This window comes from Hippopotamus amphibius, chromosome 2, assembly GCF_030028045.1.
Source record: "Hippopotamus amphibius kiboko isolate mHipAmp2 chromosome 2, mHipAmp2.hap2, whole genome shotgun sequence".
Lineage (NCBI taxonomy): Eukaryota > Metazoa > Chordata > Mammalia > Artiodactyla > Hippopotamidae > Hippopotamus > Hippopotamus amphibius.
In genome coordinates, this window is record NC_080187.1 from 64,932,075 (window position 1) to 65,048,472 (window position 116,398).

At 39.2% G+C, this 116,398-nt stretch overlaps 1 protein-coding gene and 2 pseudogenes across 8 annotated transcripts; 2 read left to right on the forward strand and 1 right to left on the reverse strand.

The window, feature by feature from the left end:
* The first annotated feature begins 5,836 nt into the window (after positions 1-5,836).
* Positions 5,837-7,015, forward strand: LOC130845006 (actin, cytoplasmic 2-like; annotated as a pseudogene).
* A 4,242-nt stretch (positions 7,016-11,257) lies between these two features.
* Positions 11,258-109,625, forward strand: CDC14B (cell division cycle 14B). Of its 8 annotated transcripts, none has more exons than XM_057721373.1 (14): positions 11,258-11,866; positions 55,890-55,980; positions 56,519-56,594; positions 58,994-59,086; positions 69,862-69,938; positions 76,384-76,450; positions 78,971-79,033; positions 81,137-81,224; positions 81,507-81,737; positions 89,764-89,902; positions 90,076-90,235; positions 90,944-91,041; positions 101,041-101,157; positions 105,932-109,625. In XM_057721373.1, the coding sequence occupies exons 1-14, from the start codon at positions 11,707-11,709 to the stop codon at positions 105,966-105,968; spliced, it is 1,497 nt and encodes a 498-aa protein (XP_057577356.1). In that variant the 5' UTR covers positions 11,258-11,706; the 3' UTR covers positions 105,969-109,625. The 8 variants fall into 8 exon arrangements, with proteins under 8 accessions (XP_057577356.1, XP_057577364.1, XP_057577358.1 ...); XM_057721381.1 differs by lacking the exon at positions 105,932-109,625 and adding an exon at positions 105,569-105,881 and having other exon boundaries at positions 11,551-11,866; XM_057721375.1 differs by lacking the exon at positions 105,932-109,625 and adding an exon at positions 96,451-96,595 and having other exon boundaries at positions 11,554-11,866; positions 101,041-101,129.
* LOC130844954 (heterogeneous nuclear ribonucleoprotein A3-like) lies at positions 82,092-83,380 on the reverse strand (annotated as a pseudogene).
* Positions 109,626-116,398: the final 6,773 nt, after the last annotated feature.

Genomic DNA, 116,398 nt, shown 5'->3' on the forward strand with positions numbered 1-116,398 from the left:
GCTGAAATCACAATTTTACCGACCACATCCCCAGAGTTTGCTCTGAACATAAGGTTAATAAATCCTCACACGGCCTCCTTTACGCTTACAAAAATGAGGTGATGAGAGACTGCACTGCCCCAAAATTGGGCTAAAATAGAGTTTAATTTCGAAGTTGTGTTTGGCTTTGGTGTAAATAAAAGTGTCCAGATGTAGTAGATTCTCCTTTTTGGTCAGACTGTAATATGTTTAATTTCTTTTGCGCCAGTAGACCTCTGGGCCTTCCAAGAAGCCAGGAGAAGGAACTGAAATTAGTCTGGACAATAATTTAAAATACTGTCTCCCTGGTGAACAAAAGAAGCTGAGAAGTATATGTTTAATGAAAAAAAAAAAAACTTTACATTTCTTAGTATGGATATAGGCTGTACCTTTTAGTAACAATCGTAGGATATAAGAACAATATGTAAAATCAATGTTTCCCAGTCCCTCAGCAAAGACCAAGTAGAAACTGTATAAGAAAAAAAAAGGCCCTTTCACAATTGCAGCAAAATCATGCAATGCCTCACAATAAACCTATATAAGTCCTCTTATGCCCTTCAATTTACTTACTGAAGAGGAATTAAATAAATTAAAAGCTATACCTTTTCCATTAATTAAAGAAATTGGATATTTTATGAAATTTCTATTAAAGAAATTCAATATTGTAAATTTATCAATTTTCCTCAAATCAGTCTAGCAATTGAATGCTAACCCAGGAAAAGTCAGTAAGAATTTTAAAATATCTAAGAATATAGAGAAAAATTGACTTTGATTATGAAAATTGCAAACAGAAAAAAGTGGAAAGACAATAAAAAAACAAGTAACCATTACCCAGACTCAACAATTCTAAATACTTTGCCATAGTTGCTGCATAGATAGATAGACAGGCAGACAGAAGGTGATATAGGGTGTATATTTACTAAACCATCTAAAAGGGTTACACTCTAACACTTTATCCATAAATTCTTCAGTATACATCTTACTGGGTGTATTAAGATGGCTTGGACTGCCATAACAAAATGCCACAGACTGGGTGGTTTCAACAACAGACATTTATTTCTTATATTTCCAGATGCTGGGAAGTCTGAGGTCAAGGTGAAGCAGCAGATTGATGGACCCCAGGATGGGCAGCTGGAATCTGTCCCCTGTGGACAATGATAATGGCAGGAGCAAGGAGGAACTGAGCCCTGCTTGGATAGAAGATAAAGAGACCACATATTTCTCATTCTTGAGGGCAAAGAGTCCTCCATGACTATACATGCATGGAAAGGCTCCTTGGGGGTCAAAAGGGGGGGGGCACCCCATAATAGGTGGTGTCAACCTCCTCATAAGCTTCTGTACTGAAATCCATCTTGGCAAAAAAGATGCACACGCATGTTGGGCAGGGCCCTAGGACAGGAAAGGTGTGAAAAAGAAATGAGATGATTGGCTAAAGGTAAACAAAGACCCAGAAGAACTGCCTTATACAAGTGATTTGAGTCACCTCTCTGGTGCACTCCTCCTTATTAGGGAGGGCACCCACATCCTTTCTCTCAGGGTGTGTATCTCTGCATTGCTTCTGTCTTAAATAAACAGACTGTTTCTCTGTGTGCTCTCCCACTTGTTGTGCTGTGTCTCTAATAATAAGCTTTGTACCTGTTTTTACAGGTTTTGCCTCCTTGAGGAATTCAGTTTTCAATGGGGGCAAGAGCCAGGGCAATTTTGTTTCTAGCCTCTAGCCCCTGGTGGGCTAGTGGTTAGGATTCCTGGTTTTCATCCAGGCAACCCAGGTTCAATTCCTGGGCAGGGAACTAAGATCTTGCTTCAAGCCACCACTCACTGCTTTCTCCTCCAGATCAAAGGCGCTGGTGGATTCAATTGCTGGTGATGACTGTCTTCCAGTTTGCAGACAGCCACCTTCTAGATGTGTCCTCACTTTCTTCCTCTTCTTATAAGGGTGCTAATCACAATATGAGGGCCACACCCTCTTAACCTCATCTAAACTTAATTACCTCCCAAAGGCCCCATCTCTTAACACCACCACACTGGCGGTTAGGGCTTCAAAATATGAACTTTAAGGAGACACAATTCAGTCCATACCACCAGAATAAGACCATTCTCCTATATAACCATATTATTATTATCATACCCCGAACATATAACAATATTTCCCTAATATCACCTAGTGCCCAGTCAATATACAAATGTCTCCAGTTGTCCTAAACATGTCATTTACAGCTGGAGAGTATATGCATTGCATTTGGTTGTTATGCTTCTTAAAGGTCTTTTCATTTACCACAGATCCCCTCCCTCAATAGACTCCAGTTTTTTCCCCCCAACATTTGCTTGTTGAAGAGACAAAGTTTGTAGAAAGTCCCACATTCAGGATTTGTTAGATTTTTTTCCTTATAAGTCATTTAACTTGCTCCTCTACTCCCTATATTTCCTGTAAACTGAAATTAGATCTCAAAACTTGATTAGATTCAGGGTAAACATTTTTGGCTCTAATACTTTATTGGTGATGTGTTCATCAAGAGGCACACCATCTCTTCTTGGCTCACTCTTGGAGAGGCAACATTTAACATTTGGTTTAAGGTGGGTGATAGTATTATGAAAATATTTTTGGAAAAGAAAAACAGTAAGGAGGAACTAATCCCACTGGACACCAATCCATACCATAAAGCTACAGTAATCTAAACAGTGTGCATAGACAAAGAAATAGACAAAAAAGATCAATAAAAAAGAAGAGAGACTAGAATCAGGCCACTGTACATGTGAAAACTATACATACAAAAGGGTAGTATTTCAAATCACTGGGGAAAAGATGGACTATATCGTAAAAAATGTTGGGGGAAAAATAAATCCCTACTTTATCCTATATCCTCCAAATAAAGTCCAGGTGGATTTAGGAGCTAAATATAATAACATCTCTAAAAAAAATAAAAGAAAATAAAGAATACTTTAAAAAATATTGGGGTGGGACAAACAAGATACAACATCTAGAAGCCTTAAAAAGATTGCTAAAATTGATTTGACATTAAAACATAAAACTTTTGTAGCAACATGAATAGAGTGATATGACAAAGAATAGACAGGTAATATCAACCAAGGTTGAAGGGATGATATCCATGATATATAAACATGATAAACATTCCCACCAATCTAAAAGAAAATGAAAACAGAAATGAGCAAAGGACATAAATAAGAAATTCTTAGAAAATATAGTGTGAACATCTAATGAGCACTTTATAACATGCTTAGCTTCACTAGTGATCAGGGAAGTGCAATGAAAATAACAGATATCATTTATTCTCAAATTTAAAATATTAATTATATCCAGGGATTTCAGGGTGTGGGTGTGGAGAAACAGATACCCCAAAATATTGTTGGTATCTATCAAAATTCTAAAAGTGAATGCCTTTTGACAGCAATTCTGTCTCCTGTGGATGTACATATGGTAGGATATTCACTGTGGCATTGTTTGTAATAGCACCACCACCACCACCAGCAGCACAACCTAAGTGTCTATCTGTAAGAATATAAATATAGAAAATACACAAGGGAAACCTATGCAGCCATCAGAGTGGATGAAACTGGCCATAAGGACTGACAAAATTTTCAAGATGCAGTATTAAGTGAAAAAAAAAATTCACAGAACAATATGCACAGTATAAACCAATTTATTTTTGAAAATCTTTTAAATATAAATATAGACTGTTAAAGGTGGTTATCTATGAGCGTAGGATTTAGGTGTGAAGGAGAACTTTCATATATATATGTACATATATATACATACATATATATATTTCTGCTTTTCATTTAAATAAAAAGAATACAATCACATGTTCATACATTATTTGGTCATAAGTGATAAAATCAAAGAGAAAAAAATTCCTTACTAAAAAACCTTTGAGGTGCAGGGGACACAGGTTCGATCCCTGCCCCAGTAAGATACCATGTGCCGCGGAGCAGCTGAGCCTGTGCGCCACAACTATTGAGCCTGTACTCTAGAGCCCATAAGCCACAACCATTGAGCCCATGTGCCTCAATTGCTGAGGCCCACGCGCCTAGAGCCCGTGCTCTGCAACAGGGGAGGCCACAGCAATGAGAAGCCCTCACATCACAACGAAGAGTAGTCCCCGCTCACCGCAACTAGAGAGGGCCCGTGCACAGCAACGAAGACCCAACACAGCCAATAAAATAAATAAGTCAATAAAAATTTAAAAAAAAACAAACCTTTGAGGGACTTCTTTGGTGGCACAATGGTTAAGAATATGCCTGCCAATGCAGGGGACACGAGTTCCGTCCCTGGTCTGGGCGGATCCCACATGCCACGGAGCAACTAAGCCCACGCACTACAACTACTGATCCTGCTCTCCACAGCCTGTGAGCCACAACTACTGGGCCTGCATGCCACAAATGCTGAAGCCTGCACACCCAGAGCCCGTGCTTTGCAACGAGGGAAGCCGCCAAATGACAAGCCTATGCACCGCAGGGAAGAGTAGCTCCCACCTGCCGCAACTACAGAAAGCCCGAGTGCAGCAAAGAAGACCCAATGCAGCCAAAATAAATATATATATATATAAACAAATTAAAAATTTTTTTTAATTAAAAAAAATCTTTGAGGTAAAAAGCTGCTATCACAAAATAAGAACTAGATAATGAGCATGTATGTTCATTCAGTCTTGGTAGAAGTGCTGATCTTCATGTATCATTTTCCATTTTTTCCAAATTACTAAATTCTACTCTACTGACATACTGAATATCTGACAGTATGTCAAAGGCACGTCAGCATGTTTTAAAAAGTAATCTGAGAGAACGAATTTGGTAGTGCTCACTCAGCCCCAGAGGCACAGGCCTCTTTGGCTTTGGGGTAAAAGCATCCTCAGTCATACGAGATCACAAGACTCAAAATAACCAGAATTCTCCTCATTCTCTATCTCACCTCTATTCCAGCATTCCATTATTCCATTATTATTACTATTATTATTATTTGGTGGGAAGAAGCTTACATGACCAAAAAATCCAAATTACCATCAGGAATATTATTTTAAAAATCCATGATAGTAGGGTCTGATCTGAGGTTCAAAAAATTAATCAAAATTTACAACATTTACACTAATATAGAGGTTATTCAATTTCAGAAACTTACCTACAAGGAAAGATCCCTTCAAACTGGTTTTTTGTTTTCTTTTTTTCCTTTTCCTTTTTTGTTTTTTTTTAAACCTTAAGCTTTAAGTTGAAACATTCTCAGATGTTTGGGGGGAAAACATCCTCTTAAAATGGGTCCTTGTGCTTGCCTTCTGGGGAGGTGGTACTGAGCAGGTGAATCCTATGGCATTTATGCATATGTTATATGAGGACTGCACCCACCCCTACCCCCCCCAACCTTTGCCTCTTAGGGTGTTATGCTACTTTCCCTTTACTTTGCTACATTTCTGTAGTTAAGTTGGTTTTACTTGAATGATTCACGTTTAGGGAGAAAAAAATGAAAATACCCTTAAAATTTGTTTCAACTCCTCCTGCAAAATAAAATAAATGAAGTGGCAGATGTAAAAAAAAGCAAAAAACAAAAAACCAACAGTTCCGTTTTCAATCTGTGATGAATGGTGCTGGCCCCAAGAAAGAGCCATGGATTTTCAAACCAAACTCACTGCAGAAGGTGGGTGGAATAACTGACTTGACCTGTCAAATGAGGGATTTCTCACCTATGAAATAACAATACCATCAAACAGGGTATTTGTGTGAAGCCCTTAGCACGGTGTCCAGCATGCGGTGGTAGCTCAATATATGTATGTCGCTCACTCGCCGCAGCCGGCCCGCGCTCCGTCCGCTCTCGGTGCTCTCCTGCTCGGTTCTCCGCGTCCAGTGGCCGCCTCCTCCGCCGACCGCAAAGGAAGAAGAAATCGCTGCGCTCGTCATCGACAATGGCTCTGGCATGTGCAAAGCTGGCTTTGCTGGGGATGACGCCCCCCGGGCCGTGTTCCCGTCCATCGTTGGGCGTCCCCGACACCAGGGCGTCATGGTGGGCATGGGGCAGAAGGGCAGCTACGTGGGTGACGAGGCCCAGAGCAAGCGTGGTATCCTGACCCTCAAGTGCCCCATAGAGCACGGCATCGTCACCAACTGGGACGACATGGAGAAGATCTGGCACCACACCTTCTACAACGAGCTGCGTGTGGCCCCCGCGGAGCACCCCCTGCTGCTGACGGAGGCCCCCCTGAACCCCAAGGCCAACCGTGAGAAGATGACCCAGATCATGTTCGAGACTTTCAACACTCCGGCCATGTACGTGGCCATCCAGGCTGTGCTGTCCTCATATGCCTCTGGCCGCACCACTGGTATTGTCATGGACTCTGGTGATGGGGTCACCCACACGGTGCCCATCTAAGAGGGGTACGCCCTCCCCCATGCCATCCTGCGTCTGGACCCGGCTGGCTGGGACCTGACAGACTACCTCATGAAGATCCTCACGGAGCGTGGCTACAGCTTCACCACCACAGCCGAGCGGGAAATCGTGCGTGACATCAAGGAGAAGCTCTGCTATGTCACCCTGGACTTCGAGCAGGCGATGGCCACCGCTGCGTCCTCCTCCTCCTTGGAGATCTACGAGCTGCCCGACGGTCAGGTGATCACCATCGGCAACGAGCGGTTCCGGTGTCCAGAGGCGCTCTTCCAGCCCTCCTTCCTGGGTATGGAGTCCTGTGGCATCCACGAGACCACTTTCAACTCCATCATGAAGTGTGACGTCGACATCAGGAAGGACCTGTATGCCAACACGGTGCTGTCTGGTGGAACCACTATGTACTCTGGTATCGCCGACAGGATGCAGAAGGAGATCACGGCTCTGGCCCCCAGCACGATGAAGATGAAGATCATCGCTCCTCCAGAGCGCAAGTGCTCAGTGTGGATCCGGGCCTCCATCCTGGCCTCGCTGTCCACCTTCCGGCAGATGTGGATCAGCAAGCAGGAGTAGGACGAGTCGGGCCCCTCCACTGTCCACCGCAAACGCTTCTAAACGGACTGTGAGCAGATGTGTAGCATTTGCTGCATGAGTTAATTCAGAAGTATAAATTTGCCCTGGCAAATGTATACACCTCATGCTAGCCTCATGAAACTGGAATAAGCCTTTGAAAAGAAATTTGTCCTTGAAGCTTGTATCTGATAATCAGCACTGGATTGTAGAACTTGTTGCTGATTTTGACCTTGTATTCAAGTTAACTCTTCCCTTGGTATATGTTTAATACCCTGTGCATATCTTTGATTTAAACCCCTAGTTACATGAAGCTCCGTCACTTTGTGGCTGAGGTGAGAACATGTTCACGGAAGAGAAATCCAATGGCTTGATGAGAATCCGGGAGACCATGAGTCTCTCGATCTGTGCAGGGTATTACTGTGTCACAGCTGCCTATTTCAGGATTTCTCTAGAGGATGGCAAGAGCCCTGAACCAGTTGTCATTTCTGTCTTGCCAGTCTTACAGGGTTGGGAAGGTCCGAGCTTTAGGACCTGCTTTCCTTTCTTACGGAAGTTTTCCCACCAGAACACCATGGGTTGTTACTTGCCTTGAGTTGGAAAACAGTTTGCATCCACACCTGTAAATTTATTCATTCTTTTAATTTATGTAAGGTTTTTGTACGCAATTCTCAATTCTTTAAGAGATGACAACAGATTTTGGTTTTCTACTGTCATGTGAAAACATTAGGCCCCAGCAACGCATCATTGTGAGGAAATAAAAGTGCTGCAGTAAACTGAAAAAAAAAAAAAAAAAAAAATGTATGTATTCATTTTCTCCCTTTTTTTTGCAATTCTAAGAGATATTCAGTCTCAGGGTCAGGACCAAGGGGAATTTCAGACTAACACTGAGATTACCAGAATAGCCAGTGAAATAAAACCAACTCTTCTTAAATATGCTAGTGAAGATTTCAGTGTGTTTTCCCATAGGCCTGCTACCTAAACCCTCTAGCTTTTATGGAAATTTGACCTTAAACAAATTATCTATATATAATTAAAGCTGTAATTCACTGATTCTGAAATTTATATTATCATTTGAAACTTTAACATCACATGTATACCCACCAGTTTTTATTAATTTTAGGGCAAGATTTAAAATGTTCAGAATGAGTTACCTAAAATATATAAGAAAATGTTCCATAATTGTTTTCCTTTCGGGGTCAATTTACCTAGCAGAAAGGACTATTTTAGAGACGCTCTCCCTTCCCTTTTTAGCTTTTCACTGTGTTACCCACGATGTTGAGGATCATAACCAGACACACTTGTTCTCTAAGCTCTGACAGCTCGAGGAAAGACAATCAGAATCCTGGTGAGTGGATTCTGGCCTCAGTGCTGCCACTGGCACTTACATGGGTCCCCGTGTTCTCATTATGAAAGGGAAGCCTTGCACCAAATATTGTCTAAGGTGCTTTCAAGCTCTAAAATTCTATGATCAATGGTCAATCTGAACAACAAACTAGCCAACCAACCAAGCAAACTAAATTTGGCCACATTTCGTGTGGCCAAATTCTCAGAGCCCAGAGCTCAGCTAATCGAAAAGTGGGAAGAGTCAATTTGTTCGAGATGTACTACACACAAAACAAGTATCAGTAAGAAATAGCACTTTTCTGCCACTATCTAAAACCTAAAAAAATATATAAATAAGTTTTAAACTTCAATGTGTATACTTAGCATATGGACTATCTATTCCCCCAAATGGAAGCTACTTCTGCATAATTTCAAAGTGTAATCATATAACTTCTCATCAAACTTTAATGTTTGTAATGTGAAAAAATATTTAACAGTATAGTTATCTGTATTTATAACACTTCTTTTATTTAAATCATATGCATTTCATTAGAATTTCTAGCTCAAACATTGTATTTGAAGGTGAGAGAAAACAAACTGCTATAACAGAAGTTCTTGGCACTTAGTCATAGTTTGACATTTAGATAAGTCACTCTCAAACAAATACAACTGTCAAAGCGTACTTGAATTTCTTTAATCTAAGGAGCCAAGTGGACAACTCCCAAGTATCATCTATTCAAAACAAGACCTACTCAATGTTACCTAGATTTATTGTGACCATTTTCCAGTATATATGTTGCTGGGAAAAAAACCTGGCCTCTGTTCACTGATGCCAAATAGAAATATGGAGACTTTGCCAGGCAAAGGGGAAACACAGTAGGCTAGGGCCTCAAGAACTGTGCCTCCTCCCCTGGAGAATAGGGAGAGGTCTTATAGTCAGGGCTCGTGGTCAGGGGTATGTGACAAAGATCAAGGCAGTAACAGTCTTGCATTCTTCTGATGGGTTGCTGGTGAGGTAAGTAGGAGTCAGCATCATCAATCTTCAAGCCCAACTGGTCTGGGGTCTACGTGCTTGTGGACAGCATACCATCGCTAATCATTAACTTCTCCCACATGGAGGGGGCTCAACACCTGCAAAATAGCTCAAAGATACTGTTGTGTGTACAGTAGATGGGGAAACAGGACTTTGCCCCAAGGCTGCACTTGACTGTTTCTCCCAGGTATCATGCATTCCCTCCCTTCACTAATTAAGAGCTGCTTGACTCTGTCCACTGGAACTCAGGGAAGGTCATGAAGGCTGTTTCCTATAATCAAAGAAATAGAAGACACAGAAACGCTTTGTGCCCAAGAGCCCCACAGGGCCCTGCTCAGTATTATATACAGATATCAAATCACTATGTTGTACAACTGAAACTAATATAATGTTATACGTCAATTATACCTCAATACAACAAAACAAAATCCAAGACCTACTCTTATAAAATCCCAGATAGCCTGGGAAATAGCAGGCTTTCTACCGCTGAGTCTCTGGGCCTGTGTGAAAGGCCTCCTCCTCTCTGTTAGAACAGAGGACCTGGGACCGGCAGGTTTTTGCCTACCTAGACTTCTTTGCACAGCACTTCACAGCCCCCAAGTCTTTTACTTCTGTGCTCCCCTTACAGACAACCCGTAGACCATTTTTAACTTAAGGCCTTCACTGACTGATTTCCTTATGGCGAACGGGAAAGATGAACAGGATTACCAAGTTCCTGGTCTAAGTGTCAGATCTCTAGTTCCAAACTGTTCAAATGTGACTGTCAATGCAGAGCCCTATTTCCCCCAGCCCCCATTCCTCCCTAATTAGTAGTGCTTAAGGTAAAGGCCTTCCACAACAGAAGTTAAATAGCCCCTCTGGGAGGTACTCCACCGAAATGTGCATTTCTGAGAGGCTTCCTGGGGGAATGACTCAAATTCATCTTCTAGAGGCTGGCAGTAATCGCCAAACTGCAGTGTAAAACGTTAAAATACCGGTGAAAGACTAGGAATAGCTTACAAGATGTAGAATTTTGGGGTATTAAATCTAAATACTGCCCTCCAGTCTTATCACCCTTTCCTATGCCACAATGGAAAAATTTTTAAAAGGCTTCCAAAATGACAGCTTTAACTAAGTTCTAGAAAGATCAGGCATTATTTTAACCCAGTAGGAAAAAAAAAAAGGAATATGATTATACAGTTTGCAAGATGAAAGTTAAAGGATTAAAGTCACCACTTCCTTCAATACGTCAATAATTGGACCTGTCCATACCTTAGGTAAGAAAAACGTAGCAACTGGTGTATAAAACTACTGAGTCAATTCGGGTGCAGGATTCCGAGACAAACTTCGAGGTGCAAACTATTATGGTATATCGTGTTTCCACGGTAGTTTCATTGACTCCTTAAGAAGCCTTTGCTTAGTCTGCGTGAATCCTTGGCATAGGTCAATATAAAAAGCGAAGCTGATTTAAACAGTTCCTAAGTTCTGAAGTCAACACTACCTTAAAGTCTATATAACAGCAGACAATTTAAGAAGTCCATACTCTTCCAAGCCAGCCGCCATGGCAAGAGTCCCTTTCACTTGGCGCTATTACAGGGAAAACCAAGAAATACTTAAAAATATATATATACATGCCAAAGAACTGGAGTTGTTACTAGGGCGGGGCTGTGTAAAGCTTTGGTGACTCACTAAAGGAAGTTGGAAACTGGGGTCTTGGCACTCGCGGAACACAGAAGAAACAGAAAAGTTGGGGGCTTCCGGAGGGTCGCAAACACACTTTCACCTTTGGCGGAACCACTCAGACTTTTCTTTATGGCGTCACCGGCTACCTGCCTGTAGAAAAGCCCCGTCCCCGTGACGTCACGCCTCATTGACCAATGAAAGGCCTCAATCTGCGGGCCCGAGGAGGGTTGTGGGCCCTTTTTTGTGAATGAAGCTCCACGGAACAGCCCTCCCGGAGTCCCCGGGAGCCGCAGCCCGCTGCGCTCGGGCGCCTCGGCAGCAGCGTCCGCGGCCGCGGTGGGCGCGCGCGGTTACCCCGGGCAGTCCCAGCCGCCGGCCGCAGCACCGTCGCCTCGGCCGCACCAGCGGGCTGCGGGCACCTGGGGGCCGGCTGGGGGGCGCCGGCAGCGGTAGGAGGCGCTGTAGCGAGGGCTGCGGCGCGGGTCCCGCGGCCGCCGCAGGAGGGAGCGGGGCGGCCGCGGTGGGCCAGGCCCCTCCTCCGGCTCCTGCGCGGCCACCTCCCCCCGGGCTCTGCCGGCGCCTGCCGCCGCCGCAGCAGCGCCGCTCCGCGCCCGCCGCCCCGAGCGCCCGCGCGCGGGGCCGGCGGGGGGCTTCGGCGGGCGAGCGGGCGCGCGAGGCCATGGTCGTGGTCCCCTGACGGGCCGCGGCCGCCTCCATGAAGCGGAAGAGCGAGCGGCGGCCGAGCTGGGCCGCCGCGCCCCCCTGCTCGCGGCGGTGCACGGCGTCCTCGCCGGGAGTGAAGAAGAGCCGCAGCTCCACGTCGCAGGAACTGCACCACCTGGACCGGCAGGACGACCTGTACCTGGACATCACCGGTGAGCCGGCCAGCGAGCGCATGGTGGGGCGCCCCGGCCACGCGGCACCCGGCGCGGGGGTCCTAGCCCACCCCCCCCCCCCGGGGCAGTGGAGGCGCCTCCCAGGGCCCGACTGACACGCCTCCACCCCCACCCCTACAAAAGCCCCAGCCGGCCACACCCCCTTCAGGAGCCGGGCCCTGGGAGCGCCCCCCTACCCCGAGTTTCCTCCGGCGTTTGTTGCGAGCAGTAACTTTATCTATTTTGCGTCCTCCTCCCCCAGCAAGATGGCCCGAGGGTCACCTTTCTAAATTGCTGGCGTCAGCTCGGCGCCTCGGGATTTTTCTTAAATTCGAGTTGATACCGCCTCCCGGGTGGCAAGCTCGGTTGGCCCTTAAGGAGTCTGAGCCCCCGAATCACTCCAAAGGATTCCGCGAGCGCGCTGAACACGCCGGCACGGGAGCTGCCGTGTTTATTTGGCGTTTGCCAGACCTCCGCTGCTCTGTGGGAAATGGAGTCCCTCCTGCCTGGCGCGGCGTTACCCGGCCGGGCGCGGAAGCCAGGTCCTTGCCCGGGTCCTCGTTGCACTCGCACCTTCCCCCAGCGCGTGCACGGGAACACCCCAGCCCTCCTAGGGATACCCTCCTTGCCTTGCTTCTGGAAGGAAAGTCACGTTGGTGGCATTTGAACCGGTCAGCATGATGAATGCCCAGAGGGGTCACTTTTGAGAAATCGTAGGTGGAAAGGAGCCCTTTGATAGCTGCTTTATTTTTAGTGCTTATTCTACATTTCTTGAAGACTTTATAAATTCAATTTGGGAGCTTTTGGGTTTGCCAGGATTGACACTGAAGCGTGTGAAGGCATTAAATGTGGTGATGTATGTGGAAACGCTTTGTAAACAGCACAGCTGTCTACAATTTTGCGGGAATTTTTAGTCTTTTCTGTGGCGTGGAGTGTGTAAATCTCGGTGTGTGGGATTTTTATAAACCGTTTCCCGCCCATAGCCTTTAATAAACCAGGTGAGTTGGAGTGGTCAGAACATTAATTTAGAAAATGTTCAGACAAGCACAGAAATTTAGTAGAAATTATTTTTTAGGTTGATGGACAGTTGGAAACTAAGGTCCATTTCACAGAAAGTTGAGAGTAGAGCAGAAAGTTTCGCGGCGTTGAGTGGATGGCCCTTGGGGACGGAGGAGGGCGGCAGGAAGGGGTTGCCTTACGTACCTGTCTGCGGCTGGCACCTGCCCAGGTCCACCGTAGCGCCTGGCTTTGTAGGAGGTGAAGCCCGCTTGCTGAGGCTGAGGCCAGCTTCCACCACGGTGTGCACTCCCGGTGAGATGGCCCCACAGAGGAGGGCACGGGTGCAGGACCCACACAGTCCTTATGCCTTGTTATGTATACCCCTTCGAAGGACCTTGTTGAATAGTATTTAATTTTAGGGTAACACACTTATTTGGTACAGAATTCTTAATTCCAAAGATAAACAGGAGTATTATATATAGTGGAAAGTTGGTCTCAGCTACCGGATGTCTTTCCCCAGAGGCAGCTTATGTTCCTACTTTCTTGTGAATCCTTCCAGAAATACACGTATACGTTCTCTACCGTACCCAAGCACGGCAGCGTACAGTACGTTGTTTGTACATTGTTTTTCACAGTATTTCTTAGCAGAAAGATTGTTCTGTATTAGTACATGCAGAACTGCCTCATTTGGTTTTAATTACTTCTTAGGTCAAAATAGATATGTTTTTAAAGTATAAAACCATAAAATGGTATATGTGGATTTAATTTATATGTATATATATTATGACTTGTTTAGACAGTTCCCTATTGGAGACAGTTGTCTCCAATTAAAAAGTTTCTGACAGCAAAGTCATTGGAGTAAATCTTCCTTTTTTATGGAGAAAAAAATGCTGTGTGGCTGGCTTTCCTGAGGTGGTCAGTGAGTTAATTTCAGAAAATATCATCAAGCAGAATATTGGGGAGATAGTTGGTGCACTATTTAAAATCATAATACTCTTATTTAGATTACAAGCCCAGATAATGGAGGGGTCCAATCTCAGTGTAAGATCACTCCAGGGGTGTGATATACCTCTGGGATTTCTCCAGGTGTCCCTTAGTGACAGTCTTCCTGGGTAAAATGATACTAAATCAGTTTGGGTGTGATATACAAGACAAAGTAACTTTAGATGCAGGGTGGGGATTTCTTTTTATTGGGCTTGTAGGGAAGGCTTGAGGCCTCATCCTCAGCAAAGGGAACATGGTACAATCCTTTCCCTCAATTGTTTTCTAAAAGCAGTGTATGCACATTTTTAAAGTCAAACATTACTAAAGGAGATATATAGATATAGTCAGTCTCCCTCCCTGGTAATATTTTCTTTCCCTTCAGCTTTACTCATATTCCAGTGTATACAAATTGTGCCATACCAGCCAGAGCAGTCCTCTTTTTAATGGCTACATGTTGTTGCATTGTATGGTTGAATTGTGATTTATTTAATGCTATAAATAAATGGTTATCTGGGGGTTTTCCAGTCCTTACTGCAAATGGCTGTGGTAGCATCAGTGTGCATGTCTACCTACATGTGTGACTGTGGCTGTAAACTTGAAGTGAAGAGGCCAGGCCAAAATATATATAGGTTTATCCATTTGTGAGGGGACTTTTGGGACAATTATGAATAATGCTGCTATGAACATTCAAGTACAAGTTTCTGGGTATATACCTTTGGGTATATACCTAAGAGTAGAATTCCTCTGGGTATACACCTAGGAGTAGAATTGCTGGATCATATGGTAACTGCCAGGCTTTTTTCCAAAGTGGCTGTACCACCAGCATTCTCACTAGCAATTATCAATTATTCCATACCCTCACCGACACTTGTTATAGGATTGTGAAAATTCTTTCCAAGTGGGTTTTGTTTGTAAACATTAATACACATTATTTCTGCCCACTCTACCTTTAAATACATTACTTTTTTTTTTTAACTTTAGTCCCTCGACATTTCTATTACGATCTGTTTTATAAGTTGAATTCCCATAGATCCCAGGGTATTTCATGTGTGTACATTTAACATAGGATGCTTAATTCCTATTTTTGTTCCTCTCTCCTTTGTTGTGTGGTCACTATTTAGTGCCTGGCCCACCACCATGATATACTGGACACAACGCTTACTAGGAGCAGACTGACACAGGTTTTATTCCTAAGCAGACCCCATCAACCACTCTTTGACCATTCATTCAGTTCCTGCCATATGCAATGACAGAATTTTACCTGTATTCCTGGTGCAGTTCCAGTGAAAGTTCCAGTGAAAGGTTATAAATACAGTATAAACTGTATACATTAATGCTAAAGAGATACTGAGTAAAGATAAGATCCTAATGACTTGTCAGTCAGGAAGCAGGGGGAGGAAGGGAATTGAGGGCTATCAGTTGCATTTGGAGCTAGATATCTAGATGAGAGAAATAACAAGGGAAAAAGTGTTGGACAGTCATCGGTTTTTTTTTTGTTGTTCTTGTTGTTTTGGCCTGAGGCTTGTGGGATCTTAGTTTGATTTTCCTATGGACCTCCTTGCTGCCAGAAGTCTGAATCCTTTTGATCTCTGTATAGTCCTATCCCTTAAATAGGGCCCTGCATAAATGACATTGCACATTTTCCTTTCCTCTTTATTAATACAGAAAAAAATTTTAAAGATTATAACATTACTGCATAATCTCTATTTTTGATAATTTATAGGATTTAATAATTGGTACAAAACTTCAATTTATTTTTTTTGTTTTTTGTTTATTAAATTTCTGACTAGTAGAGAAAATTGGCAATAACTACTAGCCTAGAAAATATTCTTGGGGAAAAAAATTTTCTTGGTGGTTTGTCTTAAATTGAAAAAAACTTTTTCAGTGAGTGCCATTATATCCTACCTTTTAAAGAGTGTCTGTATTATAACAGTAAGTAATTTTATTGGAGAAGCTCTAATTGAAGTCAGGATTATTTAAAATCATTGATTAATGGTGTCTTGGATACTCATCAAATAAAATTAAACAGATACAGAACTTCTTTTTAGGATTTTAAAAATCACGCTAGACATCATTAGGCAGTGAACATTTATTCATTAATTTGAGAAGTATTTATTGAATGCTTACTATGTAAAATAGTCATGTTGTATTCATTGTTTGCAGTGATAGAAGTATATTTTTCTTGATAGAAAAGGAATGCTGTTAACCTGGGGCGCTGATTCAAGGAGGAAATAAATTTATTTTGCTTCAAGAGTTTAATGTAGTAGATTATTGGGTTTCAGTAACTGAAACTCATCAAAGTCTGTAGTGTTCATTTTTCTTATGACATATCTATACTTACTCTGTGCATAATGTGAATTTATTTTCTTGATTCATGTGCTTGCTTAATTCTTTAACATCTTTACTTCCCATGGTATCATGTTAGTCATCTGCTTTGAGTCTAATTCCTTAGGCACCAATAAAAAGGCAAAAACTTAACACTGTTTCAGTGTTGGTGCCCCATGCAGAGTGGGCATAAAGGTGAAGCAGAGATGGAACAACTGGGTTGCAGAGATGGTTCTTTAAAAAATATTTATTTGTTTATTTATTTGGCTGTACCGGGTCTTAGTTGTGGCACACGGGATCTTTAGTTGCAGCATGCGGGATCTATTTCCCTGACCAGGAATGGAACCTGGGTCCCCTGTGTTGGAAGCCCCAAGTCTTAACCACTGAACCACCAGGGAAGTCCCACAGAGATGGTATTAATGCCAGCAGCTGACAGCACAAATTAACTGCACTGTGCCTTAGAATGGGAATGAATTTCCCCAGGTTTTGTTGGGGTTGGGGAGAGCTAGAATGAAACCACTTTGTGCATTTTTAGGATGGAAGGAAGGCACTGGTGCATTCCAGTGACATTTCTTGGAAATTTCTGAGATAGTCTCCAGGGAACTCTGAATTGATAGGACCGGTGTTTTTGAAAGAATTTTAAGAGATCATCTAGAAATTTCACAATTGTCCATTTTTCCACGTGAAGAAGCCAAGACCAGAGATAAGTTCAATGTTTGGCCAAATTGATGCAGTTTCTTTTTGGGAAAGTCATGATTACCTGCCTTTTATTCTTTCTGACAGATAAAGCTGCTTTAGTTATATATAAATGATTTATTGAACATCTATTAGTCCTTTGCTACTTCGGTTAGCACATGATGTCATAGTAGATGCTCCATAAGTAGTATTTATAAAGTTGAATTTAGAGAGATGAATAATTACCTAGTGAATTTGGCAAAATGAGCAAACTAAGTACACAATTCAGGTCCTTCCGAGCTCATGCTGTTTTCCAAGTTGGCCATCATGAGATCAGCCCTGATCTTCCAGATATTTCATTCCTTCAACAAACATATAATGAATACCTACTCTGCCAGGTGTTTATTTCCCCCTCTTCAAGTGCTTAAAATAGGTCACTGCTGGAGATAGTCCGTGCTCTCATGGAGGTTGTTTTCTGCGTTATTTGAGAAAATAAAACTTGGACGGTTTGAAGGAGAACTAGCCTGAAGAGGAACCATGCCATGGTTGAAATCTTTGGGAAAGAAAACCTTTAATGGCAGAATTTTTGAAGAGCTAATTCTAGTTGTTAGGCTCGAGGACACCAGGGAAAAAGCTGGTGTCTCCCAACTCGGGAATTGAACACAGCCAGATTATTAACAACCTTTTGGAGCCTGGATTCTCTCATCTGTTTAAAAATAAAAAGTCTGTAGAGTTGTTGAGAGGATGAAATGAAAGGGGATGCATGTTAAGTGCCTGGCTTGGTGCCTCGCTGACAACCAGGGCTCCATAAATGGTCTCTGGTATTCCAAGTGTGCCGGCAGTGGGCAAGGCCGGGGGTACAGAGAGCACACGGAGACAGTCATCCTGGTTGGGAGGGTTTCAGTCTCGGTAGCAAACATTTCCCCCATACGTGTACTTGCACAAAAGGTTCGGTGAATCAGAACAGCGAAAATGCGTCGTGTTCCTTGCTTGCTTCTGAATGTGATCTTCAGGGCAGAAACGCTCGCGATGAGGCTGGCTCAGTATTTGTCAGAGATGCGGAGGAGGTTTGGCGCCGTGTGGATAATCTTTTCTGCCTTGGGAAAAACGTTACGGTTTCTCTTTTAAAGATTTTTTGTAAGAGGAAGAAAAAAGCAGAACTCTTCCGAGGCTATTGTTATGTATTTTTATTGTATTGAAGAGTTTGTATGTTGCCTGCCATAAAATTGCAGCTAAGTTTATTGGGGTTGAGGGGGTTCTTCATAAAAATGCGAAGACCTCATGGGACAGCCTCAGGTAGAAGGTTATTAAAAATGTATTAAATTACTTACTGGTGAAATACAAATTTTTCAGAGTGGGTGAATTTAAAGCATGACTGTGTCCTAGTACATCCGTTTTAAAAGAGTATTTCATTTTGATACTGGTGGTGCATATTATTAGCAGACAAGGCTTTTGTTTGTTTTGAGTATAACAAATTACCTTTCAAAAGCCCTTTCTGATGTTTAATGTGTGGCACAGAGACCCAATTTATCTGGGAGGGGTGGGAGTCAGAAAATAAATAAGGTAAATAAGAAATGATATCTTTAAGTCTATTTTTTTTTATTACACTGGGAAAAAATAATTTTAGTAGCCAGTATTTTGTTTTTCTTCCCATCCTTGCTACAGAATATTTTTAATCTTAGTAAGTCCTTTAAAGTCCTTCACATTAAAATTACCTTTATAATTGTCTTTAAATAGAAATGAAAACATGGATAGATTGGTTTATCTGAATTGGTTTATCTGAGTATTTCTAAGCCGTCCTCACTTAGGTCAGGCACCCTTATGAGTGAGGTAAGTAGGTTCAGGGGTTGCTGTGGGCCAAAAATGGAGACATTGTATTGGAGACAAAGAAAGTGGTGTAGCAGGGGCTAACCAATTTTCAAATACTGTTTCTTTACATTTTTTGATTTTTAGCTTCCAAAGTTGGTTAGTCACTTAATTTCCAGAAGTGCTGATTACCATATTAGCCAGGGATTACCTTAGAAAACAATTTACAAAATAAAATTGATTTTAACTTCTGAAATACAAGGTTATTTAACGGGAATTTGTACATCTCATCTGGATTCTCTAGTTTATTTGAAAGTTTTACGCCCTTCTCTCTCTCTCTCTTTTTTTCTATAGCTTTTCATGGATACTGCTCCAACAAAGGTATTCAGAATATTGACTCTACTTTGCAGTTCTTTGATGATTTTAAAACTGTAGCTTTAATCTGTTAGTTGTGATTCTTGGTTCCGTCCCTTCCTGTTTGCTTGTCTTAATTTTAGTCTTAGGTAGCAGTTTTAGTTTTCTATAACTGTAGAGTATCTTTCATATGTTTACGACTTAAGTTGAAATCTGTCTTTATATGAAAAGTTCTGTTGGATTCTGTGTACAGGTAATGCTGGAAGTAGTTTCTGTGATATTTTATTGGGTTAACTATGAATGCTATGTTTTGGACGGTGGGCATTTTTGGTAGTACTAAATTTTTGTTTTAATTAAATCTCACTCTTGTAGGGGCTTGCTGAAAGGATACTTAGAATGAGGTGTTACAATAGCTGTTCTTGATCCACCTCCCCCAGGTTACTTTAGTTATTTGGAGGCATTTCTTTGCTTAGTGGACAGGCATTTATCTCACTTACTGCCTTTGGTAAGAGGGAAATCTCATGAAATGCCACCTTGAACTTTGGGAATAGGGAAGTTTTTATATCCTAGTTTTTAAACAAAAAAATTTAAAAATATTCTGATTCCCTATGATTTTCAAGTTCCTCAACTAAGGCATTTACCAAAAGAACAAATCTGGCCCCATATATTTATTATTTTCAGTTAAAAAATTTCTAACTTTATTCTCTTCACCTTGTATTCAGCTCCTTTAATTCTTAGTACCATTTATATTCTAGAGGAGCAATTCTCTTAAGAGTCCTTTATTCACCAGTCAGTTAAAAGATTTGGTCCCATTGTCTTTGAGTCTGAAAAGCTGAGGAAGCTAGGCAGGGTAAATTCATTCTAATTGCATAATATCGCATATTGATTTCGTTTCTCAGGTAGTTTACTTTTATACCATTAAAATTTGGTCTACAGTGTACTTTTCACAAAAGAAAAACATCTTGTTCCTGATGTTGATGATATTTGTTGTTCCTTCAAGTTCTAATTTGAAAGTAAAATTGCTTTCTTGGCACTGCTATGCAATTTATGACACTGATCTATTTATACCCAATCCATAATGCTATAATATCATTACAGATTATGAATTCTGCAGAGTCCTCTATTTTAGGACCATCTCAGCTGAATCATTCTCTGCATTTTGCTCATTTATCCTCATTTATATCCGTATGAATTGGAATGGAATTCATTCAACAAATATTTATTGAGCAACTCCTTTGAACAAGGCAGTGGGCCAGTATTACTGAGGAAGGGAGGAGGGGGAGTAAAGATTTAGTAACATGCTCATTGTCACTGAAAGATCGAGAAGGATTACACTCTTAAGTCCTCATCTCAATGAGGACAGGCAGTGAAGGAGTCAGGCATTATGTAATTTTGCTCTCTTAATTTAAACAGTGTCAGTTTGAGAGAAATTTGTGATGGAAATGTCGCTTGATAATTCCTATACAAAGTGAATTATTTTGTTTTTAATATGTGGTCACAGTGATCTGTCTTATGGTGTCTTTTTGTTGTGTGTATGTTTTAACCTTTAAAAGAAACGAGAAAAAGCTTCATTTTTGTATATAACTAATCAACTATATATGATATGAATATATGCATATAGTAAATAATATCCTGAAAGCTGTATCTCTACTAAAACAGAGCCAAAGTGAAAGGTCTAAGTTCCAATTAATTTTGGATCTCTAATTTGAATGTCAAAGTAGCCCACAGAACATAATTTAAAATGAGATTTTGTTTTATTTTTAGGAATAACTTTATTGGTAAGAAGTAATTACAGAGCACCTTTTAAGTTGAGTATTGCTTCTTAAATTGAAGGCACTAAAGATGAAGATGGCTAAATATTTTAAGAACTAGATTTGGTGTGTGTGACTTTTAAACTGAAAAGCATTATGATTTTCACGTTCTTTTATAGGTGCTGGGGAAGAAGTGCTTTGACACGAATGTGTAACAGAATTAACATTGTGGTTTTACATTTTTGGGAGCTGTATCAATCTGCTCTTAGAATTTTTTTATTGTACTACTGTCATTAGATAGCTTTTTGGAAGCCCCTAATACATGAAACAAGCATCTTAATGTGCATTTATTTCCTTTTTGACAATAAACTGTCAAAAAAGCTTAGAAGTTAGCTAGCAAACACAATAGAGGTTGGGGTTTTAACTCCACTATTATATTCTAATTTTAAACTATTGTGACTAAAAGGGCTTGAAGTAAAAATCCACTCAGAATGTGTTTGTGTTTTATAGTCTCATCCCTGCAATGGGTACTGCAGGAGCTATGATAGAGATTTCATACTTGATCCCAGATTTCTGGGAAGTGACACTAGTACACGGAACTGGGTGGTTTATCTCTATCTCTGTATCATCTGTATCTGTATCACATAGAGGAACTTACCTGTGAATGTCATGGACATGCAAAGATAGATGCTTCTGAATGAATGGGATCCTTGGAAAGGAGGCTTGAGCTATGTGATAAAAGATTCTCTTATTTTCCCCTGCAGAACCAACAGGAAATATTATTGATCACAGTAACACATAGGAGTCTCTGCTTTCTCCTTCCTTCTGACAGTACCATTGCTACTACTGTGGTGGCATTTTTATGTGTGTAGGGTGATTGCTGAGATTGGGGATAGACTTTATCCCAGCGTGGGATACCCCCTAGCCCCCACACACCTGTCCTGCTCTTGTATTCCAATAGTAACAAGCATGAAGACACAGCAGTTAACCTGAATTAAATAACAACTTTGCTCCAAAATGGAAAATTACTTTATTTAATGAAGTCTCTTACTCAAGAGGGCAGGAAAAGGAAGATAAACCTTAAAGCATTCTTTAATAGGACCTATTCAGATTACTTTGAACAAATACATTTTTAGAGGATAAATTCGTGGATTCAGAAGATAACCATTTCCAGGCACAGTGCTAAATGATTTATTTTTTCTTTTGGAACAGTTTTAGGAATTTCCAAAATAAAAATGTTGGATATTCTAAAGGCTAAGCAATAAACTTGGATTAAAAAAAATGCTTTGGATTAGGACTGTACTTAAAAAAAAACTTTTTTTAATCCTTTAGTTCTTTTATTTATTTATTTTTGTATTTTTATTTTTGGCTGCGTTGGGTCTTAGTTGCGTGGGATCTTCGTTGTGGCATGTGGGATCTTACATTGTGGCACTTGGGCTTCTCTCTAGTTGTGATGCAGAGGCTTCTCTCTAGTTTGGCATGCAGGTTTTCTCTTCTGTAGTTGTGATGTACAGGCTGTAGGGTGCGTGTGCTCTAGTTTGTAGCACTCGGGCTCTCTAGTTGAGGCACGTGGACTTAGTAGTTGTGGCATGCATCTCCTGCATTGCAGGATGGATTCTTTACCACTGAACCACCAGGGAAGTCCCCAAGGACTGTATTTTAAAATGATTTCAGAAAACAAGTGTTATTCTAATATAGAGATTTATGAAAAGGATTTATAAATTTTGTTGTTTTATGCCACCAAAGCAATTTTTAAGTAATGCCAATTTTTTTGTGTACCTTTTACGCACCCCATTTAACATAACCATATGTAGTGCTGCTTCGTTGTTAATTACATTGTCTTCAAAACATGTTACTAAGAATAAACAGGCATATAATAAAATAGCAGTCAATGTCTTGTTCCTGGTTGCCCCAGAACAGACTGAGTCAAGGATTCCAAGGCAAGTACTTTCTTTAGGAGATGGTCCCAGGCAGCTCTCAAAGTGGAGTGGGTAAGTGAAAGTCAGGAGGTGCAGGCCATAGACAGCTCATTATCAAGCAAGTTACTTACGGTGGTGGCTGGAGTTTGGTCCCACAGGGGAAATCTGGGAGCCAGTGTAGAGCAAGTGAGGGTGGAAGGGGGCTGGGGTATTTGTACACAAATAACTGAGAGGGTGAGTGATAATTTTGAAGTGCTGTGAGGGCAGCCCAGATGGGCTCTGCAGGCTCCTGAAAGAAAGGTTGGTATAATTGGAATGTGTGCTGAGAAGGGGGGGGGGGGGGGGGGGCAGTGACTCTGCATTCTGTTGTAGTATGGTTAAATTTTTTCTGTGTGCTCTTAGTGCTATTAGTGTTTCCTTAGCTATTTAGCCCTCAACCATTATCCCAAGTTGAGTGTGTTTTTGTCACTATGCTGTGTCCTGGTGGGGCAATTTGGATAGCAAATGTTGAGAAAGGCACACATGTGACAGGTGGATTTGTTAGAAAGAACCAGTGGGAGAGTGCGAAGCTGGATGTTTAAGATGCAAGCTTAATGAGGCCTTTGCAAGGCATCGTTTAAGGAAACTAGGTAAAGATCTGTGTGCAATTAAGTATAGTTGGAAGTCCTTTGATTTTTATGAAAGGCTTTATGAAGATCGCTGTAGCTTGGAGGTTTAACTAACAGTTGTGATTAGCATCTAGAAGAATTATGGCCCGAGACAATCCTGACTTCAGTGAATGTGAAGTGACTGGAAGGAGCTGAGCCCTTGCCAGTGTAGAATGCCAGGACCGTCTCCTTGGACACTGGTGGGTTCTGTGCAAGTACTGTTTCCAGGAACTCTTCATCCCCAGCTAAGTGGAGTTTGTGCATACTTGTGAGTCAGCCACCTATGTCATTTATTTCTAGTAAGGCCAGATAACAAGTGTTAGGTACTCTTGTGAGTAGTTCAAGATAAATAAATCTACTGATTTAATTGCTCAAGAGTTTATAATCAATGTATCATATGCACGTACAAAGTGTTACACAGATACAAAGTAGGGAAATCATAGTTTACCTTATGTGGTATAAGTAAGAGTTATTTTCTTACCTTTTAGATGCTTTTCCCATATTATTAAAGCTTCACATAATCCATTTTCATTTTTCTTTGGAAACAATAATTCAGTCTGTTGAACAGAGGGGGGAAGTAGTCATACTGCTAATCTTGTAAGAGGTGGAATTTAACAATGCTGAAGCTTTCACAGGGGATCAAGATTCAATAAGAAAAGCCTTGACTTTGGAGACATTAGAAATAATTTTTCATCATTTTCCTAAATACGAGTGGGCAGCTTTTAGAACTTACTAGAAAAACTAGTGCTGGTGATCTTTCCTGCTGTATGATCCTGTTTCATGTTCTTGATGTGGGTTCCTGATATGATCATCATTGGTCCAAGTAAGCCCCTTTTTTCTGTTTTTTAAATATGGCCCGCTAAACAACACTCAGTATATTCTTCACCTAGAGTTGTTTTTCTTTTATGTTTTTTCTTTTCTTTATTTTTTGAGTAGATAATACATGTACATGGTTCACAATTTAAAAGATGCAAAAGAGTAAACAGCACAGAAATAAGATTCCGACTTTCACCTGTCACCTAGTTGCCTTTTTCCCCCTCTTCAGAACAGCTGACAAAGCTGACCTTCTGTATTTCTTACCAGAGGTTTTCTGTGTATTTACAGATATATGTATATATCTGTGTGTGTGCAGATGTCTGTATGTTTGTATCCTCTCATGCAAATTACGGTCCATTATTCCCACTGATCTGTACCTTGCTTTTTTCATTGCTCTTAGGTTGCTCAGTGAGCTCAGAACTGGAATAAAGCGAGCTGGAGGATCCTAGTGGGCCATGCTTTCAAGCTGCTATAGATTAAGATGTGATGATAATAGCTTCTGGGTTAGTCAGTGTCTGCTCCATGCTAAGGCCCATGCTAAAACCTGTGTCTGTCCTTCACTGCCAAAGAAAGTTTCTAAGATATATGTACTCATTATTTTTTAAACAGACGACGCATAAAGAAAAAGATCAGTGATCCTACTAGTAAGGGTGTTTTCTCTATAAGTTAGTTGAGGTTTGGTAATACTGTAATAGCAAGCCCCCTCCCAATCTCAGCAGTTTTTTTTTTTTAAACAAATAAATTTATTTATTTATTTATTTATTGGCTGCATTGGGTCTTCGTTGCTGCACATGGGCCTTCTCTAGTTGCGGTGAGTGGGGGCTACTCTTCATTGCAGTGTGCAGGCTCTTCACTGCAGTGGCTTCTCTTGTCACGGAGCACGGGCTCTAGGCGTGTGGGCTTCAGTAGTTGTGGCACATGGGCTCAATAGTTGTGGCTCACGGGCTCTAGAGCGCAGGCTCAATAGTTGTGGCATGCTGCCCCAGCTGCTCCGCAGCATGGGGGATCCTCCTGGAGCAGGGATCGAACCCGTGTCCCCTGCATTGGCAGGCGGATTCTTAACCACCTAGGCAATCTGTCAGCAGTTTAAAATAAAGATTTAATTCTTGTTTCTGTTTCATAGCCACTGTGGGTTGGCAGGGATTTCTGCTTATTGTAATTGTTTGGGAGCCTGAGCTTATAAGTAGCAGTGGTCTCTAATATTGCTGGTCCCTGTGCCAGAGGGGAAGAGAATGCTGTGGAGGGTCTTGATCAACAATTAAATGCTCATTTTCATTATAGTTTATTGGCCAGAATTAATCATGTGGTCCCACCCAACCACACAGGGACAGGAATGTGCCTGTTAGGTGAACAGCATTAATGACTACCACAGTTAGCCTTTTAGATTGTTCAGTGTATATTTGTATACATAGATGTCTCTATAGAGAGATATATTTTTGTCAATAACATAAACACTAAATAATTTTATCATTACTTTTTTCAACTTCATATGTTATAGCAGAATCTTTCATTGTCCTATGTGTCTAAATATGTCTCTCTTATGGATGCAAATTATTCCATTATATGCATATGTAATAATGTATTTCCTTGTGATTCCTCTCCTGAGGAAAATGTACATTAATTTTCATGAAATTGGTGGAAATATTTAGAGGTTGTAGACTCTCCCCAGCCAAGCCATGTATTCCTATCATGATCTCTAGATTGTAAATATAAGCTCTATTTAGAATAATGCCTCTTCATTCCCTTTGTCCTCTTGTAAAATACCTTTTTGTAATTTTTTTAAACTTGATATTTTGGTGTTTTTGTTTTGTTTTGTGTTTTTTTTTGTTTTTTTTGGCCACGCCATGAGGCTTGTGCGAACTTAGTTCCCTGACCAGGGACTGAACCCGGATCCTCGGCAGTGAAAGAGTGGAGTCCTAGCCGCTAGACCGCCAGGGAGTTCCTGTAAACTTGGTGTTTTGGATAGGTAAATACAGTTGTCCCTCGATATCTGTGGGGGATTGGTTCCAGGATCCCCATGTGTATTATTAGGGAAATTATCATCTGTGATGATCTACAAATGTGGGTTTCTTTTTTAAGAATATTTATTGAGATACACTTGACATACAGTAATACAAATGTGTTTTCTATTTGTCATTTGCCTTTTGATTATCTTATAGTTGTGGTTGTGATGTATGTTTGCCATGTAAAGTTTGTAGGTGAACCTGCTAATCATTCCTCTTATGGCTTCTGGATTTTAAGTCATAGTTGAACTCAACAAAGCTATTAAGGAATTCTCATGTGTTTAATTTCTCCTGTCCTGGCCTATTTGCTGTTGTTTTAAGCATTTTACTTATACGTATAATATATTATAAACCCTACAGTATTGGGTTGGCCAACAAGTTCGTTCGTGTTTTTGGTACTGTCTTATGAAAAACCCTAATGAACTTGTTAGCCAACCCAATATATTGTTACAACTTTTGTTAAAACAATCATCTTTTAAAGAGATATAATTGAGGAAAATCTTATATATTTACCAATGTAGTTACCATTGCTAGTGCCCTTCATTGTTATGTGTAGATCCAGAGTTCCAAAAGGTATCATTTTCCTTCTGCCTAAAGGATGGTGTTTTTTTGGTGTTTTTTTAAACATTTCTTATAGTTCAGGTCTCTTTTATCTTTTGAATGTTTAAAAATGCCTTCAGGACTTCCTAGGTGGCGCAGTGGTAAAGAATCCGCCTGCCAATGCAGGGGACACAGGTTCGAGCCCTGCCCTGGGAAGATTACACATGCCACGGAGCAACTAAGCCCGTGCTACACAACTATAAACCTGTGCTCTAGAGCCCGTGAGTCACAACTACTGAGCCCATGTGCCGCAACTATTGAAGCCCACGTGCCTAGGGCCCGTGCTCCACAACAAGAGAAGCCACTACAATGAGGAACCTGCGCACTACAATGAAGAGTAGCCCCCGCTCTCAGCAACTAGAGAAAGCCGGTGTGCAGCAACGAAGACCCAGCACAGCCAATAAATAAATAAAATAAATAAATAAATGCCTTCAGTTTTGAAAGGTTCTTGCTTATTATGGAATTCAAGGTTGGCATTTTTTTTTTTTTTCTCTGTACTTTTAAAGACATTGTTCTGTTGTCTTATCACTTACATTGGTTCCTACATGAAATCTGATATCCTTATCTTTGTTTGTATATAATATGTACTTTTTCCTCTGGCTGCTTTTAAGATTTTCTCTTTATCATTAGTTTTGAGGATTTGATTATGGCATATTTTTCTTCACATTGTGCTCAGGACTGCTTGAATTTATTGGATCTGTGGGTTTAAAGAGTTTATCAATTCAGGAAAATTTCAACCATTATTTCTTTATTTTTCTGCCCACTCCCCCTCCTTAATATACAGTTACCTGTATAGTAGCCCATTTTAAGCTGCTCAAGAGCTCACTGATGGTCTTTTCAGTTTTTTGGATTTTTTTTCTCTCTCTCACTTTCATTTGGATACATTTACTGCTGTGCCTTCAAAGTCACTAATATTTTCTTCTGTTTCCTTATCAGTCATTAATCAGATCCAGTGTATTTTTTAAAATTTTTGATTAATTAATTGGCTGCATTGGGTCTTCGTTGCTGCACAGGGCCTTTCTCTGGTTGTGATGAGTGGGAGCTACTCTTCACTGTGGCACACGGACTCCTCATAGCGGTCGCTTCTCTTGTTGCGGAGCACAGGCTCTAGGCACGTGAGCTTCAGTAGTTGCTGCACACGGGCTCAACAGTTATGGCTTACGGGCTCTAGAGCGCAGGCTCAGTTGTGGCACACGGGCTTAGCTGCTCCACAGCATGTGGAATCTTCCTGGAGCAGGGCTCGAACCCGTGTCTTCTGCATTGGCAGGTGGATTCTTAACCACTTGAGCCATGTAGGAAGTCCATCCAATGTATTTTTCATCTCAGATTGTAGTTTTCATTTTTAGAAGAGCTCGATTTAGGCTTTTTTTATATCTTACATGTCTGCTTTTTTTACTGTATTTAATATATGATAGCCCTTTGAGATATAATTCACATAACATATAATCCACCCATTTAAAGTGTACATTTCAGTGTTTGTGTTTTTGTTTTGTAATAGTACATTTTATGTAGTATTTAAAAACTAAATATTTAAAAAATAGTATTTTGGGGGGATAAATAGTATATTTACAGAGTTGTGCAACTATCCTCATAATCCTATTGTAGCACATTTTCATTATCCAAGAAAGAAACCTTGTACCTAATAGCAGTTACTCCCCATTCCCTTCACCTTCTCCTCTATCCCAGCCCTGGGCAACCACTAATCTACTTTCTGTTGTTATAGATTTCCTATTTTGGACATTTCATATAAATGGGATTATGCTATTGGTGATATTTTATGAGCAGTTTCTTAGCATAATGTTTGTGAGGTTCACCCGTGTTGTAGCATGTATCATACTACATTTCTTTTTATGGCTGAACAATATTCCATTGTATGACTAGATCACATTAAACATGTATGTGTGTGTATATATATAAGTTGATGTGGACGTATATTTTATGTGGACATATATTTTCATCTACTTACTGAACATATGAATGCAGCTATGATAACTTTTAATGTTTTTCTCTGCTAATTCTTACTTGTGCATCCGTTCTGGGTCTATTTTGATTGACTGATGAGTCCCTTCATCATGGGTCATGCTTTTCTGCTTCTTTGCATGCCTGGCAATCTTTGATTGAATGCTGAATTTTACCTTAGTGGGTGCTGGATATTTTTGTATTTTTATAAATCTTCTTGAATTTTGTTCAAGAATGCAATGAAGTTACTAGTTTCATACTTTCAGTTCTTGCTTTTATGATTTATTAGGTGGGTCTGGATCAGTGCTTAGTTGAGGGCTAATTATTCATTATTGAGGCAAGGCCTTCCTCAGCCTTATCCATTGCCCTGTAACTTAGGAGTTTGCACAAAATGGCCTGTGAAAACAGGTGCTCTCCCAGCCTGTGTGAGGGCCAGACACTGTTGGCTGTAATCCTTTCAGGTGGGCTCCAGTAGTTTCCTAACATGTGTGTTCTGTACTCTCACATACTTGAGTTTTTATGACTCTCTGGGGTTCCCTCTCTGTGCAGCTTCCTTCTCTTCGGTACTCTGTACTATGAATTTTTGCTGCTTGGTTTCCCAGGATTTAGCATCTTCTCAACTCTGAGTCTGCTAGGTTCTGCCTTGGTGTATGCTCTCTGTGCAGTGGCTGTAAGCTGGGGTAATTGTAGGGCTTGCCTTTTTTTGTTTACTGTGTCTCAGGGAGCACTGTCCTCCATTGCCTGATACCCAGAGTCCTAAAACCCATTATTTAATGTATTTTGTCTGTTTAAAAAAAATTTTTTTAGGAGGAATGGTAAATCTGGTCCCTGTTATTCTCTCTTGGGAAGCAGTGGAAATCCTGTGTTTTCTTATATATTTTATGTTTTCATTTTCTTTTCTTTCTTTTTTTTTAAAGAACTTTTATTAAAGTGTAATTGGCATACAAATAAACTGCATATATTTGAAGTGTACAATTTGATTTTTTTTCTTATTAATAATGTACACATGGCAATCCCAATCTCCCAGTTATGTTTTCATTTGCTTACATTTAAATATTTTCTCCATTTGAAATTTATTCTGCTGTGAGGTCATGGAACCACTTTTATTTACTTTTTCAGATGGCTACCTAATACCATTTATTTACTCAACTTGTGGTTTGCTTTATCATCTTCGTCAAGTGTTAAGTTCCTGTATGTGGCTGGGTCTATTTTAGAACTTCTATTCTGTTGTATATATGTCTATCAGGTACTAGAAATACTCCGTATTAGTAATGGAGTAATATCTGGTAGTGCTAGCTCCTTCTTAAAACTCATTTAAAAATTTTGTTTCCTCCAGCTATTCCTGTTTGTTTATTCTTGCATGTTTTTCCATATGAATTTTAGAATCAACTTGCCTATTCCATAAACAAACAAACAAAATCCTGCTAGTTACTTACATGAATTAACTTGGAGGAAAATAATCTTTAAGATGATGGCTCTTCTGTCCACAACCGTGGTATATCTTTTTGTTGCTCAAGTCTTCTTTTCAGTAGCTCATTAATGTGTTAAGATTTCATACCGTACAATGTCTTACACCTTACTTGTTAAACTTTTTCTTCGGTACTTTCATCTTTGTTGTTACTGTTATGAATGGGATATGTTTTCTCTTTTGTTTATTTCACATATTAACAGTTCTCTGAACAATTAGCTGATCTATTTATGGAAAATATTTTAATTTTATTTAACTGACTCCACAGTGCCTACCAAAGGGTTTGGAAGGTAGAGTGGCTATTAAATGTTCAGATGTTAGAATAAAGACTGAGGAGTTACTGTAACTACATTAATATTACATTTACAATGTAGATGATTACCTCATGGCTTTTTTTTTAATTGTTAAAGTTTAGGCATTGATCATTTTGATCTTGTTGGTATTTTCTCTTATTTAGTCCTTGTAAATAAAACTCTGTTAATATGCTTGTTTAGCTACTTGTTTTTGAACTATGTAGAGTAAGTTAGCATGGCTAATAGTGATTGTATTCAGTGAATAGATTTCTTTATTTGATAAGTTTCTTTATTTCTTTATTTGCTTGAGAAGCAAAATGGTCTTTTAAAAACTTATGGTTTTACCCTGCTGTAAGAAATTAAAGCAAAGACACAAATAAACGGAAAGACATTCCATGCTTGTGGGTTGGAAGATTTAATATTGTTGAAATGTCCATATTGCCCAAAGTGATCTGCAGATTCAGTACAATCCCTATCAAAGGCCCAATTGCATACGTGTATAAATTGAAGAAACATCCTAAAATTCATATAGATAGACAAAGCTGGGACTTCCTAGGTAGCACAGTGGTTAAGAATCCACCTGCCAATGCAGGGGACTCGGGTTTGAGCCCTGCCCCAGAAGATCCCACGTGCCGCGGAGCAACTAAGCCCATGTGCCACAACTATTGAGCCTGTGCTCTAGAGCCTATGAGCCACAACTGTTGAGCCCGTGTGCCACAACTACTGAAGCCCACGCACCTGGAGCCTGTGCTCCGCAGCAAGAGAATCCACCACAATGAGGAGCCCACGCACCACAATGAAGAGTAGCCCCCACTTGCAGCACCTAGAGAAAGCCTGTGTGCAGCAACAAAGACCCAACACAGCCAATAAAAAAAAAATCCAATAAATAAATAAATTAATTAATTAAAAAAAAAAGACAAAGCTGAGGCCTCACACTTCTGATTTCAAAACAGAGCTACAGTAAACAAAACAGTATGGTACTCACCAATTAAAAAAGGCAGACATTTAAAAAGTCACCATACCAAGTGTTGGGGAGGATGTGAAGCATTTAGAACTCTCATATCCTGCCATGAGGAGTGTGAAATGATAAAACCACCATGGAAACCAGTTTGTCAGTTGCTTAAAAAGCTAAACATACATGTCCCAGTGATCCCACTCTTAGGTATTTACCAAAGAGAAAATCTAACACATGTCCACACAAAGACTTCTCCATGAATGTTTAAAGCAGCTTTCTTTGTAAAAGGCAAAAATTGGAAACCACATGAATGTCCTTGACCAGGTGAATGGACTATCAAATTGTCATATATCCATACGATGGAATAATACTATTCAGCGATATAAAAGAAAGAACTATTGATAAGTGCAGCAAACCACATGGACCTTGAAATCATTAGGTGGAGTGAAAGAACACTGGTAAAAAGAAGTGCATACTCTTAAGATTCCATTTATATGAAATTCTGAAAATCCTCAAACTGTTCCGAAGTGACAGAATATAAATAAGTGGTTGCCTCAGGATGGAAATGGAAGGAGGGATGGATTACAAAGGAGCAAGAAGAAATTTTTGGTGGCAATGAAAATATCTGTCTTGATTCATTGTGTGCATGTATGTCAAAGTATGTGCAGTTTATTGTACATAAATTATATCTCAATAAAGCTATTTTAAAAAGTAAAAACAGAAAACAAACAAAAAAAACCAAACCAGTATTATACTGGCGTAAAGACAGACATAGACCAAGGGAACAGTATAGAGCCCAGAAGTAAACCATCATGTGTATGGTCAAATGCTTTTTAACAAAGGTGCCAAGGTTACACAATAAGGAAAGGATAGTCTCTTCAACAAGGGTGATGGGAAAACTGGATATTCACATTCAGAAGAATGAAGTTGGACTCTTACCTTACATCCTATACAAAAATTAACTCAGAATGAATTAAAGACCTAAAGGTAAGACCAAAAACCATAAAACTCCTAGAAGAAAACATAGGGGAAAAGCTTCATAACGTTGGACTTGGCAGTGATTTCTTGGATTTGGCACCAAAGCACAGGCAACAGAAGCAAAAACAGACAAATGAGACTGACTACATCAAACTTAAAAACTTCTGTTTATCAAAGGACAGAATCAATGGAGTGAAAGGCAACCTATGGAATGGGAGAAATATTTGCAAACTATGTATGTGATAAATGAGTTAATATAAGGGGTTAAATATCCAGAATATATAAATAACTCCTAGAACTCAACAACAGAAAAACAAGCAATCCAATTAAAAATTGGCAAAACTTGAATAGACATTTCTCTAAAGAAGATATACAAATTGTATTGAGAAAAGATTTCCCAGTCTTTCCTTCTGTGTTGTCTTCTTTATTCTCACCCGGAACACTTCACTTCTGACATTTCTGGTTTTCCGCACACCAAGCAATTCTGTGACACCAGTTAGGTGTTCTGCAATTTAATTCTGACATTATCTATCTGGAGATAGTGTCAGATCTCACAGGTTAAGTGCTCAGTCCTGCAGGACTACCCACCCCACCTTCAGGTGCCAATCGAAAATCCATGCTGTTTCTTGTGCTTTGACAAATCCGATGTAAACCAGAGGTTCCTATGGTCCTGCCTCAGGTTTGATTCCTTTGCTAGAGTGGCTCACAGAACTTCAGAAGTTAATTTACTTACTGTTTGCCAGTTTATTATAAAAGAATATAACATAGCATATAGATAAATATCCAGATGGAAGAGATGCAGATGTGGGAAGGGGCAGAGAGCTTTTTTGCCCTCTCTGGGCCCACTGCTCTCCCAGCACCTCTATGTGTCCACCAGCTTGGAAGCCCCTTGAACCCCATACTATTAGGATTTTCCTGTTGGCTTCCTGACTTAGGCACGGTCAGTTACCAGCTTCATTTCCAGCCACTCTCTCTTCTAGAGAATTTGGGGGAGGGCTGAAACTTCAAGCTTCTAATATGGCTTGGTCTTTCTGGGGACCATACCCCACCCTGGAGCCCACCAGAGTCACCTCATTAGAACAAGAGACTCTCCTGTTACCCAGGAAATTTACCCTGGTGTCAGAAACCGGGGTCAGAGACCAAATATTAAAATAAAAGATACTCTTAGTGTTTTTATCACTTAGGAAGTCACAAGGGTTTTAGGAACTCTGTGCCAAAAACTGGGGGCAGATATATGTCTAGCTATATCTATATATCTGTATCTGTATATCTGTATCTACTTCTCTGTCTCTATATCTGTATCTATATATCTGTATATCTATATATCTATATCTATCTGTATATCTATCTGTATATCTATATATCTATATCTACATCTCTGTCTCTCTATATATACACACACATGTATATTGATATAATTTTTTTTATAAGATCCCACACAAGCATATGAAAAAAATGCTCAACATCACTATTACTAGGGAAGTGCAAATCAAAACCACAGTAAGGTGTCTCATACCTGTTAGGATGGCCACTATCAAAAACAAAAAAACTCCAACACATACAAAGTAACAAGTGTTGGCAAGGATGTGGAAAAATTGGAACCCTTGTGTACTGTTGGGTGGAAATGGAAAATGGTGCAGTTGCTGTGGAAAAGGGTACATGGGCTTTCTTAAAAAATTAACAATAGGGACTTCCCTGATGGCGCAGTGGTTAAGAATCCGCCTGCCAATGCAGGGGACACGGGTTTGATCCCTGGGCCGGAAAGATCCTACATGCCATGGAGCAACTAAACCCATTCGTTACAACTGCTAAGCCTACACTCTATAGAGCCCATGTGCCACAACTACTGAGCCTGTGCTCCGAAACTACTGAAGCCTGCATGAGAGCCCATGCTCTGCAACAAAGAGTAGCCCCTGCTGGCCACAACTAGAGAGAAAAAGCTCGCACACAGCAATGAAGACCCAACGCAGCCAAAATATAAAAAAATAAAAAATAGAACTTCCATAAGATTCAGCAGTCCCACTTCTGGGTATTTATTCAAAAGAAGTAAAAACAGGTTCTTGAAGAGAGAGTTGCACACTTAAGTTCACTACAGCATTTTTCACAATAGCCAAGAGGTGGTATGTCCATTGACAGATGAATGGATAAAGAAAATGTGGTATATATGTAGAGTGGAATATTGTTCAGTCTTAAAGGAAAAAAGAGCAACCCTGTTCTATGCTACAATGTGGATGAACCTTGAGGACATTATGCTAGGTGAAATAAGCTAGTCACAAAAAGACAAATACTGTATGATTCCAATTATGAGGTGTCTAAAGTAGCCTGTTGCCTGGAAACAAAATAAATGGTGGTTGCCATTGTTGGGGGAGTTGCTGTTCACTGGCTCTAGAGTTTCCGGTTTTCAAGATGAAAAATTATAGAGCTCTGTTGCACAACAAGGTATATATAGTTAACACTACTGTACACTTAAAAATTGTTAAGATGGTAAATTTTATATTGTTATGCTGTGATCAAAAGATCACAAAAAGAATTTATGGTTGTAAAAAACTTAGTCTCACAAGTATTTCTATTTCATTCTAATCTTAGTATTGTTATTTGTGTAGGTATTTCTTCCTGGTAATTTATTAGGCTCTTGGAGATCAAGAATCCAGATTTCAGAGAATGTGTTACCTGTATCTTAAGCAAATAAGTGTATCTGACAATTATAAGGGTTACTTTTAGGAATGAAACAAAATATTTGAAATTAGAATTGTTTCGGAAAATTTAGGATGTGTGATTAAGCATAAAGAGAATGCTTGCACATATCCATTCGATTTAAGCAAAAACGATAAAATATACTTACCAGTTGTAGATTTTATCAGAATATTTAGTACTTTATGATTTCAAAAAATATATATTTATTTAGCTGTGCCGGGTCTTAGTTGCAGCATGCAGGATCTAGTTCCCTGACCAGGGATCAAACCCGGGCCTCCTGCATTGGGAGCGCAGAGTCTTAACCACTGGATCACTGGGGAAATCCCAGCACTTCATGATTTTTTTCAACAAGAAGATTTCATTCTTATTTTCAGGTAGTAGTTTTTCAATTATAACTATCTAAATAATAATGTAAAGTATAAAGCTACTTCAGAGTTATTAGCTAAATATCACTGTTGTAAAATAGATACATATAATTCATCATGACATTAAAATTCCTGGATTTTTAATGAACTCTCCTAAAATTGCCCCTTTAACAAATATTAAGAAGACTAACTCAAAATTATTATGTTAAACTTAGCAAGAGTCATTTCCTCCTCAAAATCAAAGCATAAACAAATTTCTCTTAAAATCCTTGGGCTTAATGCTTCACGTAGTGCTGCTGCAGAAAGCTAAATGTTACCGCTGAGAAAATCTGTGATTAAAGGTGTTATGCTCCTTTGCTGGATAATGCTGTGTGGCTAGGTGAATAGATGGTTTTCCGTGAACATCCCGCTTTCTTTCTTAGGTTTCCACAAAGCTGTGCTGCTTCCAGCTCTCCTTCTGGACCCCCCAGAGTGTTTCTTCTGTAGTGTGATAGCTCCCCAAGGAAGCAAAGCTTTGAAGGGAATTGAGCCTGGAAAAGCTCAAGTAAAGCATCCTCTTTATATGATGCCTTTTTTGGTGATTTTTTGCCCCTCTTTCCTTCTGGGAAAAAAAAATTAAAATACTCATCTTGAAAGACATATCATATAAAATAAGCAGTGTTTGGAAGTCACTCACCTGAGCCACTTAATTATTTTTCCATAGGCTTACTTGAAGCCACATTTTTAGGGCAGTTATGTATGCAATGGTTTGGGATACATTTGTTCAAAGCTTTGTTTTAGCCTATTGTTACAAGGGACCTTGTGTGAGTTACTTGTTCTTCCTTGGCACTGCCTCCCATCTGTAAAATGGGGATGATAATACCTATATCATAAGACTGTAGTGAAAAGTAAGTGAGATAATATGTGTAAAGTGCCTAGACTAGGATGTACTCAGTAAATGAGAATTTCCTTTTCTTCTAGCCTTGTCTGCTCTTCCTCATTAAATTTGTTTATTAAACAAGCATTTTTCTGAGTGCCTGTTGTGTTCTAGGTACTGTGCTAGGTAGGGTGCGTTTCTGACCACAGGTGCTCTCATTCTCTTCACGGAGCTGAGAAAATCAGAGTTGCGCTGTGAGGGCTTGGAATCAAAGGCCCTAAAAACACAAGGAAAGCCCTTTGCTTTTGTGTTTCTGAGAGTGGAGGCCTTTGTCTCTTAGTATCCACTTGTCATAAGGTGTAGATTAGAAACTGATGGATTTACTTCTAAATGTATGCTGTTTATCATAGTAACCATTAACCACATGTTAGCAGATAATGAACATTTCCATCATTGCAGAAAGTTTCGCTGGGCTGCAATGTTCTAGGTAGTGTGAGAGAGTTGGATTATTAGTTTTAAGAAAAAGAGAAGAGATGTAAGAGCTCCAGATTATTCTGCTATGTTTATTTTACTTAAAGCAAGTCTTAGTTTTAGCCATATGACATGATATTAACAGTCACTGTTTTCTCCTTATTCTCAATCCAGAGTATTTTTTCTTTCTTTCCTTCTTTTTCTCTTTCTTTCTTTTTCTCTTTCTTTCTTTCTTTCTTTCTTTCTTTCTTTCTTTCTTTCTTTCTTTCTTTCTTTCTTTCTTTCTTTCTTTTTCTTTCTTTCTCTTTCTTTCTTTCTTTCTTTCTTTCTTTCTTTCTTTCTTTCTTTCTTTCTTTCTTTCTTTCTCCTTCCTTCCTTCCTTCCTTCCTTCCTTCCTTCCTTCCTTCCTTCCTTCCTTCCTTCCTTCCTTCCTTTTCTTGGCATGTGGGCTTAGTTGCTCTGTGGCATGTGGGATCTTCCTGGAGCAGGGATCGAACCCGTGTCCTCTGCATTGGCAGGTGGATTTTAACCACTGCACCACCTAGGAAGCCCCGGAGTATTTTTTAAACAATGTGTTTGATAGAATATAAGATGTGGCAGATAATCTGTCTGTTAAAAGATAGGCTGTAGTTCTGTGAATTTTCCTTCGTGAAGATTTTAGGAATGCTTTTTAGTCTTTTTTTTTTTTTTAAACAGACTGAGGAAAGATAAAAATATTTAATGTTTCAAAACTCTGAAAGAACAGCTGTACTGTTTTTTCTGGTATGTTTTTTGTTTGTTTTTTAAGTTGCAGTATAATTTACTATTCATGCATGGTATGTAGCATAACTTAATTAGGTCAAGATAATTCTTAACTATATTCTATACAAAATACTTTATTCTGTAGTCTTTTCATGGATCTGTACTGGTCAAGATTCTTTTTGGCTACCTCAGCCCTTATCTCCCCAGCTTTTAAAAAGCAAAGTTTAACTTGTTTGTAGTAAAAGGCACAGATTGGTGTGTACAGTTTGAATTTTTACAGGTTTATATCCCTAGGAACCACTGTTCCCTCTGGGCCCCTTTCCACTCAACTCCCTTTTATCCCAAGCAACCACTGTTCTGATTCTATCAGTATAGATTACTTTTACCTGTTCTTGAATTTTATATATCTGTAATCATACAGCATGACCTGTTGTGTCTGTGGTCTTTTGCTTCGCATAGTGTTTTAGAGATGCATGCATTTTATTTTGTGTAACAGCTCTTCATTCTTTGTTTTTGCTGAGTAGTTTTCCACTGTATGGATATACCACAATCTGTTTATCCATTCTCCTGTTGATAGACATTCATGTTGTTTCCAGCTTTTGCTATTACAAAGCTACTACAAATACTTGTGTACAAGTCTTTTTGTAGATATATATTTTACTTTCTCTTGCATATATATTTAGATATATGACCCAGGATGACTGGGTCATAGGGAAAGTGTATGTAACTTTGTTAAGAAATGGCTAAAGTTTTCCAATGTCTTAATACCATTTTATATTCACATTAGGAATATTTAGGAGTTCTGGTTGTTCTACATCTTCTTCAAATATTGGTATTGTCATTCTAATTTTAGCCATTCTGGTGGCTGTGAAGTGGTATTTCATTGTGGTTTTAATTAGCATTTCCCTGATCTGAATGCCTTTTTCATAAGCTTATAGGCTATTCCTATAACTTATTTCAAAAGTGTCGTCAAATCTTTTGTCTTGGTTCCTATTTTTAAAAATTTCATATGTACCTTTAGTCATTTCTGCATCATTCTTAAGAACTATAGCCAAATTGGCATAGTAATTAAAAAAAATCCCCTTAAGAGATTTCTTTAGGGAAAAAATTACTTACTGATAGGACTAGTGGCCTAAAATTGTGGTATGTCCTAAATATTATTAGGAGGGCCTTGAAATACCACTGGAGATAATGAGTATTATGATTAAGAATTTGCTTCTGATATTATATATTACAAATACTCATTAAAGTATTTCCTTTTTTTTATTCACTGCCATGAAATTTGAAATGGGACCTACCATTTACTTATCCCTTCCCCCAACCCTTTGAAATGATTTCAAAAGGTAGATCAATTAGAATTTATCATATCCAACTTCTTGGCTTAGGATCCTGGAAAAATATTTGTCTGTTGAGGTCATTTATTAAATATTCGTATTTAGCAAGCAGGCATAAAACATGGTGCACCCTGTCCTATGAGCTTAGTTGCTACATTTTTAGATATTCTGACCATTCCTTTTATGAAAGGTTCGCTTGAAGCAGGCATGACAATTTGTGGGTATAGGATTCTATTAACTTAATAGTTGGCACCAGTTAATCAGGAATCTCACAACCAGTAGACAGGGAACAGTTTAGGCATCTAGACTTGAGTCTCATACACTATCCCTGAATAAGAGTCTCATGAGATTCTTATAATCTGTGCAATCTGTCTTTAAAATATTTTAGGCAGTCTACATATATGAACAGCCATTAATTTTACCAGTGAGAGCCCACTTCTAGCAACTATTATTCTGATTAACAAGCTATTACTTTTACCAATTAAAAAAACATTTTTGGGGCTTCCTAGGTGGCACAGTGGTTGAGAATCCACCTGCTACTGCAGGGGACACAGTTCGATCCCTGCTCCAGGAAGATCGCACATGCCGCGGAGCAACTAAGCCCTTGCGCCGCAACTATTGAGCCTGCGCTTTAGAGCCCATGAGCCACAACTTTTGAGCCCACGTGCTGCAACTACTGAAGCCCACGCGCCTAGAGCCGGTGCTTCGCAGCAAGAGAAGCCATGGCAATGAGGAGCCTGCACACCGCAACAAAGAGTAGCCCCCACTCACTGCAACTAAAAAGAAAGCCCACGCACAGGAAAAAAAAGACCCAACACAGCCAATAAAATAATAAATAAATAAATTTATTAAAAAAAAGAAGCTGGAAAAAAGAAAAAAAAGAAAAAAAAACATTTTTGGCATTCAATGTTTTAATTATAAGTTCTCCAAATGTATGGATAACAGAAAAGCTGCTGTATCACCTCTGGAATATGATTTTCCTTCTTTAATAATAGCTGTCCATCTACGGAGTGTGAGTTTCTAATTAGAGCATCTGCCCCCAGATCAACAGGTTGGCCTCATGGTGTAGCTTAAACCAGATCATATGCATTACAACCTTGTCCATGCAATTTGAAAGTAAACCAACAACTCAGTTCCATTATATAAAATAAGAATTCATCTGGGTAGTGCACTCCTACCTCCTGATAAGTTTAGTTAGTAAATACATTAAAAATCTTAAATAAGAGTAATTAACTGATACATGTATAAAAAGATGATTGAACTTGGTGTACCCCCCAAAAATATAATAAATAAATAAATAAAAATGAGAAAAAAAAAGTAACTGAGAATTACACAACCTTCAGTGACAAAGCAAGCTAGGGTCTGGAACTCTATTTTGTCATTTTGTCACATGGCCAGAGGGCGTGTGAGACAAAAGGCTGGAGAGATTTTTTTCCAGTGATTTAAGTTTCAGGGCCTCTTGTTTTAAAAAAGAGCCAAAGAGCTGATGCAGTGGTCTTACCATTACGACTCCAGTTACTCCCTTTAAAGTGTGCTGAGAGTCAAATAACTTTGAATTTCCTGCCCAGGGATGAAGGATAGACCAAGATAAGGAAGGATGGTGAAAGGTAGCTGGCTAGGGTTAATAACTCATCTTTCCATTTAAGAGTACTAGCTAACTAATGCTTTATTTAAACTGTCTGTACTGGGGTGGCAGATCTTGTCCTGGCTGGAAATAGCTGTTGTTTCACCACACTTAATATCAGGCAAGTAGGGTAGCCAGGTTGAGGAGGAGATAGTCTTGAAAGACTTCCTTCCCCATCCCTCTCTTACTCCCCAGAAGAGTATATTTTCAATTATAAACAAACACCAAGATGTTCTAAAAACCCAAGCAAATGCTGATAAAGTAAACATTTCCTTCACCATCCCCCAGTCCCAGTCCCATCTCCATAAGGAGTTTGGTAGGGGTATTCTTGCAGTTGCTTTTCTGTTTATTTTCAAATAAACAAATTTGCCTATGGCTTAGTTTTGTTTTATCATTTTTACACATATCTGTTGAACAACTAGTTTTTAAAAAAGTAATTTGTCTTTGTATTACTGTGGAAATATTTTGATTTACCTCATTAATTTTAAGTCGTGGTGTGACTGCCATGATTTTCTGTAATTATTCCCCTGTTGCTAACAGTTGTTCGTTCCCTTTACTTTTACCGCAGGCAGTGCTACAGTAAACATCCTTACAGCTTCTTACTAGTCATTTGCTACTTTTTCTCTGAGGTGGATATGAAGAAGGGGGACTGGCTGGGTAAAGCGATACGTGCGTAACAGATTCTGCCAGCTTGCTCTCCAGAACACCTCTAACGCTTTTCAGTCCCATATTCTTTGTATAAAGGTAGCAATTTCCCTACCACCTTTCCCTAGTTGATATCAGTATTAAATTTTTTTTCCAGTTTGATGGTGTGAAATACAATGTCATTGTGTTATACTTTTTATTTTTCTGATTACTAGTTAATTTTTTAAAATTAATTTATTGACTGCATTGGGTCTTTGTTGCAGTCTTTGTTGCTGCGCGCAGGCTTTCTCTAGTTGTGGCAAGTGGGTGCTGCTCTTCATTGTGCGTGGCTTCTCATTGAGGCGGCTTCTCTTGTTGCAGAGCACAGGCTTTAGTTGCGCAAGCTTTAGTAGTTGTGGTACACGGACAGGCTTAATTACTCTGTGGCATGTGGAATCTATCTGGACCAGGGATCAAACCCATATCCCCTGCACTGGCAGGAGGATTCTTAACCACTGCGCCACCAGGTAACTCCCAGATTACTAGTTAGTTTAAACATCTCACCCTTTTTTGTCATTTCTTTTTCTGACTTGCCTTTTTTATACTTGACTCAATATTCTATGGGACTGTTTGCAATTTTAAGATATTTCATAGGAATTAAAAAATATTTCTATAATATATTTTATGTTACAAATATTTTCTCCTAGTCAGTTGCTTTTTTAAAGTAACTTTTATTTTTTTTTATTTAATTTTTTTTCCCGTATTTGTCCTTTTCTTTCTTTTTTTTTTAAATTTATTTATTGGCTGCATTGGGTCTTTGTTGCTGTGTGTAGGCTTTCTCTAGTTGTGGCACGCGGGGGCTACTCTTCGTTCCTGTGCGTGGGCTTCTCAGTGCAGTGGCTTCTCTTGTGGAACATGGGCTCTACGTGTGCTGGCTTCTGTAGTTGTGGCACGTGGGCTTAGTTGCTCCACAGCATGTGGGATCTTCCCGGACCAGGGATGGAACCCGTGTCCCCTGCATTGGCAGGCGGATTCTTAACCACTGTGCCACCAGGGAAGTCCCTAATTTTTATTTTTATATTGGAGTATGCTTGATTTACAAGGTTGTGTTAGTTTCAGGTGCACAGCAAAGTGGTTCAGTTATACATATATATATATATCCATTCTTTTTCAGATTCTTTTCCCATATAGGTTATTACAGAATATTGAGTAGAGTTCCCCATGCTATACAATAGGTCCTTGTTAATGATCTGTTTTATATATAATAGTGTATATATGTTAATCCCAAATGCCTAATTTACCCCTTACCCCCACCTTTCCCCTTTGGTAACCATAAGTTTGTTTTTGAAGTCTGAGTCTGTTTCTGTTTTGTAAATAAGTTCATTTGTATCATATTTTGAGATTCCACATATAACATATCATAATATATTTGTTTTTCTTTGACTTAGTTCACTTAGTTTGATAATCTCTCGGTCCATCCATGTTACAAATGGCATTATTTCATTCTTTTTTTATGGCTGAGTAATATTCCATTGTATATATGTGCCACATCTTTATCCATTCTTCTACTGATGGGCATTTAGGTTGCTTGCATGTCTTGGCTATTATAAATAGTGCTGCAGTGAACATTGAGGTGCATGTATCTTTTCAAATTATGGTTTTCTCTGGGTATATGCCCAGGAGTGGAATTGCTGGATCATATGGCAATTCTCTATTTGTTTGTTTGTTTTTTAATAAATAAATTTATTTATTTATTTGTTGGCTGCATTGGGTCTTTGTTGCTGCACACGGGCTTTCTCTAGTTGCAGTGAGCAGGGGCTACTCTTCATTGTGGTGCTTGGGCTCCTCATTGTGGTGGCTTCTCTTGTTGCGGAGCTTGGGCTCTAGGTGCATGGGCTTCAGTAGTTGTGGCACATGGGCTCAATAGTTGTGGCTTATGGGCTCTAGAGCACAGGCTCAATAGTTGTGGTGCACAGGCTTAGTTGATTCATGGCATGTGGGATCTTCCTGGAGCAGGGATTGAACCCATGTCCCCTGCATTGGCAGGTGGATTCTTAACCACTGCACCACCTAGGAAGTCATCTATTTAGATTTTTTAAGGAACCTCCATACTGTTCTCCATTGTGGTTGTACCAATTTACATTCCCACCAGTAGTGTAGGAGGGTTTCCTTTTCTCCACACCCTGTTTGTAGACTTTTTGATGATAGCCATTCTGGCTGGTGTGAGGTGATACCTCATTGTAGTTTTGATTTGCATTTCTCTAATAATAAATGATGTTGAGCATCTTTTCATGTGCCTTTTGGCCATCTGTATGTCTTCTTTGGAGAAATGTCTATTAAGGTCTTCTGCCCAGTTTTTTGATTGGATTGCTTGTTTGTTTGTTTGTTTGTTTTTTGATGTTAAGTGCATGAGCTGTTTGTATATTTTGGGAGATTAATCCCTTGTCAGTTGCTTTGTTTGCACATATCTCCCATTCTGTGGTTTTTCTTTTCGTTTTGCTTATGGCTTCCTTTGCTGTGCAAAAGCTTTTGTTTAATTAGGTCCCATTTGTTTATTTTTGTTTTTATTTTCATTACTCTAGGAGGTGAATCCAAAAAGATATTGCTGTGATTCATGTCAGTGTTCTCCTTATGTTTTCCTTTAAGAGTTTTCAGTCTTATATTTAGGTTTTTAATCCATTTTGAGTTTATTTTTGAATATGGTGTTAGAAAATGTTCTAACTTCATTGTTTTAAATGTAGTTGTCCCATTTTCCCAGCACCACTTATTGAAGAGACTGTCTTTTCTCCATTGTGTATTCTTGACTCCTTTGCTGTAGATTAATTGACCATAAATGCATGGATTTATATCTGGGCTTTCTGTCCTGTTCCATTGGTCTATATTTCTGTTTTTGTGCCAGTACAGTACTGTCTTGATGGCCTGTAGCTTTGTAGTATAATCTGAAGTCAGGGAGCCTGATTCCTCCAGCTCCACTTTTCTTTCTTAGGATTGCTTTGGCCATTCAGGGTCTTTTGTATTACTATACAAATTTTAAAAAGTTTTGTTCTAGTTCTGTGAAAAATACCATTGGTAATTTGATAGGGGTTGCATTGAATCTGTAGATTGCCTTGGGTAGTATAGTCATTTTGACAATATTGATTCTTCCAATCCAAGAACATGGTATATCTTTCCATCTGTTTCTGCATCATCTTTGATTTCGTTCATCAGTGTCTTATAGTTTTCAGAGTACAGGTTTTTTGCCTCCTTAGGTAGGTTTATTCCTAAGTATTTTAGTCTTTTTGATGCGATGGTAAATGGGATTGTTTCCCTAATGTCTCTTTCTGATCTTTCGTTGTTAGTGTGTAGAAATGCAAGAGATTTCTGTGTGTTAATTTTGTATCCTGCAGCTTTACCAAATTCATTGATGAGCTCTAGCAGTTTTCTGGTAGCATCTGCAGGAATTTCCATGTATAGTTTCATGTTACCTGCAAACAGTGACAATTTTACTTCTTTTCCAATTTGGATTCCTTTTATTTCTCTTTTTTTCTCTGATTGCTGTGGCTGGGATTTCCAGAACTATGTTGAATGAAAACAGCAAGAGTGGACATCCTTGTCTTGTTCCTGATCTTAGAGGAGATGCTTTCAGCTAGTCATCATTGAATATGATGTTAGCTGTCAGTTTGTCATATATGACCTTTATTATGTTGAAGCAGGTTCCTTCTATGCCTACTTTCTGGAGAGTTTTTATCCTAAATGGGTGTTGAAGTTTATCAAAAGGTTTTGTGCATCACTTGAGATGATCATGTGGTTTTTATTCTTCAGTTTGTTAATGTGGTGTATTGCACTGAGTGATTTGAGGATATTGAAAAATCCTTGCATCCCTGGGATAAATCCCACTTGATTATAGTGTATGATCCTTTTAATGTGTTGTTAGATTCGGTTTGCTAGTCTTTTGTTGAGGATTTTTGCATCTATGTTCATCGGTGATATTGGCCTGTAATTTTCTCTCTCCTTTTTTTTTTTTTTGGGTATCTTTGTCTGGTTTTGGCATCAGGGTGATGGTGTCCTCATAAAATGAGTCTGGGAGTGTTCCTTCCTCTGTAATTTTTTTGAAAAGTTTCAGAAGCATAAGTGTTAACTCTTCCTAAATGTTTGATAGAATTTGCCCATGAAGCCATCTGGTCCTGGACTTTTGTTTGTTGGAAATTTTTAAGTCACAGTTTCAATTTCAGTACTTGTGATTGGTCTGTTCATATTTTCTATTTCTTCCTAATTCAGTCTTGGAAGATTGTACCTTTCTAAGAATTTGTCTGTTTCCTTCTAGGTTAAATAACTTAGATTTGCAGAAACATTACAAAGATAGTATGGAGAGTTTCTCTGTACTCTTCACCCAGTCCTTGAATAGTATCATTTGTATTAGTTTGCTCAGGTTGCCACAAAAGATATACACACTCATTGGCTTAAACAATAGAAATTTATTTTCTCACGATTCTAGAGGTTGGAATTCCAAGATCAAGGTGCCAGCAGGATTGGTTTCTGGTGAAACAGCTGCCTTCTTGCTGTGACCTCATGTGGCCTTTTCTCTGTGCTACGCATTCCTGATGTCTTTTCTTCTTATAAGAACACCAGTCCTATTGGATTAGGACCCCAACCTTATGATCTCATTTAACCTTAATTACCTCTTTAAAGGCCCTATCTCCACATATAAGCACACTGAGGGCTAGGGCTTCAATATAAATTTGGGGGGGGTGGGGGGGACACAATTCAGTCCATCACATCATCCTGCGTTACCATGGGGCATTAAGAAACCAACAGTAGTTGGTATGTCACTGTTACATATACTCCAGATTTTATTAATGTTTCCCCCATTTTCTCATTAACGTGCTTTTTCTATTCCAGGATTCCATCTAGGATACCACATTGCATTCAGTTGTCATCTCCTTAGCCACCTCTAAGGTCCATGACAATTTCTCAGTTGTGTTTTTCATGATGTTGACAGGTTTGTTTGTTTGTTTTTTAACAGTTATTTATTTATTTTGCTGCTTTGGGTCTTCGTTGCTGCACACATGCTTTTCTCTAGCTGTGGCAAGCAGGGGCTACTCTTCATTGAGGTGCTCTGACTTCTCAGTGCAGTGGCTTCTCCTGTGGAATTTGGGCTCTAGACATGTGGGCTTCTGTAGTTCTGGCATAGGGGCTCAGTAGATGTGGCACACGGGCCTAGTTGATCCGTGGCATGTGGAATCTTCCCAGGCCAGGGATCGAACCCGTGTCCCCTGCATTGACAGGTGGATTTTTAACTACTGCGCCACCAGGGAAGTACGATATTAACAGTTTTGATGAGTACTGCTCAGGTATTTTGTAGAATGTCCTTCAAATTTTGTTTGATATTTTCTAATGACTAGACTGGATTTTTGGAATAAAACACCACAGAGGAGAAGTGCCTTTCTCATTGCATCATATCAGGAGGTACATGACATCCATATGACATTGTAGGTGAATTATGAATGCTTGGTTAAGGTAGTGTTGGCCAGGTTTCTCCTCTGTAAAGTTACTATTTTTCCCTTTCCATACTATTGGGCTTTTTTCCAAAAAGTTTGTTCGAGTTTTTCTGTAAGATGTTAATGGAAAAACCTGAATGAACTTTTTGGCTAAGCCAATATATTTTTTCAAAGCAAGTCACTGAGTCCAACCCATATTCAAAGATGGGGAGAGTTAAGCTTTACCTCTTAGAGGGAAGTATCTACATGTATTATTTGGTATTATTGTAGAAGGAAGATTTGTGTCTTCATTTATTTATTCAGTCACTTTTTTTTATATCAGCACATATTCATACATATATAGTTTGGGTTATAATCTAGTATTATGTTTCTACTTCGTTGCTCAAATCGTTCCAGCTTAGGCTGTTGGGAGTTTTTTTCAGGTTGGATCCTGTATTCCACTCTCCTTCTACTCCCTTTCTGAAAATATTCTAATGGTGTCTTTTGTAAATTTATCAAATCCTTTCTCTTTATAGCTTTTGCATTTTGTGTCTTAGTTTAAGACTTAAACATCTAAAGATATGTATCATTTAGGATAGGCTAGGTTGTGTTGTGATGACAACCCTAACATTTTAGTGGCATGTAGCAAGTAAAGGTTTATTTTATGTTCATGACACATGTCTATTTTAGACACTGTTTTAAATCTTCTTACTTTCGTGACCCAGGTTGGTGGAACACAACTACTACATATATAACTTTTAATTGAGTATAATATAACTAAAGTCTAATGTATTTTATGATATACACATATATCTATAATATGTGTAGTAATAATTCATACATACACAGAAATGTGCACAAAGTGAACAACTTGATAGACAGCTTTGTACATCGTGGGTAAGTAACTAGCACATAGATTGAGAAAGAGAACATCACTATACCCCAGAAACTACCCTTTTGTGCCCTTTCCCAGTCACTCCTCTTCCGAGGATAAACACCATCATACTTTTTAATTGCCATAGGTTTGTCTGGCTTTGAAATCTATATGAATGGAATCATACTGTATGTAGTCTTGTTTGGCTTCTTTCACTAAACAATATCTTTGTGAGAATCATCCATGATGTTGTGCATGGTCACAGTTCATTCATTCATCCTTACTGATGTATGATATTCCATTGTAAAGAAGTACCATAGTGTTTCAGTCCACTGTTTCTGGACATCTGGTTTGTTTTCAGTGTTTGGCTATTACAAATAATGATTCTATGAACCTCTGTTTGTACCTTTCTTGGTGAACATGTGTATGCATTTCTGTTGTATATATGCCTAGAAGTGGAATTACTAAGTCAAAAGATGTGCGATGTTCATTTTTTATAAATAGTCATTTTTATAAAATGGTTGTATTTTGGCTATTATCTTGATTACTGCTGGTCAAAGGGAAAGAGAGTTCTGTAGGGTTTTGTACCATCAATTAAATGGGCTGGCTTGGAAGTGATATATTTCACCTCTGCTCATTTAATCTCAAAGGAGTCAGGACAATCCTACCATGGCCTGGAATGTAGGGAACCAGAACTATTATGTTCAGCTTTTTAATCCAGGTAGGATTTATTGTTTTGTGTGAATGGTGTGACAGAGGGAGCCTTTCTTTAGGCAGATGATTTTCTTTAGATTTTTGTTGAAGCATATTTCACAGATTTTAATATGAATTCTTATTGAGATTAATTTGAAAGTAATTTGTGTTAAATTCTCTTTTGATTTCCCTTTGTTGCAAGTTATTTAGAAATGGGTTTTAAACATTTGCAGGTTGACAGATTTTTGCTTGTTTTCTTATATTTTCATCACTACATTTCAAATTTTATTGAATTATGGTGATTCATCTGTATGATCTTTGCTTTCCTAAATTTGTCGTGATTTCTTTGACCTAATAATGTGATGACTTCAGTGAATATCCTATTTTTGAAAAGTTTGTTCTCTGTGTTGAAAATTGTTCTCTGTTTTTACTAGATCGAGCTTCTAATTTCTTATTTATTTTTTGGAGGTGTGTTAGCCTTCTATTATTATGGGTTTACTAATTTTTCCTATTTTCGCTAGTTTTTGTGTTATAGATTTAAAATGTTGTCATTTTAAAGATGTGTGATTGTTGTAATCTCTTGGTAGATTACATAATCATGAAACATCTTTGTCTTTATTGCTTTTTGCTATGAATTCTATTTCATCTGCTGTTGATATCGCTATACCAGCTCTTTTTCCTAGCAACTGTACTGCATACCACTTTCTATCCTTTCCTTTAAATATTTTGTATATGGTTTTGTTTTAGCTGTCTCTGTTAAACAATCTATAGGTTGAAGTTTTTAAACTCAATTTGAAAAAATTTTAATAAGTGAATTTAAATATTTCGCATGTTTTATTTTCACTGATATGTTTGGACTTATTTTGTTTTCTGTTTGCCATGTTTCTTCTTGCTGTTTGATGCCTTGATCACATTTTCTTAGTTTTTTTCACTTGCTCCAGTGATTTGAAAGGTGTGAAAATTATTAAAATTCTTCTTGCAGCTCCTTTAAAAAAAATTCATTTAGAAAATATTTTAGAAGTATAGGTGAGTATAGAGACGAACATAATGTTGGGGAAGGATGTCTGGAGCATCTTTAAACAAGATTACTCTTTCCCCCACTTTAGTTCCACTAATTGTTTGAGGAACATAGGAGTTAAACAGATAAAGATTAAATGTGAGCTTTATTACTGATAACATTATGGGGCTTGGTTTATACCTGTGTACATTCAGATCTGTAGGCAAGTGGAATTACTTACACAAGCAGTCACTGGCAACCCCAGGGATAAATTCCAGATGGTGCATCTGCAAACTGGTCAAGCCTCCCTCATCTTGGATCCTTGGGTCATGTGTAGAATAGAGCCTCCTCCAACCCCCATATTTGGGCTGAACATAGCCCCAGCAAGAAATAGCCTCTGTTGTAAATTAAATCACTAAGATTTCAGGGTTATTTGTTGCCACACCTTATTCTGACTAATAAACTAAATTCATCACAGGACATAGAATAGACCAAAACCATACTCGCTGTAGGTAGGTTGGAAAAAGAGGAGCAAGTTAGGACAATTAGGTTTCTTCTTTGGTGAATTTCTTACTCCCATCTTCTGCCCATTTATTTCTTGGAGTGTTAGCTTTTTTCCCTTTGATTTATAGTTCTTTGTAAATTCTGAATACTAATCCTTGTTGCTTTTATGCATTGTACCTGTCTTCCTAATCTGTGAGATATATTTTTAAATTTTGTTTTTGGGGTCTTATGTTGAGCAGAAGCATTAAATCTTCATATAATCAAATTTCTCAATCTTGCTTTATAGTTTGGGCATTTTTAGTCTTGTTTTTAAAAAAAAAAATCCATCCCTACTCCACTGAGTTATTTTTCTGTATTTTCTTCTAAGACTTGTAAAGGTTTTCTTCTCATAGCTAGGCGTTTAATCCACCTGAGATTTTTTTTCTTCTTTGGGGGGTGGTGGCCTGTGGTGTGAAGTGAGGATGGTGAATTTCCTCCCTCCTTCTACCCCAGGCAATATGGACAACCAATTGTCACCACACCATGTGTTGAGCATTCTTACCTTTCCCATTGATCTGTAAGACGTATCATCAGTGAAGTTTCTGAGTATGTGTGGTCTCTTGTATATAATAGATAAAGATCTAGTATGTCTATGCCAGTTCTACATACCTAAATTATTGTAAGTTTTAATATTTGGTAGGGCAAGGGCCCCCTTCCTGTTTGCTTCCAAGATGGCCTTGGTTCTTCTTGGCCCTGTGGTCTTCTAAATTAATTTTAGCATCAGCTCGTTAGGTTCCATGAAATGCTTTGTTGAGATTTTGATAAGAATTGCATTTAGTTTGAGGGAAATTACCATCTTTGTGAAACTGACTCTTCCCATTAAAAACCTGCTTTATCTTTCCATATGTCCATAAATAATTATGCACTTACATTTCATAAATTACTTATTACAAGTAGAATATAGAAAAACTCTGGATTTTTGTGTTAATCATCTATATCCAGAAACTTTGCAAACATTTATTTGTTCTAATAGTTTGTAGATTCTTTTGTATCTTCTAGGCAGACAATCATCTGTAAATACAATTTCGTTTCTTCCTTTCTAAATCTTCTCATTTCTTTTTGTTATCTTGACATCCTTGAGCACTTCCAGTTATTACATTATTAAATAGAAGTAATGGGAGTAGGAATTTTTGTCGTTTTTCATTTCAAGGAGATACTTATAAAATTAAAGCATGAAATATGATATTTTGCTAGAGGTATTTGGAAGATAATCTTTATCAGTTTAAGGAAGTTCTCTTTTAGCCCCATTGTATAAAGGCTTAACTGGGAATAAGTTGATTTTAATGACTTCTTCTGTAGTTAATGACATAATTATGTGGCTTTCTTCTGTAATCTATTCATGATATTGGACTTTTTAGTGTTGAGCCACTGGTAAGATTAATTTTCTTTTAATATGCTGTTGGCTATTTGTATTTCTTTTCTGAATTGAGTGCTTGTAGCCTTTATAGATTTTTATTTTCTATTGGGTTGTTATATTGCTTTACAGATTCTTTTTATCAGTTGTGATGATTAGCCTTTTATTATATATTTTCCGTAAGTTTTTGTTTTTTTCCTTTATAAGTTGTTTTGTGTCATGCTTAAAAACCCCATTTAAATTGTAAAATTGTTTGCTATAATTTTTATAGTTATCTGACAGCTTTCAAAAACTTATTTCATCTGGTATTTGTTTTATATATATGCGAGATTGCAACCTCATTTTCTTTTCATACTTATAGATATTTGTCCGTTATTGAATAAGGCTTTCATTGTGACCGATTTGAAAAACCAGTTTTCTCATAGGTTTTCATATATGCCTGGGTTCATATTTCTGTGTTGCTGTGCTAAAATCATATTGTTTTAACTACTCTTGGTTTATTTTAAGGCAGGTCTCTGAGGCAGGATTTTAAAAATCTCAGGCTTCAGCCATATAGCCTGTATTCAGATCCTAATTCTGCTACTTTACACGTTTTGTGACTCTGCTCAGATTAGTCATTTTGCCTCTTTAAGGTTAGGTTTCCTTTCCTGGAAAACATTGATAGTAGTAGTAGTATTTTCTTTTTGCAGGTTGTAACGAACTTGTTAATATAATTCCCGACACTAAACGCTCAATAATTGTTAGCTGTCACTGTTTTAGGGGGTACTGCTTCTTTTTATTAATCAGTATTTTTGTGAACATTTCTCCCTCTTCTCCCCTTGGTCACTCCTTATCTCAAAGAACGAGGGATTAATAATAGATGAGAGTGGCGGCTATTGACCCTCTCTGAGGGACAGTCACTGTTCAGGTGGAGCCTGTTCTTTGGCCTGTTCTCTCTTGTTCCCAAGGGGTGTGAATTCTCCCTTCTGCTTGTCTTATAGTGAGTTCACCAAGGGCAGACTTCCCTATCCCATAGGGAAGCCTTGCACTTCTCTAGTTCCTCTGCTTGGTGCAGGGATGGATTTTGAATGTTTTTGTCAATATTTTAAAACCATGAGATTTCATTTCCTTCTACTCTGTCATATCAAAGAAGCAGGAGTGGTGACATTATGTGACAGGGTATAGAGGGAAGGAAGTTTACCACTTCAATAGTTCAGTTTTCTGTTTTTGACAACAAACATATTAAAGAGAGGACACATGGGTTTACAATAGGATTATAAGTTTAATCATGAACTTTTAAGCAAAACGTTGTAAAAAAGACCTGTTTTCCAGCTCCAGGTTTCTAACAAATAGCTCTTATCCCAGCACTTTAGCCTCTATTGTAGTTTATCACAATATGACTCTAACAATAGAATTTTGAGAATATATTGTGCAGAGATAATTGGACATAAAAAAATCAGTGATTCCTCTCTGCCCTGTAATATATAAAATATTTCCTAGGGAACTGAATTTCACATTTGGACTTGGAGGGAAAACCTCTCTGCATTTCCATATAGTTCCTTCCAGTTTTACTTGGGTTTGTTAAAAGAAACTGGATTTCAAGAGATGGTAGCAAGCAAGAGGTTACTAACCAGTTCTGTTGTTTAAATGTGTGCAAAGGACATTTCCCAGATTGTCTTATACTTGTTTACTGAATGCTTCATATTTTGATGAAGAGTCAGCTTTGGAAAAACACTTTTAGCCTGCAAGTTCACTTTTCAAAAGTTCATAGGGTGTTTCCCCCTATAAAGGCAAATACCAGTTTCTTTTTCCTTCCAGAGACAGGTAAAATTTCATATACACAGTCATATACATTTGTTTTAAATATGCACCTATAAATCGTCTAGCCTGTAAACACCTATCAAGCTGTCCATCTTGGCAATCTTGCCAGTGTTCAGTTTTCAGTCTTGGAAATTTCTGCCAAATTGCCCCTTGTTGCCCTTCATGGAGGTTGTCCCAGTTTATATTCTTACCCATAGGCAATGAGAGTACCTTCCCTGTTCCACCTCACCAACACAGTGCATTATCAAACTCCTTTGATTTTTTGCCATTCGGAAGGAAAAGTAGTACCTTGTAGTTTACATTTGCATTTTTGTTATTTCACTATAATATAAAATTGAAGTTGGGCATCTTCCTGAGATGGACTTAAAATATTTTTCCAGTTTATCTCTTGAATTTGTGTTTATTGCCATGAAGGCCATCTAAAAAATGTTTTATCAGTTTAACAGATTCTCATGGCTTTTAGAATTTTGTCTCATTTAGAAAGGGATTCTTCATTAAAAAATAATTCATGGTTTTGTTTTTTACCTTTAAAGTCTTTGATCTGTCTGGAAGTTTAAATAAGGTTAGGATCTATGGAGCTTTACTTTTGAGGCAAAAATGTATATATTGTGCCATATGATGTATATATATTGTATTGAGATGATAAATAAAGTGTAATTCTTGGGAAAGAGTTGTTACTTTATTGCTTGTTCGTTTCAAGGGAGTCACTGCACATTTTTTTCACGGATTATTAAAGTAACACTTTTCTGTAGGAAATTTAGAAGAGTACAGGAGGGAAAAAAAAGTCACCCGTAATCCCACCGCCATATTATATATAACAAAACTGGGACCATATTCATACAGCAGCTTTTTTTTTTCACTTGAGACTAACATAGAAACATAGGTTTAGAAAATAAATTTGCCATTTGGCATGGTGTCAGAATTTTTGTTTTTCAACCACCCTAATAACTTTTCTGAGGCGACATCTAAGGCCTTTCAAGGAATGAATGACCTCGGCTCCAGGCATACCTTTATATTTGGAAGACTTTTGAAAAGGTCCGTTTTAAATGAGACACCAGCACTCAGGCGAGCCCGACGCCCAGCGGGTTTCCACCTAAGAGTGCACCAGGGGGTCCTCGAGGCTGGGCGCCGGCCTGTCCACCCAGCCTGGCTGCAGCGCCCCCTGGCGGCGGCGGCGGCGAGGGCGGCCGAGCACGAGGCTGAGGGTCCGATCCACGACTGAGCCCTTTTCTTCCGAGAAGTCTTCTTAATCACTTTGGAGCCGCTTTCTTTAACAAGGCCCGCAATTGCCTCTCGGACCCTTTGCCGCACGTCCCGACCCAGAGTGCAGAATTGCGGCGCTGGAGGGGCCTGGCGCTGCAGACGACCGCCAGGTGTCCCCGAGGCGGGGCGAAGCTCCGCCCGGGCGGCCGGGGCTGGTTTCCGCGCCCCGTTCCCTCACCGCCCCGTCTGGGGCGTTTGAGAAGTTTTGAACTTCCGGGGTGGGCCCGCCCGGGCGTGCGGTGGCGGTGGCCCGCCGAGGGGCGCAGCTGTGCCCAGTGTTTGGGTGTGGCCCTTTAAACTTTTTTGTTTTTTAAACTTCGGGGGTGTGGTCGAGGCCCGCCTCTCACGGCGGGCTGCTCCCTGGCCACCCGGTCCTTCCCTCCGCCCCGCCTTCCAGATGCCGTGGAGTCATGAGCCGGGAGGGCGCGGGGACCCCTCTGGTGGCCGAGGTGATCCAAGGTGAGTGTGGAGGCTGCGCCCCCCGGACGCCCCCTATTTAGAAGGCATCAGACGGCACCCGGGGGTCGAGGGGGCCCCCCACTGCTGGCCGAGACGTGCCTTTAAACTTCGGGGCCAGGGCCGATGCTGTCTCTTGGGCGTGGGTGGCCTCCCGGGACGCCTAGTCCCCAGGCGTGGTCCTGCTTTCGGACGAACCCTCACAGACTTGTGCGGTGACTTGTGAGGTGGGGACGCTTGTGTCCTTACACCGTGGCTGGTAGGCTCTCCACCTCGGAGCAAAGTCCGTGGTCACTGCATGGGGATCAAGGGTCATTTGTGGTTGAAAAGGAGTAAGCCCTGTCATCCGTTTGAGTGTTTGTGGTTGCAAGACATTTTAGTTGAGGCGTTTACAAGGAAATAAATACAGCAATCGTGTGTACAGAATTGCAGACAAAAATGGTTTAAATCACTATTTGGGGAAAGGATGCCAGCTGGCATCGTTTCTTACTATTTTAAGGGCTGTACTTAATTTTGCCACAATTTGAATGTAAGTATTCTACTAGCACTACTACTTGTATTGCTACTGCTAGGTATTGCGGACGACTTTGCTTCACCAAGGATTTTTAGGCAACTCTTTCTGGCGTGGGGCGGGAGGGGAAGGGTGGAGTCTCTGAGCATTACTCTGTTACCATTCTTGCTAAACCTCACAGCAGCCTAACTGCATTTATGCAACAGAGGTTCGTCTCATACTCATCATGCAGGACACTCATTTGTCTCTGTCATAATGGTAATTTGTCTGATTGTAAAAATCACTACAAAAGCAGTAATTCCGAATCAAAAAAAAAGTATCGACCCCTAAGAACATTGGTTAAACATATGGTTTGTTTTGTGTTCTATAGCCGTAAACGTTAATTTTGAAGCAATTTTGAAAGCGTTTTCTCTCTACTTAAAACACAGTTTCTTATTGAAATGACTTTTAGGATGTCTTGAAAACATAGGGAAAGTCGTCCAGGCTGGTGGTCTAGCTATCAAATGCATGCTGCCATTTCCAGAAATTTCTTAGTCCAGAGTAACTAAAGTTTTGTGATAAGAGGTTCCTCCAGAAATCAAGCAACATCGCTGTATGAAAAGTCACTTACTGCTATTGAAACATATTAAAGGCAGTTTCTCCTTTTAAAAAATTGCTTATTTATTACCCACCAAAATAGCCAGAACATTTCGAAGCTACCCTTTGATAACCTTACCATCTGAAACATGCACAGAAAAAATAAAAATTTTACTTCATCTTAAAAGAGTTGCATTATGATATATGAAACATTTTTTAACAATGTAAAGGAAGGAACATTACAATTTTTCCATTTCAGATCGCCTTTGTTTTGCCATTCTCTACAGCAGACCAAAGAGTTCATCAAATGTACATTATTTCAGCATAGATAATGAACTTGAATATGAAAAGTAAGTATTGCTTTTTAAAAGATTGTTAGTAACTTTTTTTTAATTTTGAAGACTCTAAAGGTATGTTTAAAAAATTGGGCCATTACTAATCTGTTACTTGTTAGTTGCACGATGCTTTTTTTCTTTAACCTTTGGTAATAAAATAGATCCTTAGAGGAAAAAAATAAAAATGAAAGAAGCTTCCTAAATTTAACAATTTACATTTGAAATTCTAATAGTTTACAGTATAGTGAGATATAAACTAGTGTACTAAATAAGATGTTGTGTTTTTGCCAGTGGAAAAATAGCTTTTTTATTCAGAAAGTATTTTCATATGTTATTTGAAGTTAGATGTAGGTGTTGTAGCACTTGTCATGTATTTAATAGTCATCTTTTACCAGAATGTTTCTTCCATTAGTAAGGCAGTACCTTTAAGTTGTATGACCTATAATAATTTGGTGTGTGCTTTCTTGCTTTATTTTGATCTTGTAGCTACAAAAAGGCATTATATCAGAGCATCTGGAATATACACAAATATTTTTGTTTTTCATGTTTGCAGCTTTTACGCAGATTTTGGACCACTCAATCTAGCAATGGTTTACAGATACTGCTGCAAGATAAATAAGAAATTAAAGGTAAAGTATTTTTTATTGAAGATTTCCCCTAAGTAATCATTATTAGCCTGATCTTGGGGGGAGGAAGGAGGATCTGTTTTTAAAAAGGAAATGTCATGTTTTTCACTTTACTGGTATTTGGAACATACACGTGGTTTATTGTTTTGTAAAGCCACAGTATATATATTTGTTTTCCAGAGTTTTGATTGAACAGTTTAAGTTTGGGTCATTTGGTTCTGGTTTGGATTGGTGATGCTCAGATACTTGAAAAGCCAAAGTGGAAATGGTTAATAAAGTGAACTTCTTATTGTCTGAGTGAATGGAACTGAAACCTAACAAGAGAAGCTTTCCTTTCTTTGGTCATTGTTTTTTCTGCCTTCACTTTGGTAGGGAGTGTTAGGAAACTAAGAGAAATTGGTTCATCTTACTTTATTTCATTATACCTTGAATCTCCCATGATAGTGTACTACTTGTGACTCTTCACCTTGACCCTTTTACCCTTAATATGATTAAGGAGCAGGGAAGCAAGGGCACACAACATATCTTGAAGACTGTATCACTGAATTGTAAGAGTGTATTACTATTAGTTGGAACTTAGACCTTATTTATTTAAAAAAACTTAGAATTATTGGTCACGTACAATGAAATGTTTTTATATACTGCTAGCAATTCCAAGAGTCACTGTAAATTCTCAAGTAGAAGTACTTGATTTGGGGGCAGGTACTTTTTAAAAACAAGTTTATTCAGTTGATTACTTATTAGACTACTACACAAATAAAATTCATTTTCAATTAAAAATTAAATTATATTAAAAATTTATGGATAAGGTAAGAGGGAAACCTTGAACATCAGACTTAAAATTCCACATATAAATGTTAGAAGCATCTGTCAGAAGTTACTAATATGTAAAAAGGAAGCATTGCTTTTTCTTTTTGTATTATATTTGTATTCACTGGAGGTTTCTACAGAGATGAAGACTCTTCTTTCTGGACTTTATTCCTCCCCACAACAGGAATATAAGCATTTGTGGCCTTGGGTATTTATGTTCCCCCCATTCCATTTTTCCAGTTGCCAGTGGCAGGTTTTTTGTTTCATACAGGGCTAAGAAGCTAAAAATAATTTCCTTTCCCCTTACTTGTGTTCCTTTGCTTTAATTTTGGTGGGGGGCGGGGGGGATTTATTTTTTTATTTTTTTATTTTTTTAACATACTTGGCCATCTATAGACTTTTATCCTTTGGGTCAACCGAGACTTTATTTGTCCTTTTTTCAAGCTTTAAAAAAAAAATTATTTACTAGAACAACTTGCAGAATGTTGACCACCCCACCTGATTGAAACTTTAATTCCTATTCAATTAATAGTGATAAAAGTGTGTTGAGAATTTGTACTAAGAGTGTCTTGTGCTTATGCTGCTTGAGGGCTGGTTGGGTTTTGTGTTTGTTGTTTTTTTTTTTTAAATCAACTTGGGTGTCTTACTCTATGTAAACAACTGTAGGAAAATATGTACACATTCATCATTGAAACACCCAAACACTGGCTCACAGAAGTGAAGGAATACTGTGCTGTTCAACTGAATATATCCTGTTTCTTACCCTTACTTGAAACATTACTACTCACGTTAGAAGTACAGGTGAGGAAGTACTAACAAATCATGTGTTCCTTTGGTTTTTAAATTCCATATCCTTTTTATTTTTAACTTTTTGTTGAAGCACAATATATGTACAGAAATATTTACAGATCGTGAATATACAGCTCGATGAATTTTCACAAGCTGAATATATACATGGGTAATCATCTGGATCATCAGGTCAAGAACAGAACATTAGCAGAACCCCAGCAACACCCCAGAAGAGCCCACTTATGCTCTCTTGGTTATCTCTGTACCACCCTCCTCACTTCATCCCTCCCTACCCCATTCACTATCCTGATTTCTAACAGAATGGATTATTTTTGTACATTTTTATACTGTTTTATTTTAATTTAAAGGTTTTGGGAACAGATTTTTTTAAAAATCAGACAGTAGGAAAAGGAAAGAAAAGATCTCTCGTACTACCTTTTCCAGCTTTTTATGTATTCTTTCAAAGGTAGTCTGTACCTGAAGTATATCTGTTCGTATCTCCTCTCCTACCTTTTTAAAAAATTGAAGTATAGTTGTTTTATGATATCATGTTAGTTTCAGGTGTCTCCTCTCCTACTCTTTAATAACTGTACATTTGTTCTACTCCAAGAATATGTCTTTTATGGGAAGGTACATGGTATTTGGGGATATCAAAGTTTATCTTTTTAAAAATCATGCTAATATGAATGCTTCAGCATTGTGAGATTTGAAATTTATTTTGGAATTTATTTTAATCGCAAAATAAAGTTTTAGAAAACTCGAGATTAGAAAGGAAATACTAACAGCTGTTTATTTTTATGCAGTCCATTACAATGATGAGGAAGAAGATTATTCATTTTACTGGCCCTGATCAGAGAAAACAGGCAAATGCTGCTTTCCTTGTTGGATGTTATATGGTAAGTATTTGACTACTTTTCTAATGTATTAGTGAAAATACATACAACAGTGGTACTTTAAATTTGTGGTTGAATTTTTGAAATTACTTTTTCTTAGACATCTTGATTTCTTTCCAGAAAGAACATGTTTTGCTGTAAAAACTTGGCCAACTGGGAAAGGCTATGGAGGGGAGAAGGGGTATATGGGAGATCTTTGTACCTTCTATTCAGTTTTGCTGTTCTGAACCCAAAACTGCTCTAAAAAAGTCTATTTAAAAAAAAATGAACAACTAGTGTGAAAACCTTTTTATGTGTTATGACACGTAAGGTTAGAAAATAACGCCCTAAAGCTGTGTTTTTATTAACTCATGATCCACTTAGTAAAGTTATGATAGTGGAATCAGGACCAATAATTGATTTTAAAAAAACAGAAACAAAAAACATCAAAAGTGTATCACATGAGGCAAGAGTGCTTTATAATTTGAATCCAGGCAGTGTTTTCCTAACTAAGGTATGACTCTGAACACATCAAAACATAGCTCTCCTGGGCTGCTTTGGAGTCAGTCATTTGTCTCTCTTTGGTCAGATGACCCTAAAAAGGTGGGGTCTTGAGTAGCCAGATACGGTGACTTCAGTGTGAAGGAACCCCTTAAAGGGTAGCTGTGGGTGTAGTGGGAACCAAGAATTATCTTAGAAACACACTTGATAATTTTATAAGTGAGAAATCTCTCTTTTTAGATCTTGTTGCTGTTGTTTTTTATAGCTAAGTGAAAAAGCAGTAACCCCTTGGTGTATTGATTGAAAATGTATTGGCATACTTGTTCCCAGTTTGGTGTTGGCCTTTTGACTTTGTTTATGGTTGTATTTTGGCATGCAGAAGTTTATTTTTCTACAGTTACTATATTTTAGATTTAGAAATCCTTCCAGGATTTTACACTCCCAGGTTAGCACTGATTTGATTGGTTAGGAAAGTGCCAGGTAAGCAATTTGAACTTGAGTTCATTCCTCTGTTCGGTTGGAAGCCAGCTTGGCAGGAGGTTTACCCTTCTTGGCTGTAGCAGATGTCTTTGTAGCTGTGACTGGCTGGCTAAATAGGAGCTTGGAACTGTAATGATGCTAGGTGGGGAAACAGGAGAAAAACTTCTAAGAAAAGGAAGTGTATTAATAGTAGCAAAGGAGTGTCAAGACATTATATGGATGCCTCAAAAGATTAAACATCAAAATAAGTAAATAGTGTAGGTTTGATCTTGTTGAAGTCTATTGAATCCTCTGATTAAAGATTTGTAGAAATGAATGAGAATTCTCTAAAAATTGATCTTCAAGCCTGATGACCTTTTCTGGAGTTGTTTGAAGAATTTTGGAGATAGTAAGGGTTTTTAATGACTGACTTAGAGGGTGGTGTAGTAATATTAAAACAAAAAAAGTCTGGAGGACGTGTACAGCCAGGAAGGAAGTATTCCAAATGGACTGATTCTATTTAAAAGGACTGACTCTGCCCTTTTAAACTCTGGGCCTCTGAAAGGAATTATTCTCCCTTCATCCTTGTATACTCAAAAGGACCTGGACCTAATGGGGGGGTGTGGAGAGAGTGAGAGATTAAAGTGTTAGTAATTCTATTTATTTTTTTACCTTAAAAACCGAAGAGGTTGCGCTTTACAAATACTTAAAATAGGATTGACATGTTCATATTTTTCAAATACATTAAAAAGTATTTCTAAATATTACAGTTTATATAGCCTGGTAAATAGATTTGCCAACTATCTGAAATGGTAGATTCTTGGGTTACAAATTAGGGTGAAACTAAAAATCTTTTTGTAATACTCTTTATAAAAAGAGTTGAGGAGCATAAAAGATAACTGAGGTTTTTGGATTCTTTTTGTTTGTTTGTTTGTTTTTGCAAAAAGATAAGTGAACCAAATCATTTTACAAAATGATGTTTGCTACCCTATTGTGATAAGTCAGTGGCTGTTTCCTGGCCAGATTTTGGGGTGGTGGTAGTTAACCTGTCATTTAAAGTAAAGGTGAAAATCTAAGTGGAAAAGTAAGTGCTTTTCAAAACAAATTCACGAAAAAAAACAACAACAACAACAAAAAACAAATTCACGATTGAGAGAGCATTTTGAAAATAAAAGCTTGAAACTTTGTCATTTTGTTGTAAAAAAATGTTATATACAAAACCCGTGTTTGGACCCTTGAGAAATTTAGAAAATTTTCCTTTAAAAAATACTTTTATATTTATTTATAGAAGCAGGATATGTTCACCAGTATAGTTTTATCACCTGATTTTTTTTAGTCCGTGATCTGTTCTTTCTTTTTAGTGTATGTTTTATCATCTTTATACCCAGATAGTATTTGTATTTCTCAGTTCATCCAAAATGTCCAAACCAATATCTAATCCAGGACCATGCATTGCATGTGGTTGCTGTGTCCTTAATGTCTCTCACACATGGTCCTTTTTTGCTAACACTGATTTTTATAAAGAGGCCAGGCCTGTTTTCATGTGGAAAGTTCTACCTTTTGAATTTCTCTGGTTTCTTCTTTGTGGTATTTTTAAACTTGTTCTCCATTCTTTGTATTTCTTGTAAACTAGAGGTTATATCTATAGGCTTGTGCATTAGTGTGTATATTGTGTCACATCAGAAAACATAATACCTAAATTACAATTAATGGTGCTCAAAATGGCCACTGGATTAGGTGTTTTCCCCTTATGATTTAAACATTCCATATGGTATTATTTTGAAACTGTTTGTATATTCAATTCCCCATCAGCCGTGCATTTCGGTGTTTTAAACAATTGATTATACTTGCCTGAGTCAATACTTTTATTAGCTTTCAGTATAACATTTTTCTAATTATTTCATTCCTCCATCATTGTTAACTGGCTTTTATGGGAATTGAGCTTTCCCTCGTTCAGTTTGGGGCTCTTTGGTTACCCTGAAACCAGTGTTCCTACCAAGAAGGCAGAAAGAATGGCCATTTTCCTTTAATCACCAGTTTTTGAAGTAAAATATTATTAATAGTCACAAAACAACATTTTAAAACCTGATTTAAAGTCATTTAAACAGTGTTGCAGTGGGTTTTAAACTCATTCACTAAACATTTTAAAAATGTGCAGCACTTTCCCAACATCTGATTAGCATTTGGGAAGTTGGAAATTTACTTAACCAAATGTACATCATTGCTGAATGAGATTAAAAAAATGAGTGTAATCATTCACATAATGCATTTGCATTTACATATCATGGTAATGTATGTGAACAGAATTTTTTAGCACAATTATATAATAATTCATTTTAGAAATGTCACTTTATAATGATGGCAGTTGTGTTATTACACTAGTAGGTGCAAACATTAATTTCTAGTTGCAAACAGTTGTTTGAAAGAGGCCATTGTAAAGGGGATGAAGTTATTTACTAAATGTCATTCTCTTTCTCTTTTTTTGGTTCTGTCTACCATTATTACACCTTAAATCTGCTTTTTATATTACAAAACAAGAAAGTTACCATTGTATCTTACTGGTTATCAACTTTGGTTACGTCTTACTGCCTCAGCATTTATATTTTCCCATAGGTACACAGTATTTAGCTCTTCCATAGGTTAAATGTACTTTTGAGGGCTTGCCTGAGAAATTAACCATTGTTTCTAACATTTTTCTGTGGTTAAAGCATCCTGAGGGTAAAATAAATGACACAGGCAAACTGTTGGTACCTAATTTGCAGATTTGCCCTCCTATGATGTTTAATAGATTACTTTGGTAGAGCTAATTGTGGTAACATAGGTTCCCTGTTCAAAATGTATCACTCTATATTATTATATTTTTATTTTAAGCAATTTTTATAGCCTTCAGAATGGTTTACCTTGTAAACATGTATACTAAACATTGTGATACTAATTAAATTCTAGGAATATATTAATTCAGCAGTCTGTGAGTAGAATCCTAAATTGTATTGAATTTGAGATTATTGCAACAGTTACAAGAGCTCAGGGGCTTAATTTGTTACTTAGTGATGATCTTTTGAACCTGTTGTCCACTTTTCTTAACAATTTAATTATTTTGGATTCAGAGTACTCAGTACTGGGTTAAGGTGACTGCAGGGTGAAGGGATTTGATGAGAATTTAAGACAAGGGGAGCTTAGGGGAGAGGATCTGAAAGCAGTGGATGAGAATCCAGTTCAGCAAACAGCAGTCTAGACAGGGCAACAGAGTCTGGAAGACAGAACCAGGTGGGACGGCCAAAGTCTTTGTAAACACCCATCCCTGGGCAAACACCCTTCCTGGGTATCTGCAAAAGGCAGGGCAAACAGCAACGGGGCAGAGGTAAATAGCAACCAAACACCAGGTGGTGTGAGGTGCACCAGACCCACAGAAAGGGGCCAGCATGGGCCCCTGCCATAGGAGGGGCCCTTGGTGGAGGCAGCTGGCTGTGGTCACCACCATTCATCACAACTTTACTTCCCTTTTCACCTTACTGAGCCTAACTGATATTTCAGCTGCCTGTGAGACTTGCTGGGGGCTAGTAGGTCTTAGGAAAGAGTAAAGAGAAATGGCCTCTCTGACCATTTATGATCTTTGATTGCAGATCTGTTAAGCTCTGTGGAATTTTGGATCCCATTCTTGTTTCAGTACTTGTTTTACATAGTATGGCTCCCTGTCTATAAATACGGCTTGAGCAGTAGGCCCTCTTCCATCAATAACAAGCAGTGTGATCTTAGGTGAGCAGTTAACACCAGAGGTTAGAAAGTAGTAGCCTGCCAGCTTTTTGTAACTCACAGAGTATTTATAATTAGTAGTTTGTTTTTGCCAATGTTTACAAATTAGGTGCTTTTATTTTAAAAATTCAAGATTTTTGCTTTGTCTTTAAAAAGTCCCTGCCACTATATATACAATGGAATATTACTCAGCTATAAAAAGGGATGAGATGGAGCTATATGTAATGAGGTGGATAGAACTACAATCTGTCATACAGAGTAAAGTAAGTCAGAAAGAGAAAGACAAATATTGTATGCTAACTCACATATACGGAATCTAAAAATGGTACTGATGAACTCAGTGACAAGAACAGGGAAGCAGATACAGAGAATGGACTGGAGAACTCGAGGTATGGGAGGGGGTGGGGGGTGAAGGGGAAACTGAGAAGAAGCGGGAGAGTAGTACAGACATATATATACTACCAACTGTAAAATAGTCAGTGGGAAGTTGTTGTATAACAAAGGGAGTCCAACTCGAGGATGGAAGATGCCTTAGAGGACTGGGGCAGGGAGGGTGGGGGGGAATCGAGGGGGGGGCGTCAAGGAAGGGAGGGAATATGGGGATATGTGTATAAAAACAGTTGATTGAACCTGGTGTACCCCCCAAAAAAAATAAAATAAAATAATAATTAAGAATAAAAAAAAAAAAAAAAAAAAAAAAAGTCCCTGCCACTCACATAGAATATATCCATGTGCGCTTATACTCAAGGCCAATTCCCTCACATTTATTAGCTGTCTGGCCTTGGTAGAGATGTGTTTGCTACTCCAGAGTTCCAGTTTCCTTTTATCTAAATTAAGCATCATTATACCAACCTACTATACATATTAAATAAAAGTAATTTGAGAAGTTAAAACTATAGAAATATAAGGCCATCTGATTTTTTTAGAGTGATTTATGATTTTTGTGCAGGAGCAGTGGCAGTGATTTTATCTTATTTACTTATTTTATTGCATAAAATTGCTTATTATATATAATCTTTCCCCTGTTCACCTTTTTTATTCAGCAGTTGAATCTTTAAGCCTATTTCCAGCTTTCATTGATTCATGAAAATTCTATGTTAATCTGGATAGAGTGATTTTTTTAAAAAAAGATCAGTCAAGTTCTTGGCATTGGAATGACTGTCATCTGGCTGATGTGAAAATAATTAAATACGGGAAACATTGTGACATTTCTCCATGGAGAATAATTGAAAATAGTCTACTGGTTTATTGGGCTGCCACATTTGTTGTTGAAATTAAAATATCCTTTGTTATACTTAACTTTCAGATATGGTGACTTGTGTAATGTTTTGGTTTTTTAATTTCTACCAAAGGCTCCTCTAAGTACATAGATTAAACTTCAAAATGTTCTGTAGAAGAAGAGAAATGAGAAACACATGTCTAAATAACTGGGCTTTATTATTTGAGAACTGAATTGTCAGGATTAAAACTACAAATGATCAAGTTATGATCTTTTTGTTTCAGCCCACTAATTTATCCATTGCTACTTGAGCCTCTCCCAGGTATTGAAACATAGATCAGCAACTCAAGATCAGAAGTTTTCACAGGGGCTGGGTTAGGCAGGTGGTAATTTTTTAAATGACGGCAGTGGAAGTCCTAGAAATAACGACAGTGTTGTTCAGCAAAAATGAAACAAAACAAACCAAAAAAAATCCACAAAAAGCAAAACTAAGAAGCTTGGTATAGTGACTTTGGAAAGCAATACCAACTTCCTAAGTATTTTCTACCCCAATATTTTATTTTTCCTGTGAGATTGCCTTTTGCTCCTTCAGAGAGATTCCTTACCCTGGAGAGAGACAACAGGTTCTCCTTACTCACATTTCCTGAGACATGGGGCTTCCTTACCTTTACATCTCAGCACCTGTCACATTTTAAAAAAATTGATCTACTTTCAACAAACTGAAATGATCAATTGCTCACTGTTTACTATGGTACTTACTGTATTATCGACTGCTGCCTTACAGATTACAGCAACACTTAGTGATTTAAAACAATTAGCATTCTCTCAAACAGTTTCTGTGGGGAAGGTATTTGAGAGTGGCTACCTTGGGTGCGTGTGTTTCTGGATCTGGCTAGGCTGAAGTCACCTGAAGGCTCGACTGGGGCTGGAGAGTCCCCTGCTCAGATGGCCCATTCACATGCCCAGCAAATTAGCACTGGTTGTTGGCACAGGGCTGCAGTTCCTCGCCACAATGACAACTTGATTTACTTGGAGTGAGGAGTCCTAAAGAAAGCAAGGCAAAAGCCAAAATGTGTTTATGATCCAACCTCAGAAGTCACACTCTACCATTAATGCGGTATCCTATTGTTTACACAGCAGTGACCTATTCGTCATGGGTGGAAATACCAGAAGATGAGCATCGTTGGGGCTGTCTTAGAAGCTGGCTACCACAGCTGTTTAATATCTTTCGTTCATCTCTTGTTGTTTTCTGTTTTTGGACAGCAATGTGCAGTTAGAGTGGCCATTCTATATATATAGCTTCTCATGAAAATATACCAAAAGAATTTGAGAAGCACATAGCTTCCAAATTGCCGGAAACACAGTGATGCTTCATAAAATTGCATTGATTTAGAGTTTACTAATTTGAGAATTTAGGTTAATTTAGGAGCCATTTTAAGATTCTTCTCAAGTAACATTTATAATAATTTTATTGGGGAAGGGCTTTTGACTAGGGAAGATGAATGGGTGTAAAATTAAGAATTGTAGATTGTTAGCAAACGTTTCTTTGATTGTTATATATCTTAGTCCTTTTGGGCTGCTGTAACAAAATACGGGGAGGCTTATAAACAAGAGAAGTGTATTTCTCACAGTTCTGAAAGCTGGGAGTCCAAGATCAGGGTGACAGCATGGTCCAGTGAGGGCTCTCACATGGTGGAAGGACCTAGGGATCTCTCTGGAGTCCTTTTTATGACACTAATCCCATTCACGAGGGCTTCACTCTTATGACTGACCATCTCCTAAAAGGCCCATCTCCTACTGTCATTGCTTTTGGGAGGTTAGGGTTTCATCATATGAATTTTGGTTGGGACAGAAACATTCAGACCATAGCATTACGTAAAAAACTTATTCTGAATCTGTGAATTTCCTTCAACTTATCTCATTATACCTAAAATCTCTATGTATAAGCATTCCCCAATTGGGTTTAAAAATTACATTTTTAAAAAGTTCATCACTAGGAATTTAGGTTTTGTTTCTCCATAGGAAAAAATGTTACATTGTTCTTCATTGAACTGAATTTGTATTCCAAGGCTAACCCACAATTATTTAATGTATTAGAGACTATTTTTGTTTTGAAAGTTAGAAGGAAATAATACCATTGCAATTTTAGTAATTAAAGAAGCCAAGCAACAGCAGTTTTGAGTTGGTGGAATTATTTTAACCTGGTGCTTAAGGAAAAATTTATATAATTTGAGAGAAGTTCATAGTAGAAATTTTGGGAAAACCTGAATGAGGTTTCTGGATTTCATTTAATTAATTAATTTAAATTATGTATGTATACACATATATAAGTGAATCAAATCCTATTCTTACCCTCGTTGGCCTCAAGGTATTTTTTTATTTGTCTGCCTTTCTTTCTTTCTTTCTTTCTTTCTTTCTTTCTTTCTTTCTTTCTTTCTTTCTTTCTTTCTTTCTTTTTCTTTCTTTCTTTCTCTTTCTTTCTTTCTCTCTTTCCTTCCTTCCTTCCTTCCTTCCTTCCTTCCTTCCTCTTTCTTTCTTTCTTTTTCTTTCTTTCTTTCTTTCTTTTTCTTTCTTTCTTTCTTTCTTTTTCTTTCTTTCTTTCTTTCTTTCTTTCTTTCTTTCTTTCTTTCTTTCTCTCTCTCTCTTTCTTTCTTTCTTTTTCTTTCTTTTTCTTTCTTTCTTTCTTTCTTTTTCTTTCTTTCTTTCCTTCCTTCCTTCCTTCCTTCCTTCCTTCCTTCCTTCCTTCCTTCTTTCCTTTCTTTCTTTCTTTCCTTTCTTTCTTTCTTCTTTCAGAGGAGGCCTGCTAGGAAGTCCTAAAATAATAGAATGGAGAAATGAAAAGGCTTTCCTAATGTTATTCATTAAGTCTTAGAAGAGGGGGGAAGCAGGTTGGAGACCAGAAGACAATGAGTAAATGTAGAGAAAATGGGGGTGGCACTGAATTTAAAAGACTTTTTAGCTTTTCTTAAGGAACTATTATGTTCTGTTTCCAAATAAATAGTAATACAATCGAAAGTCAATTGATAGATTGATCCTTAAAAGATCTAAGTAATATATAGATAAATATAATGTTGAGTGCAGTTATAGATGATTTTGATTAGTTAATTCATGATAAATTCCAACCTTCTATGACTCAGCAATATTATACTTGAAAATTTGTTTGATACTAGGTAAGAAAGCATTCCTTTGTTCTTGGGATTGATTATTCTTTGTGAGTTTGTGTGCTGCTATAGATAATTAAATGTTAGAAGATTCTGTATAGTTGATTATAGTTCTGTATTATTTTTAGTGTAAATGGGATAAAATCATTTTCAGAAACAGGGTAAACATTTCCATTTATGAATCTTAAAACTGATAAAATACCCTCTGGGAGCTGACTAGTTTTAAATATATATCCTTCTCTCAGTTTCAAAGATTCACGCTGGATCTTTGATTTTTATAATTTTTCTTAATCCAATGATATTTTTATATTAACTTTTTATCAATTATTTTAAAATTTCCTAACTATTATAAGTAGATTTAAGTTCAGTGAATTAAGCATCAATCCAGAGTCCACATATAAGGTATTGGGTTGACAGAAAGTTCATTCAGTTTTTCTGTTAAGATGTTATGGAAAAACCGAAGAAACTTTTTGGCCAACCCAATATGAATCTGGAGTTACAATGAAACATAGGACATGGGTTCTCACTTCAGAATGTTCACAGTTTGAAGAACAGCTCATTTATATAAATTTAAGTAATGGAAATAAAAAGTTTGTAATTAAATTTTTTAGTGATTTATTTTTACTTATCAAAATTTGAAGTGTATTTTATTCCCGTGTAAGCTTTAGAATTGAATTGAATTTCAGTAATAATATGTGTGCCAAATCTAATGCTTGTGGCTTCTCTAAGCCCTCGCCTCCGTGTATGGGTGGAAAATGCCCTGCTGGAAGATTCTGAGTTGAAAAAAGATGTGCCTTTGGATAGAGTGAGGGTCAGAAAGTCCCAGGCAGACTTAATTGGGGCCGGGGATGACTTATTCAGAGGGATGCCAGTGGAAATTCTCAAACTCCAGGTTTCTAGAACAGGTTGCTTGTGATGAGGAGGAGGAGAGAATGAGACTAGTAAAATACGTCTGCAGTACTGGAAATGAGAAGACAGTGGAACAACATCTCTGCACTGCTGAGAGAAAAGGGCTTCAGACTTGAAATCGTATACATGGTCCATAAATGTCAGGGCAGAAAATAAGATACTTTGGAAATACAAAAAGGTCCACCAGCTGTGGACCTCAAATGCTAAAGAGTCTACTTGAAGTATTCTACCAGATGAAAATTGAAGCATAACGTAGTTCTGAAGATAAAAGAAGCAAATGACAATAGTGAACAAATGAAGATCTATAGGAAACCTGTACAATATTATAAGTTGTTAACTCTAAATGGATGGAGTTAATAAAAATCTTTGTTCTGCTTTTATGTTCCTCTCATCGTCCCAGTCCCAGTCCCAGTCCACCCCCACCCCCATCTCCCATGCACTTCTCTACTATCATTTTGGTCTACTTTTAGAAAGGAGATGAGGTAAGAGCATGTGCTCGGTCTTCACATTTTGATTTAGAAAATCTGTTCTTAAAATGCTGTACTTCTTACCACAAAAGGTTGTTTTAGAAAGTTGTTGGTCAGGGCCCTGCAAGCAACAGAAACCAGTTGTGACAGCAGATTTAAACAGAAGGGGAATTCACTGAGAGAATAGTGGGTGATGCATAGGAACCTTGGGAAGGCTGGAGAACCAGGCTCAGCTGATTGGCTAAAAATTGTACAAAGCTTACTTCTCAGTGCCAGTACTATATCTTCATTTAGAAGTAAATTGCCTTTTTCTTCTCTCTTCAAATGTAGGTTATATATTTGGGGAAAACTCCAGAAGAAGCATATAGAATATTAATGTTTGAAGATACATCCTATATTCCTTTCAGGTAAATATAAGAATGTTATGGTAGATTCATTTAATCAGGCCCTTGCCAGAAATATCTTGGTGTAGATATTTCTGAAAAAAGACGACCTGATAAATGGTCATTTTGGGATGGCTACAGATAACACCAGAGATATAGTTGTTTCAGAAAAAAGAAGACCTGATAAATAGTCAGTTTGGGGGTGGGTGCAAGTAACACCATAGATCTGGGTTACTCAACAGTTATGCTGTTGACATCTTGTTGAAGGGCGGTTGTCCTGTGTACTGCAGGATGTTTAACAGTAGCACTGGCCTTTGCCCACTAGATGTCAGTGATACCTTCACCCCCAGAAAATTAACTGTGAAAACCAAAAATGTCTCCAGACATTGCCAGATGTCTGTGGTGGTGGTGGCGGTGGTCAGTCGCTCCTACATGAGAAGTCAGAACCACTCCGAATGATAGAAACTGCTCTGTAATCAGATGAGAGTCCTGGAGTTATAGTATTCAGAATTACCATTTTCTAGTACCAGGGAGTTTTGGTCCTGAGTGAGGAGTTAAGAGATTAGTTTTCCTAATCATCAGGAGTTTCTTCTGGGGCAGAAATGAACTCTCTTTCCCTAGGGCCACAGCCAGCAGAAATAGTGTGTGAGGTTGCTAATATAGTACCACTCTTTGAAAAACCAGAACGGCTGTGTCTTTGAGGTGGTAGATAAGTAATGTCCTTATATAAGTCAATGACATCCTTCTCCTTATGTCACAGTTACCAGTTGATTGTGTTGAAGATATTTTGGAGGAAAAAGAAACCCAACCTAAAAACTTGTGTGTTTTTTTTTCTTTAAATGAAAAACAAAGTTCTAAGAGTTCCTCTACCTGTTTAACAAAATGCTTGACTTAGCTGTATAATTAAATACTTGTATGGTGTTTAAGTATAATAAATGTGTGAAATGATTTTATACATTGGATACTGTATTGAGAATTTCAAATATTGCATTATTCTTTCACCTGCAAATTAGTTAATAGTTTCAGGATTGTTGCATATACCTCAAACGCCTGACTTTGAAGGCGTGGGCTTGCCTTTAAAGGGTAAGCTTATGAACCTGACTTAATTGTGGATGAGTTTTAGGATGAGTGTCCCTAACCTTAGGCAGAATCTGTCTCCTTAAATAACTCTGTAGGACTGTCCATGGATTTACTGCATGAATTAGAGATTTTTGTTAGGATAGTCTACAGAGTTCAGTTATGTGTTGCACTAAAGGCTGTATGTGTATTAGTGATTTAGCCAATAAAAAGAATTGCTTCGGACCTAATATCACTGCCTTTCTTCCTAGCTCATGAGTCATCTTAAGTATTCTTTGAGGAGGGTAGGAAAGGATGAAGGTTGCTTTCTAAACTGGAGAGTGCTCCATTTTTCTTCTCAACTTATAACAGCAACCATATACTTCCTTCAGAAGAAGTGATTGTGTTTGTGGTCCTTGAGTCATAGGCACATTGATACAGTGATAATTTTGTTCTACAGAACTTTTCTTTTATAATAGAAATCTTTATAATAATGCCATTCTTAAAGTTTATTATGCAAGATCCTGAAACAGGAATAAGCTTACACATTTCACGTAGTCTAAGTAAGGTTCCATGAAACGTTGATGTCAGAGAAGTTTTGTGTTAATTTAGATACAGGGGCCAAAAAACAAAATGTTGTTTAGTGCTGTACCTGTGTTTAAATTATTAAAGTTTGGCACTGAGAAATGTAGTTAGTTGCTTCTGATTCCAGGAACAAAAATCAGTAATTCTCTAATAAAACAGGACTTAGCTAGAAGCAGTTCAGGTTTGTGAAATTTGAATCTCTTTACTCACAGATGCCAGACATTTGATTTATTTAAAGCATTGTTTCTCCAAGTGCAGCCTGTGAACTAGTGCCAGTTTGTGAACTTTTTGTTATCAGCTTGTGATAAGTACAGGAATCGAGAGTTAAGATTTTACAGACTTTTTAGCAACTTAATAGAGTATTTTTTTAATAAATTTATTTATTTTATTGGCTGTGTTGGGTCTTTTGCTGTGTTGGGCTTTCTTTTAGTTGTGGTGAGTGGGGGCTGCTCTTCATTGTGGTGTGCAGGCTCCTCATTGTCGTGGCTTCTCTTGTTGCAGAGCACGGGCTCTAGGCATGTGGGCTTCAGTAGGTGCAGCACATGGGCTCAATAGTTGTGGCTCACGGGCTCTAAAGCGCAGGCTCAGTAGTTGTGGCGCATGGGCTTAGTTGCTCCGCAGCATGTGGGATCATCCTGGAGCAGGGCTTGAACCCATGTCCCCTGCACTGGCAGGCGGATTCTTAACCACTGCGCCACCTAGAAAGCCCTAATAGAGTATTTTTATGTCTGTGGAATCAAATAATAGAAGAATTTAGGCTTGTATTTATATATTTTTTCTTCCATTTTAATAATTTATTTTTACTTAAAAAAATAAGATTATTGCATTATTGTGGTTATGTAATAGAACAATATTATCATATTTTACAAAAGTATCAGCCATTGACAGATTTAAAAATCTTCACTTTACCACATTTTACTGCTCTGAAAAACTTACTAATTAAAAGTGGGCTGGGACTTCCCTGGCGGTCCCGTGGTTAAGACTCTGCACTCCCATTGCAGGAGGCCCAGGTTCAATCCCTGGTCAGGGAACTAGATCCTGCATGCTGCAACTAAGAACCCACATGCTGCAACTAAAAGATCCTGTATGCTGCAATGAAGATCCCATATGCCGCAGCTAAAACCTGGTGCAGCCAAATAAATAAATAAGTATTAAAAAAAAAAAAAGGCAAAGAAAGTAGGCAAATCAGAATTTATAAAACCTGGTAATATTTTGACAGAAATTACACTGTAGTCTTTTATCTTTGCCAATTCAAGAGCCTAGAATAAATATAACTGCTAACAAAGTATTGCTAACAAGGGATTGTGCAGGTATAGTATTCATTTGTAGTTAATATCTCCTTTTATACTCCATATCAATATACAGTTAGATTTAACTTACATATAATTCTTCAACCACTGAGTTTTAAAGTGTACGTATACATATATATGATTTCTTAAGGAATTATATTAGATATTTCTCTACCCGTCTACGTGAAAAAAAACAGTATAAAATGTAGTTCAACATTTCCTTAATACCTCTGGATCATTGTTATGAAGAGCATATACTTCTGTGGTATTACCTGTAATATTCCTTGCTTCTTAGTTGATTGGGGGTGGCAGGGGCTCTGTTCTTTAATTTCTTGAGAGATAGTATTGCAGAGCTGCTAATAGCTTGGCTGTTGACATCAGACAGATAGGATTTGACTCTCAGTTCTGCCACTAATATCTCTGTGGTTCTTCACAAATGTGAGCCTTGGTCTCTTAGTCTATAAATGGGAACGATAGTGGTATCACCCTAGTGAGGTATGAGAATTAAGTAACATCCTGCTTTTGAAACACTTGGTGCCTGATCCTTAGCTAACATTTGTTAAACGTTCGTGTTTTTTCCTCTTTAAATCTATGTATGACTTAAATACGTAGTTAAAAAGTATTGACACGGTTAAAAACTCCAGGACTCATGTGTACAGCACAGTAAACTTCTATGTGTGTGTATGTTTCTACCATCCAGTTCAAGATACAGAAGAAGATTGTCTCTTATCAGCCCCCATGAAGATTTTCTTTTACCCCCTTTCCAAAAGTTTTTATCTTTGAATGTGATATAAATGGAATCGTATAGTATACCTTTTTGGAGAGCTGGGATCTAGTTTTTTAAATATATAATGTCTGTGAGATTCATCCATGTGGCGGCAGGTGTTAGTATCAATAGTTTGGCCTTTGTTGCTTTTGTAGCATTCCGTTCTATGAATATACCACAATTTATTTGTCCATTATCCTTTTAAATGGGTACTTGGGTTATTTGTAGTTTTTGGCTATTATGAATACAAGCTGCTAGGAAAATGTTTTTTTTTTAACTAGTATTTGACATTGTTTTGCAGTTTCTAAGCCACATTCCTTTATTGATTCTCATCTGCTTTTCCAAGTTTGTTAAATGATCTGTGACAAGGTTCCCCCTCCCCCCAAAGACATATCCAGATTCATAGCTGCTATTTTACCATTTTGAAGAAGTCTGATTGCCTGGGTGGAAGGAAGGAGATGTGGGTGTATTTAAGTTGGAGGTGTTAATGAAATAAACATGAGTGAATAAAGAAAGATTCTTGTCTATTCAGGTAATGTGGCAGAACTTTATCCAAGCTTAGATCAAAGCTTGACTAGAGCAGAGTTTGGCCCACAGTAGGTTTATTCAAAATTATGCATTGAAGAAGTGCATCAAATTGTCTCAAAAACTGAATCAACATGCCTTTATCTTGATTGGAAAATAATTATCAGTAGGTTAAGAAGGTAGTAATCATAGCTAACTGAGGAGACATGGTGAAAACCATTGGGATGCAGTTTGAGAGATCATCGTCTTTCCACTGATAATTTTGATTTTGGTTTAGACTGAAATACTTCAGTTTCCTACCTTGGCTTCTCTATCTGAAAAACATTCCTTGTTCCATGAAACAATTATTTGCACAAAACGTTATTTGTGTTGATCTTATAAGTCAGTGGTTCTTAAACTTGAATATACATCACGATCACCTGGAGGGCCCAGCCTCACCCCTAGAACTTCTGACTCGTAGGTCTGGGGTGAAGCTTAATAAGTAGCATTTCTAACAAGTGGTTGATGTTGGTGCTGCTTGCCCAGGGGAGTACATTCTGAAAACTAATACTACAGGTCCTTTTGTCTTTCTCCTTCCTGAATATTGCCAGTAAGCTATTGGTAAAAATCATTTTATTGGTTGCATCGAGACCTTTCCTAGCTTTTGGAAGAGCAGCTTTTAAATTCAGAAGCTTACAGAACAAAAATGGCATGTTGTAAGGCCTTGTGTCCAGTTCTCATGAAGGCTAACATATACTTGAAGTAATTCTAACCAATTCAGAGAATAATGTCTAAAACTGTCTTAGCTAAAAAGGGTGCCTTTTCTTTGATGTTAGTTTATTTGTTAATGTTGCTATAATAGTCTATATTTCAAAGTTTGTACAAGAATTAAACATATTAAATGTGCAGTTAAATTTTTCAGGTAAGTTACAGTGTGAAAACCCAACCAAGGCAGGCAATCAGTTATGGCTCCAGTAGCAGCCTGGTTCCACATACGGACCAAAAAATGCCATTCTGATAGGCACAGTTATTGGGTATGCCTAGAGTGATCATAATTAAATTAATTTTTATCTTGCCTAATTCTTTTTTTTTAATTAATTTTATTTATTGGCTGCATTGGGTCTTTGTTGCTACACATGGGCTTTCTCTAGTTGCTGAAAGCAGGGGCTCCTCTTCATTGTGGTGTGTGGGCTTCTCATTGCAGTGGCTTCTCTTGTTGTGGAGCACGGGCTTTAGGTGTGCAGGCTTCAGTAGTTGTAGCACACAGGTTTAATAATTGTGGCACATGGGTTTATTTGCTCCATGGCACGTGGGACCTTCCTGGAGCAGGGCTCAAACCCATGTCCCCTGCATTGGCAGGCGGATTCTTAACCACTGCGCCACCTGGGACGCCCCTTGTCTAATCTTAAAATTTTCACTTTGTAATGAAATGACTCAAGGGAGCCAAAAAGGAGAAGCAGGTGGAAATGGAGGAATACCTTACTTTCCTGAACAAAATCTTAACTGACATTGACAAATTTGTAGTAAGATTACTAATAGGTATTGATGCATTGTTGGGTGGGGCTCACTTAATTTAAGCACTTCTCCAAGAGTGGAGTGATTCTACTAACAGTAGTTGACTCCTTAATTTCTGTGGTTTTGTTGGTACTATTGTCCTTTAAGAACCAGAAAGAAGTTATCCAATTAAATTGTTAAAAATTATAAGAGCATAATGAGAGGAGCAAAATGCTTTTTTAGCTTTTACCTGTTATTTCAAATATTATCTTGATTTCCAAATATTTTTTTGCTACTTGAATGTAGATAAACACACACACATACAACATGCATATACAGGATCAAAAAGCAGTCTTTCCTGCTAACAATTTGACATGATATTTTCCAGTTTGAAGAAAAAATTTGAATGCCTTGCCCTTTTGAGGGGAGGCGTACATACTTATCAAGAAGTTGAACTCAAGAAGGAACTTTTAAGGCTCAACTATTAAAGCTAAAAAACATTCTAGAGAGATCATTTGGAATTTAAGATGTGGTCATTATCGATCCATGTCTGTAGAACAGTATCTACTGGAATAGGTAGACACTACAATCAAATGTATAACAGTGACTTATGCTTTTTTTAAAAACCGGAAGTCAGGAATTCCTTTTTTTCTTTTTGAGACTGATCCTGAGTATGTGTTTGATTTTAAATTCTAATCAACTTTGTTTTGAGAAAAGTATACAGCAGAAAATTGAATTAACTGAGCTATGCATTTCAATACTTTTGGAATTTCAGAGATGCTGCCTATGGGAGTTGCAATTTCTACATTACACTTCTTGACTGTTTTCATGCAGTAAAGAAGGTAAGTGACTTGTAGGTTGTGCCCGGTGTTGGGCTGGAGAACTTAAGTACAGTGCAAGGAAGACGGGCTTTCTTCCCCGAAGATCTTCCAAGATGTGTATGATGTCAAAGGTATCTCATTTCCCTGCCAACATTAGAATGACACTAAACTAGAAAACAGATTATTCTGAATGTGAGTGCTTCTCTCTGTGACTTGAGGGGGAAAGCCACTTGAACACAGGGAACAATAAGAAACAGTTATGTAATTAGGTTCTAAATTCAGAATTGGTTTTGAATGTGTCGTGATTTCAAAGAAAAACAAGAAGTAAATAGATTACTGGTTTCTAAGTTCTCTTTGATTTATGTATTTTATGGGTCTGATTCCCACCAATTCTGTTTACAACCAACATTTCTGTAACACAGTAACTGTCAAACGCTTTGTTTTTGTATCTTCAAGCATTCAGTTTGTAGTTCAACAGAAGTATATGAATAGCCCATTAATTTGTTACTAGTTTTTATATAATACTAAGTAGGTCACTACTGCTTTGTCAAAGCTATTTAAAAATAACTCCTGTGTTTTATAACCAGGGCTACTTGCTGTCTTTGACTCCAGGGGACAGCCTTCATATCACATTCTAAATGAACAGGGTACCCTGGAGTCATGTGATGCAGCAGACCCTGGTTACAACACTAACTCCTTCAGGTATATTTCTTGAGCCTCAGGGCAGTGTGAGAAACTAGAATTGTCAGTCAGTAGCCCTTGAATCAAATAAGCCTTCAACAACATCTCAAGTTTTGTGTGACTTGTATTTTGAGAGGCAAAAGGAACCCAGGTTTACTATTTTGTATAAGGAAATTTGGTGGCTGTCTGAGAATTTTGGCAGAAATTTTATGGGTTAAACTGGGAGACCTAATTAGTATACAAATTCAGAGATTAATTAGTATACCTCTTTTTCCTGTATAAGGCAATCAGGATGGACCTTAATTTGGGGGGGGTTTGAGTCCAGCAACTCTGTGGTGTATGGAGCTGATGAAGATAGTTGTCACGGGCTCTGACGGGTAATGGGCAGAGGAGGCGATCAGGAGATGGAGGGACAGTAGGGATGAGTGACCCCTTCCAGTTACAGTCCTTGCCAGATTGGCCCCAGGAAACTGCTAATGTAGGAGAGGCATACTTGTCCTTGATCCTAGGGCTCCCTTTTCTCCACTCCCACCATCTTTAAAAAAAAAGAAAGAAAGAAACACTTATGAGGGCCTTGGAGATGGTCTACTATAACATTGGCTTAGTTTTTATCAGATGTTATATCCAAAGTTTAATTAGATATAAGCTATAGATCAAGAGTTGCTTTTTTTCATGCTATATTTAATTTTTTTCAAGAGATAACAGCTTCTGATTCTCTGTTTAAATATTTTTTATTTGTGACCGGTTTTGAATTGAATTTGAAATATTTATAAATGTATCAATAATTATGTCTTGATTTCAGTAGTGATTTTTTTTAAGTGCTACTTCTAATGAAATTCAAAGAATAGAAATTCCCTGTATACTGATACATTTTATTGTATCACTTTGTTATTTTATTGTATTATTCTGTTATTGTTTCATTCTACTCCAAATATGACATATATTGGGTATTTTGAATTCAAAGAAATAAAATTCATCATGGATTTGGTCTTGGAATTAGGACTTAAACAACTGTATTTTATAAAATGAGTTTTTTTGTTTGGTGTTATAGCCTTGTTTCTCATTCATATTTCAGTAGTTTACATTTTGCAAACGGGGTTTGTAGAATCACCCCTTTTGAACCAAGAATACTTTCTTGATCAAGAATCGTTGCTTACGTACTGTCTGGCTCAGTAAGCAGGGAGAACAGTTGTCAGAGGCCGCCAACTAGTCCTTGTCTCAGAATATAGATTCTGTGCTTATTTTACTTAGCGTGCACTGCCCACTGCAACTCAGAGTGGGGCTACAGTATAGAACAGAAAATTTATGTATTTTTTCCTATTGAAAGAAGGGTTTTTTCCCCTCAAAATTTTGAATTTTAGTGTTGATCTCTGGGCTATCTTTAATATACAGAACATTAATCTTTTAATTCAAGACTTCAGAATTATTTGCAAGTGAAGATGTTTATGAAATGGGTAGAGTTTGTTTGATATAAACTAACCCATGGTTTCTTTCCTTTATGTTATTTATTTAGCAACCATTGGGTTATGCATTATATTTGGAGCCTGAATGGTGTTGATCTAATAAGCCAGTAGGATTACTTTGGAGGATTGATTATTTAGATCTTGCATGGATAGGATGATTGATGAAAGAAAATAAAAAATAAAATCTATTAAAATAAATATTGCTATAACTAATTTTCCTGATAATGGAAGCATTTAAAAGACATAGCCCACCTCCTTTGAAAACTATTCAGTGTGAACATAATCTAAATATAATAATGTTTTTCTGGGGTGCCTCTTGACACTTATTAGGAAATTGGATTGGAAATTGTTTCCTTATTTGCATCTTTGTTCTTAAAAGCTTTCCTTTGGATTTTAGGCAATGCAGTATGGCTTCCTTAATTTCAACTCATTTAACCTTGATGAATATGAATACTATGAAGTAAGTTTTCAAGGATATTGTTTTTAACCCTTTTATACATGTTTTACTTTCAGAAGTAATATTCTTATTTTTTGAAAAATCAAACAATTTAGATGTGTATAGAGTTAAAAAAAAAGAGTCAAGTATTTTTTCTCTTACTCTTATTTCTGCAGTCCCAGTTCTTATTGATTTTTGCATTTGATACATCCTTCCAGAATGAATGAGTGTGCTCCTGGGCATTTTTCTTTAATTTTTAGGTTAAGTTTTTTTTAGTATTGATGACTTTCATATAGTGATTAAATGAGATAATGTTCGCTAAACCCTTAGCATAGGATCTGATGAAATGAATAGCCAATATACATCTAATTAACTCTGGAAAATATCTGTTTTTGTCAGAACCTACTGTTTCTATGAAGTCAAGACACGTTTGGATGCAAATTATAAAATAAACACAAGTGGCTTAAATAAAATGGGGAAAATTTATTGATTTATGTAAATAAAAAGTTTAGGAGCTTGTGTAACTTAGTGCATGACCAGATTCAGGTGCTCAAACACTTACCAGAAATGGGGCTGAAGTTAGGTTTGTTCCAAGGCCAGTTCTCCCCAGCTGAGATAAAGAGGGCTACCAACAGCTTTGATTTACCCAGCTCATTGGAAAAGAGCATTCATAGCTCCAGCAGAAGACTCACCAGTTCTTCTCATTGGCCTGACTTAGATCATGTCTCTACCCCTGAACCAGGCTGTGTTTTTGGTGAGGGTGGGGGATGAGTAGTTGTAGAATACTTTGGCCATCCCAAGAGCTGGAATTGGGTCAGCCCTATCAACTCATACAGACCAAAAAAGGGGGGGCGGGGTGCACAGAGAGGAAGGAGTCCAGGCAGGCAAAACCACAGGTGTCCTCTTTGTTTTTTAATGTAGTGTTTTTTTTTTTTTTTTAATGAGTCATTTGATTCTACTATTCTACCTTCCAAGAAGCTAATGAGTAAGATGTCACACTAAAGGTCTTTTCTAGCCAAGAATACTTGTGGAATCTTGTTTTTTTTCATCCTGCTATAGTTATCTTGAGCAGACAGTCTCAATAATAATAGAGTGATTCCACAGACAGCACTTCCATAGACAAGATTGAACAGTATCTTGAATCCCCAGACAACTGTTCTCTCACAATCAATTTCTAAAGTAACTATTATTTTAAATGCCTAGGTATAACTGAACTATTTTATTGACGAATTGGGTTAATAGTTACTACTAGTCATTACTGCGATGTACCAAAGATGTAAAAGCGTATTGTGTGATTCATTAGGCCAGCCTTGCCTTTACTTCTAATAGCAGTACATTGATAAAGTACAATATACATTAATATTTATTTATTGTCTTAACTACTGAATATAATTGAATTATTAACACCATTTTTTGTGCTTCTCCTTATAAAATTAAACATTTAAAATAAAATGTACTTTCTCTTTTTAGATAAGCAAAACTAATAAAAACACCAGGTGGTATTCCCTCAGAGTAGCCCAGTGATGCCTTTATGTGTTTTTTACTAAGGAGTAATATAGGTACTAATTAGCTTCCTTCTCACTAATGCAGAAATTGCAGCATTGCAGGAGAGTAGTGGGGTCACCCAGAAATATGACTTACTTGCAGTGAAACTGCATTGAGACACAGGGAACAGTTTCGGTAGCTACAGACCACCATGGCAGTTTTGTTTAGCCCCTGTAAGCATATTTAGAAACTTTGGATTAGTGTTTTTCATTGATTCCATGATGCCCATTTTACCCTGTTTTGACTTCTCTGAATTCAGAATGTATTTTACAATGTATGATGCCTGTGATTTAGTGAAATCCAATCACACATTTCTCATTAAAAACTCCAGACTTCCAGTTTTACTTCAAAATCAGAACATGTGGCAATGCTTGTCCTCATTCCTGCTTATACCTTCTAGCATGGAATGCACATGGGTTCATCAGTTCCCTTGGTTGATAATTAAGTCAAAATAAATGGTTTTAGGTTACTTGCCTGGCGTATAGATCTTCAGGCAACTCTACTTCTTACCTGTTCTTAGGTACACGTATACATATACCAGTTGTAAAGCTAATAGATCTTGTTTCGGTCTTCCCTTTGCAGAAGGCAGAAAATGGAGATTTAAATTGGATAATACCAGACCGATTTCTTGCCTTCTGTGGACCTCATTCAAGAACCAGACTTGAAAGTGGTATGCAAAAATATGGGACTAGTATAGTTTTGTTATTAAAAGTATCCATCTGATATTTTCTTTTAAAAGAGGCAAAAGCTGTCTTAATTAAAAGTGTGCTTGGACATTTAGCACATCATTCTGCCTGGAATTTAACTTTTTAAATTTATTTTTTTTCACAGTTATAATCAAATTGATATTCAGTCCCCAGTCCAGATACTGCTTCCACCCAGTTACAAGTGAAATTGTTATCCATTGTTTTCTTTCTGCATTTTACAACATCTGGTAAATTTCTTTGTGTAGGTTACCACCAACATTCTCCTGAGACTTACATTCCATATTTTAAGAATCACAACGTCACTACCATTATTCGTCTGAATAAAAGGATGTATGATGCCAAACGCTTTACAAATGCTGGTTTCGATCACTATGATCTTTTCTTTGCGGATGGCAGCACCCCTACTGATGCCATCGTTAAAGAATTTCTGGATATTTGTGAAAATGCAGAGGGTGCCATTGCAGTACACTGTAAAGGTATGTTTCTAGTGTTGGTTAAACAGTGGTGGACATGAATGTATATATGTGTAGAAACACACCGTACTCATTTAGATTATATGCAAGGACACAAGAAGATGTCTTTGTTTTTTTTGTTTGTTTTAAAAAGTTAAAAATTCCTTAATTTTTTATTCCTGGTACCACTACCACAATTTACAGGGCAACATACCTGATGTAATGAAAAGAAAAGGACAAAGCTACAACAGATAAAAGACCTCAGGAATGTACATCTAATTGACACTACATTGCATTAATCAATAGCTGTGCTTTTTGCACACTGTGGCTGTGACAGTCCTGAACAAGAAGGGTTTCCTGTTTAACCTGCAGTAACTTTTCTGACTATGGATCATTGTTCCTCCTGTGGCAGATTTTTACAGTTCCTCTAATGCATTTGGGACGACTGTCTCAAAATAACCTGCAGCTTTCCTGACAACTCCTTGCTCTCTCTCCTGCTAAGAACTGTAGCCCTTTTCTTCTGAGTTTTTAGAACCTTCTGCTACCGTATCCACCACTTTCACCACCAGATCCATAACCACCACCATAGGGACTGCCCGAGCTTCTTCCACCAAAACTGCCCCCCTTCATGGGTCCATAATTTGATTGCTGTTGTCCATTATACTTTCCAAAATCATAAATCATTATAGTTCCCACCACCACCATAGTTACCTCCAGAATTTCCTCCTTCACTGTAACCATCATATCCTCCACCACCACCTCCATATTCACCACCTTGGTTTCTATATGCTGGTCCACCACCACCATAGCCTTCTCTACTACTATAACCAGGTCTACCGCCATAGTTGCCACCATCACCTCCAAATCCATTATATCCACCATCACCTCCTCCATAACTACCTCTACTGCCACCACCTCCACCACCATAGCCTCCTTTTCCACCAAAGTTTCCACCATGGCCAAAGTTACCTCCTCCACCTCCAAAGTTTCCTCCACGACCCATAAAGTTGCCATATCCACCTCCACGACCTCTTTGTGATCCCGCAGGTTGCATTTCTTGTTTAGAAAGGGCCTTTTTCACTTCACAATTATGCCCACTAATAGTGTGGTATTTCTGAACAACAATTTTATCAACTGTATCATGATCATCAAAAGTTACAAAAGCACATCCTCTCTTTTTTCCACTCTGCCTGTCTTCCATAACTTCTATGGTTTCAATCTTGCCATACTTTTCAAAGTAGTCTCTCAAATTATATTCTTCTGTATCTTCTTTAATACCACCAACAAAAATTTTCTTCACTGTTAGATGGGCACCAGGCTTTACAGAATCCTCTCTAGAAACAGCTCTCTTTGGTTCCACTACACTCCCATCAACCTTGTGTGGTCGAGCACACATTGCTGCATCCACCTCTTCAACACAAGAGTGAGTCACAAAACCAAAGCCCCTGGAACGTTTTGTTTGGGGGGGGGTCTCTCATCACCACACAGTCTGTAACTGTGCCCCACTTCTCAGAATGTTCTCTTAAGCTGTCATCTGTAGTTTCAAAGCTCAGACCACCAATAAACAGTTTTCTCAACTGTTCTGGTTCCTTTGGATCATGGCCCTCCTCCTCCTGGCGGTGGCCGGAATCAGGCTGGGGGCGACCAGGCGGTGGTTTTACCTCCATTTTGAGACTGGACTCCTCGCCTCTTCCAACTTGATGTCTTTGTTTTTTAAAGAGTGCTTTTTTTCCTTTTGTGATTTGCTTTTTTCTTAAAACTACTTTATTGAGGTATGATTGGCATAAAAAGGCTGTACGTATAAAGAATGCTTTTAAATCCCTCATTCCATATGGAAGGTATAGTAAATTAAGTGCTATTCATGGGTAACCCTATAAAGGCTTATCACATTCATTTATTCATCAAGTATCTATTCAGTGCCTACTTTGGTAGGTTCTACCATATGTCAGTGAGCAGAGCAGACTCCAAGAGTTTATCTTTTGGACTTTACGTCCTAACAAGTTGCTAAGTTTTCAGCAGCTAGAACAGTGCCTGGCACTTACTAAATATTTATTGAATAAATGTGTAATAATACATTGTATGAATAGACTAGGATTTATTTAACTTTTCCCCTTTTGTTTGTTTAACTAAGAAGACAAGTTATTTATTTTTGTTAAGTAAAATCCAGTATTGGGAAAAAGAAAAACTAAACAGCAAACCTGGGGAATATCAGAAATCTAATCTCCAGAACTCCCACATTATGAGATTCACATGTCCAGTTGTCACCAAAAAAACTCAAGGAATACAAAGAAACAGGAAAGGATAGCTCATTCAAGGGGAAAAAAATGAATCAACAGAAACTGTCTCAAAGGAAGACCAGATGGTGGACTTACTAGACAAAGACGTTAAAACAACTGTCTCTTTTTTTTTTCGCTTTCTTTCTTTTTTGGTTGCCACATGGTGTGAGAGGATCCCTGATCAGGAACTGAACCCATGCCCACTGCAGTGGAAGTGCAGAGTCTTAACCACTGGACTGCAGGGAACTCCTAAAACAACTGTCTTAAAGGTGCTCAGAGAGCTAAAAGAAAATGTGTACAAAGTCAAGAAAACAGTGTATGAACCAAATGGAAATATCAACAGGAGATACAAAACATTAAAAGGAAAAAGGAAATTCTGGAACTGAAATGAAAAATTTACTGATGAGATTCACAAGCAGACATAAGCAGGCAGAAGAAAGAATCAGCATATTTGGAGATAGAATGATTGAAATGATCAGGTCTGAGGAACAGAAAGAAAAAAGACTGAAATGGGAACCAAGCCTAAGGAAACTAGGACATTGTAAAGTAAGCCAGTGTATGGATTGTGGGAATCTCAGAGGGTCAAGAGAGAGAAAGGAGCAGAGAGATTATTTGAAGAATTAATGGCTGACAACTTCCCAAACATGATTAAAGACATGAATGTAAACATCAGAGAGCCCAACAAACTCTAAGCATGATAAGCTGAGATCCACACCAAGATGCAATCAATAAATCAATCAGTCTAAAGCCAGAGACAAAGAGAACCTTGAAAGCAACAGAAGAGAATCAACTTACCACATACAAGGGATCCCAGTAAGATGATTAGTAGATTTCTCATCAGAAACTTTGGAGGCCAGATGGCAGTGAGTTGATATGTTGTTTAAAGTGCTGAAGGAAAAAGACTGTCAACCATAAATCCTATGTCTGGCAAAACTGTCCCTCAAAAATGTGGAGAAATTAAGATATCCCTAGATAACTAAAAGCTGAGGGAATTTGCTACCACTAGGCCTGCCTTGCAAGAAATGATAAAGGTTGAATGAAATGACACTAGACAGTCACTCAAAGCTATATGAAGAAATTAAAATCTCTGTAAAAGTAATATGTGGATATTTGTAAAGTCTGTTATTGTAACTTTGGTTGTAAACTCTCTAATCAAAGACAGAGATTGGAAGAATGGCTTGAAAAATAATAATCCAACTATATGCTATCTAAAAGATACTCAGTTTAGATCCGAAGACACAAATAGGTTGAAAGTGAAAGGATGAGGGACTTCCTTGGTGGTCCAGTGGTAAAGAAGCTGTTTTCCAATGCTGGGGATGCGGGTTTGATCCCTGGACAAGGAACTAAGATCCCACATGCCTTGGGGCAGCTAAGCCCATGTACACCACAACTATTGAGCTTGTATGCCTCAACTAGAGAGCCAGTGTGCTGCAAAACACAGAGCCCATGCTCTCTGGAACCCTCACACCACAACTACAGAGCCCACGTGCCCTGGAGCCTGTGCACCACAACTAGAGAAGAGAAAACCTGCATGCCACTAGAGAGAAGCCCAAGTACCGCATCGAAAGATCCTGCGTGCCTCAATGAAGATCCCGAGTGCTGCAACTAAGATCTGACGCAGCCAAAAAAATTTTTTTAATGTTAAAAATAAAATAAAATTAAAAATAAATAGAAAAAGGATGAGACATTTCATGTAAATAGTAACGAAAAGAAAAAGGTGATTGTTAGACAAAATAAACTTTAAATTGAAAGATTACAAGAGACAAAAAAGGATGTTACATATTAATAAAAGGTTCAATAGAGCAAGAATATATAACAGTTATAAACATTTTACATGCTTCATAACACCTTCAAAATATATGAAGGAAAAATTGACAGAATTGAAGGAGAAAGCAAACCGTTACGCAGCAATAGTTGGAAATTTCACTATCCCACTTTCAACTGTGGATGGAACAATCAGACAGAAGGTCAGTGAGGAAATAGAGGACCTGACCAACACGACAAACCAACTATATCTAACAGAGTTACACAGACCTCTTTGCCCACAACCAACAGAATATAATTTGTCTCAGGTACACCTGGGACATAGTAATAATGGTTGCACAGCAACATTAATTTGTTAATGCTACTTCCTCTACATTTTAAAATGGTTAAAATGGTAGCCAGAAATTGACCCTAAAGAAACATAGATCTTTGAATTAAAGAATTTAAAACGGCTGTTCTAAAAATGCCCGCGCGCTTTTGTTTAGGCCTGGGCACTGACAGTGTTGTGGTCTTCGTACTGCTAGGAAGCTCCATAGCCACCAGAAGTAGCACGATAAACAGAATAAGAGAGCCTATTTGGGCACAGCCCTGAAGGCACTTTTGGAGAGGTACTCCTCATGCAAAGGGAATTGTGCTCGAAGAAGTAGGGGTTGAAGCCAAACAGCCAAATTCTGCCATCATGAAATGTGTCAGGGTTCAGCTAATCAGGAATGACAAAATAATCACAGCCTTTGTTGTTTGAATTTTATTGAGGAAAATGATGACGTTCTGGTTGCTGGATGTGGTTGCAGAGGTTGTGCTGTCGGTGACATTCCTAGTGTCTGCTTTAAGGTTCTCAAAGTAGCCAGTGTCTCTCTCTCGGCTTTATACGAAAGGCAAGAAGGAAAGACCAAGATCAGAAGTTTTCATAGTGAAAGCATGGTAGTAATAAATTTTCATATCCCTTCCCCCAGAGAAACCTCAGTGAACTAAAACGAAACATACAGAAGTAAATGAAATCAAGAAAATGATGCATTAACAAAAATGGTTCAAATGGTAAAGTTTATGTTAGGTGTTTTTTACCAAAATTCTAAAAATAATTAAAAGAAAATCCAACATTGGTTATTTCATTTTCTTCAATTACAGTAAACAGTTGAGGTTATTCTCAGCTGAGCTGCTCTTTCAGGACAGTTTTGCCCTCCTCCCCGCCCCCACCCTGCGGACATTTGATGATGTCTGCAGACATCACTTTGGTTTTTACAGCTTGATGGGAGGGGTGCTGTTGGTATCTAGAGGGATGGTCCTAAGCATCCTAAAATGCACAGGACAGCTGTCACAACCGAGAATTATCTAGCCCCAAGTGTCGGTAGCGCTGAGGTTGGGAAACCCTGAAGTTGACTGCTGACCTGTTAAAAATCTGAAGAGGATGTGATATGATTAGATCGTTGTTTGGGGAAGAAAACGGATAACAGTGTGAAGGTTAGATTTTCAAGTGAAAAGTAAGATTCATTAGGCAGTGTATTAATTGCTCAAGGTACTATAACAGAATACCATAGACTGTGTGTGACTTAACAAAAATTTATTTTCTCACAGTGTTAGCACTGCCCAGCTAGCTCAGTCAGTAGAGCGTGAGACTTATTTTCTCACAGGTGTAGAAGTCTAAGATGAAGGTGCCGGCAGGGTTGGTTTCTGGTGAGGCCTCCCTTCCTGGCTTGCAGACAGCCACCTTCTCTTTATGCAGTCACTTCTGGTATCTCCTCCTCTTTTACAAGGAAGGAGGCTGGTCCTGCCTTTCCCCTCATGACCTTATTTAACCTAAATTCCCTCCACAAAGGCCCCTTTTCCAGAAACAGTCTTATTGGGAGTTAAGGACTTCAGCATGAATTTGGGGGGGCACAGTGTAGACCATAACATTCTGTTCTCTGGGCACTCAGTATTCATGGAAGGTAAATGCATGCACTCCCTCCCAACAGTCTCCAAAGTCTCAACCCATTATGGTATCAATTCCAAGTCTAAATAAAGTCTTACCTAAATATCACCTGAGTCAGATATGGGTGGCACTCCGGGTATGATTCATCCTGAGGCAAATTCCTCTTCAGCTGTGAACCTGTGAAACCAGACAAATTATGTACTTCTAAAATAAAATAATGAGACAGGCATGGGATAGACATTCCTATTTGAAATGGGAGAAATCAGAAAGAGGAAAGCAGTGACAGGTCCCAAGCAAGTCCAGATCCTAGCAAGGCAAGTGCCATTGGATCTTTAGGCTCTTTGGCTCCTTTCTCTCTTCAGCATGTCCACTGGGATGTCATCCCCATCCCCTCGGCCCAAGGCTGCAGCCCTGCGCCTGTGGCTATGGGCAAGGGCAGCCTGGCCCACGGAAAGCTTGGAGGGGACCCTACCCTATGAAACCTAGGAGTAGATAGCCTTGACCTCTGGGAGTGTGGTGGCAGCGGCAGCCAAGCTAATCTCTGCATCACCCTCAGGGTCATACTAACTTTCTCTTGAAGGATGAGCCATTTTTGCAACCAGTTAATTCTGCTGTCCAGTCCTATAGAATCCTGGAACCTAAAAGCCTTCCTTTATTTTATCCTGTTTCTGTCCCCTTTGGTCCAAATTGGCGATGTGTCTTCTAGCGTAAACCCATCAGTATTTTTGGCTTCTGCTGAGATGGCTCATGAAATCTATGGGTAATACCTTAATGGAATTGATTTTTCAGTCATACCCTTGGTATCCAGAACACAGTTTCTCACTTTTTTCAAAATGAATAGACCTAGAATTTTCTAAATGTTTAGTTTTCTCGTTCCTTTTTGCTTAGCAATTACTTCTTCAATTCATCTCTCTCCTCTCACATCAGTCAGGAGAAACCAGGCTGCACCTTTAACGCTTTGCTTACGAATTTAAATCTCTTTTGCTAAATATCCAAGGTTGTCAATCAGAAATTCTACCTTCCACAAAGCACTAGAACACAATTCAGCCAGGTTTTTTTTGTTTTCGTTTTTGTTTTTTTTGCCACTTCTATCAACGATTGTCTTTCTTCCCGTTTCCAAGTGAGTCCTCCCTGGAATCACCGTTAATGTCTGTATTCCACTCACTAACAGTCCCTTCAGGCAATCTAGGTTTTTTCTAACATGTGCCTTAAAACTCTCCCAGCTTTTACAATTTCAGTGCCAAAGTCACTTCTTCATTTTTATGTAGTGTTTCAGTAGCATGCCACTTCAGTACCAAAATCTGTATTAGCAGGAGTTTCCCAGAAAAACAGAACAAGTAGGATGTGTATATGTGGAGAGGGAGATTTATCATAAGGGCTTGGCTTATGTGACTATATAGGCTGGCGAGTATAACACCGGCCTTGTGGACTGGCAGGCTGGAGACCCAGGAGAGCCAATGGTGCAGTTGAAGTCCAAAGGCTGCCTGGTAGAGAATTCCCTCTAGCTTTGGGAGGCAGGTATTTTTGTTCTGTTCAGACTTTTCAGCTGACTGGATGCGACCCACCCGCATCATAGAGAGCAGTTGGCTTACTCAAAGCCTACCAGTCTCATCCAAATACACCTGCCATTTTGACATGTAAAATTAACCATCACAGGAGGTAGTGATGGTAGTCTAGATGAGAGTAAAGGAGGACAACAGGAATAGAGTGGGGGAAAAAAGTCCACGTGCAAATAGGTATAAAAGTAGAGGAGAGAAAACTGTTGGATGAAGGAGAAAGTACAAGATTTTAAGCCTGTATTTTTGGAAAGATGGTGATACCATAAACTAAAAACCCAGCTATAAAACACTTACTGAGAAATCATCACTTAAAAAGTGATTTTCAGTCTTGGCTAAACACAGAATCAAGTGGGGGATTTTAGGAATCTCTGTGTCCAGGCGGCATCACATACCAATTAAAACTCTCCAGTTGATTGTACTGTGCATCAAAACATGAGAATCAGGGGAGCACAATCCTGGAAAGCTTTTTGAAAAAATTCTTCCTGCCCCCAAAATTCTGGAGCACATGAGAGCAGGTCTCATTGGTTTGTTTCTTTTCCTAGCTGGCCTTGGACGAACAGGCACTTTGATAGCCTGCTACATCATGAAGCATTACAGGATGACAGCAACTGAGACCATTGCTTGGGTTAGAATCTGCAGACCTGGCTCGGTGATTGGACCTCAGCAACAATTTTTGATGATGTAAGTGGATGGAGAACTTTTGTAATTCCTCAGGAACACATGGGGTCTGGAAAGTGATGGGAAGTAGAATTTTTCCTAGTTTCCAGTAACAGTAGATAGTCTAGTAGGAGAAAGTTGTTTGTATGTATCTTTCTGGAAGGCTGTATTTTGATATTGTTACTTAAATGCTGTAGGAAACAGGCAAGCCTCTGGATGGAAGGTGACTATTTTCGTCAAAAGTTAAGGGATCAGGAGAATGGAAAACACAGAGCAGCTGTCTCAAAACTCCTCCTGGCTGTTGATGACATTTCAATCAATGGGGTCGAGAATCAAGACAAGCAAGAATCTGAACTGGTAATCGAACCATCCCCATCACGCTGTTGTCATTGCTTTAAGTGCTGTTGAGATCTTTTTAGGGCATGGAGAAAACTGTAGATAAAAATAATAAAGCACATTTTGAGGGATTATTGTCACACATTTTTTTATGCTTATTGCCCTCTCTAGGAACTTTTTAGTCAAAATAGTTAAAACAAGGTTATGTGTCCATAAAACTGAAGTTTACCTTTTGTTTGTTCAGAAGGCACTGGTGATAAAAAGAGGTATGTGAAATAAGCTCTTTCAGTGGACCTAGTGACACTGCCTCCCCCCAATTTTTCCCATTTCATGAGAGCTGATTTAGGGAACCAGTTGTTCTCAAATGGGGAACTTTAAAGAACCAAGAGTTTGGGGGTTAGCAGTACTATATTAAGTGGTGGTAAATAGATCGTGAAATTTGAGAGTGATTTCAGCATTAAAAACCCATTATGCCTCTTCACCGTCAAGATGTTTTGTAACAAGAGTGCTGTTGGGTTCTTTGTTTGTGAAAGTCAACTTTTGGTTGTCTTGAAATGTGTCCTGTACTTTTATTTTGAAAACAGCAAAATATTTTAGGGTTTATCAGAAAATTGAAGTATATTTGTATGTGTCTGTGTATGATCTAGGTGAATAAACATAGCTGCTGTGCGTCACTGAATTAATAACTACAGCTTAAATCATTAGCTCAGTGTTTCTCTACTTACACAGTACAGCGATGACGACGACATCAATGGAGTGACACAAGGGGATAGACTTCGGGCCCTGAAAAGCAGAAGGCAATCAAAAACAAACGCTATTCCCCTCACGTGAGTCTGATTTCCTTCATGTGGTGGTGGTTGTTTAATTTGTGTATTAAATAATGAGTATTTTTTCCTGTATACTTTCTCTATGGTTGCATGCTTATTATGCCACTTTGAAATGAATATCTAGTTTATTTAAAATCTGAGGGTGTTGCCTAAGAAGCTCTTAGCTATCCTTTGTTTATCTCTGTTTTCTGTTGTAACCTCTTTAGCTTGTATAGATAGGAAGGCACTATTTGGAGTGCTTTTTCTCCATGGATAATAACTGTCGACTAAAAAAATATTCACAACCTAAAAGTTGAGAGTTATGTTTCATTTGGTGGAAATTTTTAGGACTTGAAGCCCAGGAGGCAGCATCTCAAGTAACCCTAAGAGAACTGATCTGAGGAGGCAAGGGGGGAAGCCAGGATATATAGGAGTTTTGCAGCAAAGGGCTGGTAGTCTGAATGTTAAAAGATTACTGTTAATAAAAGAAAACTAGATATCTCAAGTTAAGGAATCTAGCACTTTTCTATGTATGGGAGGATACAAAAGTCTGGGCTCACTGAAATCATTCCTTTGATATGCACCTCAGCTCTATGGGGCCAGTACCAGGTGTTTCCACATCCTGAGTTTCCTCAGGGCTCACTATGGGGAGTGGGACTAGCTGCAATCTGATGGCTGCTAGATGACAGGTATTCTTTCTTTCCTGAGTTCCCTCAGGGCCCACCAGCTTACCAGAGACTGTGGCTGCAAAGAGGGTGACTGCAGTCACTGATGACTGTGACATCCTTTGTTTACTGATATGGCAGGACATAATTCATTTCTCACAATCATGTTACATCCTCAAGAGAGTGACAGCAGATATAAACTGTAAAACAACTGTAGATTTGTCCATAGTTATTGAAATTGTGAATTTCTTTAAATTTACTACCATATTACACATAATTTGTTTTGATATAGCAGAATTTAATTAGTCATGACATGGTGACTTAATGTCATTATATTCTTTCAAGTCAACAGTGAATTGATTAAACTATATTTTTGTATTTTTTGTTGGAGGAATTTTTCTAAGTTACTGAAGAGGGTTTAGCATGGAGATAGGAAGTTTTGTAGTTATTGGGTTGTGTGTGTGTTCACTTATACTTCCTTGTGTAAATATTAGTTGGGAGTCAATCTCATGGAACATCCAGGATTGTTAGGAAGATACGTAGAATTGTTGCCGTAATAACAGCCACTCTGTACACCGAGGCCTAATAGAAGTACGGAGACAGAGATTTTGGAGGAAGAGAGATGGCTTTATTTTTCTTTGCCAGGCAAAGGGAAGACACAGCAGGCTAGCGCCTCAAGGACTGTGCCCGTCCCCCGTCCCCCGTGTTCCTCCCCCCCACCCCAGTCCTTGGGAGTTGGGGAAGATTTTATACGTGGGGGCTCGCAGTCTGGGGTGTGTGATAAGGATCACGTTGGTAGAGGTCTTGCATTCTTTTTCCTTTGCATTATTCTTTTTTTTCCTTTGCAATATTTCAAAACAGTCATAGCTGGTGTCAGACCACCCCGTGACTGGGGTCTGGCAGTTTGTTGATTGTGTTTGTCTATGGTTTGTCGGCTAGGGACCTGCTTTCTGAAATGCAGAACAAACTATAGGAATGATTTTGTTACAATGGTCACATGGAATGCAGCTTCCAAGTTGTAAATAAGGTTAGGGAGAGTGAGAGGCAGGATGTAACTCACACTGAGTTAAGTATCAAGGAGTTAGCTTTGTGAAGGAGAAATCTAGTAACTACAGATTAGTGACAGCTAAAGTAAAACAAGGAATGATTAACTCTTTCAGGCCAGATTGTTTTTCTCCTCTAGCCTGTTTGACATTCTCTTTTTTTTTCCTGCTCTCAAGAGGAAAAAGAAAAATTCCTTCTATCTGCATTGCAACAATTTCCCCCACTGCTAGTTTATTCCCTCCATATCATTGGAGAAGCTCACTTTTATTTGTATTGCAACAGAATGAAAAACTTGGCCATTGTACTTTTTTCCTTGGCTATTCTTTAGTAGATACTCCCACCTATACCATTGGATTCCTTCCTTCTAGTACCTTCCATTGTGGGGCGGGTGCCAAATTTTGCATCACCCAACTGTTTTGGTGATGGAGGTAGGTCATCTTATTCAGTAAGTGTCTTGTAATAGGGTAAGAAACTATGACATAGTAAATGGTTATGGCAGAGAAGAACAGGCCTTTTAAATTAAAAGTGGTTCTTCCTTGGTATCTTCTCATAATCTTAAATTCCAAAGTAGAATTGCATTTATGGGTGTGTCATAATGGGCCACTGACTTGGGAGATTCTTAAAAGACCCAAGAAAAGGACTGTTTCCAAAATAAAGTGCCATGTGAATGAAAGGCATCAGTATTGATTATAGGCATTAATTAAGCATTCTCTTTGCTGTTTAGTTGTGCATTCAATCAACTAGAATCCTTTAAGAATGGTGCATTTTAAATAATTTATTTAATTCCAAATGCCATTTGTTTTTTTTGTTTGTTTTATTTTGTTTTTTATTATAAATTTATTTATTTATTTTATTGGCTGTGTTGGGTTTTTTTTTTGCTGTGCGCGAGCTTTCTTTTAGTTACGGTGAGTGGGGACTACTCTTCGTTGTGGTGCATGGGCTCCTCATTGCCGTGGCTTCTCTTGTTGCAGAGCACGGGCTCTAGGCGCGTGGGCTTCAGTAGTTGCAACACATGGGCTCAATAGTTGTGGCTCACGGGCTCTAAAGAGCAGGCTCAGTAGTTGCTCCGCGACGTGTGGGATCTTCCTGGAGCAGGGCTCGAACCCGTGTCCCCTGCATTGGCAGGTGGATTCTTAACCACTGCGCCACCTAGGAAGCCCAAATGCCATTTGTTTTTAATTTCATGTAAGTCTTCATTTAAGGTCTAAATGGTTCTTTTTATTTAGAAATAGTATAGTCCCTCCAAACAATCATTCTGAAGCCAATTTTAGACAGGAGGAAATAGCTAGTGCCCTAGAGCAGTACTTCTCAAACTTCAGTGCGCATTTGAGTCTCGTGGGAACTTGTTAAAATGCAGATAATGGTCAGTGGGTCTGGGGTGCCATCAGATTCTGCATTTCTGGCAAGTTTCCAGGTGTTGCGGATGCTGCTGGTCCAGGGACTACACTTGGAATCATAAGCCCTAGAAAATGGATGATTTTGTGAGTTGCTTTTAGTCATGTCAGGTTTTTTTGTTATGTTTTTGAGAATCTGCAGCATCAGTTTATTTCTCAGTAAGCTTGTTGCCTTCTGTTCAGAAGTCAAGTTGGGAGTCAGGGGATGGGAATTCTGCTCAGTCTAAGGTTCTTGCGTTCAATAGGGCTTATAGGAAATTTCCTTTAGTTGCTCTGAGTCTGCTATCTTGTGAATATGAGTTCAAATCATTTGATGCTCCTTTCTAGAAAAATGAGACTATGAAAGTCTCTTCCATAGCTCATAGTTGTGTGGTAACATAAAAGAAAACAACAAATGTAGACTAAAATTAGAATATTGCTGGAGACCAGAAGATGACACTAGAGGCTATGACATTTATCTTGGTATGTGAGGTTCCCTGGGATGCAAGCTGATGGTGGCTGAGTGATAGTGACTAGCAAAGATCAGCCTCTGTGCTACCCATTTGCTTAGTTATCTGTTTACACCCCTACCTTGCCCTAAAAGGAGTAAAGAACCTTCCCTCTGAAGTGCTCTTGGCATATGTTAAAACAAACTTTTTTTTGTTGCGGGGGGCGGGGTTGGGGGGGTGGCGGAGACTACACCAGTCGGCTTATGGAGTCTTAGTTCCCCAGCCAGGGATCGAACCCAGGCCCTTGGCAGTGAGAGCGTGGATTCCTAACCACTGGGGACTGCCCGGGAATTCCCTGAAACAACCTTTTACTTGGTAAAAGTTAAAAAAAAAGAAAAAAGAAAAAAAGAGCTAGCTCAGGATTCCCTTTAATTGTAATTGTAATCCCCAAAACTCGAGAATAGTCCCCAAACTGTCCTCTTCCCATACACACAGTTAACAAGCTTTTAGGTCACACTTTTAGAGGAAAAAGCAAAATGCTAAAATTCTAAGCTCTTAATTATGCAGAAACACCCTGGGGGATTTTAGATTAGTCACAGCAGATTTTTCTTCCCTCTTCCTTATCCCCTCCTGCTTTTTCAGACCCTCTTTGCTGTTATAATCATCTCTTTTTTTTTTTTTTTTTCTTTTTTCTTTTTTTGCTTTTATTTGTAGCTCTTTTGGCCCTAGAAGAGGAGGTCAACTGGAGATTTCCTTTCCTTCCCAAGTCTTTGCTGTTATTTTAGAAATATTTAAAAAGTCCCCTGAGAGAGAGTTTGCCGCAGGAGCTTGGGTTGAAAAATCTAGATTTGATTCCTGCCTCCTGATTTTGACCCATCTGTCAACGTGGACATGTTATTTTGCTTCACTGTGGGTACTTAGCTGAATGAAAATACTTGTGAGGGAAAGTTAGTGAAAAATATGTAAGTACTAGTGATTCTTAAAAGAAAGTTATAGTACATAAAGTAATCCAGTCGTTGGTTTCTGTTTTACAACAGTCAGTATTTGGGGAGAATTAAGTGTTAGAAACTGTAACGTTAGTAGTCTTGTCAGAGAGCTTGTCTGATCCTGGCTACCATGAAGACAGGAAATGATGTAGCACCGTGATCTTCAGCAGGTAATGGCAAGTATGTTATTGTCTGTGCTAAAACGGAGTGGGTAGATCTTCTGACTGCATTCATGCTGTCTGTCTTTCTACATGGTGCTGATGATTTCTGCTAGGTTTGTTAGGGGCAAAGGAAATAATGCGTGAAGAATGGAAGGGCATCCTGTGGGAAGAGGTAAAAATACAGATACAGTTAGCCTTGAAAATCCCTTAATATCCCCTTAACAGTACCTTGTAGGTGGGTATGTTTCGTCATTGGAAAATAATTCTCATGCCATGAGCTTTACTAGAGGGACAAATGAAAATCTATAACGTAGACACATTCTGTGTTGCGTTCATTTATAATTGTGCCTCGTATGAATTTGTAGTTAATTATCAGTTCAGGGCTTTTTGTGTTTGTGTCTGGTTGGTTTTGCCTCCTTTTTCTCTGTGATTTGGTTGTCTGTGTGCATACTGTGCTTTTTGAAGAATTTCAGTCACATAGCTACGACTCTAATTTCTATATCATACAATTAAATTAACATGGGGTAATTATCCAACTAGAGATTGGGTCTAATCTTTTGTTACCAAATATCAAATCTGTTTAAAACTGAAGGTAGCATTTTTCCCCAACATAAAACGACAAAATGTGATCCCTTTTTCCTGCCCCTTTGCATCGCAGAGTATCTAAAATCCACACGTGGCTTTGTTTATTATTTTATTTATTTTGGCTTCCCGATTTGAACACCTGTTCTTTCCCCTTCGCCCCTTTCCAGATGCTCCCTAGCTGTGCTGACCTCTGCCCTGTGTAGTGTTGTCATCTGGTGGATTGTTTGTGACTACATTCTCCCCATCCTGCTATTCTGTCTCAATGGTTTGAGAACACAGTAGCCATCAGGACCCTTGACAGATAGCTGCTGTGTAAGTGTCCCATTCCCCTTCTCTACTAGTGCTCACCGCTGGTGTCCAGTGTGTTTCTCATGATGCATGTTTTTCTCACTATCAGCTCTTCTAGCTTTGTTGATTTGCCTTTTTTCAAAGGTTCTTGTTCTGAATCTTTGCACTTCATGGGTTGGTGGCGGGGAAGAAATCTTCACTGTTACTTTCATACAAGGGATATTAAAAGTAACACATTTTGTTTTTAAGACGTGCTTACTCTTAACAGATTTTTTGAAGTAGCAGTTTATGATGACAATGAAGTAGTTTCTTTTTCCTATCAAAAGTATATAGTTAGTTTGGGATAATTGGGATGGTTTTCTTTTAATCAGTTGTCTGTACAAGTTTCCTCTAGTTTTCTAGAGTGAGTATCTTTAATATATTCTTTCCAGTCTAGCAAAAAACTTTCCCACTGGTTTTCTGTTGTTGGTAAAGATTTGATTTTGTAGCCATGAGGTCTAGTGAGCATTGCATCCTTTTGCACCTCTGATTCTGCCACTGTACACAGTACTCTCTCAGCAGGCATCTGCTTCCCTAATAAGTCTTCTGTCTTGAGTATGCAGAATTTTCCCCTCTACCTCATTTCACTCCCTCCCCTTTAGGGAACACAGTTGAGTATAGTTTTCAACACTTGGTGTTGAATGAAAATAGGAAAGCAGAGAAGGCTGGAGTCCCTTGTTTATGTTTGTGTTTCCACATGGCAGTCGCTATGCTCCTTGTTCCCTACCACTCTCCTCCTTTCCCAAAAGTAACCAGAATGCTTTTACTAGGTTAATAGAGGCAGAATTTGTGTTCTCTTGATATCTCCCATCATTAAATGAATACCTTACCAGTGAAGAGACTCCTGTTCTGCAGAAGAATGTGGCAAGAATCTTACCTGGGAACATTACGTAGTTAAGACCAAGAGCACAGAAAGGAGGGTGTATCCTGTGAGATTGTGGTTCACCACTACCCTTTTATGTTTAGGCTGCATTCTTTTTTCTCTGAAACTTTTTCTTTAGCTCAAATTTTAAGAATTTCTTGTCTTGTTCCAACTTAGACTCGTGAGTTATAAAGGAATACAAAAGTGCCTTCTAGGATCTCCTCCAAAGTAAAATTCGATTGCAACCAACTCTGGTACTTTGTGGTTCATTGCATGTCTTCAGATGGCTAGGAAAGATTTAAAAAACTAGCAGATGTCTTTCTTTTCAAAATTAAGGAAAAGCTGCTTAATATGTTCCTATTTATGACATTTAAAAAAATATCTTATTAATGCAAGCTTATTATTACATAGGCACATATGCTGTGTTTCTGATACGGATTATTCCTTTAGCTATTTCGTTCCTTTGCTTCTCTTATTTGAGCTTAGATTTCATACATTCTGACTCAGGACTGTCAAGCACTGCATAGATTTATTCTTCTCACACTGTTCTGAGTGGCAGTTTCCAACAGGTAGAGTCATTGCTGAAAATGTTTAGGTGCTTCATGATTGTATTATTTTTTGCAGGGTAAGTTTAAAAAATGGTCTCTATCAAAAGCTTTCAACAGTAACAGTAATGTAAACAGGTATAATCCTTATAATTATCTTTTGAGGTGACTCCTCATGGGCACTGTTGTTGACATTCACCTGTATTGGCTGATGATGTAGCATCACCTGATAGGTTGTTGCCTGGCATGCCTGGAGAGCTCACCTATAACAGCACTTCACATGCTGCATCAGACTGCTTAGGCAGTGGGAAAGGTACCTTTGCAGGTTGCAGGGCCTCAGGCCCATCATTTTGAAGGCTCTTTGTATCAGTGGGGGACACCCAGTGCACTGATGGATTCTCAGAATGAACATTTATTTTCAAAGCATTTTGTGACAAGATAGGTGAGAGACCTGGCTTTTTAATATTTTGCTTTGCCTCAAGTTGCAGATATCTTTGTACCCAAAATCCGAAAATATTGGGCTTCAAAAGATACTGCAGAGAAGAATATGAACTTTAATATGGGCAAGAGATACAAAGTAGGACTGAGAGTTCTGTCAGGAAAAGATGGAAAGGAGAAATGACACATGCTGAATGTTGTCCTGCAAAGCTGTGTGATTGGCCTGGTGTGCAGGGTGGGAGGTAGTGAGTTCCCACATCCCTGTGACAGAGTGAATACTTCACGCTGTTTGCTAGCCTAACCCACTTTAGGATGTTACCTGTAGGGTATCTCAGGTACTATCCAAGTGTAGTTGCTGTGTTTTCTTCTCACCTTATTGATGCATAACCTACAGATGTAATAACTGCTCTGTTTTTAATGCAAATAACTGGTGACCTGTATCTTTACTGATTAACGCATTCCAAATTTCTATCATGCTCTTATTTTCAAAATTGCACATAAAAAATTGCACATAAATTGTTAGCTATTAATATTATATTACTTCACATTAATTGTTTGCACTAATTTTGTAGAGAAATAAATGCTTTTAAAAAGATGTTTCCTATCAGCCTAAAATAAGAGTTAGCAGTACTCTCTTGTTTTGCATAGTATTTAAACATAATAGTTGATTAAAGAGATCAGGAGGTAAATTTTCTAAGCAGGCAGTGTATTGGCGCTTGTTTTTTTCCTCATAGTAAAGATTTTACAATGTGATAGTTGATACTTTTGACCATAAGTGGCCTCAAATTATTTGAAAAGTAGATGTGGTAATTCAAAAAAAGCCAGCAGGAGTCTCATTTTCTCCATTTGTAAAAAAAAATGGAGCTAAAACTCATGAGCCTTGCTGTGCGGGTGAGAGGCTTCGGGGCAGCAGTCGCAGCACCAGGTACTGGGCCTGGGCTCCAGAGACAGCGATGGAAGCATTGCAGATAGTTTCCGTTGTTTTGTGTTTTTGTGTTTTTTTTAATGAAAAATTTTAGATTCACATTCTTAGCAGAGACGATTCAATATTTCCTTCTCACTTTATAAAATCAGAAAGAATTTAAAAATAAATCCTTGTTTTCAAGGATAGAATTTATATGCCGGGGCAGTTGGTGCCCTCTTCGATCATATAACTACATCTGCATATACATTTTCTACTTTGTTAAAACAGTTAATCAACATTTAGGATGACAAAACTGTATCAGAACTCCTGAGTCAAGCCTTGGCTCATTTACCCAGGATGAGTTTCCCTCAGTGAGATTGAAGGCCTGGTTCATGAGGCTTTCAGAAATGCTTCTTGGATAAAGAGAAACAGCTAGGCTAGCAGCCCCCTCCCTCAGCCCTCTCCTCCTCTCCCCCCAGATGGCTTGAAAACCACTGACCTCCAGACTTCTGCTCTGGTGCCATACAACCCATTGTTCTTTTAGTGTTGAGAAGTTATCATTTTACTAAATGTGGAATATCCTGTGGTTTGAGTAATACTAAGCTTATAAGAATTTACTACATTTTAAGGACCCAGCTTTGGTTATTAATTAACTAATGTGGTGTTAACACAGGCATAGGAGGTAGACTCACTGCTAGTTAGTTGTAATGGTTTCTTTTTACCTGTGAGCTGGGTTCTCATAAGCTGTTGCTGGCTATCTTGCCTTTGTGTTTGGGTATGAGAGGAGAAAGCTTTTTAAAGTGCTTTCTCTCACAGACAGATAAAAGTTGAGTGTATGTAAGTGTGCGTGGTGCAGTTCAGTGTTTCCGTCATTATCTCTTGAAGAAAAGAATTGCTTGTAAAATTTTTTGGTGTTTTGTCTTGTTGTCCATATGACAATTCAAAGAGGAATTTTAAAACGCCCTGTACTTATGAACCGTTACTCTGTATGGGCTTTATCTGAGGATGTTCTTTCCGATTCATGAATTTGCCTCCTGGGCAGTCTACTCCCATAGGCATCAGTTCCTTGAGATGTCTAGAGTTTAACTAAATCAAATTTCACAAAATTTAAACAGTTTCACCTTAATGGTACTGGGTGACTTAGTAGGTAGTTGTCATCCAGACCAAAAAATACTGTTTGAATGTACTTTTAAAATTTGAAATGTTGTAAGAAATAACTGTTGATTTGAGGTCTGTTGCTTGTACTTCCAGCTTTGAAGAGTGAATCCTGTGTATATATTTATATTCATGGTCTTTAGAATTTGGGGTTTTTAAATGGTTTCTTGTTTTCATGACTAGAATTCTGAGAATCTACTTCTACTTTGGGGCACAAAAATTTGTCTTACTGATTAATTTCTTTGGTGTGGGAATTACTTGACATGCCAGGTCATTCATTTTCCAAAAGCAGAGTTCTCTGGTTATCTTTGTGTAAACCTTCATAGGGAAATGAGATGCTTTATTTCAAAAGACCTTGATGTAAAAGTATGTTTCAGATTTTTTTTTTCTGGCAAATGTGTTTATGGAAAATACTACCAGTTCTCAAAAAAATAATTTGCACTAAAGTGCAAAAATGCCTTCCTCTGTCAAGTATTTGCAAATTGCTTCAGTGAATATAATGTTATTTTTTTCCAACTATTTTCAGAGTAATTCTTCAGTCCAGTGTTCAGAGCTGTAAAACATCTGAACCTAACATTTCTGGCAGTGCAGGCATTACTAAAAGAACCACCAGATCTGCTTCAAGAAAAAGCAGTTTTAAAAGGTGAGAAAAGAAATCCTACTCTTCTGAAATGTTCCAAGCATTGGTTTTCCAGTTTAATCTTCTGGAGATAGAAATGAAGACAGGAGAAAGCAGGGTTCCTGGGGTAGGAAATTAATCAAAAATGTTTGACTTGTTCATCATCTAAGAAAATCTGGACCATTTTAATTTAGAGTTTTATTTTTTTACAGAGGTAATTCTCGATACTGGAATGTGGTCTCTGGGTCATAATATGGGAAAGTTGAGAATGTTGTACTTCTGAATTCTTAAATTAAGAACTTCCAAAGCTCTTTGTCAGGGAATCTTAGAGGAAATCTTTCTGTCTGTATATCACATCCAGCATAATTGTTGGAGAATTAGTTGCAAATAAGTGTGATGGTGGAAAAATGAGAACTCTCGTGGCTTTGGGATCCTTCTTTACCTAGTGACTGTTATCTTGGCCACAGTCTATACCCAAAGAGGCTAGTTCTTTTGCTTTCTGGCCCAGCATCTTTCACTTCCTTCATTAATATGGGCTTTCGCGAGAAAATGGGCATGTTCTGTGACCAGATCCATTACTCACCATTGTTTTTGGATGTTTATCATGAACTGAGACATTTCATTTTTAACGTATTCCAAAAACAGATCCCCTTTCCGGGGAGGGCAGATTGCCCACTTCCTATCATCTAAGGAGGGATAGGCAGGCACCTTTTTTGTGTTTGTGCATCTTTGCCTCGAGCTGGCAACCCATGTAGTCCTGAGCACGATGTACCATGTTCAGGGCACAGTGTTGTCGTATAGAGACCACAAGCAACCTGAAGGTGTCTGAACCAGACTTTAAAGTGTCCTTCACAGTTTTTCTTGCTTCTTTTTAACTTCCCTGCTCTCCGATCTTTGAGGCTTTGGGCCTGCTTTGACCTTCAGTGCTGAGGAAGTCTCCGGTGCAGTCCCACGGCAGCCTGTGTCCCTAGGGACTCGCTGACCATCTGGAGATCTCTGTGTGTTTTGCTTTTTTAAGGAAGTATTCAGTTTTGCCACTCTTCCTCTTTGCTGATTCTTTTGTACCATTTTTACTACATACTTTTACTTACCTGAGAACGTGATAGTGCCTCAATACAAGTATTTGAGAATTGGGCGCTGACTCATGATTTTAGGGTTTAAAACTTTTCATTAGAAAGGTATCAAATATTCATACTGTTTTTACTTTGATTCCACTGAGAAGAATATTAGATAAATACTGACAAAAAGTCAGAGATTTAGGTACATTATAACATAATATCAGAATGTTATTTATAACAGTAAGAAATAGGAAATGATTGATGAATTCTGCCAAATGAATCGCGAGTTAAGTTTTCAAAGAAAAGTTAATGACCTGGGTTAATTGTTCATGGAGCAATAAGTGAAAAGGGCTACACATAAAAATTATGAAGTATGGCTCTAATTTTGTAAATGTAAAATATACTTTATTTATGTGTATAAAAGTGTATAGATGTGTAAATATTTATAAGCCTAAGTATTTACAGATGTAGACATTTCTATATACATAGAGAAGTAAGATAAAGGAAAAATATGCCATAATATTAACAGTTCTTCTGGTTGGTAGTACAGCTGGGGATTTTTTTTCTTCTTTTATCATTTTCTTTTTTTCTAAGTTTTCTACAATAAATGAGAAATGGGAGTTTTTTTTTAACGTTGACACTTTTATGTTAATTAAGTTAATAATTCAAATAAAAGGCTTGCTTTTGGTGATAGTTAGACATGTTTTGAATGAACATATTCTTTTCAGACTTCCATCACAGCCGAGTGTGTTTTGCACATTTAATTCTGCTTTCTGCGTTCCTGGATGGTGCTCTGCAGGTTTCAGACGAGATGACTAGAGTCCCGGAGCCGGGACTGCACATGCCCGGTCACACCACGTTCCTCTTAGGGCGTGGCCATATGGCAGTTTTTCCATCTAGGTCTTGCCTAGTGATCTAAATTTGTGCTTCTCAGCAGAGGTGTTCCTGATTGCGGTGAGCATCTACCTGAGGTCCCTGGACTCGTTGCTTTGAGGGCTCTAAAGTAGAGTTTAGACTGAATAGCTTGACCGGTTATTGAAATGGCCCAAAGCAGTTTTCAGGCATTTGGGATAGTGCTGAAAACCAAAAAAGACTTCTTTTAAATTTTGAAATGGACTTTGAGAGATTTGGAGGGGCAAAGACGTAAAACAGCGAGAGTTCATTGGGTTTCACAGTGCTTTTAACCACGCCCTCCATGCGGGGTCTCCTTTGCCTCTTTCCTGGCTTTGGCCTGTATTGGCATCACCTTAACTGTGACCACCTACAGCTCACAAGAGAAAGGCAAATACATTATGCAAAGGCCCACTCCCTGCTTCTAGGAAATAATGGGAGTCAGCACCCAAGCTGGAGCCTGAAGTCTTTATTCTATGGGATAGTGTTCCTTTTGGGTTGGAGGGTAATGAGGGAATTAACACAATTGTACCTAATCCGATTCAGGACAAAATAACATGAGCCTAGACTGTTGAGTAATTTGAAAGTATTGAATAGAAATCTTTTCTTTGAACAGCAGTGCACATGCGTGCATACGCTCACACGCACAATAGTACACCTTTTCCACGTACATTCATAAACACTTCCAGGGCGCCAGGGTTGTCGGTCTGCTGTTATTCGCATTTGTGAGGGCTTCTCTTTTGCAGGTTGATGTTGTTTGTACGTCGTCATCATCATCTCTGTTGTGCATAGAACTTGACCTTTTGTTTCTGTGTTCTACTCTACTCTTAGAGGCTTCCGGGATGAAGACCTCACCAAAACTCACTTTCCATTGATTTAGCTCTTTTGATTTTTGACAGTTTACTGAGAGGCTTTGCATCTTTGAAGAACTCTTCCACAAACATGTTAAAAGAGCAGTTATTTAGAGACTGAAAAAATACGAATGTTGTCCTAAGTCTTTGTTGTTGGGAAGAATTGGCACCATGTTTCTCTTATGGCAGGTGATTATTTCCCCATGTATCCATTGGACATGAGCCACATCTAGATTTAAATTGTGGGTGACAAGCTCTGCTCTGGCACAGCCGTGGCAGTTCAGGCACAGAAACACTGCAGTGTCTGGTGGCGGATGGGGTGCTGAGGGGAGTCTGTGTGGCATCTTCCTCACCCCTTTCTTAAGTCCAGGGAAGTAAGTTAATGGGCTTCTACACCTCCCACTAGAAACCCATGTTAATGTTTCTGTTTTAATAATTAATAAATCCATTGAAGAACCGGCTAAATAGAATTGGCCCATTTTTCAGTGCTCTTGTATCAACTCTCTGAAGAGCTCTCTTAGAGTGAGTCTCGAACATTTCATCATCGAACCTCTGACTGAGAGCCTGTGGCCACCTCGTTTGATATAATTTCACTTTGGTTCATGTCTTTACACAGCTCACCCATTGAGTGCATGTTTCTATAAGCTTATGCTATTTCTTTGGGGCAGTCTTTTGTTTCTTTTTTTGAAAAAATAACTTCATTTGTTTTCTAAGAAAACTGTCATGTACCAGTGTCTTTTTTATTCCAAGTTGCATCATTGGGAACCGTCACGTTCAGTTCCACCTGCCAAATCGAACGAATGTTCATTGTTTTGGGGTATTTTGTACCTGATTATTCATACTTTGGAGGAAGATAAATGCTCAGGCTCTTTCCTCGGCCTCTGAAACCATGAGTTTCTTCACAAGCCCTTCAGTTGGGAGTAGCTACATTTAGGACTTTGGCTTTTTAAGTCTTCTCATTTGTGACGTCTGCCATCATCATACCTGTCACTGCTTCTTGTCCCTTAGAGTCTCAGATCTCAGTGTCTGCTCCATCACCTCTGGGCTTTAATTTTTTGTCATTGCCATTATCTTTAAAAATGATATCACTGTAGAAGCCCCAGAATGTTGTATCTAAATACTCTTTTATGCTGGTTACCTCTGTGCTTTTAAAATATTACCCTCCCTTTGAAATTTCAGATATTTTCCCACTTGGCTCCAGCAACTGACCTGGACCTTTATACTCAGTACTCTGTTGGGGTCTCGGAAAACTAAATGTTTGATTCAGATGAGCTGCTCTGGTAGAGGGGCGCCTCCAGACTGGACTTGGCTTCTCTCTTTTCTTTTGCTTTAGTTGTTCTCTGACAGTTGCCATTTAGTTGAAAGTTAAAGTGATCAATTGGGGAAGGAAAGAAAGGAGGTAGGGTGAAGGTCAATGTAGGTCAATTATTCACGAAGAGAAAAGGGTCGACGGCAGTGCCCTTGCAGCTGTGCAGCGGTGCGGAGCAAGGCGGGAGCAGGTGCGGGGTGCCTGCTGCGCTCTGCTAACCTGGAAACTGCTTGCGGTGCCCCCGCTTTTTCTGTGACCAGATTCTGGCTTTGGAAATAACCAAGTAACACTTCTTTATCTTTTCGTTCTTTCCACTTTTCCCACAGCCTGATTCCTCAGAGGGAAAGAAGGAAAAGGAATGCTTTGCAACAAATGCCCTTAATGGCATTATGGTACTCTCATTGCTCGGCCGCTTTTGCCCTCCCTTCTTTTTTTATTGTTTTTTATTGTTTTTTAATTTTTTGCAGAACTGAACCTTTTTCTGCTCTGCCTTTTCTCTCCTGTTTGTCTTTACTTTATTGTTGATATTGTACTGTCTTTTCCAAAGTATCTGTCATTAAAGAATTATGCAACGTGTATACTTTTTAGCATGTCAGTATTTTTATTATGTTACCTTCCTTGTCTTTGATAACTACATATGGGACACATAAAAGCCTTCATGGTAAAATCCTTTTTTTTTTCCCCTGTAGTCCCTCCATTTCAAGGACTAAAACAGTCTTGCGTTAAGTAAACACCTGTGACCAGAACTGAAGGAAGACTCTAGGAACAGAAAACTACAACAGGACTTTAGCACAATTTATTTGGAAACAAAACAAAATTGCAAACGCCTTAGCTGCTTTCCACCTAAGAAGTTTATTCAATGAAGAAAATGTCCACTGGAATTTAAATAGCTCCATGAGTTTGGGTACAAGTGAATGACTTGAAGAGGGCCCAACTCTCATTCTATAGAAACGTCTTGAACAAAAAAGCTGTTGTAAATGAGTCTCAGGTGTAAATATCAAAGCCCTCTGTTATCAGGAGAGCTGACTAGTCTGTGTGGTGCACGTGTGTCCCTGTGATGGCAATCATTTTAGCTGCTGGCCTTCAGAAGAATGAGAATCTGATGGAGGTTTTTTACGTATTTATTTGCTGTTCACCCTGTGTCAAAATTTGTAAAGATAAAACAGACATTACTGAGATGGTACTTTCTATAATTTGATACTATTTGGTTTAATCATCTTCCCTTTAATATCTGTAATATTGTTGTAATGTTAACTCTGTTAAGTACCCAAGCTGCTTGTCTTCCACCAAAGAGTGCTTTATTAACAAGAATCTGTGAAAACCACATTTAGAGACTGTTGCATGTTGTCATACAAAGTGGTACTTCGGTAACCTAAAACTTTTAAGAGAATGTTAATAGTAGCTTTAGAAGACTCAGGAGGAGAAACTGGCTTCAGAGTTGGAAGATTGTTAAGTCATTCCTTTTTGTGTTGTTTCGAGACTGAAGATTGCCAAGGCTGCCCACTGTTTGGTTGCCCAGTCACACAAATTAAAATTGTATTTCCTTCCATGCAGGAAGAAACCCCACACGGTTGATGTTTCCCCTGGAAACAGTGACCCCAAATAATGGCGACTTTTTTAAAAAGTTACTTTGTTAGGGTCTCTCTGTAGCATTGTGGATTTTTTTTGTTTGTGAATATGGCCTAAGGCCATTCACACACCCGTTGGGTTCTGTCAGTTATTCACATCTAGATTTCAGCTGTTTGTAAATAAGAATCTCACTGTTGCCTTTGGTTAGGGAATACAACTAATAACTCTTTCCAGAGTGCCTTCTCCCCTCAACCCCACAGAAACACAGCAGAGTCTGTAACGTGAAGCAATCACAAAACAATTTATTTGCTGCTAAAAACAAAACAAAACAAAACAGTGGGGCCCAAAAGAAAAGAATATTTGTAATCACCTTGGTTATTTCCATAAGAAGTGAATGGTTTAGTTATTGTTAACCAGTCTTTGCCTATCCTAGTTTGGAGAATGGGGAAGATATACAATATTAAAAGGCAAAATGCCTTCACATTACAGGATGAATGAATCAGGTCAGCAGGCAATTCCATTTTTAAAAAGCTGCCTTTTTAATACAATTATAAAGAATAAGGAGTGGTTGGAATAAACAGATTAAAGTCTATTAATGCAAAATGTAATTAGAAGACTGTGGGTCTATTTTGGTATTTACTCTCTTGGAGTGAATTGTAAGGTTGCCTAGTTTTGAGGGGAGATGGAAGATGCCATTGCTTTGGCCAAACAAGCAGCTCCTCCTCCTTGGGCACCATGGGGTGGGGCCATGCCGGCTTTTACACATCAGGACTAGACCTCAGAAAAACAGAGGTTTTCTGTTCCTGGAAGTTCATAAATACAAAGCCCCACTTACCTGAGGGAAGACCGCTCTTCATTAAGCTTTGAGAGGGAGGAGAAACCTTCCGTTTGCTGTGTTGTTCTGGGAGACAAGCTGCACCCAGGCATAAAACACTGAATTCTCAGGGCAACTCTTCTTCCCTTTGTACTTTTAAAGGCCATCTCCTACATAAATAATCCCGGTAGTTGTGAAAATCAAACTTCCATCTGAACCGTTCTTGCTGGTCAGGACAAGTACATGTACCGTCTCCCTCACAATGAATAAGCCATTTGGTTTCTCAGCCAAGAGTAAAGAAGGTGGGCTTCAATGTACTTTTTGTTTTACGACTTGCCTTTTTGTGTGGCTGCTCAAGTTTCCAGCCAGAATTGCTATCACTGTGTTTCTTTCTAAAAATCCTTGTCTTTGACAGGCTCCCTGAAATTAGTCCTAGCAAACTAGTGATGTATGAACGTAGCATTCCTTGGAACACACAACTTGGGATAGTGCTTCAGGTAGATTGCGTAGCACAGTGTTACACGTATTAGGGACATCTACAGTCTAGGGAGTCTCTGGGTCTGATTGATGGAAAGTTCTTCCTGCTGTGAATAAAAGTAGACTCGTCCCCCTGTCCCCCAGCTGAAACTTCAGCACACCCAAGAATCTTCTCAGATTCTCATTTTTAATTTGTTACAGAAGATCTTGTTGCTATGGAATATGAAACAGGTCATGTCAGATGGAGAGATTTCTTTAACTTCAGAGCCTTAAATAGCTTTGAATGTACACCAAGACAGTTTCCATTGGAATTAAAACTAGAAATGAGTATTTTTAGATGCCCTTGAAGCTTTCTGGGGACTCAAATCATCAAGAGTCAGGGACAGTCCAAAAGAAGGGTTTCTGCCAAACTGGGTAACTAAACATGTAGACAGACTTCCATTTTGTAATGCTAAAGAAAAACTAGAAATCCCTCTAACCTGTGAGTGAAGAGGGATGGATCCTGAGCAGTGCCTCACAGAAACAAGTAGCCTTACTTGTCAAAATGTAGCTGTATCTAAGAGGCACGCTGCTCTTCTAGGCTCCAGAATTTTTCTGTTCTAACCTTGATCCTCTTAGCCTATCACCCACCCACTTCCCTCCCTGCCCTCCTCCACCTCTCACAGGGGTGATTTCTACCTCTTGGGCCCAGACAAGATTGAAGGAGTTCCCAAGTGTTCTCATGAGGTGATGTGTCTGCCCTTGGAGTCTGAGATGGCTCGGTGAGCTGTTTGGACCACCAGGCGTTCTGGGCCACATTGTGCCAAGAGCTCCGGGAGCCTTTCCTTTGCTTGACAGATGAGCATTGCACTCCTTTGATGTTTGTCAGAAAGTAGCTTAGCTGCTTCACTTCATACATTTTTTAAAGTAATTATTGCATTTTGGAAAGCAGTGCTCATCAGAAACGTTAAAAACATATTTTAATTCTTTAATCGTTCTCTTCCACCGAAACTGTCCTGTGAGGCTAGCTGCTGCTCTTCCTTTTCTCCTAAATCTGAGTATTCTCCATGTCACTAATTGCAAATACTGCAGATGTGTTTAATTGACTGGACAGTTCACCTATACTATGTAGGAAATTACCTCCTGAATTGCCCAATAGAATTAACTGTCAGCAGAATACGTTCATCTGATTATATTACTGCAGTTTTATATTAATGATTTGCAGACTTTTATCTAACCTGCACTCATGTATAGATTATTAAAAGTTTTAAAATTACCTGATTAATCAGTATTTGATCAATCATTGTCTTGATTTTTTTTAATTAAAATGTATATTTCTAATCATATTTTATAAAGCTGAGAGAACTGGTTGAATGAATGTTTATTTTCCTGAAGGTATTTTTAAGATAAAGCTTCATAATGGCCTGTAAACTTTGCATATCTATATAGTTTGATACATATTGTCACATTTGTGTATTGTAACTGGTTTTATACAAAATGTTGGATAGTGGAAATTGTATAATTATAATCATGTAATTAAAAGTATTAACCAAAGAGCCTTTTGAGTTTTTTATTCACTTACTCTGCATCACGGTAGGCAGTGGTTAAAGTATAAAGTGGATGTAACCCTCTGTAGTGTTAGTTTGCTAGGACGACTATAGCAAAATACTGCGGTCTGGGAGGCTTAAACAACAGAAGTTAATTTTCTTACAGTTCTGGAGGCTGGACATCCAAGATCAGGGTGTCAGCAGGGTTGGTTTCTTCTGCTGCCTCTCTCTTTGGCCTTTTCTCTGTTCCCTCCAATCCCTGGTGTCCCTCTGTTTGTCTTCCGTTTCTTTATGATACAAGTCAGGTTGGATTAGGGTCTCTCCCAATGGCCTCCTTTTAGCTTCATTACCTCTTTAAAGGCACTGTCCCAAGATACAGTTCTGAGCTATTGGTGGAAGGGCTCCCACTTAAGAATTTGGGGGTGTACTGTTTATTTAGCCCGTGACATCTTCCTCGGAATAAGACGGTAAGCACGTTAGGGGCCCCTGCTATGAACTCATTCTGCACCTACCCACTAACCAGCTCAGGCAAGCAAAGGTTTGACTTTTCTGAAAACTGCTAAGGATGAGACACATGTAAGTCAGGCCCTTGGAGTCTTGTAGGTCACACACTGTAGCCCCTTCATTTTACCTGCCAAGGTCGGGATTGAAGTGCTGATTAAAGGGCAGGACCAGTGCTAGAGCACTTCACATCCCAATGTATAACCCTGGACGCCATCCACAGTGGTAATTACTTGCCTTCCCTCTTGGTCTCTTGTAGGGCAGAACCCTAAAGACCTAACTGCCCACACCATCTTGCAGAGGTTGTGTACAGGATGTAGGAATCTGTTCTGTTAAGGCGTGCTGTCCGGTTCCCGGAGGGACTTAGCTTTGATTTGTGCTAGGATATGAGTTTTCAAAATACAAAGCAAAGGGACCTGTCTTCTAACCCCTCTCCACACTCCTCCCACACACCACTACTCGTAAAGAGCGATTTGCAGGCTCTGCAGGGTCTGCGGGTCGTGTGCCCTCCTGCCGACCCCCTGGAGCTCGGTTGGCATGGGCCAAGCAGCTAACAGTTATGTGAGTGCTATGAAGGGGGCAGGCTTGGCAGCAAGGCTCTGAGGCTTGCAAGGCTCTGGATGAAACCATAGGGCACGCCTGTTTCTTGTGTGGGCAGCCGTGTCTTTTTTCCAGGGCTGCGTAGTGTGGGCCACCAGCCTTTGAGACCCCGGCCCTGTAGATTCTTCTCTCCTCTGTTGTTGATCACTGTCCAGTTTTCATTTGCCACGTGGACAATTTGCTAAACCCCTCTGCTTCTGTCCCTTAGTAAAACAGGAATAAAGAGAATTCCCACTTTAACAGTTACAAGAATTAAATGAGATAATATATGGAAAGTGCTTAAAAACAGCATTTGGCACATAGCTTTCAATAAATTAATTTTTTTCATACATTTTAGGTAATTTTCTCTAGATAATTAGGTAAAGACCAATTCTGTGATAGCAGATTATGGTCCCTCAGTATCTGCTGTTTTTGGTACCTGCAGCATAATTCCATGCAAGTATAACGGTGTAAGTTTTTAAAGAGGTCAGACTATTGTGACTTCTGAAGGGAGAAATACATGCACTGAAGGCCTCTTGAGACTCGTGATTTGTTCAAGGTAGAGCAGGGGCACAGTTAAGTACAAAAGGGCCCTTCGTGAGGCCCCATGAGTTTATTGAAATAGCAAGTTGGTATGGAAAGAGCAATCAGCAATGTGCATTCTAAAATGAGCTCTGCCGCTTATTCTGTGACCTTGGGGCTCCTTTCTCAGACTCCTGGCCCTCACTTTTTTCATCTGTAAAATTGGACTAGGAAGTGCATAATATTTGGGTTAAAAGAGACCAAAGTACACGATTGTGCCTTAGTATGGGGCCCGGCGCCAGCGTGGAGCATAACATCCACCATTGCGTTCTTTCCCTCCACCTGTGGGTCTTAAGAGCAGCTGTGGGTGCGTTGGAAGGCAGTATAGTGGGAGGAATTCTCCACACACATAATTTTTACCTTCCCGGTACTATGCCGTGACTTCAGAAATCATTCTCTCCCCGTTGCTGCCCACGTAGGTAGTTTCCAGCGTTTTACCTTTATACCACTGCATGAATATTCTCATATGTAAATTCTTCCTGGGTGGTGCCGCTTATTTCCTTAGGATAAATTTTGAAAAAGGGCATTTCTAGGTCAGGGATATGCGAAAATTTAAAGCTTTTGATGTACGTTGTGTCAAAAAGCAGCTTGGTATAATTGGAGCCAGACTGGGTGTAAACCTTTGTTCTGTCGCTTATTCCCTGTGTGGTATGAGCCAGAATGACAATATCTAATATGGTTGTATGAGGATTAAGTGATTTGTTATTTGTTTAATTAGAACAAGCACCTGGTACATAATAAGAGCCATATATTATGTTTAATTTAAAAATTAAAATACTGCCATAATGCTTTTCGAAAGGACTATGATACACAGTCCTCTGTACTCCCTTCGTCCCCCACCAGCAGCTGTTGTGACACTGCTAAGCTGGTGAATTAACAGGAGGACACTGGCCCAGTGCCGTGGGTCATGGTCTCCATCATTCCCTGCTATATAGAGTCCTATCTTTTAGCTGCCCCATTGTTCAGATTTGGGGCATTTTGTCTTCTCAGTGGTTGGCATAATATGCCCCTATGTTATATACAGTCTCACCATTTTCTCAGCTTATTGGAGGAGCAAATGGACTCTCGGAAACCTTTCAGGTTCCTCTCCAGATACCCCAGCTGGCCCCGTCCATGTGGGATGGAGATCCTTCTGCGCTGCCCCCATGCACGCCTGGTCTCCTTGCCTTGTCTCTAACTGTGTCTCATCTCTTTGCTAGCAAGTCTGCATGGCTTTGACATGCTTCTGGATGACGGGTGCTCTATCCACACTGAGATGCCGAGGTAAGGAGGCCTCCTGCGGGGCGGGAGCCTGGCCTTGGCCCCTCTAATTCTTATAAGGCCAGATATCATAGGTTAAATGAGGAGAGGCTTTGGGTGGGAATAGAAAGAGTGGAGGAGGTCGTAGGGTTTGTGCGTTTGTTTTACTTGGAGAAAGACAATGGTTTCTTCTCATCGTGGGTTTGCTCCTCTACATAAAACAAGATGTCTTTTCAGGCAGACAATTCTTCCTTGTGTAGGACTCCAGAGAATGCAGCTCGTCTGGCATTCCTTGCAAGCCTACCGCCCCCCACCCCCCCTCCCCCCCCCCCCCCCCGCCATGTACTAAATGCCAGTCATGTTCCCAGTCATTGAGTAATCCAACACCCCACCCCCACTCCATATTTGCAGCCACCTTCAGGAGGCAGTGCTGCCCCCAGTTGGGAACTGCTGATTAGGTTGAAACACAGTTCTACTGGGCCATGTCACAGAAACGGCAGTAGACGCTCTTGGGATCCTGTGAAGTGACTGTTGTTCTGCTGCCTTGTTCTGCTCTGGCCCACGCCCCAGCTGGCAGAGTAAGGGGTCGGAGGAAACATTTCCTTTATATAGGAGGCAACAGGGGCTCACCCTGGGAATAGGGCTCATGAGTATTCATGAGACTGGGGGACCCTGAGATTTTAGGCCAGCCTTCCTGCCTGGCCCTGGCTTATCAGTGTAGCAGTCACAGGGAGGTTGCCCATCCTGTCGTCTCCATCCCTAAGAGTGAGGGGTCTGTTGTGACACACGAGAGTACCGTAGGCAGACCAGTGATTGGCATGTCCTCAGGTAGCAGTTGAGTGTTCACTCAACATTGGCAGGACAGGAGTAGGGGCGGGGGGCATGATGGCCGGTGGCCACCCTAGCTCACTCCTGCTATCCGGAGAGATTCTCTCTAGCCAGCCCCAGGTTTGCCTTGCAGTTAACCAGTTAACCAGGGAGTTTAGAGCATGAACCTTGGGGTCTTCTCTCCAGCTGGCATGTTAAACCAGTCCTTGCCATATCCAGTAACCCCCTAAGACAGGTTCTGGTGTTGTAAGTACAAGTCTGTCTGTCTCCCCCCTTTTCCAGCGATGGTTGGATGTCCCGGGCTGTAACCTTTCTAGACCGACTTTTAATCTGGCTCGGGATCCGCAGGGACTAGATCTCCAGAGGTCTCTCCTGGACGGCACAGTGCTCACCATTGGAAATTTTCTCAAGGTGCAATGTAAACCTGTGTCCTCAGGCGCGTGCCTCAGCCTCACAGCAAAGGAATTTTTGCCTCGTTCTTCCACTGGGTTTTGAGATTCCCGCCCAAAGCCAGAGCTGGGACTTCCTGTAGGTCACCTGGGGGGATGACTGGGTTGGGGACGTGACCAGGCTGGCACTCTCTTCGGTAGTGGTGCAAGTCCAAGTCGACAGTATTCCTTGAACTTTCTTACGTTAGAGGTCCTTGTGACTTTCTGATGGGGGTTGATCCCGCTTTCTCCTCCTAAAGCAAAATTTTGAAGACTTCATAGCCAGGCCCACCGTGGCATCACTCGCGGTGCATCGTCCAACTCCAGGGGTGCTGTTCACACTGGTGCAGCGTGAAGGGCGGCCCCTGGAGGTGTGCTGTGAAGGAGCCTATTCACCAGTCATCCCAGGGCCTCCTGGGCCTTCAGGATCCTTGGTGAGAATCCCTGAAGGATGTCTTTCCGAAACCTGGTCACGGGACCCTGGGTTGCTAGTTCATTTGCTGGGCCACCTGGCCTCTGCATCTCTCCTGCTTCCTTTCTACCCACGTCCTTTCCCTCCTACTGAACACGTCTGGCGTCCCCGCTCAGTTCCCCTCACTTTCCCTCACCGCCAGAACATGCATGGTCCGATCATTTTATATGGCCAAGAACGTGGGACTTAGCTCACATACTTCCTCCCTGATGCTCTAACGCTGCTCCTATCTGAGGGGGTGGGTGACGTGCAGATCAGAGCCACCGACACAGTTATGAAGGTGGTTCATCAAGGTGAGTAAGGTCCCCCGGGGCTGGGCAGTGCCCACCTCTGACCGGAGGTATCCTCGGTGCCTCTGGCAGGGTGGCAGTTCTCTAGGAAATAGTTTTCCTATTTTCTGAGAACATTTGAGACCCCTCAGAGCGACGTACATGTAGGTTGATGCCACTCCATTCTCACAACAGGCGTTCCCCAACTTAGAAATGACTTCGTGCTCTCAAGTCAGCCTTCTGAAATGGGGCTGCATTTTTACAAAGAAACAAGGCAGTTGGTGTTCTCCCCACACTATGGGGCCAGTTTTGCTGGGTTAGAGGGCCTTTGTGGTTTGGTTGGGGAAAGTCCTGTTGCCTTGAGTCATGGGAAACCTATGGCCAAGGAAAAGGCTTTCCCGGAGCAGCAGGAGATGGGCAGAGGTGGCCTGGGCTGGCGGAGGCCCCTGGGGTGCTTCGCTCCTTGAGGTCCCTGGGAGAGCCAAGCTTCTGCTCCTGTCTTCACCACCGTGTGTCAGCAGCCTTGAACCTAATCTCGTAGCCTCTCAAATCTTGCTATCTCCACCTGCGCAGGAGATCTAATAAAGCTTTCTAAGAGCACTTCAGATGTTTTCAGGAGAACACGTCACAGTGTGGCATTGCCGTGGGCACCACGTCGCCCCAGGGAGTGGCTAAACACAGCAACACACAGCACACTCCACGTGGTCCTTTGGGCCCCCACAGAGGTACATGTGTCCTTCCCCTATCCCTCTCTTAGTGGCTTTGCCAAAGGGACTAGTCAATTAACTGTACATTTCAGGAGCATGTAGAAAGAACACAGCTTGGGGACCGAATCTTTGTGCTTCATCTTCTCACCCCATCCCTGCCCAGATGCTAGCCAGGCAGCAAGCAAGATGTTCCTCCCATTCCCTGACTGAAGAGGGACGAGACCATTACGAGCCAGCACGCAGCAGTTACTCAAGGATGCTCATTTCCTCAAGTTACCCAGGTTCTACACAGAGGTCCTTCAGACGTAAAGGACATTCAGGTACAGGGCAGAGCCATATTGTTAGGGGGTGCCTCCTTGGGCACTGTTTCCTCTAAGTCAGGATAGTGGCTCCTTTCAGAAGGAGAGGCGGCTGTGACTGCCATGGTCAGGTAGACAGGCTGCTGGGGAAATCGGTTCCTTAGGTGGTGGTTCCAAAAAAGTTTTTGCACTTTTATCCGTGTTGTATTTTACAATAAAGATTTCTTTTCAATACCCTTTTTCTTTCCTCATTCTCTTTACTACATAGATACAGAGTCAGGCAAAGCCTTACACACGTGGGGCACATTGTGGGCAGTGGTGCCGGCTGCTGGAGCGCCTGATCCCCATGGATGTTGAGGGCGGCGGCAGCAGTGAAAGGAGAGTGGGCAAATTTCTTCTCAAAGTGAAACTCCGCTTGTCCTGCTGGGTCATGCTCTGCTGAGAGGGAGGGCGGACCCACCCCGCTGTTGGCTCTCTCCTGAACAGCTTAGAAGATGGCAGTTTTGTTTTCACCTCGAGGGCTGACCTTTCCCAGCTTCTGAGACCGGGTCCTGCTGTTCCATAGGACTTGCCAATACCACCCATGGTGTGATTTCAAAGGAGAAACAGTGCCTTCACCTATGAAACACCGATGCCCTGGACTGGCATGGAGGAGCTAGTGGAGAGAGGAGGACAGGACCTCAACTAGAAACCAGCACTAGAAAATGGGGTGCCTGCTACAGCTTCTCTGGCTCTGAGGGGCTGCCTGGCATGGGATGAAAATGTCAAATGCTTATCAATAACATTAGGCTACTATTCAAAGTAGCCTGGCCAGATGTTCAAACCATCCTGTGCAAGGTTCCCAGCCAGCAGCAGCTTCTGCAGTG

Excerpts from the sequence above, each read along its gene's own strand:
- CDC14B (XM_057721381.1), top strand. The coding sequence starts at position 11,707 with ATGAAGCGGAAGAGCGAGCGGCGGCCGAGCTGGGCCGCCGCGCCCCCC. Across the intron at positions 89,903-90,075 it reads CAGCAACAATTTTTGATGAT|GAAACAGGCAAGCCTCTGGA; the intron begins GTAAGTGGATGG and ends TAAATGCTGTAG. Across the intron at positions 90,236-90,943 it reads ACAAGCAAGAATCTGAACTG|TACAGCGATGACGACGACAT; the intron begins GTAATCGAACCA and ends CTACTTACACAG.